Source organism: Mirounga leonina, unplaced genomic scaffold (genome assembly GCF_011800145.1).
Source record: "Mirounga leonina isolate KUSES-001 unplaced genomic scaffold, KU_Mleo_1.0 Mir_53, whole genome shotgun sequence".
Classification (NCBI taxonomy): Eukaryota; Metazoa; Chordata; class Mammalia; order Carnivora; family Phocidae; genus Mirounga; species Mirounga leonina.
In genome coordinates this window covers 86,484,686-86,613,000 of record NW_023270807.1, presented here as the reverse complement: position 1 = coordinate 86,613,000, position 128,315 = coordinate 86,484,686, and the positions used below count along the sequence as shown (strand labels likewise).

Sequence of the window (128,315 nt, the reverse complement as noted above, 5' to 3'; positions counted from 1 at the left end):
TCTCCCTCTGCTTCTCCCTCTCCCTCTGCTTCTCCCTCTCCCTCTGCCTCTCCCCCTGCTCATGGTCTCTCTCTGTATCTCTCTCTCTCTAATGAATAAATAAAATCTTTTTTAAAAAATTAAAAAAAACACAAAACCCAAAGATATGTTGCCTAAAAGAGAGCAGCATCCTTCAACTTTCTCAACAGTTATTGATGTCTGTTTGAACATTTCCCATCTAAACTGTTCACTGTTTCTTAACTGAACATTGCTTTTGGCATTAAAGGTCTCCTGGTGCTCATTTATTGAGCATCAACCATGCTCACAGAGGTGATGGGAGGCATACAGGGAATATATAGTTACGGCTATAAAACACACTACCTCAAACTTAGCACCATTTTATTATGCTCACAGACTCTGCCTCTGCTGCAAAAAGTCTCAGACCTAAGCCAAAAACCTCAAACAGCTAAGTGACCCACTTTGAGGCTGGAATCACTTGAAGGCTTTTCTACTCACATGTCTGGTGCCTGGACTGGGATGACTTGAAGGTTGGGCTCAGCTGAGACTGCCATCTCGAGTGTCTACTCCTGTCTGTCCTCTTCATGTAGCTTGGGCTTCCTCGTACCATGACAGTTTTGTATGGTGGCTCAGGGCTCCATGTGAGACCATTTCAGTAAACAAAATGATAGCAACATGGCCTTTCATGACGTAGCCTCAGAAATCACAAGCATCACTTCCTCTGAGCTACATTAAGCAGTCACAAGCCCACCCAGATTCAAGGAGAGGAGTCATAAACCCTACTTACCAATGGGAGTAGAACTAAAGAATTGGCAGCCGTGTTTTAAAACCGTCACTTATAGATGTAAGCTAAACCTAGAAACGTAGATATACGTACACAGGTACACATGTGTAAATACGTGTGTGTGTATTAAATCCCCTATAATTCTCACAACAAATCACTTGGCTAGGTTGTATTATGTCTATTTTAGCTTGCCTAGGGTCACATAACCAGTAAATTTTAGAGGCAGGATTCCAATCCATGTACAGCAATGTCATACTAATTCTACTAAACCATATCAACCCCAGGGAAGACTCCGTTAGTTTCAATGTTTAAAATTGCCACTCTAATAATTTTGAGTTGACACTGTATTCAAAGTAGCAGATTTCCCCTGAAAACAAAAGAAGCCAGAGGAAATGAAATTCTGTTCAACTGACATAAGCGTAATTTACAAAACAGACAGACCCCAGGTAAACTCTCAGAGACTTTCAACTTGAAGTCAATCATGTTCAGGCATCAACTCACCTTAAGGCACAGCGTTTTCTAGAATTCTAACATGTGACTTCCTGAGTGGTTTTTGTTTTTGTTTTGTTTTGTTTTGTTTTGCTGGGGCTGCTCCCACTGCTGGACATATCTATCTCACTCACTCTCTCTTTTCACAAGCCTCAGCTGATTTGAATCAGAGGAATTGACTCAGCTTTCCATTCCATGGTGCACATAGAGACAGAGCCGAAGATCATGCTTATAGAGTGGAGCAAAGAAGACGCTGGTATGGACTACTAATTTCCCTCCAGCATCTTCTCAATCAATACCAATCCTGATAGCCTATTTCCTCACCTACATGGCATGGTGAGCACTGACAGTAGCAACCCTCTCATGCCACGGCTCATTTGTGCTGTACGTGGAGAAGTCACTAATCAACATTTTCTGGACAAGTCATATTGCAAGTACGATTTTCTGGCCTCAGTTAAGGAATTATACTGAACGTCATCTCAAAGGTTGAGTGTTGAAAGAAAACAGAGAATAATCACTAGAAATACACACACACATACAAAATTGCATCTTATATAAAGACTGTAAAGTTCGTTACTATCTGAAGTCTCTACTTCAATTTTCAGTCATTCCGCAAGCAATCCAATTCACAGACGTTAACAACCTTTGCAGAACGCTCTGCTGACCTGCTCTGTTCATTCCCACTGACCGTGTACATGTGTGCATTTGTGTGCAGAAATGTGTGTTCGTATGTTTCCCGGGTCTCTATCAATGAGATGTACACAATGACAGAGTCTTGCTACAAGATTAAAAATACCCTGATTCAGGAGACAAGAGATCACTATAATGAGAATGGTCATTCTCAAAGAGAGCTCAAAGGAATATATTTTCTTTAAAATAGATTACCTTTGCGGGTTCCAAATCCTTTGTATGATTTAAACAAAGGAATAGAAATAAATGCATAAGTGTGAAATCTGGGAGAGCTGTAAGTCACTGTTTCTATTGAATGAATTATCACTAATATTCAAATGAGCAATTACTAATAAATTGATTTGTCCCCTTGGGCTACATGTTGTCACATTGCCACAAGAAAGATTTCTTTATGCCTTTGTGTCAACAGAGGCTATGTCATAAATAGGTTTGGTACCATTTTATTATATAGCACCAGTGAGAGAAAAAAACAAAGAGAGGGAGGGGTGTGTGTGGCTGCCTGAGTGGGAGAGCAAGCCCAGGTAAAAAGCAAGTAAGAGAGAGAGGGAGGCAGCATGAATTTTTAATCAGTGCTTCTCTTGAACTAAGAAACTAAATTTTATAATTCTATCTAAAGATATTTCAGACAATAGAGATAAGTAAAAGTCTAGTTTCTTTGGTGATCTAGCTAAAACCATATATCCCTGGAAAAACATCAAATGCCTTAAAGATGAATTAAATACTATTATTAGATGTGATTTGCCAAGACAAATGCAGGGTTGTTTTTTTTTTAAGATTTTATTTATTAATTTGAGAGAGAGAGAGTGGGGGTGGGGGTCAGAGGGAGAAGCAGACACCCGCTGAGCAGGGAGCCCGATGCAATGCGCAGGACTCAATCCTGGGACTCAATTCTGGGACTCCGGGATCATGACCTGAGCCGAAGGTAGTCGCTTAACTGACTGAGCCACCCAGGCGCCCAAATGCAGGTCTTTTTTATTGGTCTCTTTCTCATAAGTATAAGGACTAGCACAAACTTGACATGTAATAAATAGTATCAAGGCAGGTAACACTAAATATTTTTTGAACTTTTTCCCAATTAGAAGAATATAGTTGATAAATACTGACTCTATCAGGAAGCTGTATATTTATAAATTGCCTATTTTTTAGCATAGTGAGAATGGAAACAAATTTTAAGTATGAAGCATTTTATCCTTATTCGATCTCTTATCTACAAAAGGAGGGACAACCCCTTGCGACTTGCATCTTCTCTACAAAAGGCCATGAACCCACTCTGGTGTTGATTCTTTTTGTTTGTAATAATCCTCTCAAAGAAAAGATGCAATGAACTGATATTTTAGGTTTGGTTTTTCTTTTGTAACTTTTCCTTTGACCTAATGCACGAATTAAATGAAATCTAATTGGATTAAACCAAAGGATTCTGATTTTTTGTTTATTTTTCTAAAAAGGTTTTCATATATACAAAAACAATACCAGAACCCCCGATGGGCTTTCCTACTTCCTAATTACATACATCACTACCATTTAAGCTGGAGTTTTAAGCGTATGATCAAGTCATCCAGGCCAAAGAGGAATGTGAAACATTTCTCATGATATGGTCTATTTGTGTCCCTTTCTCCTTAGAGACATTTGTCACTAGACAGATATTTTATTGTTTATTATCTTTTGTGTCTTCCAGGTTGCTATAGGAAAAAAAAAATCACATTCCATTTGACGACTAAATGTATCACAAAAAAACACTTTAATCTATGGAAAGATAAGCTTTCTAAAAAAGTATTACAGCAGTATATGTTTCTTGTTTTAGTAAAATAAAAATGTAGAGTTATTTATTGTTTTGCAAGGCCTTTTCACATATAATTTGGTACTGACAATTGCTTTACGAGGTAAATGGGATGCATTTTATAGTAGTATTTTACAGATGAGAATATTGAGGCTCATTGAACTGAAGGGACTTGTTCAAGGTCACACAGAGGTCACCATACCTTCCATATCCACTAAGCACTCTCTCCACCTCCTGTATGGATGAGTCATCAGTTCTACCCAGCTACTTTATTTTATTTTTTGTGTTATAGTTCAAACAATATTGTTGGGAGAAAAAAAGTGAATATACTGCACAAAAGCAAATAGAGTTTCAAGGGATTCTTTTCAACATTAGAGTTTTCCATAAAAAGATGTGTCATCCCAGGGTCGTGATGTCACTGAGGCTTAAAGAAGAAATGGTGACGGCCGCGGGTCCTTTGTTCTTACTAGAGCTCAGTACACTGGTTATGATGGGAATTCACTTAATTGTTTCAGAATCTCAAAGGTTTTTAGCGATTCCCACAGACGGTCTGTGCCAGGGTCACTGATGTTAGCTTTTCACAGTTTTTTATTTGATTTATTTGAAAACCATTTATTGACTGCCAAGCATGGTCCAGGCACTCCACAGTGTGTTGGGGCTACAAAAATGAATAAGCATGTTTAATGAGAAAAGTAGGTAAGTAAATAAATTAATTAAATTAATAAAGCAAGTTTATGTGCAAACAGGATGTTTGAAGAATCCTTATTTTCCTTTTTGCCACAAGCAGTAGTCTGTGCTACGTGGTAAGTGGTAAGAAGCCTGGCAAAGGAGACAGTTAGTACATGGTGGTCACTTTGCCTACCTTTCTCTATTTGTTGCAGTGACCAAAATATGGTTCAAAGTAACAGACTTCCCGATCCGGCCAGAACCCCGGCCCTGTGCTTCTTCTTCTTCATCTGGTCAGCTTCTACTGTTTCTTTAACACTTTGCACTAACATTCTCCCTTTGAAAAAACACTTCCCGTGCCTCCCCTACCCACCCTAAGCCACTTCGCCACCCTCCAAACCAAGGTGGGGATAATGTCGGTATAGCTGTAGCTAAAGGTATTCTTCTTCTTTCATGGTTATTATGTTCAATTAGCCAACATACAGTACCTCATTCGTTTCTGATACAGTGTTCGACGATTCATTCTTACCGCAGTGTATATTTCTCCACTAGGCTGTAACTTCCTTAGAGACAGAAACTATTGATATTTGTATTCAAAGACTCTTCCAAAGGATTAGCATAGACTCAGAGACAGTGGCAACATCTCCAGGGGATGGTGTATAGTGGGGAGGAGGGAGAGGATTTAACTTTACCTTTACCTCTTCCCGCATAGTTTCTATGAGCCATCCCCTCTTTACCCCAAGTAAACATACAGGGCACTTAAAACCAGTTTGCATGCTAGGCCAGTGTAGAACCAAGGCAAGGCCCCTAGCGCCCCTTTCCCACAGGATGCTTAGAGAGCTCCTTCTAGGTATCCCTCAAACTCAATAAGTATCTGTTCAAATGCTTTCAGGAGAGAGGAAAGATGAAGAACAGGAAATAATTTGGATGGTCATGCTTTTTAAAAATCAGGTTTATTGAACTATAACTTACATACAGCAAAATGTTCTTCCTCTTTCATGTATAAAGTTTGATGACTTTTGACAAATGCATAGTCATAAAACTACTGTCATAACCATGGTAGGGAACATTTCTACAATCCTCAAAAACACTCTTTGAACTACCAGAATTTTATTTATTTATTTATTTATTTATTTTTAGATTTTATTTATTTGACAGAGAGAGACACAGCAAGAGAGGGAACACAAGCAAGGGGAGTGGGAGAGGGAGAAGCAGACTTCCCTCGGAGCAGGGAGCCCGATGCAGGGCTCGATGCGGGGCTCGATGCGGGGCTCGATGCGGGGCTCGATGCGGGGCTCGATGTGGGGCTCGATGCGGGGCTCGATGTGGGGCTCACTGTGGGGCTCGATGTGGGGCTCAATGCGGGGCTCGATCCCAGGGCCCTGAGGTCATGACCTGAGCCGAAGGCAGACACTTAATGGCTGAGCCACCCAGGCGCCCCTGAACTACCAGAATTTTAAAGGAACTCTTTAGAAGAACCACAAAACTGATCGATGTTGTAGATTAAATAACATATCTTTGCATCTTGGACAACTTAATGTATCTCTCCAAAATGAATGGTTTATTTTCTCTCAGTCATAATGCCATCATTTGGTTGTGTGGCGTTTTTCTTTTGGAAATCTCAAAGCATTTAGCAAATCAGTTTGCACTGTCATTTCCCAAAGAAACCTAGACCAGCTACAGAGATTTATACTCCAATTCAATGAAATCAATGCATTTCTTCCCAACTGACCTGTATATTTCTCTTCTAGGTATATTGTTTTTCATGAGCTGGCCATTCGTTTTGTCAAGTAGGCAAGTGCCTACTTATTTATCGATTACACTCCCTCGTGTCTATGAAAAGGCTCTGCATCCTGGGGACACTTGGTACATTTGGATTTGATTTGATGGATACAAGGAATGACACAGCAAACAAGTGAATGACTAAATAAGTGAATGAGTAAAGGAAGAAAGGAATGAATGAGCAGTTGCCTCCATGTCCTGGATGAGGCACTGTCTGAGAGGCACCATGAGGTCAGGTGACTGGCAGAAAGCCACACAGGGACGTGCTAGCAGGCCAGATCAGATGCCAAGTTTCTTTTCTTTGCTCTCTCCATTTACCCATCAATTCTCATTGTTTAGAAGTCTCCATAAAATATCAACATTAAAGAGTAAAGATGGGAAAATAGGCCACACAGATTAAGTGGTGGTTTAAAAATGAATTTAGTAATCAAAGAATGACATGAATAAGGATTTCGGGGTAGATTTCCACTTGATAGGTAAAGGCTTTCCTCTCATTCATCAGGGCTTCCTTTCCATCAAATGGTTTCAGTAATACTTTTTGGTAATGCTCTTTGTGTGTTTTACCGTAAGACACTTTGTATATGGCCATTGTGTTCTTTTTTAACAGCCTTCTTTAGGGAAAAGGGCAATTACTTTCACTGTTGCCCACTCTATGATGACAAGTGGGGAGAGGACACTAGAAGAGGTTCTATATAGTTAGTATGAGAGCCTCCATTGTTCTACCTACGCTTGCACCTTATGTCATTTTTCTCCCCATTTGGACAGATCGGGAATGCATTTGATTAAATTTCCATTGAGAGACTTCCTATATTCAGGAATACGTATCAAAAGAATGCCAATGAGCATAAAACAAAAACGGTCTGCATTTCATAGGAACCCGATTTCAACGGTCCTAACAACAAAAAGAAAAGAAACACGCTATTAAAGTAGCCCTCCCAAGGGGCTGCCAGCTGCTTTTCAGTGCGTCCTGAGCCGGTGTCTTCTCTCCTCCGCGGGCTGCTCAGATATTCCTGAATCGCTGCGCCTTCAGCAGCGCTTTCTCTCTCCCGCTGCCTCCCTGGCGCGGCTCTCCCTCCCTCCCTCCTTCCCTCCCTCGGCTTCTGCTCTTTCTTACTCCGCTCAGCTGCTTAACTACAGCTCCCACTGGAACTCGCACGATCAAAACCAGCTCTGCTCCGGAGCCGCCTGCAGCCGCGCATCACCTGGAGCCGGACGGCGGACCCCGCGCGCCCGCCGCAGAGCCGCCAGGTAGCTGGGGGCGCGCAGGGGGTGCCCGTCTCCGGCTCGCCAGCCGCAGAGCATCTCCCCGGGATCCGCCGTACGCAGCCTGCGGGGCCGGCCGCGCCGATGCCCGCGTTTCGGAGCAGCGATGGGAAGAGCAAAGCCACTGGCCGTGGCAACTGAGAGTGGGGAGAGGTTGCGGCGGTAGAGTCGCTGCAGAATGTGTGAGTGAAGACCGGAGCCCCGCCAGGTTCTCCATCCCGCTCCGTCTTCGCTGTGTCCGGGAGGGCAGCCGGGGACCCGCTGCACTCTCCAGGCGGTGCCACCCTGGATCTATAACCGTGAACTCCCTACTGTGGAAAATGGTAAACAAAGACATGAATGGATTCCCAGTCAAGAAATGCTCAGCCTTCCAATTTTTTAAGAAGCGGGTAAGGACGGGTTTTGTTTGTTTCTTTTGTTTTCTGCTCTTCTCTGAAATGCTTTTGATTGCTGGCCTGGGATAAGCCTAAGGTTGTCTTGCAGAACCGCGAAGGAAAGGCGAGCTTCTGGAAGCCCTGGTCCAGCTGGGAATTATACCTGTCTTGATGCAAATTTGTGGGTGGGGGCGCCTTGGAACAGTTGCTTTCCGGGGATGGGGGTGGGCTGGGCTGCCTTAGAGAGGGTTTGAGCCTGGAATGGGAATTTCTCACAGCCACAAGATGACAGGCAGTGTCAGAGAGAATTGGCCCGGGGTACAGTTATGGCTAGTAATTTAGTCAGGGACTAATTCAGTAGCTCTTCTCTCTCTTATCTTTGAAGGGTTCAACTTTTCCCACACCTTTCATTGACTCTGTCTCAAGTGCCTTCTTGCCATCTTCATTAGAAGCCACAGCTTCGTCTTCCCAAATCCATTCAGCCAATAACATGCGGAGTCTCTGTCTATGGTGAAAATAGCAAAGGACTAGAATGACCTTTTGCAGAAATGATGGAATCCAGCATTTTAAATTCTGTTTCAACTTGCCTCAATGTTGCTTGGTATGACTGCCTTTCTTTTCGAGAGAACAGCGGATAGTCTGAATCCAAGTGACAAGATGGGGTTATGCTGCTGTATATATTTATTCCTTCAATTCCTTGTTCTTCCATTCAGGGTGTTAATATCACTTTGCTTATAAATGAGCAAAAAAAAGGGAAAGGTCTTTTTTTGTGTGTTTCACCATAAACCGAATGCATTGTAATAGTCACGCTGGTGGTCTGCATAAACCTGCGGGTTTATACACAAGTGGGAGGTAAGAAATATATGATGGTTAAGGGACTGATGACTGACACTCTTATGGAGAGTTTCCTAAGCAACAGAACCTTCCTTCAGCCCCCAGATGCCCTGTCCTATTTAATCCCCTAGGGCAATGCCATCAAAATGGCTCTCTCCATTCATTCTTCCCGCCCTTCATTCAGGTCCTTTCTGTGCTGTGCCTGACGCACAGCCCTTCACTTAACCCACCAGCGGAACACAACGAATTACACACTGGACCAGACCACCACCCTGCACCAAAAGGGGAAGCTGGAAAGGCAGCTCTGGAAGCAGTAAGTCCGGCCCAGCTAGAGGGCAGGCATAGGCTCCCTTTGACTGTCTCATCTCATCAATAAAGCACAACGGTCCCTCAAGTCCATGGGCCAAAACATCTGCATTAAAACCAAGGCAAAACCACCCTGTCCTTCCTGCTGCTCCTGGAGATCCCTCACAAGGGGAGACTGCAGGCTGAACCAAAGCAAGTCAGTGCAACGTCTCAGAGCTCTGCAGTGTTTCTTGGTTTTCCCTGTAGCCAAAATGTTTCTTCCCAAGGAATGGGCCCTTTGTGAAAACTAATCTCCAGCAGGAAACAAATGTTTTGCTAATAATAAAAAAAAAAATTTCATAGCCCATAATTCAGTGCTTAAACTCTTTACTCTCTTTGAATTAATGAATTCGTTTAGTGGTATTGGTGGGAGGGGAACGAGGGTGATATTTTAAAACTCCTCAGTTAGGCATTTTTTATCAACCAAGTAGCTGTCAAGTAGAATTTTTTTTTTTTTTAAGTTGTCACCTATTTTCTTTACTATCAAAATGTACTAACAGATATATAATTTACCATCTGGTTTCTTTCTGCTTAAAAGCATAATTTACCCATCGTCTTCAGATGGCACCTCTGTTGACCTTGAATTTTGCAAAGAACTAGCCAGGGTTTTATCTATTTGGCAGAGAGAAAGAGGTCTGTACCAAGATTTTCTAAAGATTTTTTATTTTATTAATTGACAGAGAGAGAGACAGCGAGAGAGGGAACACAAGTAGGGGGAGTGGGAGAGGAGAAGCAGGCTTCCCGCCGAGCAGGGAGCCCGATGCGGGGCTCGATCCCAGGACCCCGGGATCATGACCTGAGCCGAAGGCAGTCGCTCAACCAACTGAGCCACCCAGGCGCCCCTGTACCAAGATTTTCTGGCTGGCAGCTTCAACTGCCTTTTAACCTGGGTTTATCAGGTGCTGGAGATAGAATCAGAAACCCCTCTACTGGTCTCCTTACTCCTCAAGGACAGCAAAATCAGCAGAATGTGACTTTGTAAGTCATGGACAGACCCAAAGATAAATTCCTTGATTCTTGTCTACTGGTATACAAGTTCTCTGTTCCAAAAGTTCATTTCATTTTGTACCATGACTTTTGCTTTGGGCTTTGCTCTTTTGTTTGTTTGGTTTTGGGTTTTCTGTTTGTTTGTTTGTTTGTTTACTTTTTAATTATACAACCAACATGCAAATAAATGTGTAAAACATTAAGACAATGCCAAGGTAAATCCCACCTCTTCCCCAATCTTCCCCAGACGTAACCGTTGCTACCATGTTGGTGTTCATAATTTCCAGCCTTTTTTTAATGTATTTACATACACATTCAGTTACTAGAATGTCTTTGTTTTCAGCTAAGAATAATCTATTTTCCTTATATTCTATTGTTGAAGTTCCACACATTTCTGCATATTTATTTTTAACCTAGATGGACAGCCTTACAAAGTGAGCCTTTGTCCAGTGCCCACATAAAACCATGAATAGATCTTGGGGGAAAAATAAAAACCCATAGGTATTTTAGGGCTCATAAGAAAGACTGAGGTTTGGACCCAAACTGTGATTGCAGAAGGCTTGAAGAGTGCTTCTGACAACTCTGAGGCATTCCAAAGGGAGCACCGAGCAGCTCACCAGAGGGGAATATTGATGACCTGCCCTGCCGTTCATTTAGGAGAGTAAGTATAGCCACCATTTATTGAGCGCTTCCTATGTTCTAGAGGTTGAGGGCCAAATATTTTACATGTATGATCTCATTTAATCCTCACAGAAACCCTATGAAGTAAGAGAAATTATTAAATGTGCAAAGTGTGGCTCAGGGAGATTAAACAACCAGCCCAAGGTCACGTAGCTAAATGTAGCAGAGCTAAAATTTAAACTTTGTTTAACCCATAGCCCGTGTTCTTAGTCCAGATTTTTGATTTCAAATCATCCTCCCACCTATTTTTTTTTTCTTTTTATTTTCCACCACAGAATCTTTTTATTTTTTCCAAGTGAAATCTTTGTGTCTCTACCCAATGTATCAAACCTACGAAGGCAGCTGATCCTCAGCAGACAAACCTCTCAAAGCTCGTTTCCAGCCCACAGTCTGAAGACAGGCAGTCTTGGTGCTATTCCCCCAAATCCTTTGGACTTATGCTTTCCACTCTCATGTCTCAAAGGCTCAACTAAATCAGCTTAATTTCATTTAGTTGAGAATTGCTAAGCTAAACTCCACAAGAGTTCTACTTTCAATCTCTCTGTGTTAATGATAAATTAGCATTAGATGCCTTTGGATTATGTTTTATTCTCAGAGTCTGTAAAAATTCACTTAAAATGGATGGAAAGATGTCCTTATCAGTTTTATTCTCACAATCGGAGAGGTTTAAAAGTTATCAATTGTGCTAAAGATAATCCACTTTCATGGATTTAAAGATCTGTTCATAGTTCAGATTCTTGCATTATGACTCAGAAAACACAAACAAGTGGCATTGTCTTCAACTTGATAATCCTAGGTACATAAAAAAGACTTCGATAGCCATAATTATATTGTCTTCTGTAAAATTTCAAAGGCTACCTAGCAACATAGAATTTTGGATTTGGAGTGAACCTTAGAAACGCTCTCATTGACCTCCCTGTTTTAATGATGAGGAGACAGTATCAGGAAGGTCAAGACACCTGCTCAGATTAGAATGGGGCTAAGTGCTGCTCACATGTAGGGTTTTCACTTCCAAATCTAGTGTGCTTTCCTCCTCATCATACCCTCTAACTAGTTCAGGCTTCATGCCTTGTCTATTCGTTTTCTTAACAAAGAGAGTAGGAACAAAATCCAGCTCTTGTCTTCATAGAATTAACTGCCTAGTGACCACCAACTTTGACAAGACACTTTGGTCTTGACTCAGTATTTCATGATTTTGTACATTTGAACAATTCCTTATATTGTATTGTTCTTTAATAATAACAGATTTTATAATCACTGTCACTTATACAACACCAACTTTGCTGGGCACTGTTCTCAGAGGCTTAAGTATGCTTACATATGTAAATTCTCACAAAAATCCCAAGGTAGATACCATTGTTATCCCAATTTCACAGATGAAGAAACTGAGGGGTACGGAGGTGGAGGAAGTAGTCTTAGGGCACACGGCCAGTTAGCAGCAGAATCAGGGTTTGGATCAAAGTGCTTGGCTCCAGAGTCCATAGCCTTAAGCACTGTTCACCCTGGGCCTGTTGGCATTAACCAGTCCAGCAAGGTCAGAGGAGAAGTGAAGAGGTATGACTGCCCTAGCTTCCTCCTTTTTCTAAAAATGTCAGGGAACAAAGCAAAGGCTTTCAGCCTGGTAATGCTGTTTACCCTGGCAGAGCTGAGGGGGGAAATTTAGCTCCTCTGAAGTGGTTGTTCTCCACCACTGTTCCATTAACAGCATTCCTTTACATGCATTTCCCTTTACTGTTCTATTATGTCTACTTAAAGCATTGAATTGGAATGATAACAAAGATCCTCTTCCTATGTGAAACACTCCACGTCTTCCCAGAGGGCTAACCTTTTACTAAGAGTCAGGCACTGTTACTAGTGTAATCCTCAGAATCACTCGATTATGCCCATCTGACAGCCAAGGACACGGAGCTTCAAAGAGGTTAAGTACCTGCTTCAAGGTCATAGTGCTATTAAGAGGGGTAGCAGAATTCAAACTCGGGAGGTCAGCTCTAGTCCCACCAATCTTTCCATTGGCATCTCTGGAGTGTGGTGCCATGATGCTAACACTGCTTCTGGGTTGGCTCTCCCCATTGGAAACTACTGTGAGGATGATCCAGAGAGGATTTTGTGGGGAGCTTTTGGCCACAGCTATGGAGACTTAACATTTTCCAAGTGACTTCCAAGGGTAGGAGGAATGCTTTCCGACAAATCTGAGGTCTCCAAGATATATTTGATCATACTTCCTGGAACCATAGTGGAGACTCTATTGGCTTCTACTGTGCTTTCTTCAGAGGCAGCTAAAATCTGAGTTGTCTGAGTTCCTCTTGTGTGCGCTTCCAGCAGCTTAGCACGTGGTCCTGCTCACCCAGCATGGGAACATCGGGACTTTTGACTCACCTGTAGCTCTCACAGGGCAGGAAGGTCCTTAAGGACAGAGAACCCATGACCTTGTTCCCTATATCCCTTACTTGTCAAACCAAATTTGTTAAATGAAAGTGGAGACCAAATGAATGAATGAATCCTTCTGTTAACTTGTCCCTAAGTCATTGTCTTGTCCTTTTCCTCCCCGTTTTTCTTTCTTGAAACAGATTAATGACTTAGAAGTCTAATGCATTTTAATCTCCTCTCTGTTTGGATATGGATTATAAATAAATGAAGACTTTGAAAAATAACTTAAGTTGGGTTCAAGGACAAGCTGTCACTATGCTTAATAGCTGGCAGGTCCCCAGGGAAACTTGACCTCATCTTGTTTGTTGCTGCAGTGTCCAGGCCACAACCTCTTTTCTGTAATGCTTTTCCTGTTGGGTCAATCGAGACAGATGTAGTAAGATTGACTAATCCCTTTTATTGTACACTAATATAAATCTGACTTTAATACTATATAGTATTTGCGTTATGTATTCTCCCACCTAGAATTTTAAAAAACATCTTTCCAGTTATCATTTCTCCTCATTTTTCCATGTGGTTTTAAGAGCCACTGAGTGTGAAGAAGAACTGGAACTCAAGTTGTTTTTTCCACTTTGACCACTAAGTCCCGGGGGGGTTGGCCTGGAGCAGGGGCAGGTTGGGCTTGCTGGGTGTGGCTGTGCTGGGGAGTTAGTCTGCAGTGCTGCAGAATGCGGGACAGGTGCTATTCTCATGGAGTCCATGTTTTGGCACCCTGGCCGTCCTCGAGAAAGCCCTATGCTAGTTAGGCTCTCACTCTGCTACAGTGCTTGGGAAATATTTTGAGTGGAAAGTGTAGCAGAGTTCCTTGAAAGTTTCGTTTTTTGAAGAATTAGTGCTAACGTGCTGGTACCATATATAACACTGGAGTAAGAAATATTCTGAGCTCACCCATATTTGATGATCTGCAAATGCTTCGCAAGATAAAGCCAAACTAAAATGGGGGTGGGCAGCCGTTGAAACGCATGTCCCCATCTGAAGAGGTCTGATTATAAAAACATAAAGGGAAGAACTGGAGGAGAATTGGATCCGTAGAAAAATTTAAGTAGTAATTTAGGTCAAGCTAAAGATAGTTCACTAGAAGAAATACTGTGGAGGCAGATTTTGAAAGTGCCTTTTTTTTTTTTTTTAAATGCACACCCATTTTAAGTTTCAGCAGTAAGTCCAAAAAGTTAAGTAGTAAATACCAGCATCCTTAACATTGGCAGATAAGGAGAAGACTCCTGACTTACCAGGGAATGCCTTCACCTGCCCGCTGACTGACTAGAGCCTCAGATCCCAGCTTGTCAGCTCGTCTGAGTGTGGACTCACTGACTTCTCACCAACACCGCAATAAGGACCTTTATTCTTTCCATGGGGTTTACGAAAATTAAGTTCACAGGGCAAGCAGTTTCCCCAAAGAGCTTTAACTGAAGGGATATGCACAGCCTCCCTGGAGATCCACGTCCTTCCTGCTGGGCAGAGTGCCCCGGCCCTTCTCAGGACCTCCTCCTGGCCCAGCAACGAGAAGGCGGTTGCAGGGATGTACCCCCGTCCTTGGTCTAAGGGCCGGCCCGCCAGCAAGTGGCCAGATTTCCCTGGCAGACTGTAGAGTTAGGCCACACGTTTTACACAATTCTGTGTGGGAGGAAGAGGAGAGTGAGGTGGGGGGAGGACAATAGGAAAAGCAGAGCAGGCAAGTTAGGTGCTCTCTGGCTTCCTCCTGTAGCTGCTCCAGCATTTGTTATAGTTTGTTTACTCTCATCCTATTGCTTTGCAGCCTTCTAAAATGATTTCCTAAGTATTTACAACAAAGGAAAATGAAAATCAAGGCTGTAACTAGGGCAGTAGGAGAATCTTCCCCTTGGTAGTGCAAGATGGCAAAATATTACTCTAATTGCTTTACAGAGCCTGCTGTGATATTTTTCTGGAAGAGTCCACTTAGCTATTTTTATAGCATTGGGGTCACCTTGATCTATTTTCCCTTCCTAGGTCAGGGCATTCACCCAAAATGCCATTTGCTTGGGGAAACAATTGACCATGTGGTCTTCTCCTCTTCTTCTCCTCTCTCTCCCCTTCCACCCACTCCTCCTCCCTCTTCCCCTCCATCCCTTCCCTTTACCTCCACCCCTCCTCCTCCTCCCCTTCCTCCTTCTCCTCTCCTTCGCCTTCTCCTCCTCCTCCTTCTTCTTCTTCTTTCCCTGCACCCTCTCTCTCATCTCTAAAGGGTAAGTTCACATCAAAGTAAAAGAGACAAAAGCCTAAAGTGAAATATTCCTGGATTCACATCCCATAGAAAACCAAGAACTCTCGTTCCTCTAACCCAACATGGCTACAGGAATATCTTTCCATTTCTGAGTCTGTTACAGTGAGCTCAGCCAGGATGAAAGGTTACCACAGATCAAGATTTTAATTTCTAGAAATAGCGAGGCAAAATGTGTCCCTAAATAGTTAAAACATTTTAAGGTTCAAGTCCATGTGGGAGCAACATTAAAATATACTGAGGAAAAAAATTAAAGTTAATAGTTTGAGAATTAAAAATAAATAATAATATATATTTTCAGTGTTTATTAGTCACAACTATAATCTTTTCCAATGATCTTTCTGAAAAGTGATCAAATTTCCTTTGAATCCTGAATCTTTCTGGACCAGTACTAATTTGGGTTATATCACAGAAAAAATTTTACGAGACAGAAAACTATGAGTATATAGCTTTTAGGGTGGTTAAAAAGATTGAGGTAAGGCTAAGTAGCACAATGGTGAAGAGGTGGTCTAAAAATAAATACAGTAAAAATGAACTCTCTAGTCTCATAGAGTTTCTCTAAACCTGGAATATAAACTCCCTGAGGGCAGAGATCATGTTTATCTTGTTCACAGCTCAGAGTATCTGGTACATAGTAGACAGTCAACAAGATATGTTTAATGAATGAATAAAGAGAATTTAATCAAGGGGCTTGGGGAGGAGGTGTCATGTGTAATTGTAATATAATTACCTGATTAAATAGAGAGGGTATTGATAAAGAGAGGAGGTAAGAATTAAAGAAAATCTTGGCATGATTTCCACTGCTTCTAAGTAGTGCTGTTTGCATGCCAACAAATAAAAGTGTGAAAGACTTAGAAGCTTATGCCTTAATGAATAAATGTACTCTAAAGCAGGTAATGCAATGCATTTTTGTTTAGTTAGGCTTGGCAGAGACTAGATTTGAGCAATAACCTCTAACCTGGGTTCTATTTTGATGATTAGTTTGGCATTTTTATAATACTAGATGTTAATAATTAAAAAAAAATTTGTAACAAGTTAGAGGGTTTGATGTAGGAATACTCATGTCTTTTACATCAATTGTGCTATGATGTAAAAGAACAGGTGAGTGGAAATATTAATGATTTACCAAAGACTATATTTAATGGAATAATAAAGCTTAAGGAGTTAAGAGATATCAAAGACATCGATGACACTGCGTTCATGGAGGGAAATTACAGAATCTCTAATCCATCTTTAGGTGAGAAGTAAGAAAGTATCTAAAAACTATCTTTGATTTTCACAGGGAAATAAGGGTTGTGCCAGTTTTTTAAGGCTGCCATAACAAAATGACAAACTGGATGGCTTAAGCCACAGAAATTGATTGCCTCACAGCTCTGGAGGCTGAAAATAGAGATCAAGGTGTCAGTAGGGTTGGTTCCTTCTGAGGCAGGGAGGGAAGGATTTCTTTCTAGGCCTCTCTCCTTGGCTTGTAGATGGCCATCTTTCTTCTCCCTGCATCTTTTTTTTTTTTCTCTTAAGATTTATTTATTTATTTTAGAGAGAGAAAGAGCAGGAGCGAGTGTGGGGAGGGGCAGAGGGAGAAGAAAAAGGAGAGAGAATTTCAAGCAGACTCCCCACTGAGTGTGGAGCCCAACACAGGGCTGGATCCCAGGATCCTGAGATCATGACCCTAGCCGAAACCAGGAGTTGGATACTTAATGGGCTACGCCACCCAGGCACTCCTTCTCCCTGTATCCTTACATCCTCTTCCTTCTGTATGTATCAGTCCAAATTTCCCCTTCTTATAAAGACCTTGATAAGGACACCAGTCACACCTCATTAGCACCCACCTCCTTTTAACTTGATTACCTCTATAAAGATCCTATCTCCAAATACATTCTGAGTTTCTGGGGTTAGGACTTTAATATACAAATGGGGGGGAGGCATAATACAACCTATAACAGAAGTTTTTCCTTACCATTGAAACCTCATTTACATCTGCAGTGGAACATCCCCTATAGAATGGGTTCTAAAGTAGAAATTTTTGCTTTATTAAAATTATGAGTAAGTTCTGGGAAACAAAATCTTGCAGAAAATCTATAACACTGGAGAATATCAGGTGAGACAGAGGTTTGGCAGCCAAAAATATCTTAATTGTTTTAAAGATGGTAATGTGGTAGAAGTGGGAAGAGAGTTCTAACTGGAAAAAATATTGCTGCTAAGTTTTTATGTAATAAACCTTGAGGAGCTAGATGGCTGATGGAATGTCTAATATAGCATTTAAGAGCTTACAACTAAATAATAACCATGTGTAAATGAATTTCTCCAAAGAATATCAATATAACTACTTTCTCTTTCCACCACTTGACCTCAAAGATTAAGTGTTACAATAGAACTAGGACCTGGCAGTTATTGTATACAGGGCCTTAGTTATCAGCTTTGGCAAAGCAGTCATATCTAATTTATTTGTCCATTAGTCAACTTTTCCATAAAAGGGCCCACACCTTCTCACATTGCCAGTAATAAGATGGTGAAGCCATTGCTAATAATTAGTCTTCTAGCATGAAATGAATGCTTTAAATCAGGCATTTGAGAGTAACTCTTCAGACTTAATCTCAATCAGATAGAATTCCAGAATGTGTAATTATTTTTTCATCCCATATCTTTTTTTTTTTAAGATTTTATTTATTTATTTGACAGAGAGAGACACAGCGAGAGAGGGAACACAAGCAGGGAGAGTGGGAGAGGGAGAGGCACTGAGCTCCCCACTGAGCAGGGAGCCCGATGCGGGGCTCCGTCCCAGGACCCTGGGATCATGACCTGAGCCGAAGGCAGACGCTTAATGACTGAGCCACCCAGGCGCCCCTCCATATCTTGACAATTAGCTCTTGTGTTATACATTTTATTCTTTTCCAAAAATCAGAGCAATGAACGTTTCTAACAATGCCTTCCTTCCTAAAGTCATTATCTTCTAAATAACAGGTTCACATTTAGTGTTGAAACTCACAGTTCAGGGTGTGTGTAGGTTTCTTATCATTAACAACCAATATTAATTTAGCACTTGCGTGTGTCAGGCATTATGATAGAAATGCAAATATAAGAAAGTATATTTTCCTTCCTATTGCCATCCTACCCTAACCCCAGGAACTCTGATACCATATCCCTGTTATATACTCTTTGTAGCTTCCTGTACTTTTTTAATGACACCTGTCAATCTGTAATCACATATTATTATAGCTTTTTAATAAATGTCCTTAACATTATAATTAATATCCTCCTAGACTATGATCTCTTTGGGGCTGGGGCTTGTGCTCTCTCTTGCTTACAGTGATGTCCTCAGAGCTTGGCTCCTGGAGTGTTATCAAGAAATCCTTATTGAAACAAAAAGGAAATTATGAAATGCTAATCTAAGGGGGAGAGGAGAGGAGTTGACACTAAAAACACAAAAGTCCTTTCAATTTTATTGCTTTTTTAAAATTTTATTTTGTTTTAAACAGAGGCAGATGCGAAGATTTTAAGTCTGAGACACATGTACATTCCAAATGGCATTGCTTTTGAAGTCATTGTCTCTTCTATCTTTTACTGTTCCCTGTGAGGAGATCCACATAATAAATTGCTCTTATAATTTAGCTGTAGGTTAAAGATTTTTCTTTTGTGAAACAAATCACATTTAGCATGATATAATCCCACAGGTTTGCCTCAGTTGCCAGGAAACTCAAAGCTAAATTTAAAGGTAAATTTCAGTGAACAAATCAGACAAATCTGTAGAAATAACTTCAGTTGCTAAGTTTGGTTTTAATCTTGTATTTTTATTTTAACTCTCTTGTTTTGTGTATCTCGTTGTAAACTGCCTCAGATGTTTTCAAAAGTAAGATAGCATATTATACTAATGCATTGCTATGGTGATAAACAGCAAACACAGAAGAAATCTAGTTCTAAAGTATGAAGTTCTTCTCTATTAGCTTTTCTTCTTGAAAATACGTACTAAATTTATGTTATCTACTGTTGCATTATAAGATAACCCAAACTTAATGATCAAAACAATCAATTTGTTTTTCTCAGGATCCTATAAATTAGGAATTCAGGTTGACTCCTTAGGATGGTCCTGCTCCATGTCATTGGCTGGGTCATTCCTTGGCTGTGTTTAGCAGGTGGCTAGACTGGGCCAGAAAGTCTCAGAAAGCTTCACTCTCATATCTGGAGCTTCATTGCTCCTCTTTTGGCCTCTTTCTTTCTCCATGTAGCTTGGGCTCCTTCCATCATGGTCATGAGGTAGTTGGACGTAGAAGTCTGCTGGCTTCCAAGACGAAGTGCTTCATGAGAGTGGTGGAAGCTGCCCATCTCGTAGGGCTCTGCTTTGGAGGTTATAGTGTTGTTTTCACTGTATTTGACTCCTCAAAAGAGTCAGAGAGCCAACTCACATTCAAGGGAAGGAATAAACTCCACCTCTCAATAAGAAGAGTGAGTGCAAAGTGAAATTATTGGATGTTTCTGTTTGTTCCACTAAAACATAGCATAATTTTCCAAACTGTATCCAGCTGTACTGAATTAATCTATAAGCTTTTATAATCAAAACATTTTCAGTTACGATAAAAAACTAGAAACTCCCAAACCCTCATAGAAGAGAGATATTAAGGACTCCTAATATGGGATCAGACAAACCCAGGTGGACTCTTACCTACATTACTTACAAGCTTTGTAACATTGGGCAAGCTATTTAATGTTCCATGTGTAATGGCTTATCTATAAAATAGATTTAATAACAACACATAACTCATAGAACCGTTGAGAGGATTAAATAACAGAATGCATGTAAAGCTTTTAGCCCTCATGTCTGGGACATATTTAGCACCCCAAAATGTAAGATACTATCAAGACGACTTTAAATTCTGGTTTGTCTTTTTAGCCTACCGTTCTACACTTTTTGTTATGGTATAAGTTGTGATTTTACTCATGAGTCCAGTTAGAGACATGCTGCTATTAAACGTCTTTGCTTTTGGATTTTATTGTTTAAAGGTCATTTCTCAAAAGACTTTTTCATGGTCACTAGGTTTACACTTTTACTGAGTTATTTAGCAGTTTCCAGAGGCTTAGGAACTAGTGAACATAATTAATTTCTCCTCTATAGATACTTATCCCTAGAGCAACTGCAGTGGGCTGGCTACATTGCCAAAATAGTACTTCATTTATACAGGATCTCATTAAATCAAATGATGCCAAACTACTCTACATTTTTTGGTTCCATGAGCACAAGGCACTGACAGAGAAACAGATACCCAAACCCTTATGTCCAACACATGATTGATGAGATTTTATCTGAATGTAATGCCAAGTCTTGTTTTCTAATTTGCCTTGCTCTACAAAGTCAAGACTCGGAATTCATTTGCATATTCAAAAGCACAACCATGTAACTCATGAACACTCTGAAATACTCTTTAAAATCCTTTTATTGCTCCACTTTCATGAAATTATTTCTTATTAAAGACTCAAAAACTTGTATTGCAGGGCATTCCATCCGTCTGTTTTGCCCAACTCTAAGATCTAGCTCTTTCATTTGTGTTTACTTTGTCCTATGGACACTTAGCCATCTTTATCTTAACTTTCCCTTTCTCGGCATGCCTCCCTGGGGACCACTCCCTCCATGAAGACTCAGCTGTGGCTTCTGTGCTTCAGCACTGTCCAGGTTCTCCTCTTACCTCTGGGCTGTTTCTTCATTTCCTTCCAGCATCCTCCTGCTCTATCCCACTTCTTTTTTTTTTTTTTTTTAAGATTTTATTTATTTATTTATTTGAGAGAGAGAGACAGAGATAGCGAGAGAGAGCAGGAGTGGGGGGGAGAGGGAGAAGCAGACTCCCCACTGAGCAGGAAGCCCGACGTGGGGCTCGATCCCAGGACCCTGGGATCATGACCTGAGCTGAAGGCAGATGCTTAACCGACTGAGCCACCCAGGTGCCCCTCTATCCTACTTCTAATGTGGGAGTGGCTCAGTCTCCATCCATGGCTCACTGACCTCTCTCCCCTTTACCATCTTTTTCTTTCTTTACCCTCTCATTCTGGTTCTCCATCTTTCTCACTTTCCTATGCATTCTCTCCTTTAGCTCCCTCTCCCCAGCAACACCCATGTTCATTCATTCCCAGGCTTTAAATGTAATCTGTATCTTTCTTAAGTTTATCAGTTTGTTGAATGTCAGATCTCTATTCCCAATTGTCTACTTGATGTTCCCCTTGAAATGTCTCATGGACACCTTAAACTAATCCTATCCAAAACTGAACTCTTGATTTTCCTTCCCACCTCATTTGATTCCTTTCCCTGTTTTCCCCATCTTAAGTAAACGAAACTACCCTCCATTAATCTGCTAGAGCCAGAAGCCTAGCAATTATTATTCATCCTTCATTTCTTCCAACATCAATGTAATTCATCGACACATCCTATTGAGTTTACTTCTAAAATAGATTTTTTTTTTTTTTAATTCCCCTCGTTTTATCTTCACAGCCTTGGTGCAAGCCATGGCCATTTTTTGGACTCTTTAATAAAGCTTCTTTACTCTTTTTCTCCACATCTATTCTTCCCTGCCTTTCTCCTCCTTAGCTTTCCCATGAAGAAATCACAGCACTTTTAGACAGATTAACAGCTTTCCCATAGTAGTAAGTTTTCCTGAAGAAACAAGGCAGTAAAAGAAGAAAGAACCTCCCCAGAATCATATAGAGAAGTGGCAAACTTGACATTAGAAACCAAGTTCCTTCTTTGTGGCAATACACTCTTCTACTCTCAGATAACTACTATTTTGAGTTTTTTCTCCTCTTTTTGATTTACATTCTTTTTTTTTATTGAAGCATTTTATTTTGGGAAGAATTATGATATTTGGGGCTCCCTTGAAAAAGCAGATGCTAAAATGCTTTAGTTTAAATTACATTATTCATCCCCACCTATCTCAGGGCAAAAAAGTCACAGAGATTAGGATAATTACCAGAGGCCCCAAAACCCTGTCAGAAGGAAATGGCCTAATTCTTTCTTTGAAACTAGAACAAACAGACATATTCAAACACTGAGTATTTCCAGATTGGGAATCTTCTTCCAGACTGGGAATCTTTTTTTTTTTTTCTTTTTTTTAGTGGTTTACTAACCCAGGGCATAATAATAATGTTAGGGACCATAATTTTTATGAATTTTACTGTATGTCAACTGGCCACTTTGGATAGTTTTGAAAGCCCTCCCTATTCTGGATACATCCAGCATATTTTACCTTATCCCCTACGCTCCTTGGCATAACTCTCCCCCACTAGTAGCTCAGGAATGAACTGGGTCTCCATCTCGTCCTTTTTACTGTTCTTTTACCTGATAGTTCCTTCTTTGCTCACTCCTCATCCTTAACCCACGCTTTGCTAAATTCTACATATTTTCTCTAGCTAGCTGTAGTTCCATGTGATCCGTGGAGCTTACCCAGCTACTGTAAATTGCCCAGATTTCTTTCTTCAGCTCTCCATAAATACTAACTTAGAGTACCAGTTACCTTTTATTGATTGTTTATAATATGCTCTCACAAGTAGCATTTTCATAGCACTTAATTTGGAACACATTCAATGATGTTTTTTCTCCCTTGTGTCTCACAACTCAGGAGTGCAGGTATCCTTAGCCTTGATTCACCAAAATGGATACTGAGCATCAGAAAGGTTAAGTAATTTTCCACGGTCACACAGATAAGAAGGCCCATGTCAGTTGACAACATTTGAGATTCTCCTTCCTTTACATCATGTCACTTCTCTGGCAACTGTTGTGGGTTTTCACTGGACATTCCATGCTCACTGTCTATTACCCTAGAAACTTCAGAAACTTGCAATGAACTTTTTGTTGTCATGCTAGCATCCTCAGATTCTTTGGTCTACGAGTAGAAGGGAATCCACTTTTGTCCATTCTACCCTCTAAATAGCTTTTGGCTCCCACTTCCATGTACTTACTGACAGTCTGCATTACCATTTGCCTAGCTCAGGTCACCTTCACTCTTCCCTGGAGAATTGCCACCACCCCCTACCTGGCCTTCTGCTGACAATCTTGCTCCACAGAACTGCAGTCAAGAAAACTTTTCTAAAACACAAGTTGGAAAATGATGTGCCTGTGCTCACTACATTTCAATGGCTCGTCATAGCTCTCAAAAGAAGATCCTAATTCCACTTACCTAAGGTACCTTAAGTAGTCAAATTCATTGAGACGGACAGTAGAATGGTGGTTTCCAGGAGCTGGGGCAGAGGGAGAGGGGAATGAGGAGTTACTGTTTAATGGATTAGAGTTTCTGTTTGGAAAGATGCAAAGGTTCCAGATATGGATGGTAGTGATGATTGTACAACAATGCGAATGTACTGAATTGCACACTTAATGATCACAATGGTAAATGTTATTATGTATATTATGTAGTACATTATGTATGTACAACATCATGCATGTTTTCTCACAATAGAAAAAGTAAAACACACTTTAATAGTTGGGGAATGGCTAAAGAAAAAAAAGATGAGAAGAGGGATAGGGAGGGCTGAGAGGTAGGAGGTGACGATAGGCTTCACTGCTACAGGGTTCCTTGCTTGTTTTTGCTCAGGACCTGAGTTACCTTGTGCAACCACAAGTTTGGAAGAAGATTCAGAAAGACCTAAACCTTCCTCTTGATTACCAGTGGGTAAAGAAGTAGAGCTTTTGATATGTGTGCTCTAAATTCCTGAGAACTGGATGCCTTTTAGTCATCCCCCCCCCCCCCCCGCCACCCGCGGTCTATAAGTGAAATCCTCAAGAGGATATTGGCATCTCAAACTGTTAGTCAGACCAACCATTTATCTTTCCTCGTCCACATTTCAGTTTGACATAAGTGCTTCTCTGCCATGCATCATCAAAGAATCATGAGACCATTTGAGGACGTAAAGATGACTCGATTTTGAAAATCAGATAATTACATCTGATTTATGTCTCCAATGTCTCGATAAATCACCTTAATATCCATGCTTCCTTGAGTTTGGTTTTATATTATTTACTTTTCTTAACTCACAAAAAAACAATCCATGTGGATTCCAAGTCTAATTGTAACCTCGTAGTATGTGATCTGACTTCTGGGTGTTTTTTTTTCACCTTAAAATGCAAGTTTTATTAAAGTAAATGTTACCAAATCTTTGAGGTTTAAAGGTTTGATATCAAAGTATGATCTCTACATTATAAAAACGACTGATTTAAAGTGAAACTTCTATCCAATCAAGGCTGTTTTGACTTATGATGTCAACCGTACAGCCTAGCTGATTGTTCTTTTCTTTAATGGTAGTTTGACCAGGAAATAAACATACGTCTTTGTTTGCCTCTAACCTAAAGGTTCCACCATTTAGGGACACTATGACCAGCAAAACCTCATGAAATATTAAGTCTAATACTCCTTTATAAGCTATCTTAGTTAGTTGCAACTATTTAAGATTTTGAGAAACTTACGAATCTTTCCCAATGAAATAGAAAGACTTTACAGCTTATTAGAAACTGGCAAATTATAAGCCTTTTTAAATTGTCTAGATCCAAAGTATAAATCGCCAGAGCTTAATTCTTATAAAATTAAAAATATTCTCTCCTTCTTCTCACCTTCTTCTGAAACATTCAGACAGAAAACATGAAGTTCAGGGGCGCCTGGGTGTCTCAGTCATTAAGCGTCTGCCTTCGGCTCAGGTCACATAGTCCCAGGGTCCTGGGATCGAGCCCCACATTGGGCTCCCTGCTCGGCGGGAAGCCTACTTCTCCCTCTCCCACTCCCCTTGCTTGTGTTCCCTCTCTCGCTGTGTCTCTCTCTGTCAAATAAATAAATAAAAACCTTTAAAAAAAAAAAAAGAAAACATGAAGTTCAGCTGAAAACACAGCCTAGAAAAACACAAGTTATCTAATTCGGAAGACAACGTATGAGTCATAGGATAAGCTTTGGCCATGGTACTCCATTTAATTTCCTTCTTTAGGTCTTTTTGCATTCTGTCAGATGGGAAGACTGACATTTTGATCATTGTGAAGATGTATTGATAATACTTCTAACATGCTTAGAAAATAGAAATATTTAAGTGACTTGCTAAATCAGAATCCTTGACTGAATGAATCTTTGACCAGCTTCACATATAAGGTCAGTTTTGTCTGGTGTTGAAAACTTTTTAAAACCATTTCTTTCATCATTTCAATGCATTTCATCTTTTTTTCCCCACTTTTCTGTAACTACTTAATTTAATATTTGTAAAATGATCCCTTCCCTTAAAACATGCAATCTCTACCTGCCCTTACTTTTCATAACAAAATCCATTTGTGCAGAGTGATGAACTCTGTTTAATTAGAGGAAAGTAATTTAACTTATCTGAGTCTCACTTGCCCCATCTGTAAAATGGCAAAAGTTCTTTTCACCTCTAAGAATGTACAATTTCTGCAAAATGATTTGCTCTCTTGGTGCGATGTGTAACTAATGCACACACCCACCACTCTCCTACAGTACAGGACCCGATGGATTCTCATCGTGACTCTTTCAAAAGGTTCCTAACAAGGTTCTCCACTGCCTGTCTCTCCTCACTCCAAAACCTCCTACATATGGCTGAGCTGCAGACAAACATTTAATATCCAAGGAACTTGCTTGCTCACAGAATTAATTACAAACCCGTAAGCTAGTGCCCAAGGTCTTCAGCAACAGAACCCTAGTCGGACCTTTCCTACCTTCCCATCTTCTTCTTCCCTGAATGTTCTCTGCAATTATTTATTTGTTCATCCAAATGTACTTACGGAGGACTATCTATTGAACACTATGCTATGTGCTAGAAGTAATGATGAACCAAAACAGAGAAGTTCCAGGCAAGGCTCTACTTACGTAAAGACCTGGATGGGAAGAAATGGGGAGTTTATGAGACATAGCATATAGACCATGGAGCTGGAGCAGAGACCTGAATGTAGGGGATAACTTTGGAGAGTAAAGTGGGGGGGGGGGGGGGGGCAGTAGCACCAAAAAAAAAAAAAACCCTCAATGGGATCTCACGGACTTCCTTAAAGAGTTGTGTCCTTTTCAAATGTCATCTTTTCCACCTAAAATTTCCTTCTCTCCCTAAACCAAATAAAGCTTGTACTACCGTCATTTCTGCCTTTGTGCTTCCAAATACTAGACCTGTAGAGTCTGACGTAGTGGCCACCAGCTACGACGTGTGGCAATTGAGCACCTGAAATGTGACTATTCTGAAGTGAAATGTGCTGTGAGTGTAAAGTACATACCAGACTTTAAAGAGTTAGTACAAAAAGAAAAAAAAAATATGATATACCTCATTGATAATTGTATATTGATTTCATTTTGAAACAATAGTATTTTGGATATATTGGGTTAAATAAATTATATTTCTAAGTAATTCCATCTTTTTTTTTACTTGATTTTATGAGGTCAGTGGAGCATTTTAAAATTACATATGTGGCTTACATTTTAGTTCTATTGAACAACACTCTTTTAAACTATACACTTCCTGTATAGTGAATGTTCACTCAATTATACATCTGTTTATCCCCCTAAGGAGCACACTTGCTTGACCATAGTGGAGACTGTGTAAATATTATTTAAATTCCTTGCCATTCTCTAAAGGGTTTTTTAAAAAGTGGTTCGCAATTTTAGTACACTACCTACTTTCCATCTGAAATGTAGAGTCAAAACTCCACAGTGAAAATAATGGGTGGGGGAGGGGGGCATATTTTCCCCTGGACCCTAAGAAGGCTCACGTACTGGACATGTGCTGTGACCGTGGCAAGCACAGTGGGCTATGACTACTGACTCAGAAGGCTTCTCTATTTCCAAAACAAGAACTTTTATTGCAGTGTATAGAAGGAGCATTACGACAGAGGATCCTTGTGGTTTCTCACTGTATCTGTGGAAAAAATCGGAGGTTAAGGTTTAAATTAAACTGACATTATAAAGAGCCTTTGTAGTTAGTATGTGTGTTTTCACATCTGTTGCTATAACTAAACTGACACTGATTACTCTGAGTGATGGTTTATGAGTGATGGAACAAAATGTGGTTTCCTGCTTGTGAACATTTTCTGGTGTTAACTTGGTCTTCCTTAATGATGAGACAGAGACCAAGGAAAATTATAAAAAGTATAGAAAACATAACACAGAGGAAAAAAAATTGTTAGGATACCAAGTAACTCTGGTATGAGAGAAGATATTTAGGACTTCCCAACACCACATCTGTAATTTTATGGATTATTTTGTTTTGCCTGCCTTCTGGTTTAGAGCAATTCTTCTTATGGATCAGAGAGGCCCCCCCCAAGGTAACCCTGCATGCACATTCACCTTTTTGTTAAGGGGCCTTTGAGGATGAGCAAACATAATTCTTCATCATAAAATGGTTGGAAACACCTCTTTGCCAATTAGAAAAACTGATTTCATGGAAATTATGTTTTACCCCTGGAAAAGATGTTTAGTTTTAGACTTCTTTTCTGCAGGCTTATTTTCTGTCACTCTGCCATAGAAGCCTGCAGCTTCAACCAGACTCATCTCTACCTTGTCCCTTGAAATGCCTGCTGCGCATCCATGTTCATCTCAGCCTTCACCCTCTGCTGCCCAAAGATTCTCTGTGAATGTCTTACAATGAAGGTCCCCTCAAAAGGTTGTCAGAGTGCTAATGAAGATTACGTATGGAAAGAATTCTCATACTAGCCCCTCTGATAGGGCACCAACAGCCTCTAGCAAGCTGCCTCTACACCAGGTGCCTAGTTTTAGTTCAATGGATTGTGGCCAATATGACAGTCACTTTATTGTTGTTGTTGTTGTTTTCCTCAGAAGGAGTAGAGGGTGTGGCAATACCTAGAACTAATAAACTCCTCTCTAATATACCAGGTATTGTACTTGTTTATATGAATGTTGTTTCTGTTTGTTCCTAAGCTCAAAAAACTTTTGTTAGAAATAACTTATTTAATTGCGTCAAGTGCAATTACAGATGCTAGGATAAAATTGTGTTTGTATATTTGTTGCTGAGGTCCAGCACATTCTGTGGAGAGGCAGTAGGAGGTAGTAGATAGAATTCTAAAAGGAGTCAGACCTGGATTCTGCATCTTACTTGCTGTGTGACTTTAGGCAAGGCAAGCAACTTTTTTGAGCCTCAGTATTTTTCATCTATGAGATGGTAATGATGTTGACCTTGTGAAGTATTATGTGTAAGGGGCCATAATTGCACAGTGCCTAGGACACAGTAGGCCTTCGATAACAGAAAGCTGCTTCTAGGGTATTGGGACATGTCTGTTGGAATCAGTGGAAGAAATCTGACTTTATTTTTATTGAAAAGAGTCCTTATTTTATTGAGTGCTCCTTTGTGAAACATATGTGAATCTAGAATAGGGGAGAAACGTGAAACTCAGATTCTGTAACCTTGGAATTTACATCATTCATAAATTATCACATTTTACATAGTCATTGATAATACGTGCCACCAAAAATCCAATGAAAGCAAAACAAAACAACCAAATGCCAATCGTTTGCATTTTAGTGTATTTGATAGCCAATGTGATGGTCTTGTGACCCATCAGTGTAGTCTTTAATAATAATGTACATTTGTATATAGTGTTTTCACAAACATCGTCTTTATTAACCCTCTCAATAACTTTTCTGTCCTGCAAGTAGGCATCTGATAGTGGGGATGATGATGATGACTGGGGAAGAGACCATAGTAATATCAGCTGGTGGAGGAGAGGTTGCACATAGAAGAAAGCACAAGACGTCTTGGTTCTAATTCTCAATCTGGATGAAAGGAGGGAAGTAAGAAACAGAGATGAATTAGGTACATATTACTTGTCACACATTTTATTTGGTCCTTGCAATAGCTCAGTCATTTAGAGGATATTCCCATTTGGTAAAGGAGGATGTTGAGACTCAGGAAGTTAGTAACATGACTAAGGTCACAAGGAGTATTCCAGCCAGAATCCAAATCCCAGCCTGCCAAATGCCACCCCTCATTTCACTATGACCAGGGTACACCTGTTTTAACTTGGGCAAGCTGTTTAACTTAATCAGTGTTCATTTTCCCCAGCTGTCAGAAGGGTCTAAATGATCCCTTGAGCCCTGTTAACCTCTGACCTTCTAGCCTGGGTCAAATGTTGTCTCTTGCTGGCCATTGTTCAGCCTGTGTGATCTGAAAAGAAACCTCTTGTCTTGCTTCACCTTCCAGACCATTTTATCTATTAGAGTCAATCCTGGATCAGGTGAAGTCAGTGACATCCTCATTGTAGGAACATTACTGGTGAAACGGGCAGTCTGCTTTGGAGGGCAAATGCTTTAGCAGCTCCTTTCTCTCAGCCGATCCAAATCCACTGCTTCTGATACTTGCTTCCTAGCAAATATTCTCTCTTTATCACTTTTAAAAATTATGGGCCTTTAGTAAAGCTAATTGTCTCCCATTTCAGTTGTACATTTGGTTTGGGCCCCCACAATCCCCTAACAACTAATAGCCTTCAAAAATATTCAAACGCATAAAGGAATGGGTTTGGATTGATAGCATAGCACAATGTCCCAGATGAACCCTAAGCTGGAACTCTCCATCCATCTCTACAGCTGGAGGGGGAGGCCCAGTAAGTGTCTCTTTACACTAAGTGAAATGCATATGTGCTTTTGGGTTTGGGTTTGGGTTGAAGGAAGAAGAAGGCACGATACAAGGACAGAGAGTGGATGGGTTCGGGGGTACAGGCCCTCGAGAATGCAGAGGGTGAATTTTGGAGAGATTGCATAGCATTTGTCTCCCTGCCTGCATCAAGGGATGGATGTGCACAGTGGTGGAGAAGGGGATGTCAGGACAAGACGCGGAAGGGCAGAATTCTCCAGTGGCTTTGAAACTCAGCATGAATCATGTCACTTGCACCGCCGATGATGGCCGAATGGGACAGAGACCTGGGCAGAGGGGTGTTTTCTACCCCCCTAACCATCCGCCCCCTTCATCGCTCCCCCTGCCAGCATTGACAGGTGGTAGCTAATGCATCACAAGGATGCCAGGCACCAGCAAAGGTGGCTATGCAGAGCCAGGAAAATAGAAGTAGGCTGGAGGCCCAGATGAGGCTAAAGAGCACACACACACAACTGGATCTATTTCTAGGGACACTCTGAGGGGAGACTGCAACTGAGATGTCATTTGGCTACTACCTTTAACCTGACCTCGATTGCACCAAAAGGCTCCTTGAGGGCTGGGGCACATTCAGATGAGCGAATCGGATTAGTAAATAGCCACGTTAGAAAATGCTAACAACCTGGCCGTTTGGGAAAGACATAAAATGTGTTTTCCTTGTGAGGATATCAGGGCTTCAAAAACCCCTCCTTGACTTGAAGGAAGAGGGGAAGGACACTGAGGGGGAAAAGCAAGAACCATGCAAGTCCTGGAGCAGTGGTTCTCCAAGTGGGGTCCGTGGAATAGCAACATCAGCTTCACCTCGGTACTTGATAGAAAAGCAAATCCTGGTCCCCATGCTAGAACTACTGAATCAGAAACTCGGGAGATGGGGTCCAGAAATCTATGTTTTAACAAGCCCTCCATGTGATTCTGATGCAAGCTTAAGTTTGAGAACCACTGCCTAGTGGAAGGCCCCCTATGAGGTGGGAGGGAGCTCTGGCAATGGTTTTGACCCTAGAACAGGGGCAAGAGAGCCCCTCTGGGCCCCATTTATGTAATGCTTCTACCATTGGCCTTCTGCCCTTGCTGGAAGAAAAGTTTATGGAGCCCAGTCCCATACCCACCAGAGTACTGCCCTCCTGGAGATCACATCCCCTTTAGAACATGCTCCTTGCTCCCACCTAAGGTTTCCCGTACACATGGCCCCGAGCCCTCTTCCAGTGATGGCCCTCCTAGGGGTGTTGGCAGGGCATTGTTCTGGTTGAAGCTTGAGCTCCAGGTGGTGGGGTGGAGTCTGATGGCTTGGCTGGGCCTCGGGCAAGCCTAGGTGCTATCACAGATATCTACCCGTGTGTCCAAGACAAATCACCTCCTCACAGTTTTATCTAGGGGCAACCCAAGTGACCCCAGTTCCAATGACTGATCTGTGAAAAGAAACAAGACCATTGCTATTTTTTTTTTTCCCCTCAGAAATCTTCTAGTCGTTGAGACAAAATCAAGGAATTCTGTGAAAATTGTCTTTGGTGTACTTTTGAAAGAACAGTTAATATTTTTCTGCTTGCCTATTTATATTCTGTAACCTAAATTGATCATTTAATCATCATTCTGAGATAGGCCTTTTTTTACCAGGCTATTATAGGTAGCATTCTGAAATAAGTTCTGAAAACCTAGGTTAACTAGAAAATTAATATCAATTGAACTTGAATTTTAGACTAACTTTAAATTCCAAATGAATTAACTTTTCTTCTAATCAATAACTAAAAAAATATTTTTTTCACCAAATACCAGCTTTGGAAATTCTTAAGTATGTTTGTTAAAAATTTCTCCATTTCCAGGAAAATGAGAAAGAGCAAATAATTAAGAGTACCATGGAGATTTTAGGACCTGGAAAAATCTATTCCACTAAGACTCATTAGTTCTCTTCAGATTGATATGAAATAATACCTTTCCCTTTTTAGAAATACATTTTAAAACGTTTCAAAGTCTACATCCTACTGAATTAATGTAATTGTATATAATTTAATGAAATAAAAAAAGCAGAAACAAGATTATGTTAACTGGTACCAGAACACATAACAATATCCTTCAAGATAACTAGACATAGGGACTTAAAACAGGCATAAATTCCATTTAAGAACTAATGACTTAGAGTTAAAAGGTACCTTGTTTTAAACGAGGAGATCCATTATATTCATCTCAAGTTGCAAGGGATGATTATTATATTGTTATTATATTTTATATTGGTCCCATATTTCAGCTAAAGTTGCTGAAGAGTAGAAAAAATCATTATAGCAAGCAATCCCATGAAGTGTATACCAGGAAAGGTAAAACTCAAGGGAGAAGCCCTCCATAAGCATGTGAGTGCATGATGGCATCCAGAGTTGGTGAGTACACTTAAAGTATCTATTTCAATGGCTGATTTTTAAGTCATCTCCTAGCTTTGAAGTTATTTCCATAAGATTCACTCAGTAGCTTTGAGAGATGGATACGGTAGCATTAGGCATCACAACATGATAATGCCATTTGTGCATTTCAAAGTTTGCCTTTTTAGGAACTCAGTTCTTGAGTCTATGCCTATATAGCATAGAATTTGTTTTGCTGCCTAAAAGCATACACAAAAATTGAGAAATTGGACAATGCTAAAGCCATTTGACTGAGAGACGATACCTAGCCTGGTAAGAAAACCACTGGCTCAAAGTTTATAAACTCGCTAGCTAGCCTTCTCCAAATCCTGATCTGGTTGGATGACTTCAAAAAAGCATCAGCTTTATCTTCTACAAAATGAGAACCATGCGAGCAGCTTCACTCAGTGAATGAATATGCATCTGGGGGCTTCCGGCTTAGTTACAATGATCCACAAAGTGGAAATATTGTTTATATGAGGCACAGTGAAGTTCTGGGAAGAACAGTTATAAGAGCAAATAACATTTTAAAGAGCTATAAAAGAGCTATAAGGAAGGGACTCATTTAATGCCTCATACTAAAAAATGCATTATTTTGGCACTTCATTTTAGGGAATGAAAGATTGGTCAGATTTTCTCTTTGATGTGCCTGCTGAAGGGAAGCTGCCTTCTTTAAAAGAAGTCCCCATTGAACTTTTGCATACAGGCCCAAATGCGCCCTGCTGTCACCTTCATCCCTTGGTTCATCTTTCACATGATAGCTATTCAAATACTGGAAAATGTTGTCATGGCCTTTCTGAGTTTTCATTTCCATCTTTCTTATTTGATCTCTACATCAGTCAAGGTTCTCCAGAGAAACAGAACCAGTAAGAGACATATATAAAGAGAGTTATTTCAATGCTTTGGCTCATGTGATTGTGGGAATGGCAAGTCCGAAATGTACAGGGCAGCCCAAGAGGCTGATATGGCAATCTCAGGGCAGAATTTCTTCTTTCTAGAGGAAACCTCAGTTTTGTTCTTAAAGCCTTTCACCTGATTGGATGAGGTCAATCCAGATTGTCAAACATAAACTCTTCCAGTTAAAGTCAAACAACTGTAGATCTTGATCACATCCTATGGAGTTCCTTCACAGCAACATATAGACCAGTGTTTAATTTAATAACCAGGTAAAATAGTGTAACCAAATTGATACCTAAAACTGACCATCATAATCTCTTTCCCCATTCTATCTGCTTTTATTTGGGTGTTCCCTAGTCTGTCAATACCCCTGTTAAAATCAAAAGAACAAGTCTAGAACTAGTACTTCAGGTTTGATTTAACAAGACAAAGGACAGTGTATTACCTCTCTTGTTCTGGCCTCAAAGTTTCTAATGATAGAGCCTCATTTAAGTAGTCCAGAAAAAAAAACAAATTAGACTATTCCTATAAGGCTTACAGTAAACTAAAACCCCTGGGGTTTTTCCTACTTGAACTGCTTACAAGCTAGTGTCTCTTATTCCACAATTAGGAGGAAAATAATTAGTGAGTTGACCTGTCGTGGCTCAAGTGCAAAAGAGCTCCAGTACATAGTTAAACTTTATTAGCATGTGTACAAGTTATATGTGGGATTCTAGTATGTCAGAACTGAAAAAGATCATAAAGATCTTGACTTCCCTCTGCCTATACTTGCCAAGTGCCTACAACTTTCTCTGAAGTAACCCTAGTGACTAAAAGCTTCTTGTCTCTTCTGATAGCCAGTTTCATTTTTGAAAAGGAAACTGAATAATTACAAAATTAATTACCCTTATAACAGGTATTCCTCACTTTATTATGCTCTGTTGTGTTGCACTTCTCAGATACCTCATTTTTTACAAACTGAAGTGGGGTGGCAGCTCTTTGTTGAGCAAGTCTTTCAGCACCATTTTTCCAATAGCATTTACTCACTTTGTGTCTCTGTGTCACATTTTGGTAATTCTCGCAATACTTCAAACTTCTTCATTATCATTATACTTACTGTGGTGATCTGTGAGCAGTGATTACAACTGACTGAAAGCTCAGATAATGGTTAGCATGTTTTAGCAATAAAGTATCCTTTTAAAAAGGTATACATTTTTTTAGACATAATGCTGCTTCACACTAGGGCTATCGTGTAGGGTAAACATAACTTTTATATGCATTAGTCAACCAAAAAAATTCATTTGATTCACTTTATTGTGACATGTCCTTTATTGCTATGGTGTAGAGCTGAGCCTACATAACCTCTGAGGTGTACCTGTACACATATATTCATTTTACATACTTAGAACTCACATGCCTTCCTGTTACTACCAGCGACTCATCTTCCAATCCTCACCACTTGTTCGATAGGTAGGATCATTACTTCTCAATGGATGAGAAAATACTCAAGAGATTAAGTTAGTTGCCCAAAGTCACTCATCTAATAAGTGGTAGAAACAACACTTGAAATCACATCTTCTAACAACACTATGATACTGAGATAAGCACTGAAGTGGACAAAAGCTAAAACTATGAATAAGTAGGTAGATGAAAACACTGGATCAGGGCCTTAAAAATGTGGTATGATTTAGATTCGAGGAAATTGGAACAGAAAGTGGAGCTGTGCAATCTCCAAAGATTGGCTCTGCTAGTTCATTTGGACCCCACTGAGTGACAAGAGCACACTTAGCTACTAATACAACAAATTCTTTGCTGACCTTGATCCATGCAAGACATTGCTTGGGGTGATAAGTGACACAAAGATCCCCAAAGTGAAATCTTTATCTATAAAGCATTTACAGTCTAGTAAGGGGCACAACTTAAGAAGCTGAATCACCACTATAAGACGTCTCTCCATTCCTTTACCCATCTATTCATTCAACAAATACTTACGAATTTCTATGGACTCTCAAGACAGTCATGAATAAGATATAGATAATGAAATGGTAATAGGAAGTATACTTTACAGGATAGAGACATCTTTCTACAGGGAAAGGCCACTTGGAAGTTTGAAATTGGAAGAAACTTTTCACCCAAAAGAGGAATGTGATGAAAAGTCAAGTTGAGGTTTCCCAGTGAAATGGTCCAAGAACTCCTACCCCCAAACATTCTCATGCTGGCCTTTGTGTGTTTTCAGGGGAAAGTGACTAAGCAGGCAACAGCTATAAGGAGACCAGTGATTTTTCAAGAAGGGTGACAAGTGAGAATACTAAAGCCTGATATAATCAGAGAGGCAAAACTTGTACCAGTGGATGGAAAGGCAAGAAGCACCTGGAGATGAAATTATAAGTGAATCATTGGCCACCATCCAAGTCAAATAAATGTCAAAAGCAAGTAAGTGCAATGAAAAGCGTTGGTCAAAGGACATGTTAGGAATTTTACTGCAGCCCTTGAGGTCTCATACCCTCCCTGAGAAAAAGGAATAGCAGCAGTGGTGGCAAAGGAATTAGTTTTATGACTGAACCCCAAAGGGAATTCTCAGGGTATAGATGAAGACTTCCTATTTCATGTATGCGTTGTGAGTTATTTTCTCCTAATCCTTCTAGCATGACATTATGGCAAAAAAAAAAAAAAAAAAAAAAAAATTCTTCTGTATTTCCCATGACCCCAGGAGGGGAATATACCTCATGGTAATCATCCATGAAAATAAATACTGGCCAGAGTCATTAAAGAGTGCATGAATCATGGTGCTATATAACATGATAGATTCATATGAGAAGTTTGAAGTTGAATGCGGGTTCAAGGAGCAAGATACTTCATGGAGTTATAATAAGCATTTGTGAGGACGTTTTTAGAGCCAAGATTTCAAATTTGGGTAAGATTTGGCCTCAAAACTGAGATGGACAAGGGAATAAAATGCATCTCTGTTGACAAGAACACATGAAGCTCAAAAGACAGAAGACCTAGGATTTGTTAGGAAAAAAACAAATAATCTGTTTTGGCTGGCATCTGTCACAAAGGTAGGTGAGTTGTGGGGAATAGGAATATAAATCGTGCTAGGGTCAGAGCATGTGGAGTGTCCAGGGGAAATGCTACACAAAGGGGCTTGGCCCATATTCAGTAGACAATTGAAGTGAGCCATTGAGGGTACTAAGCAAGGAAGTAACATAATCAAAACCTGGTTTGGGGAAAATGGATGGAGCAGCAAAGTGTAGGATGGATTGGAAAGGGACAAAAGAAAGAAAGGAAATGAGTAGGCTTTGTACTAGTGTTTAGTCCCAAGTGGACTGGGACTCTTAGGCTCCAAAAAATATTCCCTATGGGGCAAGAAAATGTACTAGTGAGCTAGTTGTCTGTTGACCAGTTCTTCTTTCAATCAACAGCATTTCCTTAATATTTGGTTCACTAGAGAGAGACAGACCTGGAGTTCAAATCCCTCCTTGTCATTAATACTCTGTTTTTGTTTTGTTTTAGTGGATTTATCAGCCAAAGTACCCGCTAACACCCATTCAAGAAATTTTATTCCATGTTTTTGGAAAATTCTTCCCTATTTTTTGATTAGTTCGGATTTGTTTCCCTTATGCTCAGAACATTTACCCTGTTTTTGTTGTTGTTGTTGTTGTTTAATGAAATGTAGCTGCTTCTTTTATTTCACCCTGGGCGTGGACAAATGATTTTTTTTATACGCACTGGCACTTGATAGAGTGCTTGGGGACAGCTGGATTGAGGAAAGAAATGAAATCTTGGTCATCAACAATTTAAGATGTAAATGGAGACCACAGGATCCAAAACTGTAAGAACAGTTTGAGTTCAAGCAATTTGATAGTTTTTATAGCCATGTGCAATCTATCTCACAGTCTACTCTGCCATTTCCACAAAAAGCAGCCTAATACCAACTCCTCTTGTCCCAAACCAGGGCTGACATTCAGCTGGAATGCACAGTAAGCCATACTGATTTTGAAATACTGAAATGTTTCTTTTTTTTTTTTAAGATTTTATTTATTTATCAGAGAGAGAGAGAGACAGAGGCAGGCAGAGGGAGAAGCTTGCTCAGCAAGTCCCCCCGATGTAGGACTCGATCCCAGGACCCTGGGATCATGACCTGAGCCAAAGGCAGACGCTTAACCGACTGAGCCACCCAGGCGTCTTGAAATATTGAAATGTTTCTATAAGGGTTCATAAATAGCCACTGTCCAGTGCCCTCTGGGTGTCCCCTCCCTCCAACCAACCCAGCTGTTCCCTCCAGGCCCAGGACTTTTCAAGCACTCCCCACAATCCAGCCAGCAAAGAGGTGAAGCTTGGGACAGTAGGGGCCTTACAGGAGCTGCCTGGGTCCTACAACCAGCATCTGCCCCGGCTATTCAGCTTGTGAAATATTTTGAATTGTTGTATCTACCTAAAAGCAACTTTCTCTTCCTGTGTAATTTCTTTCTTTGTGTCTAACTCCACTGTGGTCTGCATTAAAAAATGCACACTTGCTGGAATGTGGGTGCAGTGTGTCTCCACCTGTCACCAGGTAGACTATCATCTCAGGCTGTTCTCTCCATCCGACAAGAGATGTGCTGCTGGTACTTCCTCAGGGAGCATCCCTAGAGCTTGCAATCCAAAAAGGAAGAGAAAACTCTACCTCCTAGCGTCAGTATGAAAAAAAATATTGTGGAGGAGGATTCTGATTGGCTCTGTTTGGGTCACATGCCAACCCTTGGACCAGTCACCATGGCCAGGGCCATGGGATTTTATCACTGACTGCCTGAATCACAAATCTGTCCTGTTCAGACATCCATAAACTGTCCTTGGCAGTTCCCCCAAATCATAATCTTTGAAATGATTAGTTCCCAAATAAAGTAGAGGTGGAGAGGTAGTATATAACCTCAATACCTGACTTGCTTGAGTGTTGGTTTTGTAGCAAAAGACTGGCACAGCACGATGATCAGAAGTTTCTATCAACCATGTAAATGTTTATGAACATGTAAAATGCCATCTATGAAGCCTCCCCACAAAGCTGAGGGTTTTCTCTTTCCTTTTGGGGTTTAATGAGGACGATAGTAATGCAATGCATTAAGTGCATATTTCTGGATTATACATTACATTTCCTTTTTTTCTCTTTTTTTCCCCCAAGATTTTATTTATTTATTTGAGAGAGAGAGAGAGAGCACAAGCAGGGGGAGCAGCAGAGGGAGAGGGAGAAGCAGGCTCTCTGCGCAGCAGGGAGCCCAATGCAGGGCTCAATCCCAGGACCCTGGGATCATGACCTGAGCCAAAGGCAGCCTACTGAGCCATTCAGGCACCCCTCCATTTTTTTTTTTTTCTTTAACAAGTTAGCTCACGCTGCTCAGTATTGATATCCATCAACAGATGACACCGTTTCAAGAGGGGGTGGGATCACTGGGGACAATGTTGCTGGGATTTTTCTTTGATTCTGACCCTTTAGCTCTATCATTAGTCTTATTAGTACTATTATTATTTACATGCCACAAAAATGCATCTGTCTTGAAAAATATCTTTTTTTTTCCTTCTCCATTTACACAAACTCATATTCACAATGATTTTCCTCTCTCTCAGTTGTCCTGAGGTCACAGTAAGTTTCAGAGTTTTATCAATTTCCATAGGATCGTCAAACATCTGCAATTCATTCTCCACTTTTTCAAGACCTCACACAATTTTCGGACATAGTAGGTCCTTAGTAAATATCTATTAGCTGGCTCTCTTCTTGTTTTCGGAGAACAATGGAATCTTACCATTTTCTTTATAAAACATGAAGTGAGAAAAAAATAGAATACCAAAATAGAAACCATTACCAAGACAGCAAAAGCATCATTTAGAGGAAAATTGTTTTTGCATAAAAAAGAAACTGAGTGTGCCCTGAGCTTCTCTTATAAGGGGACTCAACAAAGGAACAGAAAGAGCAGGGAGTAATAATGAGTCCCCATTTTGGATGTTGTGAACCATCTCTCTTCTCATTTAGCACTTCAAATTTAATCAAGTAATATACACAGTTCAAATAATGAGGCTTGATTCAGTCTTTATTATTGCAATTTAAATGGATTTTCTAGCAACTGCCCTTAAGACGGTAAGATTATTTTAAAAACCTCATGGGTTTTTTCAGTTTCTCTAATGGAGGGAATACAAAGTTACAGTAGAAAGTGATAGGAATGCCAAGGAGGAAGAAAATGTCGTGGGTAAAGCAATGTTACTTGATCATTTGTTCATTCAACAAACCTGCTGAGTGCTGCACATCGTAGCATCAGGGGCTCCACCTCACGTTAGCAGAACTCCAGTGAGTAAATAGCCTTGAACCTGTGACATGGTTAGAAAGGACTGCAAACATTCCTGCTCCCAGCCTGCATTTTACAGCTGAAGGCAGTAAAGTTCAGTGGTTTGGTAACTTCCTCAAGGTAGTCACAAAGCAAGAACTAGAATCCAATTCTCTTAATCTAATTCATTGTTCATTCCTATAGAAAATCATTTTTATATTTTAAATGTATTTCTGTTTGGTAAATTCTGGGGAAATCCAAATCACTTGTAAACTGACTGCTCAACCTCAGAATAACATGAAAACAATATTATACTTGCTGTTTAATGACCTTTCATATGCCACACCTGACCCTACCCTTAACCATAAAAGTATGTTAAATTCATAATATACCCAGAGTATAAAGGAGTCTAAGAGCTCTATGAAATAATAAACCTCTAGATTAGATTGAGGGGGATGGAGTGGGGAGAATGGAAGAAAGGAAAGAGATGGTCTTTGAAGGACAACACCATAGAGCTCCAACAGGGATACAGAATGGTGCTTCCACTCTGTATTATATACGGGGATAACCCCCTCCCAGGGCACCCTCTTGGGTCTGCCCGGTGACCTCCTATTCATCCTACCTGAACCCAGACCTCTGAGCCCTGACTCTTTTCATGCTCCATTCAGCCTCCCCTGGCCCTTATCCAGGTCACCCAGAGCTTGAAAATAAAATTTAAAAATTTTAACAGCCTTTTACAAGCCGCCATTCTCTCTATCCCAAACCCATCCCCATCACAGTCTTATCCTGCTTGTCCCAATGATGAACTCACACTAACTTTAACACTGTTTTACAACTGTTGATTCCCTGGTTAATTCTTATTTTTTATGTCCTGTGCCTTGAATAGTACCTGGCTTTAAACCAATCAACAAATATTTTTTCATCACTTACCATATGCTGGGAGCTGTGCTAAACTCTGGGGATGTAATAGTGAGCCTCTTTCCATGGGAGCTTCAACTCAGAGTGAAGACAGATAGGAAGTGCGGAGGGGATAGGCTAGGAAGAGGGAACACACAAAATAAACATCGTGAATGTCCTATTAATGAATATAGGAGAGAAAATAATGTCTTGGTCGTTGTGAAACACACATTCTAATAGGGGAAAAAGGTAAGTAAAGCAGAGTAAAAGTGTGTGTCTTCCCATTTAAACAAATAAATACCAAAATGGATCAAGAAGCAGTGAGAAGTCAGACGATGGGAGAGTGTCCCAAGTATGTGACTCTTAGCAGGACTACCCAGAGGGAGAAGGTGGGTCAGAGGAAAGAGTCTGTACACAATCAGACTTAGGAGAGCAGTCTTAAAGACAACCACAAATCAAACGATATGGAGGAAGGTCTGGATGCACGGAGGACACAATGGGAGATAATTCAGACCCTAGGGGACTTGGTATCCAAGGCCAAGGAATGTAGATTTTACCATTTAGATGTTCTTCTATTTGTGTGGCACTTATTAGTGGGTCATGAAATCAACTCAGTGGGTTGTAATCAATATTTTGAAGGACTAGACTAGAAAAGAAAATGTGAGTGCATTTCCTGCAAAAAGGGTAAATTTGGGGGTGGTACCAGTTGTCTCAGTTGCATATATCTCTATATTTATTACAAATGGATATGAGTACAGGGATTTCTTATGGTACATCAGTCTTGACCAAACAGGTTTGAAAGTCACTGCTGCTGGTGATGGGGAATCACTGAACAATTTAAAGCAGAGACGAGATCAACTTTTGCCTTTAGAAAGATGCTGTGGTTCCAGTAAGAACAGATTTAAGGGGCAAGGCCATTTAGGAGATGGCTTTTGGAATCCAGAAAAAGGATATAGACTTGAGAATTAATGATAGATAAATCTGATGATTCATCTCTCCTCTCCATTCGTACTGCTACTATTCTGGCTTGGCCTTCATCATTTCTTTTGTAACCAACTCCTGACTCATCTAGCTACTTGTGTCCTTGACCATCTTATATCCATCCCTCACACCGAATTGAAGACGCATTTGACAATCCCACTCTCCTGCTTACAACACTTCAGGGACCACTTATTGCTCCATGTCTCAATCTTTCTGGCCAGCTTCAGTTCCTGCCTCTCCTCTTTGGGCTCATTTTCTACACATCCCATGTAGATCCTTGCCTCCATATTTTGGCTTCTGTCATCCTCTCTGCTGGAAATAGCTTTTCCATTTTAATTCACCTGGCTTCCTTGAGCTCAACCTTCAAGACTCAGTTTAACCTTACTTCCTCCAGACAGCTTTCCTTGATTTCTCCCAACTGGGCCAAATACGCACCACCCCCCCCCCATCTTTTTCTCACATGGCATTTTGTATAAAGCTCCCTCATTACATGGAGCATATAGCAAATATTAACCAAATATTCACCCAGTGCCAGGGACTGGGCTTACTTGTATCATTTCATTTCATCTTCACAAAACCCTGACGAAGTAGGTATTACTGCCCTGGGAAGGTGCAGCAAGAGTTGTGGTGTTTTCAGCCAACCAGTGTTGTTCTAAAGCTCATGCTTTCAATTGTTCGGTACATTATGCACTTACTACATTACGATAAACCACAAGCTCTTGGGTAAGTCTCTGAAATGCCGGCACCCTTGCTCAAAGATCATGCAAGCAACTGGGTTTCTTTGTGTCCCCACCACCCAGCAGAATGCCCAGCAGATAGCTGAGCTGGTGTGGAAACCTTTAAATGCTGCACGGTAGGCAAGCCAGGGAGGTCCTGAAAAGCGTCTGTTGGATCTGGCAATGAGGTTTATTGGCGTCTTGTTGAAAACTTGTTTCAGTGGGATGAGTTTGTCATGTTCTTCACTTTAGTCCCTGCAAATATTAGGTGGTCCATAAATATTGTTTACGGAATACGCTGCAATGGGCTGAGGAGTAATGTGAAGTGGCTTTCTTCACAAAGTGTGGCTAAGAAGGAAAGGAGTTCAGGTGGTGGTGAGAGAGTTTCTGGAACAAGGAAGTCTGTGGGTAAAAAGGGGGGGTGTTCTGTGTTTAGTTTGCTAGCTTTTTTAGAGATATTGTAAGAACGTGTTGAATGTGCTAAGAGACAGTGGCCAAGAGAGGGAGAGGTAAAAAAAAATATTAGAAAAGGGGATTTCTTGGAAGAACCAGGAGGGGAAGTTTCCAGAGCTCTGGTGAATGAGCTGTGGACAGACAGCTGGTTCTTCCCCAGGGGTCAGCCTAGCATCACCGTATTCCAAGCCTCAATTTTCATTTGCAAGGGAAATAACACATACCGTCCCTTAGATTTATTACCTGCAATAACTTTTTCCTGCTTCTTCTTTTTTCTTCTTCTTCTTCTTTTTCTTTTAATATTCTAAATCCAGGGAAGACCTATTCAAATCAAAAGGATCAGCCCCGTATCTTAAGGGACTGAGAAAAATGTTACTTCTATTTCAAAAGGAAGCTTTCTGTCACTGAATTCCTGAGCTTTTTCTATTTAAAACTTGATGGGGTTGGGTCTGGTGAGTGCCTCAACAGGGAGAAAGAGGAAGGGGATTTTATATTTGTGGAGCTGGAAGTATAGGGCAAAGGCCTTATTTGGTGTTGAATTCTCCGAGAACTTGCTGGGGTGGGTGGGGGGCCGGCTGACAGCTGTACGAGAAGAGGGAGCCCTGGGTGCTGCCCACTTGAGCAGCGTCATGGAGAAGGATGGAACTATGTGTGTCTTCTCTTTCCTTCCTCTTCTCCCAGTCCCCCTGGCCACCCTCCCCCAGACTCGGCCTGGGGAAATACCAGGTTAGACACTGAGAATCTAGAACAGGATGTAAGTACTTTGGTCAATGCTGAGAGAAGAGGACTGGGAAATCCCAAGGGCAAATGGCACAGGAGAATGGGGAATTCCAAAAGCCACTCAGTCTTCTCAGGACGCTTGGCCTGGGGAGGTACTGCTGTGTGAGGGAAACAGTTACATAGAGCGTATTTATCACCTTGATGGAGGATGGTAGCAAAGCACGTTAAGAACTATAAATGAATACTGTTGTCAAAAATAATCAAGCAATTCCTATTTTTATTGCCTACTATTTGTAAGACCATATGCCAGCCTCTGGGGAATTAAAAAAAGCCTAAGAAGCTGTTCTCACCCTTATGGTCCAGTTGGAAAGATGACATAGGCATAATAACAACCAGTGAGAATAAAAGTTCCAAGGTTTGGGGCGCCTGGGTGGCTCACTCAGTTAAGTGTCTTCCTTCTGCTCAGGTCATGGTCATGATCCTGGGGTCCTGGGATCAAGCCCTGCATCAGGCTCCCTGCTCAGCAGGGAGTCTGCGTCTCCCTCTCCCTCTGCCCCCCCATTCTCTCTCCCTCTCTCTCCCCTGTTCTCTCTCTCTCTCTCTCAAATAAAATCTTAAAAAAAAAAATTCTAAGGTTTCATGTAAGCAAATAATAAACACTACAGATATTCAAAGGAAAGAAAACTGTGATGACCCATATAGATCGGGTGAATAAATCAGATTACTACCACTGACCTTTTATTATGTCACTGTTACATATTTTTTTAAAGAAACCTATATATATATATCATATATATCTTAAGATATATAAGATATATATATATATATATATCTTAAGATTTTATTTATTTATCTGACAGAGAGAGACACGGCGAGAGAGGGAACACAAGCAGGGGGAGTGGGAGAGGGAGAAGCAGGCTTCCCGCGGAGCAAGGAGCCCGATGCAGGGCTCGATCCCAGGACCCTGGGATCATGACCTGAGCCCAAGACAGATGCTTAGCGACTGAGCCACCCAGACGCCCTCACTGTTATATTTTAAGAGCCAAGCTGTGAAGCCCCCTCAGGCACCAATATAAGAGGGATTTGCTTCCAGGAGTCTTCTCTTGACTTACATTAATGTCATAACCAGCCCACTGGCAGGCACCTTCTGGAAAAGAAGGAGGTATGGAGGTCCCTTTTTATAACCAATTGAATTATCCAAATAATTCCCAATAGAAAACTCGATTGACTGTATCCAAATTGAAAGTAATTGTGGCATCATAGAAACAAAGTCCGTTTTCTCTGATAAAAACACACGCCCCTCCTGGAAACTGCAGAGCTGTGTCCAATGTCAAGGTCACTTGGATTTTAAGGAAAGCACAGCTCTTCACTCCCAGAAAACAAAAGCAATGAGACAAGAATCATTTTGAGTTCACAAAGAAGTACTTGAACACCCTATAGGTTTTCTGCATCGGTTGATATCATAATCAGCTAAACCATTTTAAATTAAGAGTAATATCTGTTTACTATTACATAATAGGAAAAAAAACCCACAAATGGAAAATCCCTAGAAGCTGGCTAATAATCTCTTTAATCACATCTGACAATTTTCTAGTCTGAGGGATTATTGCTTTGGGATAACTTTTTTTTTTGTTCCTTCAGATAAAGAAATTAATAAAACCAGGGCAGACCGGATTTAACAAAGAGATTGGATTAAGATCTTATGTAAACCCTGTTGAGTAAGAGTAGCTGCACGGTTAAATGGCAGGGCCTTACTCTTTCACCCCAATGTCTCGAGAGAGAATTGCTTCGGAAAAAAAGTCGGAGGCAGTGGAGGGAATTCTGGCTTCGTTCAGGGTAAGGAGGATGTCTCACCCTGGCCTATGTCTGTTGACAAGGCTCTCCCCCAACGGTTGCTGCGTGGCTCGGGATAAAACCAGGGCCCAGGGGGCCGAGCAGCCCTGGCTGCGCCTCACATCGGGCATTCACTTGGCTCACACACACAGCTGCCACCGCCTTCCCAGAGCCCTTGTGACTGGTCTCTGAGGAGCTCCCAGAGCCCCTCACGGCAGCTACCTCCCTCCCCCCACCCCAGCTGAGCCTGAGGGGACACAATAGGCCAGTTGGAGTGCCACCCCCTGAGGGGCAGAGGCAGTGGGGCTCCCCTCCGCGGTTTTGGAGGTCACCTTGCCCGAAGCCGAGGCCTGGGGGAGAGCCCCGCACGATCACTCACCACCCAGCCACTCTGGAGATGGAGTGAACATCATAAGCCGAGTCCTCAGTTGGGCCTGTAAAAACCACTTGGGAGGCTACAAAGCCAACACAATCTGTGAAGGAGTAGCCGGGAAGGCACATGGTGAAGTCAGAATAAGGACCCAGCCAAAGGAGATAAAGCATTTCAAGAGCTATAGCAGGTCGTGAATGACAGCAACAGTCCCACAAAACGGATCACTGTACCTATTTTTGTAACACCTTTCTCCCTGGTGCTTCTGGAAAAATGGAATATTTCTAAATTTCCCTCGCCACATTCTCTGGAGAGAGAGAGAGAGAGAGAGAATATCATGTAACCATGTCCCTAAGACTCAGAATGGGTTAATTTCTTGAAGGTTATTCGGAACCCTGGGGCTTTCTAAGGAAATAGCACCCCTACCCAAACCTCGCCCTCCTGGAATGTGTTAAGGCACAAAACACATACCTGCTCTTAGAAGACTTGAGTAAATCACATGTTTCAGTAAGTTTAAGTGAAATATAATAGATTCTAATATTCAAAGCCCCTTACCTTACAGAAATATGAGCTTAACCCCTAGCTCCAGCCAAGTCATTGGGTCTTTTCCCCCAGAAGACTTCAGGGGAAGATGGTTGTTTGTTTCCAGTCTCCATGTTTGCAGCTTGAATCTTTCCTCTGAAATTCAGACTTGAAGGTCCAGGTGCCTATCTGATAGCTCACTTTGATGTCCTAAAGCCTTACACCTCGGAAGTCTTTACTGTAAAGCTGCCTGCCTTCTCAGGGAGGCCTTCCTTTCTCATAAAATTACAGTAGAGCCCTCCCACCTCCAGTGATCCCGATCGATCCTCTCTGCTTCATTTACTACCTTACATACTATAATTCACTTACTCATTTTATTAAATAAATAACTTATGCCCTTAATAAATAAATGTATTCCCTTAGCCATAACTCAAACTCCATAAGGGAAGGTTTCGAGAATGGCTAGGTTATGCCTGACATACAGTTGGTCGTCAATAATGAATGATGAACGAGGGGCGCCTGGTGACTCAGTCGGTTAAGCATCCAACGCATGGTTTCAGCTCAGGTCATGATCTCAGGGTCGTGAGATTGAGCCCCGGGTCAGGCTCTGTGCTGAGCGCAGAGTCTGCTGGAGATGCTCTCTCTCCCTCTCCCTCTGCCCCTCCCGGCGCTGGTGTGGGCTCTCTCTCTTTCTCTCTCTTTAAATAAATGAAATATTTAAAAGAAAAAAAAAAGAATGATGAATGAATGAATGAAAGTTAAAATGTTGAGAGCATTAGATTGTTTTTTGAAGAAGTTAGAAGATGAGGCTCCTGAGTGGCTCAGTCCGTTAAGCATCTGTCTTTGGCTCGGGCCACGGTCTCAGGGTCCTGGGATCAAGTCCCACATTGGGCTCCCTGTCAGCGGGGAGTCTGTTTCTCCCTCTGCCCCTCCCCCTACTCCTTCTCTCTCTCTCTCTCTCTCGCTTTCTCTCAAATAAAATCTTAAAAAAAGAAAAGAAAAGAAAAAGTTAGAAGAGATCAAATCATTTTATTTCTACTTCATGGAATTCTAGTTCGTACTTAATTCTACCTGGTAGAATAACTTCAGGGGGGTGCCTCCTGGGTGACTCAGTTGGTTGAGCATCCAACTCTTGATTTCAGCTTGTGTCCTGGTCTCTTGGTTATGGGATGGAGCACAGCATCGGGCATGGTGTTCAGCACAGGAGTCTGCTTGAGATTCTCTCCCTCCCTCTGCCTCTGCCCCTCCCCCTGCTCATGCGCTCTCTCGCACTCTCTCTCTCTCCCTCAAAATAAATAAATAAAATCTTAAAAAAAAAAAAAAAAGAATAACTTCAGGGGTCAAGTGGTGACCTTAAAGGTGTGAGGTCTATTTGACTAGGGTTTTGTTTGACAGCCTTGTTTATTTGTTTGCTTGGGGTGTTTTTGTTTTGTTCTTAAATTTAATTGCACTCCCCGTTTGCCATAGTCCCTACCGCTCCCTATGTTCATACACTGGTCCTAGGGTTTTACACATTTCCTGTTCCTGACAGCCTCTGAAGACATTGAGTTTGACAGCTTCTACCCTGGTAGAAATTGGTTCATTGAATTGCTTAAACCATTAGGTATAGTTTTAACCACATAATAATTTACAGTGTGTCTTTGGGCAAATTACTAATATCTTTGGGTTTCTTTCAACTCTGAAATTCTATAAAGACATCTATTGGTTATTTGACAGCATATGCTCAAGGTCATCTGAACTATTTTGGGTAATTCTTAGCTGGGCATCAAATGAAATGACAATCCTGTATGTGATTCTTAGTCCCAGTGATTTCTAATACACAACAGATCACTTAAGTTTATAGATCAATGTATACTTTGAATTGAGATATAATGTCTCATCCTTTGGTAAAACCAGTTTGTTTTTTCTATAACATAATGAAAACTTAGATTCAGTCACATGGACATTCTTCCATTATAAATTGAATAATTGTAAGACAGTATTGCATAAGATTTACTATAAATAACGTGGTCCATAAATTTAAGATTTACATTTCAAAATACCAAGATTCTTAATCAGTCAGGCCATATAAATTCATTTGAAGATAAATCTTTTTAAAATTCCATTCGTAGAAACCCCAAAGTTAAATCTACTTGGCAAAAGAGACATTGAAAGTAAGCCAGAATAAAAGATTGAATTTAAAATACAAGGTTGGCAACTAATCAAGAATGGTCACCAGACTTCAAGCTCAAAACCTTCTGAATAAGAGTAATAAAAAACACTTTCCATCTCTAATGAAATTTAGTACTTTTTAGATTGATCAAAAACACATTTAGTCTTGGGGCGCCTGGGTAGCTCAGTCGTTGGGCATCTGCCTTCGGCTCAGGTCATGATCCCAGGGTCCTGGGATGGAGCCCCACATCAGGCTCCCTGCTCTGTGGGAAGCCTGCTTCTCCCTCTCCCACTCCCCCTGCTTGTGTTCCCTCTCTCCCTGTGTCTCTCTCAGCCAAATAAATAAATAAATAAATAAATCTTAAAAAAAAAAAACAACACACATTTGGTCTTAACATCAGGAAAAGAGATTCTATTGTAGTCTCAAACTTTTAGAGTTTCATTTAGACTTTCATTAATGAATCAAATAAACACTTTGAATATACCTACTAATATGTTAATGGTACCCTGGAGTGCAAGAAATACTGAAGGATACCTCCCAAATATTAACATTTGGATGGTAAACTCAAAAAGATATTTTAAATGGCTACTGAAAGGAGTACCTATAAATAAAGCAATTAAAAGACACATATGTAACCAAAGGAGGAAATATGATGATTTTAACTGTTAGAGATTCTTATAAACTTTAAAAGAAATTATTCTTGGGGTGCCTGGGTGGCTCGGTCATTAAGCGTCTGCCTTCGGCTCAGGTCATAATCCCAGGGTCCTGGGATGGGTCCTGGGATGGATGCATCTGGCTCCCTGCTAGGCGGGGAGCCTGCTTCTCCCTCTTCCACTCCCCCTGCTTGCGTTCCTGCTCTCACTATCTCTCACTCTGTCAAATAAATACATAAAATCTTAAAAAAAAAAAAAGAAATTATTTTTTGAAAAATTACACTGTAAAAAGAAGGAAAACTAAAACACCTGTAATCAATGAATATAAGAATGAATATAACAGTTTTTATTTTGCCTGTTACTTTCTTGCTTTGTCTGTAGGTAGTACATATATTTTTACATTTGTAATTATAGTGATTGAACAATTCTGTATTTGGCTTTTTTTTCATATAATTATGTTCTAAGCATTTTCCATATTGCCAGAGTCTTCATATTTATTATTAGTGATAGCATAACATTCCATCAAATTGCTCAAGTCTTCCTTTGCTATTGCAATTTTAGTTTCTTCTCAGTCTATCCTTAAAATATTTAATTGTAACATTACTATAATTCAGTACTGTCATTTTATTTCTTTGTTCTTTTGGTATATGCTGATTTCACTAATTGGGTTAAATCCTCAGGAGTTTCAAAGATCATGGAGACACATGTTAAATCAAGATACATTTCAAGCATTCAGTGACCACAAGTCTTATAGTGCTGTGATGCTTGTTAAAATTCCATTCTCGTAAAGGAATAGATTCTGGAATCAAGGTGACTTTGCTCAATACCAGTACTGTGTCTTGGGAAAATTTGCTTCAGCTCTCTGTGCCTTTGTTTTCCCATCTGTAAAATGGGATTAGTAATACTAAAATTGTTCTGAGGATTAAACAAGACAATGGGTGTCAAACATTTACAACAATGCCTTTTATATTTAAAATGCTATAGAAATAATATCCCTTTTCATATTAGAAAAGCTTTATATATTCTTTGTGCCTTACAGGAATTCTACATGTAAACAAAACAAGTGGTGAATTTTTAAATTTTAAAAACAACTCTGAGATAATTTCTTAACCAGAAGCAACTTCTTTTATAATCAAGTTTTTGCAACAGTGAAATATATGTCAGTTCATTTAGCAGCAATTGGGCCCTAAGCTAGCAATCGTAGGTTAGTGTTTCCTCTGGTAAGAATAACTAGCAATTCGTCTAAGACATTTGTGAATCATTCTGTCAGCATAATCGTAATAGTAAGAGTAAAAGTAAAATAGTCACCATCTACTGAACACTATGTGCCAGGCAAAACAATTGGGCATTTAAAAACATTGTAAAATCTTCATGACAACCTGGGAGGAAATATTATTATCCCAATCATTCCCAGACAGGGAGACAGACTCGGCGAGATGAAATGACCAGCCAAAACCCACACATGCCTAAAAAGCGATTGGTCCTAATTGACCCATTTGGATTGTATTAAGACTTGAAAGATGGAGAAGTCATGAGACTGAGTTCTCCCTTTATGAGTATCCATCCACCAAGTTTCCCACTGGAGTCCCATTAAACATCACAGGAGGTAAAATGTATTTTCTCCTTTGTATGTTGTAGGTACGAAGATGGATCAAGAGCCCAATGGTCAGTGTGGACAAGCATCAGAGTCCCAGCCTGAAGTATACAGGCCCCTCAGTCATGCACATCCCTCCAGGAGAGCCAGATTTTGAGTCTTCCTTGTGTCCAACGTGCCTGGGAGACCATGCTTTCCAAAGAGGTGTTCTCCCTCAGGAGAAAGAGTCATGTTCATGGGAAACTCAATCCGGGTGTGAAGTAAGTTCATTTTCCTCTGGATCCATTACCCTGAAAGGATTCTAGGCCTTTGTTTTTCTAGTATTCATACCACAGTATGCCAAAAAAACAAAAACCAAAACCAACCATATTTAATACACATGTATAAAGCTTCTGAGGAAGATACAGAATGTGACATTTGCTAGCCCACTGTACTAAATTTGGGGGTTGGGGGGGAAGGGGAGAGGGAGAACCTCAAGCAGGCTCCATACCCAGCATGGAGCCCGATGTGGGGCTTGATTCCACAACCCTGAGATCATGACCTGAGCTGAAATCAAGAGTCAGATGCTCAAATGACTGAGCCACCCAGCCATCCCAGTACTAATTTTTCTTAATAGCCTTTATTAGAAAAATTTTAGCTTCACAGCAAAATTGAATGGAAGGTATAGAGATTTCCCATGTACTCCCTGCCCCCACACAAATATAGCCTCCTCCACTCTCAACACTCCTCACCAGAGTGGTGTATCTGTGCCAACTGAGGAACCTATGTTGACATGTCATCACCCAAAGACCATAGTTTGTATTAGGGTTTGCTGTTGGTGTTAAGTTTGGACAAATTTATAATGACATGTCTCCATTTTTAGAGTATCATATAGGGCAGTTTCACTGCCCTAAAAATCCTCTGTACTCTCCCTGTTCATCCCTCCCCTCTCCTATACCCTGGCAACCATTGACCTTTTCACTCTTCACGGTTTTGCCTTTTCCAGAGTTGGAATATGGTTGGAATCATACAGTATGCTGCACTGACTTTAATGCTGTTCCAAGACTGATACAACCATATTTTGGCCAACTAGAAATCCTTCATAAGTTGTTTGATCACACAGAGATCAATTCTTATATAATGCAAAAAATATATCATAACCATCATCGACAGGTTTGTAGCCTTCACTGAAGTATTTATCTCAATCTGATTTGACCCACAAGAGAGCACTATATCAACCCATATTTCACTATTTTTCCCATATGTAGTCCTCATATTATTTCCTGTATACTCAGATTTTTCACTAAGACTTAATTTATCCTACTCCGCCAAGAGTTTTGTTTATTGTTTTTCAATTTTGTTAATCCAAGGAAGCCAGATAACTGACTTATCTTGCAGGTTCTAAGATTTCAAAAATTTAAGATTGTATTTTTCACTTATAACTCAGTTGGGCTTATATTTATTTTGACTTTTTAAACCCTTAGATTAAATGCTTATGTTATTTTTATCATCTTATTAACATAAAACCACAAATTAGGAAGACAGTACATGTTATTACAAAGTACAATTAATTGCAAATCATCTACCAATACATTATTTTAGAACAGCGCATTATAAGATGATAAATGTTAATAACTCCTTCCGGCTTTTTGTTTTTCCTGAAGGAAATGTTTTCCAGAGATAAAGGAATCATTTTAGCTGCTAAAAATGCTTGACTCTGAGTTCAACTCTAGGATATGCAATGTCTCAGAATCTGTTTCCTGCCTACTTTCTAAGGTTACTGGAAAGATCAAATGAGATAACACATATAAACTATTTCATAACCTAGAAAGTGTCATGCAAATAGAAATCATTATTACTTAACTTGCTGATTTACATAGTAGCTAAGCCTATGAATCTGTAACACTAAATTAGACCTCCATGACTAGGTTAGCACTTTGCTGATCTATGGACATTTGCCATGGCACATTTGTTGTTTAGCTAGACACTGGCTCAACTCCAGGTTGACCATAGAAGGGAATAAATAGATTCTAAATGCAAGGATTGGCAAACTTTTTCTGCAAAGGGCCAGAGAGTAAATGTCTTAGGCTTTGCAGGCCATTTAGTCACTGTCATTTCTGTTCAGCTCTGCCCTGTAGGGAAAGCAGCCATAGATAATATACAAATGAATGGGCCCAACTGTGTTCAAATAAAAGTTTTTATTTACAAAAACATGTGGCTGGTCCACCAGCCTTAGTCTGCAGACTTTTAGACTCTTAGAGTCGAAAAGAATTTGCCAACTCCTTAGAGTCTAAAGAACTATTCATAACTTAGAGGTAGAAAGAGGGCTCTAGAAATCCTACACAGAGCACAAAGGCCTAGTACTAAATGTTTACTTGAGGGCCTGGTATATGGCCCATTTGTTAGGAGCTAGGGATAGATTAATGAATAAATGGAATTCCATATAAGAGGAAACAATAAACAAAGAGCTGGAAGGAATTTAAGGCAACACTGTGATTCATCCTTTTACTTTATCTGGAATAATAGGTGAATCATTCTCCGATTTACAATGGATAAACTGGCTCTGACTTTGCTGAGCTTTTTTCTTAAGGTCACCACAAATCAAGAAGACACTTGATATGTTAACAATTTAACAATGAACCTACATTTTGGGTTCCTATTGGGATTAAACCATGAGACAGTTCCTTGAGAAGGCACCTCTGCCCTTTCAGGAAGTGGCCTTGTGTGATAAGATGGAGAGGCTGTTAGATACATGGGCCTAGTAGCAAAGACTCTTAATTTTTTCCTCTGACAACTCCTGATGTAGATAATTTTAAGCAAGTCATTAATTCATCCTTCCCCTTCAGTGTTCCCTCCTATGAAAATTGAGATTATTCACGCTCGCCATCTGGTCTTTCCTGGGTTTTTTAAGTAATTTGAGGATGAGATGGGATTTTTTAAAATATTTTGTAAGTGTAAACTTATGTGCAAATAGTGTGCTGGAGTCAAGCAACCCACATTCTGATGCCAGCTTTGCCACAGTCAATATACAAACTCGAGCAAGTCACAAAACCTCTCAAACATATGATGAGCCTGACCCAATTAACTCTAAAGCCCTTTTTAGTCTGAAATCCTACAGTTGGAATTTGATGATCTATAAATGAAAATAAACTCTGTACCTGGCATGAAAAGATAAAACATAGAAAATGAGGTAAGAATGTTTTAAATAAAATAAGAGAGCACATCAAATGCTAGTCCTTTAAGAATATAGGGGTGGGGGGTAGGTTCTGACTTTAAAAATAGTACATTCTAGGGGCGCCTGGGTGGCTCAGTTGGTTAAGTTTCCGACTTTTGATTTTAGCTTAGGTCATGATCTCAGGGTTATGGGATCGAGCCCCATGTGGGGCTCCACACTGAGCGTGGAGCCTACTTAAGATCCTCTCTCTCTGTGCCCCTCCCCCCCACTCATGCACGCACTCTCTCTCTCTCCTGAAAAATAATAATAATTCAAAAAATAGTACATTCTAAATGCTACTTTTAATGTCCAAAACTTGGTAAGAGTTGTATTGCAGCTAGTTTGTGCCAGGCTTTGCCAATAGTCTAGTTAGTGGCTTATAAACATGTTTCTCCCATGGAAGAAACTAGGATATATGTATTGCCAGTAAGTCACCCAGAAGAATAACAATATTGTGATGTTACTTGTAGTGCTGTCTAAAATGGACTGTTTACACGTTAAACAGACCTTTATGGAAATGGGATGGTAAGATGATAACACTGAGCTCTGCAAGCTATTACTGAGTAATACATGCTAGTGGAACTCAAGCTGTAGCATTTCAGTCTGAAATCAACTTTTGGGCCATAAAGAAATGGAAACCAAAGTAGCTTTTCAATGGGTGCATGCTGACTAAACATATTCACAGACTGTTCTGTACCATCTCTCTCACAGCACCTTCGACATCCAGATCAACTAAGCTGGAAGGAAAGGAAAGGACTGTTTTAGAATAGGGATAGGGAAGGAAATCTAGAATAAAGGAAAGCATAGGACTGTTCAAGAAGGCAGCCTAAGCATAAAATGTCCTCTCTCCTTCCTGCCTTAAATGACAGGAAAACACACACACATACGCACACATTTTAATTTATAATAGTGCTAGAAAACAAGGTATGCCGTTGTATAAATGAGAGACAATTAAGAATCTCTGAAAAACAGAAGGCAGGTAGGATTATGAAGTCCATGAGGAAACCACAGTCCAAAAGGGTCACATCAAAGAACCACTCCAACAGATGGGAACACTGCAAGCCTACGTATTCGGAAAGGACTCAGTAAGTTGGAAAATAAAGATGTTCTGGGCAGGGTCTAATAAAAGGAATGTAGTTTTAGCAATATAAATTTTAGACAAAATACAATCTAAGACAAAAAAATTTCAAAAAAACAAAGAGGGATATTTCACATTGATGAAAGATATCTGCCAAGAAGATAAAACATTCACAAACCTGGGGCACCTGAGTCACTCAGTTAGTTAAATGTCTGACTCTTGATTTCGGCTCAGGTCATGATCTCAGGGTCATGATCTCAGGCTTTTGAGATTAAGCCCCACGTCAGGCTCTGTTCTTAATGGGGAGTCTGCTTGAGATTTTCTTTCTCCCTCTGCCCCCCCCCCCCCACATACATGCTCACTCTCTCTCTCTCTCTCAAATAATAAATAAATAAATCTTAAAAAAAAAATTCACAAACCTTTTTGTACTTAACTACACAACGTGGAGGTCTTTAAAACAACCACTAATAGAAATACAAGAAAAATTAGTTGATTCGTGTCATGGAAATTTTTATCATACTTCTAGAGTCTTTCGAGAAGACTAAAAATATGTAAGGGTAGAGGATTTTAATAAAACAATTAACCAAATATGATTTATGTGGAAATCTGTATCTAATAAACAAAGAAAACACATTATTTTAAGCATACATGGAACAATTGCATAAACTGACCACGAATTGGATCATGAAGCATATCTCATCAAATTCCAAAAAGCAGAAATCACACAGGCCACACGAGCTGATTATAATTTGGTAAAATTAGAAACTAACGACAACACGAGAGCCAACTGCCATCCCCGGCCAATCCTTTCACCTAGAATCCACGAACACCCTACTATTAACTCTGGGTTTACTTAGAAAACGAAAAAAGGAAATTAAAATCGTTTAAGTGCTTATTCCACCACCAAGAAAATGCAAAATGAAACAATGAGATTGTATTTCCTTTTAATCCATCAGATTGTCAAAGGGTTGAAAAGACGGATAATGTCATAATGGTAAAAATATGGGCCAAATGCTGCTGGTAGAAGTTTTTTGGCAATGTTCCTCTATTAAAAATTTTAAGATCTCATACCTTTTAGTTTAGCAAATCTGTGTGTCCACATCTAATACATTCTCGCTTATGTAATACTGGGGATGGGTACAATGATAACCATTGTGATGTTGGAGATGGTAAAAAAAAAAAAAAAAAACTGGGGTGGGGGAACATCTGCAGGTAACAAAACTGTAAACTCAGAGGGAATTGTTGATTATGGCATCTCCATATTGCAGAACAGTATGCAGCAGTTAAAAATGATGTCCATATGTACTGATATATCCCAACTTATATTAAGTTAGGAAAGCAATTTGAAGGTGAATATATATATGTAGCATTAGCATTGTTACATTTCTTTTAAACATGGTATTTTTCTCTCAATGTGTATGTATGTGTGTATCTATGAATGTTTATGTGCACACATGTTTGTATGTCTGTGTGTAAAAATGCAAGTAAAAAGATCTGGAAGTATGTTCATCAGACTGAACTGGTGATTACCCCTGCCGGGGATTAGAATCGAGAAGTAATGAGGTGGGGAAAAATAGTCAAGAAGGACTTCAGCTTTGTCTCTACTGGCTGAGTTTTTCAAGACCATCATAATATATTACCTGTGGATTTGGGGAAAATGCCATGCCCACCAGGAGACTCACTTGTAGAAAGTAAATAGTTACAACTCAGTCCTATTGGTTGAAAGTCAGGCACCACCACAAAGATGGTTTCCAACTGTAAGACCGTTGCATCTGGAAATGGACAGTGCATGATCTTTATGCTTCCACAGCACCTTGCTTATACTTCTGTTTGTCAGTTATGCTGCCCTGCCCTGTGTGATGTCTTCATGTGTGTCCATTTATTCTCTACGCTCCCCGCAGTCATCACATCTAATGCTTGTTCATTTTCCTGTCTCCTCCAGACCTTGTGTACGTGCTGTAAGGTTGATGTGTTCTTTTTTTCTCTTTGCCGTTATTAGCTGAAATTGAAATTTTGTTCATGAAAGTGTTTTGAACATGAAAAGGAGAGATTAAGGCTGAAAAGTCTGCAGCCCATGCTGGCTGGAAATCATGTGCATTCCAGAGGCACTGCATGGCCAGGGCTCACGGCTGATTCTCATTAAGCTTGTCCTCTCATATGGGATCTATTTGGCAGAGTGAGGATTTCCTCAGACTCCTCTATCTTCCAACTGAAGGAAGCTTGAAAGCTGCTTAGTCAGCGACCAACAGCTGAAGCCAGGGCACCACGCACTGTTTTTAAGGCCCTAGTGAAGTCAATCCTCCGGAAGGAGCCAGCCAAGTTAATAACTTGGAGAAGTTATTAACACGTTACTACAGACACAAGAATTAACATTGGGTCTTTGCCATGATGAAATGTAAGGTCACTTCCTCTTCTTCCTCCTCAGCGATTCACCAGAGACAATAATAGAAGGTACTTCTAATTAAGCAGACTACACTGTTCTGGGAGGGAGTCGGCCCCCAGAGGCTTGTTCAGTGTCTGAGACACCTTACCTCCATCTGTTAGGCTACCACAGCCCAAGAAGGCGCACCGTTACCATTTTATTTCCTCTCAAAATTGTTGAGCTGTTTCTTTGAAGCCCAGGAAGCTCAGTACCAAGTGGTCACTGAGCAATAGTTTCCACGCTGACTTATTTTCATATCGCCTTGAGTTTTTCTGATCCTTCTTAAGAGGAGGCTATAAAAAATATACTTAAATCATCCAGATGGCTTTATAGATTTCTGGCTTCTTTCAATTTACATAGTAAAAAAAAAAAAATTTTTTTATGAAGGCTTCTAGGGAATAAAATAATAGTGGTTCTATTGCCCTCTTCCCCCAGTTTTCTGCTCTTGGCATGACATACTATGGTCTCTGAAGGATGTATGGCAATTTCTAGGCTTATCGCTCATAATGGTTCTTGTTCTGCACCAAATTTTATGCCATGTAATCCTTGAGAAAGCACTCATCACATAAAACAAAAGATGAGACTGCCAAGGGGGTAGGGGGGACAAGAAAAAGCCCCCCTTTTTATTGCTCTGTATATGTAGAATATAGTGGAGTAGATGACATTCTATCCAGAAATCCTGAGCTCTATATCCAGCTCTGCCTCTGGCAGGTCACAGGACCATAGGCATGTTCGCATGTTACTTGATCATCTGAGGCTCTCCTGCAAGCCCTGAAGAAGAAAACAGTGCTGCCCACCTCACAGGACCGATGAGAGGATGGGGAGCAAATGAGCTCTTAAGAAAAACAAAAATAAAACCATAGGCAGGAACACGTGGGTGGCTAGACATTTAAGCGCTGGACTCTTGGTTTCGGTTCAGGTTGAAACTCAGGGTCCAGAGATCGAGCCCCGTGTGGGGCTCTGCTTTAAGCAGGAAGTTGGCTTGAGATTCTCTCTCCTTCTCCCTCTGCCCCTCCTGCTTGTGCACTCTCCCCACCCCCCTCAAAATAGACAAATCTTTAGGGAAAAAAAATGTAAGCAGCATTTGAAATATTATTAGTTGGCAAACACATCTAAGTGTAATAAAAGCTGAAAAGACTTTAAAACAAGTAAATTAGTCTTAAGCAAAACATTCATCACATTTTCAAGCTTTCCTCATTAATAATAATAATAATAATAATAAAATACTACCTGGAAAATAATGTCTTAGGAAACATTAAAAATGACTCAGTAAGTTGCCCTCTTAAGATAGTGAAAATTCCTATAATTACTATTGTCATTATATATCTGAAATTATTATTCTAATACTGAGGCAGAATTAGAAGGTAGCTCCCCCCCCCAAAAAAAAAACCTTCAAATTATTTTCACCAAAAAGGCGACATTTTAAAAATTGTTTATTTCAGGCAGGGTTATATAAAATAGAGGAAACTCTATTGGTTTCTCTTTGAAGTTTTCAATATTTTTTCCTTTTGTTCTACAGTAATTTGAGATGTCCTAAGTGACTTCTAATTCAAGCAATTCTCTTTGGCCAAGAGCCAAAGGAAAGATTGCCTTGTCATCCAAAGCTTCTGCTAAGAGCTATTGGCTGGCCGAAATACCCATTTTTGGGTTTTATGTCTTTTAATGAGTCCACCTCTTTTCTAACTTTTCCCCATGATTTTCAAAATTCAGGTAAGAATTATTATAGCAGCATTGTTGAGATGTTTAAAAATAATTCCATTTTCTTTGTATACCAGCTATGTTTTGGTTCGTGTTCTCCCTCAGTTCCCTCCCCGCCCCCCGCTCCCCGCGTACTTACCTTGTACCTGGTTGTTGTCATAGTGAATATGTGATAGTGAAGCTGTCATTTTCTCACTTAGCATTCATTGGAAATATGTATATGTTGTCACGTAAGTTTAATAACTATCATTATGGTTAACATCACCTCAAATTTATATCATTCTATGTAACCATCTACCTCCTGTTAGTACTTTCATGTTACTAATTTTTTTTTCTCTTTTTGATAAGGCTGCAAGTGATTTTTTTCCCCTCAATTTGAATAACCTTGGGATAAAGCGAACCTTGGTATAAATCCCCAGTAATAGAGTTTGAAAATAATTATGGTGCCTGTCAAAATACTTCTGAGACCAATTTAGAAAGAGCTGAGTCAATCCAGCATTATATGAACAAAGCTACCCAGTCCACTAGCACACCTTCCCTTGAAGGTAGTGGCATGTTTTAATTTTTGTTACTTTAGTTAAATGATACTTCAGTGATGGGATATGCATTTCCTTGATTACCAAAAAAATTAAGGAATTTTTCCATTTTAAAATTTATGACTTGTAATTCATCATGGGAATGATTTCATTCTATCCTTGCCTCTTTCTCTGCTGCCATTTTGCATTCATTTTCATCGAGTTAAATGAATTCTTTCTATGTAGATCCAAATTCTCTTTCAATCCTATCTGTGGCAGATTTTTTTCTCCCAGTCTGAGTCTTGATTATTACATTCTCAAAAAATGAACCAGGTCTGCTTTTTGGACCATGAGAGGAAATGTCTATGTTCGCTTCAAGCTAAGATAGGCACACCCTCTTCCTTCAGAAAAGGTACTGAGCAGGGCCCTGTTGCCAGCAGAAGGATTGCATGTGAAAGAATGCCAGGTCCGAGGTGAGTATGGCTTTCTGCCTGTGCTATGTGTACATTTCGCATCTGGCCAGACAGCTCGATAACCAGGAAGCAGGCTCCTCCTCGTCCAAGTGTACTTCTGTGTTTTCAGTCCATGTTTCCAGGGTTCTTAGAGCCAGGAGGCCACCTCCATCCAATTCAGTGCTGCCTTTCTCACCCAGAGACAAGAACCAGAGCTCTGGAGGAGAATTCTGCCAGGACCCAGGACATAGGTGGCGGCAGTGCGGACTCCATGTCTCTCACGCTCCCCTCTAGGCACCGACCGAAGTACTGTTTATCCACAACTTGGCACACGCTTCTGCTGTGTTTAAAGACATGATTCAAGGCACCAAAGTTAAATTTGAGAGATGAACCTTTGGGGTAAAATCAGTTTCTGCCTGTACTCATAGCTCACTTCATTTTATGACCCATGCTCTCCTAGGAGTTACATCCTACCAGTACACCTCCTTCCCAGGTGGTAAGTCTGGAAAGGGATAAGGGAATCCATCCAGGCTGTTTAGGACATAAAGTATTCCAGGAAAGTTCCTCCCTGCCTTCTCCTGGAAATCTCTAGCCAGTGCTTACTGGCTTACCCTTGGGTTGGAGCATATTTTGTTGGCTCTTGTTGTATGTAACCAAATCTTTCCTTCTTCTAATTAAACTTACTCCTTTCAGTATAGTCCTTCCCAGAAACCATAAGGCTATTTTCCACTAAAATAATATCCCTTCTTAGTAGTTTTGAGACTTTGAAAATTTTAAAAGAAGACTTTTTATAAACTACTAGAAGTCTACAAGCAAGAGCAAAATTTAAGGAAATAAAGCAAAGTTTAACGGTATGCCATTTGATTTTTTGCCATTATTTCTTTTTTTTTCTCAAGGTTTATGCTATATTTTCCCTGGATTACTTGTTGAAATGATAAAATTTAATCTATTAAGTAGCATCCCTGTAATGTAAACTACTCCATAAAGAACAAATTAAACAAGAAATGAACAATTTGGGGAAAAGATTTAATGATAATTTCTTAAAACAGTGTCACAATTCTAAAAATGACCTTTGGGAACCTGAAAATACGCTTCTTACAAACCTTTTAAAGAAAAAGGAAGTATAAGTGGTTAATATCACCTTGATACTTCCTATTCATACAAAGTAAATTGCTCCTCATTCATTCTGCTTACAGAGAACCTCAGACAAATACTTAAATGTGCCAAAACATGCATTGGCCCATGGTATTCAGGATGAATAAATCATTTTATTTTCACTTGTCACTAATGTTAGAGCCCCTTGTCTTTGTGAGCTAGTAAGTGAATCAATCTATTTCTAGGCAAGACTCTAGCAAAGATCAATTTGGGTGACATCATCTCTTGAGAAAATCATCACAACCAGCCGAGTACACCAATATGATGTAAGCGACTCAGCTCTATTCCATAAGAAGATTAAACTTTTCTTATCGACCTTGAGTAGTAGACATTGGCATAAGAACCTGTTAAAACTCCCTTTGAAGTCAGGCCAAACTCCACAGCTTGCTATCTATAATTTTAGTTTACTTTTCCAGTGTCCATCAGCCTTGATAACTGTATATACATAATTCTATTCTGAAATCACTCTTCTCTCTTACTCTGGTAGGTGTTTTCCCTTTGACTTGATTATAAAATAACCATTTCAGGAGATTCATCTAGATTTCTATTTGAGGGAAAATGCAAGAATTCAACAGCTCTGGATGGGTTAGGTATGTAGCAGACAGGTGGCTCCCTAGTTAAGTAATAGGGAGCGGGGGTTATAAGTCTTTATAGATTAGAAAATGCTAAATGCATTACCTTAGTGGTACCAAAAAAAAGAAAAGAAATTAATGACCCTTAGAGTTCTCTTTTTGCCTTTAGAATTGTATGTACCAGCTACACTGAGTTATTTTTAAAGCAATCAATCTGATACCAGCATGAAAGCAGACCTTTCAGGTAGTAACCACCTATGCAAAATGGTGACAGGGACACGAGAATGCCAAATCCCCTCCCAGCGCATGACAGAGCCTTGGTTTGCTCTCTCAGCTAGTGTTTGTTGAGAGTTTCTATTATAGGCCAGACAGTTAAAGTATCCCATGCAGTGATTCCAGGAGAGGGGGGAAATATTGACAAGTAACCAGGCAGTCATAATCACTGGGATATATACCACAGGGGAAGGTATGGACTGCACGTAAGAGGGTCCCATAGCTAACTACATGGGGATCAATGAAGGCTTCCCAACGGAAGAGTAATTTCAACTAAGAGGTGAAGGATGAGTGAATTAGTGAGGTAGGAAAGGATGGGGATAAGAAGCCCAGGCAGATGAGACAAATAACCAAACATCTGGAGGACTGAAGTAACCTAGTATAATTAAAGCAAGGAAAATAAAGCTGAACTGGAAAACAAGAATCCAGGTCATTAAAGCTTTTCACAAGGTATTTAAAATAACTTATATACTATGCTCTGGGAAACAAAAGTCTGCTTAAATGTTTCAATCACAATAGTGTTATCATTAGGCATAAAGAATGAATAGGAGAGAGTCAGATTCCATAAATTCTTCCTTTAGAGATTTATGGCCTAGGATTAAGGTTTATGGCTCTGACCCTGTTAAGGATAAATGGGCTTGAGATTTAATACAATAAGCTTGGTTCTTGTTTTGTAAAGAGAAGCAAGGATTTCAGATTGGGGAAAGGGTGATACTAACCAAAAAGGTCTCATTACTGAAATGGGGGAAAAAATGCTTTAAAAAGAGGGTCAGAACCCATGAACAAACTTTGTTGTTTGCTACTTTTGTCATTATTTAGTGACTAAAGAGAAAAGGTAAAATTAGGATGTAGAATTGAAAAGCTTCAAAGAGGATGGCAGTTGAAGGGAGAGGGGGGAATACAGAGAGAGAGGAAACATTTTGGGTGTGATACCAACGATCACAGGCTATATACTCCATTTGGTGTTTGACTTGAGAAATCCCATAGCCTCTTGGAGAGTCAGGGCCTATGGAGATCAGAGTCAGGGAGTTCTGTCTGGTAGGATTGCTTGTCCATGAATAAGCAAAAAGCTGTAAATGGTGGGAGAGAACAGGTGTCCCTAAGGTGTGTCTGCTTAGGTGTCACCAGTCTTTGTATGGGGAGATAATATTATTGACCTTGTATCAATGTTGAGTGTGGTCTGAGCTACATTTCCTAGCATTAAAGACTAGATTTGTACTGATCGGTTTATATTCTCTCACCTAGTCTCACCATAGACTAATAGAACAAATTTTCAATAGACTTGGAGGGTTAGTTTAACTGACCTCCCCTGGGCTTGAACAAGAGGCCTTGGCCTTTAGCACAATGCTCTCATCGACTATACTAATCAGACCCATGGCTTTGGATAGAAGCAAGGGGGAAACAAAAATAACAGAATTTGAAGAAATGCTTTTTTGAGTGATTTCTAGCCCCTGAAGAATGCAGAAGCTCCAATTTTCTTCATAATAGAAATCCTAACAGCTGTAAGAACGCGACTGTTTATCAAACATGCAAGTAGAAGTCATAAGACTTTAGTTCATGGATTAAGTCTAAAAGCTATATGCGCTTTCATGAAGGCTCATAATGGATTGGTAATGGTTATTATGGATGATGATGTTTATTTAGACAAGTTAGAAATACCAAGTTCAAAAGATGTTTAAAGCAAAAATGGCGTAGACCATTTCACAAATGCACAGACTAAAATTATCTATAATTTCAGTGAATGGCATAAATTGTATGACATAGAGTTGGCTCTGGCTTTCATTTTCATGGTAAGGACAGCTTGTAAATCAGTGACATGACTCATGGGTCTCAGGCATAGTGCATCAATCTAGCACCTGCTTTCCCAATCCATCAAGTTACATTTCATATCCAAACACAAATAACCATATTATTAACTTCAGTCATCAAAATTAATCTTTCAGTATGGAAAGGATGTGCATGTTTAAGCTAATAGGGTTCACTTCCTCCTTGTGGTATATCCCATGCTCTTAATTCATAAAAACAGTGCTATTTCTCTTTGTTGAACATCTGAGGTCAATGCTATTTTGGGTTCTGTGTTTGTGGCTTTGTGTGGGCCATATATAGGTAAATTTTACAGAAGACCACAGCAGGTGTGACTTAGAACTGAGGCCATGTGACAAGCAGCAACATGCTGCCTAACCTCACTTTGGGGAAATCCAAGCTCTGAAGTGGCCACACAGGATGTTTCATCAACAGAGGGATTTTCCTCTCCGCTCTGGGACACATTGCTTCCTTCCTCTTCCTTAACTCGGCAGTACAAAAATTCTCAAAGCAGGTAACAATTTGCCCTGTCACAGGTGACCGCATTGGAGGATGGGGTGGGTAAGGGATAGAGAATGGGGAGTAGTTCAGGTTCTGGGGTTTGAAAGGGACCGTAAGAACAAACCTGAAACACACTGGTCAGCCCATCATGTCTCTGGGCTTGCTACTTGATATTACCCAACACTAAAAAAAAAAAAAGATTACTGGCCTACATATGCATCAAACATCATTTTGGAGTTAGATCTCGGTTGAAAGCCCAGCTCTAACACCATCTGTGTCTTAGAGTTTCCCTGTCTGTAAATTGATAATAATACAAACTAAACAGGGTTTCTGTGAGGTTTCAGTGAGAGAATGTATGGACATTTACTTCATTTCTCTCTGCTTCCATCCTCCCCCAAACTCCATCATAGTTTCCCAAGCCTAAGAAAAATCAAACAGGCTTGCACAGTTAAATTCTATGATTCCGGATCACAGGTAATGTGCCCATCTACTACTTTTATTCACCTTATAATTTGTATCTATTGGATACTAGCCTTATTAATCATAAGTTTACGTCCTATGCCTTTTTGTTCAGAAAAAAAAAAAAAACAAAACAATTAAAAGAGAAAGTAGAGATCACAAAGCAAGGGCATGACTGAATGAACTTCTGTCAGTGTGACTTCTAAAGAACAAGTGAGCTTTTTATTAGTCAAGATATTAGGTCAACTTAATTCCAGTCTCAGGTGTTATGTCTGCTTTCCAAATCTCTTGAGCTAAACTAGTGAGAAAACTGGAGGAAAGATCTTCAAGTGTGCCCTCTCTCAAGGGCAAAATCTTTAGGATTCCCACCCGCAATTCTGAAGTTGTATGTCCCCTAAAGACCTGCTATTGACAGAACCACACAGATTATTTGCCCAGTCCACACTGTGACCTGAAAGGTTCTCATGGAAAAATAATTCCATTGGCATTTTATCCCATGGAACTGCAGCAACCCCACCCCCCCACACATCCCCCACCCTGGAAGGGCAGATTCTCTGTAGAATCTCAGAAGGCGTCTCAAGCAGGTGTGTCCTTATCTTTAATTGCAGGAGATAATTGCTGCCTGGAAGACAAAACTATTATGGCCTAAAACATAAATAAAACCATAGCTCCTAGAGTTTTGTATTGTTGTTTAGAATTTTCTCAAATTTGATTTTATTATTTTAAACCTTATTCTCATCAAGACAATTATTTTCACCTATAAAGCTAAAAATGGAATCGAGTATGAAAAACATAAATAAAAATTATCTATACATTGATGAGCAACATCTTGAGCTTTCTGAGAATATGCCAGGCAGTACAATTCCTTTGTGCAGCGTTAGTGAATAATATAGATTAAAAAAAAAATCACTAGCGATCGAGTTTCTTCAAGGACTGTACTTTAAAACTGTAAATTACCATACAAATAACAAGGCTGTAAATTGGTATGTAATGAATTGCCCCAGTTATACTTTTATAATTTACTTTTAATATGCCTCCATTCAAGCAATTTAGAAGTAAAACTTAGTCATTAGTGTATTAAAGATGGCATAGATTCTTGAGTATTCTCAGATTAATTCATTAGAATCGATTCTGTTTCTGACATCAGAAGGCAGAAGCTAAATAGGGAAATGTATTGATGACAATGCTTTTAAGTATTTTTTATTTGGAAGGCATGAGGATCTTTTTGAGGTTTTTCCTCACTAGTTGAAATATCTGTTCAGACTGCTACTGTATAATCTAGACTACCGTTCTGAACATACAAAAAAGTCTAAAGGTTTGAAGGGTAATAAAGTGACATTAGATACATTTCACGTGGTCAAAACAGCCCCACCACTGGCCCAGATCACCTATTTCCCCTCACTCTCACGCCTTACTGCAAAATCTCATTTCAACATCAACCGTCCATCCTGTTGGCCACCACGTTCCTCAAACGTTACTCCTGCTCAAACTCTGGGAGTCCTGAGTACGAGCACTGGGCAACCACTGCAACTCACTCAGGCCCTTCTCTGGTTTATCCTTTTTCTCACCCAGCATCACCACGAGCCCCCTGGCTTCCCCATTCTACAGCGTCCTCTGGGACTGCTGTCAGTAAACTCCATTGAATCAAAAACCTCCCCCTGGCCTCTCCTCTTGTTCTATGAGATCGGGGTATGTGCCACATATTAAATAGTGTTTGTGGGCCAAGTGTGTTTTGAAAAAGCCAGGTGACGTGTCTTAGAGACTTCATTTGGGCCATGTGCTCTGAATCCCGAGGAGGGAAGAGCCTGAGCTTCCCCACATACACTGGACCCAAAACCTTTCTTAAAGAAACATCTTCAGGAAAATGCTGTCTTAGCTGAAATTCGGCTTTGTACTGAAGGTGACACATCTCCACCACCCTCAAACATAAATGGCTTCTTCTCCAGCTCCCTCTATCTGGAGGCCAAAGGGCTTGGTGGGTACTCTCTAACTTAGCCTTCAAGAACTTCACCAGCTCTACTGAGCCATGCCCTTGATGTTCATCACCTACTAACTTCCAAGACCCTTCTTCCTCTTCTTTAATCACTTTGGTGCCTGATGTAACAATTTTCCTCTTACTCTTTCACGAACAGTCATTCAGGGCAAACCCAGTATTCACACTCACAAGCCAGCTAACAGTACCAACAACAATGACACTGATGATCACTAATGTGTCATTCTTGAATATCTACTATAAACTAAGTATCTTAACGCTTGACATGCATTATCTCATTTAATCTCTCCAAGTATCTCCTCCCTGGCTGATGCTGCCGTGCCCTACTCCTTCATCATGCCCTTCCACGCGTTGCCTTGCACGGCTGCTCCTGGTCATGCAGACATCATCATTCTCTGCTGAAGCTGCCTATCTGCCGGACATTCCTACAGTGTGCTTACTGCAGGGTGGACCCCACAACTGGGGATAGTTTGTACGTAGCTTAGAGCAAGGGTGGCACTGGCTGAATTTGCTGGCAGGTTTATAAAACACATTTATAACCATTTGAGAGGTCATCTTTGGCTGCAGCCTTCTTCCCAACGATCTGAGGCCATCGAGCAACATGCCCTCTCTCCTAGACACAGCTTCAAACGTTTGCTGTCATTTCTTGCTCCTCAGTAGTCCTTTCTCTGTGTGCCCAGCATATATTCTGTAAAATCACAAGCTGATAAGATGTTAAAATCAGAAGGGGCCATCCCAACCCCTCCCCCCCAACCTTACCGATAAAGAACTGAGGCCTGGAGAAGCCCCCGTAAACTGACATTATCCTCAGAAATTGCCAAAAGATTAGATAAAGATAACAGAATTTGCTTATTCCTTTTCAAAAAGGGATTTATTTTTGTTGAATATATCCTTGATGACTTCTTATCTGCCAGGTTGTCATGATTTTAGATCCAAGTCTGTTAGTAAACATTCTGCGCACCTGTATTTCTCTTAATCACTCACTAATTGAGAAGCCGATGTGCTGTCAGAGGGAAATAGGGCCGACTGCTTTCCATAGCAGCACAATGAGGTTCTTTCTGTTTGGTGGGACATTTGGTTCAGATTTCCTTTGCACCAGATGGTTGTCCCCCAAAGGCCCCAAAGCTCCTGGGATCATTAGGATTCCAGATGTGTTTGCTACTGTTGATCTGGGGTGATGTGACCGCACTCTCCTCCTGCCAAGTATGTATTCAGCTGTTAGACTGAATTCAGAAATGTTCATTGGCATGCTTCTAATATATTTGATAGTTTTCATTTTTAATTTTGATCCTCCAAATAGGCATTATCCAGGAAAGATATTTAGGGTATATTGATACAGTAGTCAAAAACCTCACCGTATGAAGAGTGTATTCTAGGACCATACTGGTGAACATCTGAGACCATCTAATTCCAGGCCGCAGAGTTCCAAGGCGTCTCCTTTCTTAATGCATTGAACTTGTTCTGAATCCAATTATACTCTCCATTTTGCAAAATAACTCATTTCGTGTATTTGACAGTAGAATGTACTTTGATATTGGGGGAAAAAAGTGTTTTTACTTTAATGTACTCCAGATTGGAGACCCTTATTAAGGCCGGTCTGCTTTATTTCCCAGCTGTGCTAATTAAAAGCACTAATTATTGCCATGTCAGTATCTCAGGATCATCTTTTGATGCATGAAAGTTGGAGGGAATTAAAAAAAAACTGACTGATTTTGGGAATCATGTGAGAAAATATTCTTTAAATTTTTTTTTTAAAGTTTTTATGTCAATTCATTTGATTTGGTTCCTACTTCTTTAGTCTCAAATCTGTTCTGGATTTCTGCCATGTGGAAAATAGTTGCCAGAATCCCCTTCCTTTATATAGCAGTTAATGTAATTAATGCTGAAAGGGGGCTTACCTCACTCCTGATGTTAATAGGCTTCTCAAAAGCAGTTTTCGTATCTAATACTTGTAACTTGTGAAGGAATTAATAAACCAGATTCCCATGATCCTCCCTGCCATCTAAAGTCAGGGATTCTCTAAGACCTTATGGTCACTTTCCTAATTCATAAATCAACCCATTTCTTGCTCTCATGAGAAAAAATCCATGTGTGCTTGGGCTGGAAGTAAGCTATTTACTTTTCTAGGCAGAGGGTGGGAGAATGGAAGAAAGATTATCTTTCTAGCTGGAAGGCAATCCTTTCCCAGAGGTACAGATAATCTCTTTGAAGAGTTTCTAGACTCCAGAACAATTAAACTCTAAAAAAAGAATTATTAGGTCATGTAAATTGAAGGAACAGTCATACTGGGAAATAAGATTTCTATTCACAATTTTACTGGTGCAAAATTTTGTGTTATGTGAATTATTTACAGCATAGTTTTCTCTGTGGCAGGTTTATTCTGATTTAGATCCTCTGGGACTGCAAACACATAACTTATTTACTCCCTTCAGTGTACCTTTGCTTGAGAGAAGAGATTATTTGGTGGCAAGCTGTTTCAGTGGAGTCAGACTATGTAATAGGATAGAAAAAAACAAAAAGCTCGGAGAAAACAAAACAGTAGAGAAGCTCCTTCCTAAACAAAATATAGATAAATGAAATTGAGTTTATTTTATTAAAATAAGACCAATGAAAATGTTGGTGGGCTGTGTAAGGAAACTGAAAATAGCCGCAGGGCCTTCTACCTTCAGAGTTAATAGCCTTCTGATTTTTGAGAAGGGGAGCATTGTAACTTAGCAGGTAGTAAACTATTCCATTCTGCCACTAATGTAATCATCTCAAAAACCTTGAACAGTCAATGCTTAGCCGAAGTCTATTTCAGATATTTGAGTTGCTGGCAAACTGCCCCAAAATACTCATCTCTTAATGATTTTTTTAAAATCACTTCTCTTAGGCTACGGATGAAAACAACAAACTCTGGGGATGAAATATAGAAGCAATTATAGGAAGAGAAAGTACCTAATAGTATGCAAAATGTGCGAGAACTGAGTCATATGTAAGATTTTTTAACTTCTTTGCTCTTAATTTCTGGTTCCTGGAATCCCTTCTTCGTAACTGACTCACAGTCTATTTTGAACAAACCTGGCAGTACTACACCCCTTTCACGATAGATTAAAATTCATACCGAAAAGTCAGAGAATGATGGGATAATCAGGTAGTAACTGACTGAGGAGCCTCGCACCCATGCAACCCTGTGCGAAACACTAAGCATATGGCTTTCAGGTTGAGGCTGACCTAAACTCTCCACGTTTTGTAGTTATGTTTCCTAATGTTGTGTTTGGAAAAATGAACTTATTAGAAATACCTAGATCGCAGTTCAGGAGAGATGCTTGATCTTGTTCTTTATTTAAAATATCGATTTTTTTTCCACTTCTAAGACTTCTCTAGATTTTTTATTTATTTTTTATTTTTTTTAAGATTTTACTTATTTATTTGACAGAGAGCGAGTGAGAGAGCACAAGCAGGGGGAATGGCAGGCAGAGGGAGAGGAAGAAGCAGGGTCCCCGCTGAGCAAAGAGCGGGATGCGGGGCTCTATCCCAGGACCCTGGAATCATGACTCTAGCCGAAGGCAGACGCTTAACTGACTAAGCCACCCAGGTGCCCCTTCTCTAGATTTTTTATAATGAATTGTATCATTTTTAAGTAATTCCTTTATTGTCTTTTCTCTAAAAAGAGTTTGGAGCTATATTTTCAGCTTGAATTTAGTTTCTTCTCCTCCTTTTGTTTACAATGTCCAGCTCATTTTGTTTCAGAGTTTATATTCACTTCTTAACTTTAAGAAGATTCTTGCCAGGCACCTGAATCATAGGCCTAGAAGGGACATGAGTATATCCTTTACCTTTAGGCAGAGCCACCCAAAGAAGATGCTACCCAAAGAGTATTTCTTATAGCTCTAGAGAAAATTGCACAATGTCCACCTGCATGTCATTTGACATTTAAATGCTTCTGATCTGTCTAACCAAAGCCTTCACACTTCAAATCCAGTCTGTTTGCCTTGTTTTGTACTCAGTGCAGATAACTGACCATTTCCTTATAAAAAGCTATTACCCTCAAAGTATATATTCAATTGCCATCTGGTTTTTCTTCAAGAAAATGAGTAACAGTCCCATTTACCTCTCTTCATTGGTCTTATTTTCCAACACTTGAATCATTTTGCCATCTTCGTGGTTGTTTTCTAAATAATTTCCAAGTTCTTCAGTCTTTGAATATGGACTCCCAGAGTTCAGAACAATACTAAATTGGGATTATCTGACAGTTCTTTCACATCATTCTCTCATTCTATGTGTATTTACTTTTATATTGCTTTTTAAGTATCTTATTATTAAAAACATATTTTTGGTCCAGATTTAGATTTGTTTTTAATGCAGCTGTTTAGTAGACATTTTGTAGAGGAGACAATGTACTGAGTCTATACGAAGTAGACATTTTAATGCAATACTGATACATAAGATTTCTCTAAGAAACATTTATAGAAATTATAACCATAGCTTAAAAAAGTTTTATTGTATTTCTATTTAATTTTTTCTAATATTTTTCCTCTACTTAATCTTGAATGAATTTTCCAATTCTATGTTTTTCCAGCAAGTTTCTAGCCAAAAAAAAAACAAAAAAGAGAAAGAAAGAGAATCAGAAATTAGCTGCATAATACCAATACAATAACTATGCCAATTTAGTTTGGCATCAGTGTGATTATGAACATATTTAGAGCCTTAAGAAATATCTTGGGCTATTTCTGCATGAATTATATTTGAATCTCAGGTCTATTGTTTTCCTTTTTTTGGGGGGGGGAAGCAGCCTGAAAATGATTAAAATATATGCAAGTATGCAATTTGTAGTTCATTAATTTGATTAATACCTCTGAAGGTTTAGGCCTCCTGAAATGGTAACCTTGTCTGGCATATTCAGTATTGGTCTTTGGGAAGTTTAACAAGGTACTGCCCTGGCATGTGTATTTTCATTTATCCTGGGAGAGAACCAGGTCCATGGAGAAACCAGACAATGGACATAATGATTGAGGCCCATAGGACTTAAAGAAAATCTTCATGGGGAGCCTTGACACTCCCTGTTCCCTGTTTCCCAATGACACAAAATGAACCTGTCATGGATTAATTGTAGAGAGTATTATCTCTGCACGTGTCCAGAGAAACTCAAGAACACTAAACTAGAATTGAGGACTAGAGGGGGGTACACATGCATTCAAGATCATCAATAATTCTATGCTGAAAGACACATGAGACTATAGCCTCAAAATTCATATATATATATATATACACACACACACATACCTATATATGTGTTTATATGTATGTATTTTTATAGTAACGCTTTACATCCGGTCCTTTTCCAATCATTAGAACATTCATCCCTCCATTTCCTAGATATGGACAAAACTGTTCTGTTTGCATTAATATAGATAGATAGATAGATTTATAGATATTGATGCTAGATAATTTTTACATTATGAAGATAATAGAAAAATATTAAAATTTTAGGAAATTGGAAACAAAAGGAAAGCATCCATAATCCCACTACAGTAAAATAATAAGAATTGCTTCATGTATTGACTTGTCTGTCCTTCTGTACACATTTGAAATACAATTTTATATTATGATTTCTTTTATTTAACATAACAATGGGTAACATTTCTTCATACCATGGAAAATGCTTAAAAGGCACCATGTGCACAGTGGCTATGCTGTTCTTTACTTGATCATTTTCTCATTAAACACTAGGTTGCTTCCAGTGTGTTGTAATTATGAATAATGTTAAGATGGCTTTGTGCACACCAATTTATGAATTATTTATTAGGATAAATGATCTAAAATGAAATAAATAAAAGTATTGAGCATCTTAAAGCTGTTAAAATATAAGAGCTTTCAGAAAACATTTAAAAATTAAAATACAAGGAGCAGTCTATGAGGATACTAATTTTACAAAACCCTTGCCTGCCAGCACTGAATATTGTCATTTAAAAAATTAGTTCTGTTTATTATTATGAATATCATTTTCTCTTAAAACATAAATATTCTAATCAAACACCATTATTGATAATCCTATCCCTTTATATGGGGAAAAGAGAAATACATATCATTTAAAATATATTGGTAAGGCATTTTCCTCTTAGGTTTTCAATAAGCAGCTTGCATTACTTAAGAAGTGTGGTGATAAACCAGTATGCTGTTTTTTTGTTTTGTTTTGTTTTAATTTTATTTTATTATGTTATGTTAATCACCATACAGTACATCATTAGTTTTTGATGTAGTGATCCACGATTCATTGTTTTCGTGTAACACCCAGTGCTCCATGCAGTACGTGCCCTCCTTAATACCCATCACCAGGCTATGCTGTTTTAAGTTATAACCCACCTCAGTAGCCTTTGAGGCAGATTTTCCATAGCATCAAGGGCTAAAGTCTAACTGATTTGGAGGAGAGTTATATAAACTGTTGTGTTCTGAGCCGTCACCCTCCAGCCTTGCTCAGCATCTGTACTGCAAGGTGAAGTCCTGTTAATTATCACATCAAACTCTTACGGCCTTCCGTACATAGACTGTTCAGTGGTTTTAGCTGGGGAACAAGGTGTTGGTAAAAGAAGTGTTGAGTTCAGGAAAGAAATTACAAAGATTCTAAGCGAGCTTTTTCCTTTTCTTTTTTTCTTTTTTAAAGATTTTATTTATTTATTTATTTGACAGAGAGAGACACGGCGAGAGAGGGAACACAAGCAAGGGGAGTGGGAGAGGGAGAAGCAGGCTCCCCGCTGAGCAGGGAGCCCAATGCGGGGCTCAATCCCAGGACCCTGGGACCATGACCTGAGCCGAAGGCAGACGCTTAACGACTGAGCCACCCAGGCGCCCCTCCTTTTCTTTTTAATTGGCTTCCCCATTCCTGGCCTTGAGGCCTCATCCTTGCTATTTGCCACAAAGTCCAGAGATGTATGTAGGAGCATGCACTTACAGGCGCGCGCGCACGCGCACACACACACACACACACAGAGAAGAAATTGTTGCAGATATATATTTGGGTATGTATGCATGGGAGTTTCCTGGAAGAACTCACAAGAAACTGTTGGTGGTGGTTCCTGGAGACTGTTGGTGATGGTTGTGGAACTAGGGACAGATTTTCTTTCTTCCCCTCAAAAATCAATTTAGTTAAAAAAACAATTACGCCCATGCATGTTCTGAAAAGATATTCTTCTGTTTTCTTTAAGAAACGAAGCATATGTGACCAATATAAATGGAACTGGCACTTTTGTATGGCTATAGAGTAAATAGTAGCAGGATGGAGTGACTTTAGCAGATGTGTAAGTAATGGACTGCTCAGATTCATTTTCCTTTATGCACTTGGGTGCTTCACGCTTACTCTCGTTAGGTTAAAATACTCCACGAGAAACAGAAGGGAGGTTTAGGGACCAAGCGGAGGCATTAACAAGCATAGCATACATGAGACGAAGCCTTGTCATCAATCTCCCCATCCGCACGTCCCCAGCCGGTCTCTCTCTTCCGCAGCGCCAGTGATTTGTGGCAATCAGCCAGAGCAGGTACAAGACCTGAACTTCCATTCTCTTGATAAATGTCATTTGGAACCCCCACAGGGGACCTTGGGATACATTGAAAATAAGGTGACAAAAGCAGTGACCTGTATGTGTTTACTTTAAGACATACTTCTGGTTTTGAGCAGAACTGAGTAGTAATATGTCTACATGTAAACGTAAAACCATGGTTGATCATCCATTCTTTTAATAAGTATCTATTGTCACTTGGCTACGTAACTACTACTATGGCTGGACTAGTATGCTAGCATGTAAGGCACTGAAATTTGGTGAATAAGTCAGGACACGGTCCCTTTTGCTCCAGAGCTTATAGTCTAGGAGCATCTAAATTATAAATAATGAGCAATAGAAAGTCTTTGTTTTTCCAGGAAGTATGTGTTTTTGTACTTTTCTGCTCCCTCCCCTTTTTTAAATTTCCTTGAAATGGAGATTTTTTTCCCCCAATTAATTTTTAATCATTGCTTTGTGAAAAAGTATCATCTTCTAATCTTTATTTTCCCACAACAAATACTTAAAAACAGCAATAGATTTTACACCATCTGGGAAGAAAGTGAACAGTGATGGTTTTAAGAATGAATTCCATTCTTTTTTTCAAACAGGCTAATAAGGCAGAAATAAGCCCTCAAATTAAAAAGAATAAATCTCGAGTAAAATTTTCAAATAACATTTTATTAATAACTCATGTATAGTATTTACAACTTAAGTCACTCGACTTTAAGTATGTATATATTTGGAAGCATTCTGGTTTAGTGATGAAAAGCCTGGGCTTGCTAGCTGCGTTTTCCTTTTACAAGTTACCTTATTTTGGCATCTGTAAAATGGGCGAAATGATAATAATACCTTTCTCACAGGGATGTTGGGAGTACAAAGTGAGTTAGTTAATGTGAAGCACTAGAACAGTATGCTTTTCCCTCTTGGCTTGAGGTGTAGTCTTTTGCCCTAGAAGGTTGCACTTGTGTTTCACCCTCTGAAGTTTTCCAGCACGTGCTTTTCTGGCCTGGGCCAGTGATGGGTCCCTTGCAGCAGTCCTTCATAGGCCCCAGACAGGTTCGAGGAGACATGTGCTCCAGGGCCAGGGATTGGAAATGAGGGAGCAGGCGGGAGGGCTGACCCTTCAAGACTGCCACTGAGCTGAGGAGAGGTTGGGGTGAGGGCAAGGAAACGCAAAGCTTTCCTACCATTTTTAGGTTGCCCACCCCCCTTTTTTAATTCAACCTTCATTTGGTCACTATAAACCTTTGTTTTCCAGAGTTTTAACAAATTTGGTTCTGACAGTTCCTGCTTGCTTTTTGATGTGTCTGCCCAAGGACAGGCGCTTGGAGGTGCCTACTCTGCCATTTTCCGATGTCACCTCCCTGGATAAGACTTCAAAGGTTGACTTGTCCATACTTCCCCTCCTCCCAAGAAGGGACAGCAAGAGTGCCCAGAGGTTGTTCAGAGGGCTCACTGAGTAATGAGATAATAAATATGCTGGCCCATTGTAAACACTCCATAAAAATATGATTAGTAATTATTTGCTGACATGTAGTGTGACTTTAAATTCTAGGTCTAGGGAAAACTTCAGTAGTGGATTGCAGTGACATTTGGTTCCTTGTTTAGGACAGCTAAAAGTAGCATCATTCAAGTCCTCAGTAACAGTCCTATATGCCTTTAAAGATCTGGAATGTCTGTTTGATCCCTGACCAAGCTCTGGATCCACAATTAGGCTTCATGAATATTTTATGCTCCCTATACGGAATGATAAAATACAAACTCAAGCCACTTAAGGATTGTCTAGAGCCCACTGAAAAAATAAGTAGAAAAAAATATGGAGACAGAAAGAAAAGATACATGTAAGCTGCATATGGAAAATACATGCCAGGGGGAAACAGCTAATGCAGGATCTTCTTGGAACACTCATAGGCTCACGTTATTATTCTGCTTACTTCCCAGAAGTTACTTCCCTCAAGTGTTCTGGCTGGGATCAGAACCTACACCTCTTAAAGCTGAAATTCAGTACTTAGTAAAACTATCCACTTCTCCACGTGTTATATAGATGTTTTTCATTCCCTGAAAATTTTCCCACTTATTTCTCCATGGGCCTAATGACTTACCCACTGAATACCAAAGACATGTTGGATAAAGAATCATTGTCAAGATGTATGATTAACTTGGCTAAATGCTAACACAGTTTCGCAATGAAAACCTTCCATCTCTGCCATTCAAAACTTTGTAAAAGATGTATTCATGGTGTTTTTGCTTATGCAAAAAATACATTTCATAATTGTCAGGTGTTGTTTTTAACATGTGTTTCATATCAGATACAAGAAAGGTCAAATGAGATCTTAAAAAAAAAATGTTGGCTGGATCTGCTATAAGTGAGTCTTCCAGCACATCTGGGAACCTCTGTAAAAAATTAACTCAACATTCTGGACTCTTGGGATGGCCAGATTATTAATTGGTTTTGCAGAAGCACTCTGTGAAAGCCAAGGCATATAAGAAATATTTTTAGACCTATAGACCATTAAATACTGTATAGTTAGCCCACTGCATGAGAAAAACAGCAGGTAGTTAGATGGAGGTGTCTAGTTCCATTCGCAGAGGGAAAAAGAAACCATGCATTTGTTGGCAATTGCATTTGACAATTTAGACTCTAGCTAAAGTGTTATTGGAAGATTGAATATCAGACTTTTTTATTAAAAGAAAATTAAACATTAAGAATTATAACAAAGAGCAAATTATAATCACATTGGCCTTGAATCTGACATAGCTCCTGTATAGGAAAACAGTAGGAACATTTTTTCCTAGGACCTCACATAAAATCCAGATCCAGATTTCTGTTTCTTCCCCCTCTTGTCAAATACCTTTTTGGAGGCAAGCTCAAAGAGAAAAATACTAGGGAATATTGTCATTTGCACTGAAAGATACTCAAGACATTTCTCTTTTCCCCATAATGCCTAGGAGTAGGTGTTTGTTCATGATTTAACTTAGGCCTGGACGTCATCCCTTATGTTACCCTTGTATGGTACAACGACCCTGAAATCGCCATACTTAGTTTCTTCCCTGTACCCAGTGGATAAATACGACTTAATCCATGTGACTTCTTTTTGGCAGAAGTTGGTTTAAGCATGACAGAGATTCCTGAGAAGTTTAGAACTATGCTGGGTCTCCAGTCTCCTCTCCCCTCGCATGGGGTCCTGGCACTGTTTTTTTTTTTTTTTTTTTTAAGTTTCTCATTGCAATATGTAGCCTTGATTGAGAACCACTGGAAAGCAATGTGTCTTAAGGAGGGGAAAGAAAAATCTAGTTGTGGACTAGACACGGACTAGTCATGGACAAATCCAAATGATGTATTGAATTGAGCCTGAACCTATGCACAGTTTTGAAGATGATTCTTCCCAGCCACCTGTGGTGTATAGTCATAGATAATAGTCTGCAAGAGGAATAGAGCCAATCATTATTAACTTTTTCCAGTGAATGTATTTGGTAGCACCGTACAGCCTAAGCAGTTTTCTACATCTTTATGCAAAGAAAAATAAATCGTTTGAATGGAATGTCAGGAGCTAAATAGCAGGCCAGGTCCCAGCCTTACCGTGAGGCAGGCCTGCAGTTTCTTCCACTGCTATGCATTTCTGGAAGCATCAACTACTGAGTTAACCCCACTGTCAATCACTTCAGGACTCCAACTCCAGAAATTCAGGAGGGTTAAAACCCTAGAAGAAATGAAGACATGTGTTAAACCAGCACATTTTGGCATAATGATTATCTCCTTTAATTTCTAAGAGCTTAAATTGAGGGGGGGCTTACAGACTTCATTTTTAATTGTTTAGAGATTAATAATTCAATCATTTAGCACATGTTTCCTGAATGCCTACTGTGTGCAAGCAACCCTCTGGAGGCATGAAATTTATAAGAGACCATGAAAAATGAATGAGACAATTGTATATTAAGTGTCACGGGGAAATAAAAAGCAGAAAGGGAAAGACATTTCCATTTTAAGCAGGGTGTCAGGAAGGGCTTGACAAATGCCTGGAGGATGACATTGGAGCAAATACCTGGAGGGGGTGAGAATTATGCAGATATCTGAGCAAAGAAAGTTCTAGCCTGAGTGCTCAGCAAGCACAATGCCTGGAAAGAAGTCTTTTTTAGCTGGTACTATTTAGTATATAGATAATTCAATTAACAGAGCAAACTTTTTCCATCAAAAGATTCTATCTCTTCTGGCCTCCAATCTGTCATGATTCTCCTATTAACATGTTTGATTGTATGACCATGGCTAATAACTCTTATCAATTATTGAGCCCTACAGGGAGCTAAGCCTAGGCCTAATCCTAAACCTAACTTTAACTTTGCCAATTTTTCCAGTAAGGAGACTAAGGCTAACAGAGATTATGTAACCTTCCCAGGGTCACTCACAGAGCCAAGTCTGGGGCTGCCATATTTTATTACAGGTCTATCTGACTCCAAAGCCCATGCTCTAAACAGCCATATCTAATTATTTCTATCAACTTTGATCTAAAATAAATGCAAGGAAGCTTCCCTTAAGCACAGTGGAGGTATTGCAAACAACATGAATAACTTCTGGCTATCTGTGTGACCTTCTGTAAGTCACTTTACCCCTTTCAGAATTTGTTTTCCCATCCATTAAATAAGGAGGCTAAACTAAGTCATGTGTTAAATCCATTCTACCCACAAAATACTATTATTCTGTGATACATTAACTAACGCTGGCCCCTGTACCATCTTTTGAATCCTACCAAACCAATGATGTAGTCAGTGAACATGCAGTGATTGCCTTTTCTGAGCCAGGCACAAGCTACAAATACCATGCCCCCAAATAATTTATATTTAAGAATTTAATTACATGCTTTGGTACAGATTATATAAAGGTTTGACCTGGATTCCAGTCAAACCAACTCTGTATGTCTTCTTTGTTTTGTGTTTTAACTTACAAATGAAGATGTGTGATTGTTGGTTCTGATGCTATTACTGAAAAGTAGCTAGGGTGGGCTCCCTTAAGGCTTCTAAAATGACCACATATTGGGGTGCATGGGTGGCTCAGTCAGTTAAGTATCTGGCTCTTGATTTCAGCTCAGGTCATGATCTCAGGGTCAAGGGATTGAGCCTGGCATGGGGCTCTACACTCAGTGGGGAGTCTGCTTGAGAGTCTTTCTCTCCCTCTCCCTCTGCCCCTCCCTACTGCTCCCTCTCTCTCTCAGTAATAAATAAATAAATCTTTAAAAAATAAAAAATAAAATGACCACATATAGCCTGACTCCCTACTCATGTCATCCTATTTATTGCCTCCATAGTGCTCATCTCAACTGCCAGCATTAGAAAACAAGTTTCATGAGGGCAGGGACACATCCATCTGGTTCCCGACTATTCCGCTCAGCATTGTCCCTGCCATTCAATGTTTTCCACAAATATTCATTCGATGAAATGTATAATTGAATTAATTTCAAAATTGAAGAGAAATCCAAGTTTTAAGGAACCAACATCAGTTCTCAACAGACATCTTGAAATGTGAAGACTTGGACTCTATCCCTTGATCAGTCACTCACTTAAGCTACATTACCCACTAGTCCTCAGTATCCTCCATCTATGAAGCAAGGAGGAAGGTGACGTAAGATCTCTTGCAGCTCCCCAAATCTCTGATCCTTTCAATTCTACTAACATCTGATTCAATAGAGGTTTAACTTGGACATCTTGATTTTATGTAGACCAGAGGTTGAAACTGAAACGCTTGTTGGGCCGGCTGGAAACATAAATAAGCAAAATGGGCTGGATGGTAAATTGTCTTAAGCAATTCACAGTCACAAAGGCCAAACCGAAAAATATAAAAAACCAACAAGAATGCAAGTGAAATAAAGCCTCCAAAAGAAGAACATTTGTCTACTTGCTTGGAATCACAACTTCTGCAGGGGCCAAGAATAGTCCCTATGCTCCATGTCATATGGATGTAATTAATGTTCAGCAACTGAACGAGGATAAATCATTAGTTCACCCAGAACTATAAGACGTAGGATCTCTGTTGAGATCCTTTGACGATTCTCTTGACAAGACTCTTGCTGTCCTTGTGTACACTGTCAGATTAGAGATACCAGATACACAGACTGTGGGATGTTTGTTGTAGTGAAACAGTGTGGATGGATTCTCATCCTGCCATGAGCAATGTGGAGGATTAGCCCAGAGGTAGAGGCTTGAGAACCACACGCCCCGCCCTGCTCCCCGCTGCCATCCACAACTGTGCAAGCATCACCACTAAGCACCCAAAGATGATATGGTCTGGGTCTGGTCTGGGTCGGAGATGAAGCAAGTGCTGCCAGAAGGACTGTAGGTACAGCACAGGAACCAGGGCCTACGTGTGCTCCACGATCTCACCACGTTGGCTGAGGCACAGTGCAGAGTGGTTTCTTTAGCTGCCGAGGACTGTGGACAGTCATGAGCACAGTTGACCATCCTTCCTGGTCCCCAAGTTCCAAAGCTCTGAAATATGTTGGACTCCTCCATCTTCCCTCATTTTTGGTCATCCCTCAAATCTTACAAAATCATTACAGCTGCCCTTCACAGCCATCTCGCCCTTTCCATTTTCACAGTGCCCTTGCTCGTCGTGCTCTCATCAATGTTTCTCTGACAAGGCAGCAGCCTCCTAATCTCCTCGGCTTTGGTCCTTTGTGACTCTGGTCTTTCATACAAACTGCCAAGGCTCTTGAATTCCCTCAGAGTAAGGGATTCATTGACATTCAAAGTCTTTCACCATCTGGCTTCTATCTAGTTTCCAGTCATTTCTCCCATGAGCCTTCTATTCCCAAGAGATTGTTCCACCAAGAGTTGCCTAACCATATGCCTTATTAAGTGTTGCTCCCACACCTTTGTTTGTATTGCCCCTCCCACCCTGGATGCTTTTCTACTGCCTGTCCACCAGTCCAAATGTTGCCAGTATTTTCCAAACCTGCTCAAGTCCTCCCTCTTCTTTAAAGCCTTGCTTGACAACTTTGCCCACACTATTGCTTCCTTTTTAAAACATGGACAAAATTTAATAGCTATACAACATTCTTCATCTTGGATTTAGAGGTACTTGATATGAGGTTCCATAGACATCTTTGTGGATGTCTATGTCTTACTCCCAAAATCAGAAAGTAGGGTCCTAGTGATCAATGCATTTCCATTGTACCCTTATAACAACCAGGATAGCCCCTTGGCCTTAAACAAAAGCTAAATAAATACTTGTTGGATATAATGAAGTCATCCAAGAGAAAAAAAATCAAGGAAGACTTTTCTTCCCTTGGATACACAGAACTGAATTTAAACTTAATGTTTGCGGGATGGCTTTACATCCTGTGATTGCATCTAGAGGATGTTTTCTAAAGCTTCACTAAAGCAGTTTAAGAAGCAAAATCTTATTTGCCTAGATATAAAGTGTTCTTGCTTACTTTTGAACATCATGTAACCTGAGATGGGAGAGAATCAACTTCCCTGGTTAAGAAGAAACAAGCATGTTGAGAGTTCCTATTGTATTTTAGGGAGAACTATGACTTTAGCAGCAAAGTATACTGCATACTTTAGTAGCATTCTGCTAAAATCATAAAAAGTCATACACAGATTATAAATAAGTCAAAAGTAAATCAGGGACAAATTCATATGTTCTGATTTATTTTTCCTATATCATCACCACAGGTGATTTTTAAATTATTTATATATGCATGTACATTTATTTATTGTGGATCAATGTTCTTTAAACCGGGATAAGATGGACTGAGGAAAGGGGACCATAGGCATTTCCTTTCTGGCAATCCTACAAATATTACAACTTGTCATTAACTGAAGGCATTTTATAGAATTAAGATTTGGCTCATTTCTCATGTCAGTGGAATCTCTAATGATTTATTCACAGGTTCATTTCCCAGAGCTTGTCCAAAATTTCTGAACATCTGACATCTCCCTAGATGAGTTATTCTGATGCACCCTACCTTCTAATATTAAACTACTTCTATCCTTGTTTCAAATGCCCTTATCTTTCTAATGTTCTAATGTTATAGTAACTTATGAAAGTACTTCTAGATCTCAAAACTCTAGGGAATAAGCATTCAGCAATGACCTTCTAGAAGTAATCCTCTTTCCTTCACCTTCACACTCTAAAACTTTCCATTCTATTAGGGAAGGAGATTTTCCCTCCTTTCCCTCCAGGGACATATTAGAAGTAAGTTGGAAGATAGTACCACTTCTATTAGAAAAATATTTTTTTTAAGATAACCTCCCCCAAAGGCCTGTAAGGTTTAAGTAAGTGAGACTAAGTTCCATTGACTTTGCTGAACTCACAACTTTAAAGGATCTCTTCCTAATCATCAGTTCCAAATTGCTCTGTATGCAAAACAGTGCAAGGGCTCATTCTGTTTTTCAGAATGTTTATGCTGTCATTAATTAAATAAACTTTAACAGCCTTCATTAAACTTTAATAAATCTAATTATGGTTGAAATTGTTGGTTGTGCTAATGGCATGTGGTTATGGAAAAAAAGTCATTAGTTAAAAACATTCTAAAGAAATTATAGATGAAGTGTCATGATGTCTGGTATTTGCCTCACAATATTCCAGCCTAATAAAGAGGGGAATAGATGAACTAAGATTGGTAAAATGGTAAAGTGTTGAAGACTGTTAAAAGCTGGATAATGGGTACATAAACGGTTATTATACTGTCTACTTTTGTGTGTGCTTGAAATTTTTACCTCAGTAAAGAGACTTAAAACCATTTCATGAGGAACAGAGGAAGGGAAGAGGCCTGCTAACCTGGAAATGAGAGGCTCAGGTGAGACAGAATAGCTACTCTCCAATATTTGAGGAATTATTTCTCAAGGAGAGCAGATCTGTTCTGTGCAACTCAAGAGCAAAGTTTCAAGGATCCAGATTTCAATTCAACTTGTAAAGAACTTTTAACAATTGGAGCAGTATTTTAGTGGAATATGTTATTCCTTTGAAGGAATTTATACTGAGGCCACTTAGTGAAGTTTGAGGGATTTTTGCATTGCTGGCTCAAAATGTCATCCAGGGAATGGTGCCGTTCCACACATTCTTTTTTTTTCCCTTGAGATTTATATTTTCATGATTTTCTTTTACCACAATTTAACTTTTGAAATCATGTTTCCTATCAATTAAAAACACATTACACTACCAGAAAATTCCATTAATAAAATGTAGACGACTTCCATTTTTATTTACCAAATTGTTTATGTGCCTATCTGATATATTCACAGATGGAGGAGGGTGACCAATCCCTAGATTTTTTTGTGTGTGGTAAGAACAATTACCATGAAATCTTCCCTATTAACAGATCTTTTCAGTGTACATTACAGTAATACTAACTTTAGGCCCAACATTGTTCAGCAGATCTCTAGAAATTAATCATCTTGTGTAACTGAAACTTTATACCCACTTCCTCAACTTCCTACTTCCCTAGCCCCTGGCAACCACCATTCTACTCTCTGATTTTGCATGTTTGACTATAGATTCCTCTTAGAAGTAGTATCATGCAGTATTTGTCCCTCTATGTTTGGCTTATTTCCCTTAGCATAGGTTTATCCACGTTGTTGCTGATGGTGGGATTGCCTTTTTTTTTTTTTTTTTTTAAGATTTTATTTATTTATTCATGAGAGACAGAGAGAGAGAGAGAGAGAGAAGCAGGCTCCCAAGGATCAGGGACCCAGATGCAGGACTCGATCCCAGAACCCTGGGATCCTGACCTGAGCCAAAGGCAGACCATCTGAGCCACCCAGGCACCCTGGATTTCCTGCTTTTTTAAGGCAGAATAATATTTCACTGTATGTGTATACCACATTTCCTTGATCCATTCATCTGTCTAGAGACATGTAGGTTGTTTCTCTCTCCTGGCTGTTGTGACTAATGCTGCAATGAACATAAGGGTGCAAATAATTCTCCGAGATCCCGATTTCTACATGTTCTTTGGTAGTAGCTCACAACAAGAGAAGGAGCTCATGCCAGATTGCAAACAGATGCACTGCTTCTTTCATCGGTAAAGACCTGCTATGGAGAGAAAAGGCCAGCTAAATATTGTATATATAATATGTATATGTATATGAAATCTATTTCATAGATTTCAGGGACTTTTCACAGTAATCAAATTATAGATACAAAATATCTATAAATGGAATGTCCTTCTTAACCCTAAGATTTATATTTCCCCAATTGAAACATACTGGAAAGCCACACATCACATTAGTATAAAGTTGCACCCCAAAAAAAGATCATTGCTGTTCCCTGGAAATTATTGTGAAGAATCTATTATTTGGATGTGCACTAGGCAGAGATGTTAGGTTGAATGCATTTTATATATATATATATATATATATATATATATATATATATAGCCTATGCATATGTGCTATTTTAAAAATATAGATTCTGTTATTATTATAAAATAAGAACTCATTTTACTTGTTTCAAGTTTTTGTTCAAGTTCTCTTTAGTTAACATATAGTGTGGTATTAGTTTCAGAAGAATTTATTTTAAAGTGCCACTGAATTAAAAATAGCTCTCCCTTATGTATTTTCCCAAGCATATATACTGAAAGTACCATCTCTATTACGAAGAAGTCCAAAACACGTTTCATGTGATAAGGGTCCTTACGTTAATATATTGCTAATCCTACAAGGCCTCTGCGTACAGCTGTATAGTTTGCACACTGCAAAAAGCACGGGAGAAGGGAGCTAGTGGAAGCTGAGTTCCAGCCCCCAGGTGCTTATCTAGCCATGAGCCCTGGCGGTGAAACTGCGTCAGGTCAAGGGTCACCCACGATCCCAATTTGCCCAGGACGGCCATATGTGCTAGCTTCAGGCTTGGACTCTTGCCTATAGAACTGTAGGTTGGAAACAGCTGAAACAGTGAATCCATTTTCACATCACTTCTTTTCTCCTTATGTTTTCAAGGCGAAAGAACCATGTAATCATGCCAGCATCCTGACCAAGCCTGACCCAAGAACCTTCTGGACTAATGATGATTCAGGTATTATTGGAAAAATACACTCTGGCCCTGTGATGTACAAGAAGCATTCTGTAGTAAAGCCCTACACAAAGGCAAGGTTTGGGGGGAAATTGTGTTTTGCTTGTTTGTTTCTTTGTTTATACCTAGTCCAACACTTGACTATACTTCATATATATAATTGATATATATGTGTGTATATATATGTACATTATATATGTGTATATATATGTGTATATATATACATATATATCTGTATATGTATATATATATATATGTATATATAATACAAGTCCCTTTGTTTTATTTTTTAGTATCTAAAGATATATATGATCAGGCATAGTTTTATGGAGTGTGAAATATCTTCAAGCATTGGGGGTAACAGAGGAATGAGTCTATTTCCTGGAGTGGAGGACAGAGGTAACAGATAAGGTGGGCAAATACACTGGCCCAAGTTTCTCTTCCAGAGGAAGAAGTGGATTCAAAAAACCCAGGGTGAGTCACACTTGAGAATACTTAGTGGAGGGCAGGCATGACTTCTATCTGAGGGTATAAACTTAGAATCAGAGGAATGTCACTTTCTGAGATCAGAGAGACTATGCTTCAGGATGTGTAATTAAAAATCACCCTCAGACAAAGAGTATGGTATGGAAATGGAAGACTTTTTTTTTTCCTTTTTCTTTTTTTTTTTCTTTTTCACAGTTGGGACACGAGGCCTAATTGCATGAGGTAAAAACCCACTAGAAATAAAAAGAGAAGGTTAAGCCAAAGGAGCTAAAATACCTAAGAGAGTGTTACTAGAGCTTTCACCTTTTCTAATTAAATAAGATCTAATTCAATAAAGAACAGTAGTAGAGTAGTAGAGATGATACCCCATATTTGTATCAGGCCTCACAGCTTTATGAAGCGCATTCACAAGAATGTAATTTATGTGTTTTCGGCAACCCTGTGAAACAGGAGGGGCAGCCTATCCACACCGTCCCTGTGTGAGAGATAAAATCAGACCCTGAAAGAGGTTGGCTGACAGATCCAAAGCTCATGACCAGAAAATACCAGAGCTGGGAGTAGGTCGGAGAGCCTGCTGGCCCAGTTCTATAACATGCTTCCTTAGAAGAAGAAGCTGTCTTGTGAGAACCAACGTGGGCTAAGTCCCTGCTTTAATCTTGCCTTTGTAAAAGAGAGTCAGAGACTATGCGCGTTGGCAGAAGCTGGAGCGGGGCGAGGAAGGAAGTACAAAACCCTCTCGTGCCTTTTTTTTTCAAAGACCAGGTTTATAGTCTAAACTTACTATCAATTTTCTCTATCAAAAAAATTATTCTCTCTTGTTTTCTGCCTTTTGAACAGAGATGAAAAGCACGAAGTGAACTGGCCTATTTATGCCTTCATTTCGGGCCATTAGTGGTACAACCGCTGAAGAAACCAGCCCTCCCCTGGCTTGCACCACTATTAAGACCCATAGCACACATGTTGGGGAGAAGCTACATAGAGCAAAACATCCCAATTAAAAAATAAAAATGGTTCTTAAAATTATGTAGACTGGAATGGGAGGGAAATCTGTACAGAAAATAGTGTTCAGGCATTTTTGGAGCTGGAAAAATTATGTTACAAGAAAAACTAATGCAGGGGGCGCCTGGGTGGCTCAGTCCATTAAGTGTCTGCCTTCAGCTCAGGTCATGATCCCAGGGCCCTGGGATCGAGCCCCTCATTGTTCTCCCTGCTCAGCGGGGAGTCTGCTTCTCCCTCCCCCACCTCGTGCTCTCGCTCGCTCTCTCTCTCTCTTCTCTCAAATAAATAAATAAAATCTTTTAAAAAAGGAAAAGAAAAACTAATGCAGAACATGTAGAGAAATAACAATAGAAATACTTCAAATTGGGCGCCTGGGTGGCTCAGTCATTAAGCGTCTGCCTTCGGCTCAGGTCATGATCCTGGGGTCCTAGGATCGAGTCCCACATAGGGCTCCCTGCTCGGCGGGAAGCCTGCTTCTCCCTCTCCCACTCCCCCTGCTTGTGTTCCTGCTCTCGTTATCTCTCTGTCAAATAAATAAATAAAATCTTAAAAAAAAAAAAAAGAAATACTTCAAATCTACTCATTTAAAAAAAAAAAAATTAACTATTTTTGTGTTATCAGTGGGGTTGCAAAGATACCGGGTCCCCTCTGCAGTGACTCATCTAGCAAAGAGCTTCCCCAGTAACCAATTCCTAGACTAAGGTCTATGTCTAGTGATCTTGGGGGGAAAGGAAAGGGATTCATTGTTCAGTCAATTCCTGACACAGGGGTATTAAGATCTCTATCTATGGTGGTGGAATTATCTTTGGCTTCTTTTAATTCAGTCAATTTTTTTTAAAAGATTTTATTTATTTATTTGACAGAGAGAGAGAGAGACAGCGAGAGAGGGAACACAAGCAGGGGGAGTGAGAGAGGGAGAAGCAGGCCTCCTGCTGAGCAGGGAGCCTGATGTGGGGCTCGATCCCAGGACCCTGGGATCATGACCTGAGCCGAAGGCAGACGCTTAACCGACTGAGCCACCCAGGTGCCCCAATTCAGTCAATTCATATATTTCAAAGCTCTGATACTAAGCACATACATTTTTATAAGTTATAGTTTTCTGACAAATGGATCACGTCCCACTTTATCTCTGGTAAAAGGCTTTGTTTGAAGTCTGTTTTTTTCTGATATTAATACAATCAAGCCAGCCTTCTCATGCCTACTCTTCACATGGTATATCTTTTCTACCTATTTACTTTCAGCTTATCTGTCTGTGTCTTACAGTTAAAGTGCTTCTCATATAGACCTCTTATAGTTAGGTTTCCTTTTAAATCCTATCTGAAAATCTGTGGGGTTTTTTTATTATTATTTGGAATGTTTATGTCTATACCTATATATAGATATATAATGGGATATTATTCAGTCATAAAAAAAGAATATGTATACCACATCCTTTTTATCCATCCATCTATGGATGGACACTTAGGTTGCTTCTATATTTTGGTTATCATAAATAATGCTGCAATAAACATAGGAGTGTATATATCTTTTCAAGTTAGAGTTTTTGTTTTCTTTGGGTAAATATCCAGTAGTGGAATTACTGAATCAAATGGTATTTCTATTTTTAATTTTTTGAGGAATCTTCATACTGTTTTCCAGGGTAACTGCCCCAGTTTGCAATCCCACCAATAGTGCAAGAGAGTTCCTTTTTCTCCACATCCTCGCCAACACTCATTATTTCTTGTGTTTTGATTTCACTCTGACAGGTGTAAGGTGATTGTGGCTTTGATTCGCATTTTCACATGATGATTACTGATTGTCTGTTGGCCATCTCTATGTCTTCTTTAGAAAAATGTCTATTCAATTTCTCTGCCCATTTTTAAATCAGATCATTTGGTTTTTTGGTGTTGAGTTGTGTAAGTCCTCTATATATTTTGGATATTAACCTTTTATCAGATATGTCATTTCAAATATCTTCTCCCACTTAGTAGTTTGCCTTTTTGTTTTGTTGATGGTTTCCTATGCTGTGCAAAAGCTTTTTATTTTGGTGTAGTCCTAATATTTATTTTTGCTTTTGTTTCCCTTGCCTCAGGAGACATAGATAGACAATGTTGCTAAGGCTGATGTCCAAGAGATTCTGCCTACATTTTCTTTAAGGAGTTTTATGGTTTCAGATCTCACGTTTAGCTTCCATAGGTTCCATACAGATTTTAGGATTATTTGCTCTAGTTCTGTGAAAAATACTATTGGTATTTTGACAGGGACTGCATTGGGTCTAAAGATTGCTTGGTGTAGGATGGACATTTTGATGATATTAATTCTTCTAATCCATAAGCACAAAATATCTGTATATAATATGTCATCTTCCACTGGTTGCTTTAATCTTTTTAATCTTTGGTTTTTGTCAGTTTGACTATGATGTGTCTTAACTAGAATCTGTGTTCTTTAAGATGTAGACCCCTCAGGTTTAGGAATTTAAACATCCTTCTAGTCTATTAGTAGTTTTCTTAGAACTTGAATCTGAAGGATGCAATTATTTCTGCTGTGGTTTCTACACTGCCCCGTGTCCTTTGTTTTTCAGCATATCAGCAATCCAACTAAAACTTTTCCTAAATGCCTTCAATTCTATTAAGTGTAAACACAAGCTAAAGCAACTTCATAGCCATCCTTTTGCAACATGCAAACATGTGAGCCTATAAATGGATCCTTTACAAAGGCAATGTTCTAGTCACAGTATGAATTTTGTTATGGGCAACTTTTATCAACTCCTGAAATAATTGTGATAAAATTATTCCATCATTTCCTACAGCAAATGTATTTCAGCAAATGGCATATTTCCATTCAAAGCTAACCATCATCAGAGTATTTTACTTATTTGACCTCATGTATAGTCTCTTGATACACAGTTTAAGTAGAGTTAAATATTAGGGGTAATTAGTCCACACTGATAGAAAGAGATGCTAAATTTTTTTTGAAATAAAAGCTTACTGAGGGTTTGTGCGCCCTGAAATCTGGTGAGACTGTCTAGATATTTCATACTCACTGTTTTTTTGCGTGACCATCAGAGGACAGGACTGGCTTGCTCAGTTGCCATGAACAGGTATGGTAGCTGGAGAAACAAAAGTAATTTTTAAAAAAAGTTGTGTTTTTTTTAACATAATATAGAAGTAACATTTCATCATAGGAAAGAAATGGAAAATAGAGAAAGGAAGAAAATTAATCGGCCATAATCCTACCACCCACACTTGTTTTCATTGGACTGGACTCCCGCGCATTCCCAGCATCTGTCCTGACAATGAGCAAACAGGCTACACAAGTTTAGACTCTTTCCTATTTTCTTTGTTTTTAGGCTTTGAAACCTGAGTTGTTTGTTTTTGCACACCTTTGTTTTTCGACTGCTGGTCCTTCAGTGGCCTGTAACATTCTCTTAAATTAGAATTTCCAGGTAGGATGAGTTTCTCCACACTTTCAAAATGTGTGTTTTTCCCAGTACTCGTACTAGCTACACAGATAATGCGCTTTGCTTAGAGGAAGTCAGATAATGAAGTGGTTAAACAAGGTTTCTTTTGCAAAGGCATGATTTTAACTGGGCACTTGATGTGCCAGGTAGGAAAATGGAACCCTCTGATGTTCCCTCTGGGCTTTGATTTAAAGTCACCTTTTCACAAGAAAATGTAATTCTACCCTTGGGATTTTCAGAAGGTCTATATTTCTTTCAAGCAAAAATTAAAGTGCAAGAATCATTATTGCGCAATTTTTTTCCAGAGGAAAGAAGAAGTGATTTTTCTCTTCTGTTTTTCAGGATTACACATTGTTTCTTTATATTTTCTAATGAATCATCACATTTTAAAATTCAGCCCAAATTTCTGGGGCTGTAGAAATCACTATAAAGTGGTATATTCATATTTATTCAGAAGCAGTAATAGCTTATGTACCAAATGTAGAAACAAAATGATTCATAGTTTAAAAACATATGGACTACAGAGATATTTCAGTATTTCAGAGAATACGTAAAATTAGATCATTGAATTAATATAAGGAGAGGGAGGACTTCATTATATAGATTTTAAAAAGTGAAGAAACATAATTTCTAGACTTTTTTTCTTAAAAAGCAAAATGCTCTCATATTTATATCTAGAAAATAGTTGCTTCATCCCTCAAAGTATGGCATTATCTCACAAAAAAGAAACATGTGACACAAGCTGAACAGGATCTGCTTACATGGAAACTTTCCATCTGGTACATGCTGGCCAGTGTAGACTTTGCCTCTTGCCATTGAAGATAAACCATTTAGTAAGAATCTATGGATAGGTGAAAATCTTTTAAGTGGACTAACCTCATTTACTCAGGTTCCAACTACAGAAAGGTAGCTATCTCAGTAGTAAGGTCATCTTACCCAGAGTGAGGAATCCCAGAGTTCACCTAGCTTTTGACTGCCCCTATTTCTCCAACTCAAGCTTTTCAAAATCAGACTTGGTATTAATTTCCTCCGTCATAGATCAGATAGCCATAATCATCCTCGGTTTCCTGAACCACACATTTCTTTCAGTCAACTGGACCCAAGCACCCTAGAGCTGACCAGCAAGCCATTTGGCCAGGCTTGCCAGTGAACATGTGTGGAGCAACAGGAAATGGCTCAGCTGTTCACCTTCCACTGTGGCTGGTGCCGTGGACTCCTAAGAAGGGCCGCCTGAGTTGGCCACCAACTTCAGTGCTTTTTACCCGTGTGACTTGGACAAACCGTTTCACCCTTCTGTACTTCCCATTCTTTCACCTGCAAAAAACGGAATATTTATAATAGATTGCAGAGTTTTGTGATGGTTAAAGGAAAGAATGCAGGTAAATGTACTCAGAACTATGTCCAGCATATAGCTTGGGGTCAACTTATGTTAGCTCTTCTTACTTGTAGAAAGAATTATGTCATTTATACAAATCTGAGCACAGATAGTCCTGCTCTATTTAGGGCTTATGAACCATGGCTGAAAGAATACATTTTATTTTGTTATTTTGTTATTTATTGCTGTTACTATCTCTTATTTTACCGGACCTATAGCTTGTGTTTTTTATTTTCCTCTCTGAACCACAAAGCTCATTATTCACTGTCGACTGTTATCTGGTTCCCCAGACACAAGTCTGATAAGTTTCCTGAAAATAGACATATGGCTGGACATAAAATCCTCAAGCTGGAAAGAACCTTAGACATGGACTAGTCATTTAGATAAAATATCACCTTCTTCAGCAAGGATCTGTAAAGCAAGACACTTTGTTTTTACATGACTTTAACCTTTTACAATGGTTTAGAGGGTTCCAAGTTTAAGGACGAGTTATTTATTCCAGTGAGTAGCAGAGTATCATTTCAGAACTCCTCTGTTTAAAGATAGAGTCATGCTCATCTAGCATTTAAGGTACGTTTGACGGCAAAAGTTTGTCCAATCTGATCCTCCTGATCGTCCTGCTGTCAAGTGTGTGCATATGTGATTGCAGACTCAGTTCAGCTCAGCACAGAGAAGCCCCCTCCCTCTCCCTCGGACCGTGGAAGTGACGAGTTTAGCTTTCTGAAGCTTTACAGTTGGGAGCAAAATCTGTTTCTGCCTTTGTTGAACTCACACTTGTTCTTCCTCTGTGTGATGACCAAAATTACTTGTTATTGCTGCTGTTTTACCCAAGGCTGACCTAACAGTGTTTCACAATGGCTGAATTTTCTGATCCCCAGAACTCTTTTTAAATGTTTGCGCACAGTATTTCCTTGTGCCCATTTTACCCAGATCAGTCATTTCATGTCTAAGATCTTTGATTTTTTGTAGTATTAAAGGGCATTTTATTATGGCTAAAATGGTACCAGAAAATTTTCTCACTTAAAAAAATGCAAGGAAAGTAGATTAAATTGAACTTCATAGTTTCCCCAAAGTTATCTTTCTCACATTTTAATGGATATTTTGTTTTATTAGTTTGCATCAGACTAATCAGACAGCAGATTTGAGTGGATTTTGGTTGAAGCTAATGTGAAAGTGTCCTGATGTATTTTATTATTTTAAATGTGCTGAAATAATTATGCCTCTGACAGTTTTCTTCTTGCTCAAGAAGAGTGCCCCATAATACATGAGACATAATACATGAGACAATATTTCAAGAGGTTATATGTCTGTCATAGGAGAAACTAAAGAAAAAAGGGTTTGGGATTGTTGTCTTAATAACAGAAGCATTTTATTGAGTCAAATATAAACATAGCTTTCAAAATTTGAAGAAAAATTACTTTTTAATTTTACAATTGTACATTAGAAAGAGAACAGATCAGTGACTAATAATGCAAACAGGCATGAAATGGCCAGGGATGAAATGGCCCTTGGAAAGGGGCAGGTGTGGGATAGAGAGGGAGGTATTGGGAATGGAGGGGTGGGATGCATGGGGGCAGGAGGAGCAGGGGGATATGGAGAAGTATATATACCTGGGATGCTCAAAATGAAAACAGAATTGGAATTTAGGGCAGGGAGGCTCCAGCGAGCCCATCTGTAAAATGGAGAAGTCATGGATGTAAATCAACTCTAAGATTCTTCCTTACTCAGAAACTCTTATTCGATGAAGAAGGAAATTGATAGTAAAAAGAAAGTGCAAACGAGTTTCGGAGAAAAAAAAAAAAGCTCAGTGTGGGTTGGGGCCTTTGGCATAGACTTCAATGAGCAGTGTAGCTCTGGGGGCCCATCTTTCCCTCCTCAGAAACCTGTGACACTGGGTGTTGTATCTAAGTGATGAATCGCTGAATTCTACTCCTGAAACCAAAATTACGCTGCATGTTAACTACTTAAAATTTCAATTTAAAAAAAAAGAAAGAAAGAAAAAGAAATATGTGGTGATCAGCTCTTCCATTGATTAAAATTTTGGCTCTTAGAGGAAAATTTTATATGACTAGTTCAGCTGTGCTCTTCTGGTAGGTATTATATTACATAAAACACTTGCGTTTTCAAATTGTCCTCTCATACCTCCCCTCATCTGATCTTTCCAATTGCCCTGTGGGATTAGCAAAATGGGTGTTAACCCAGAGGATACTTGAAGAAGTTAAGTGTTCTGCCCAGAGCTAACTATTGAGTCATAAACACTAAAATACAGAACTGAAACCAGATCTGGAAACTTGTCCAGCTCTCCTGCTATAACCTCACAAAGGTAAGAAGGAAGTTGTGCAATGAAAGTCGCTTGAATGTGGACACAAATGTTTGGGGAAAGTACAGAAAGTCAAGAATGAGATTCAAACTGAGATGTGGCCTTGCCAAGGGGCTGGGGCAGCTGGGGAAAAGGGGAAAATTAAGGTAAGTGCAGGCTTTGTTTTACAGGAGGGAGGTATAGGGTATCCCTTCCTGCCCGGCACTCTGCTGGGTTCTGTGGGGAAAAGGAACAACGGCTTTTCCCCTTGAAAGTTCAGGTAGATAAACTGGACCGACACAGGTAGGCTATGAACAAAATAATGTAAATCCAAGGTAAAATAGTTACAGCTGCCTCCAGATATGTGAAGGACTGTCATTTGGAACAGAAGGGGAGGCAGATTATTTCACTGGTTAAAAGCACAGCTTTCAGTGTCAGAAAAATCTAGATTTGCATTCTGGTTTCACCACTTCTAGCTATGTTGCATCACACAACTAATGCTTACCCCTTTAAGCCTCAGGTCTTAAGAACATAGAGGGGGAGAGTAAGTTCTTCATATGCTTCTTATGAGGATTAAATGAGAAACTGCATAAAAAACACTAAAGCATAGTGTCTGCCACTCAGTGTCATTCCAAGTTAGCTATTGTAACAGATGTACTGGATGCCCTACCGAGAGGAACACATTCATCTCTACTTACCACGTGCCCCTGGCAACACTAGGTGTGCCAATGTTGGAATGTGTAGAGGAGCTAGTCCCTAAAAAACTTCCATGAGGATATTTGAACATGGTCTACGGAATAACTTTAATAACTGATGCCGGTTGACAATGGCAGAGATCGCCTTGGAAGTAGAGGTGATTCCAGTGGAAAAAATAAACAAGAAACAGCTCGAGAAATGGGTTAGCAGGAATATCATAAGGAGGTTCATAGTTCCTAAGGGCCTTTTCACACTGATGGAATCTGTCCACAATTCTATGAGTACTGTGAAGTGAGAACAGCGGTGCTGGTCAAGTAAAAGCCCTAACTTTCCCATCTATACCATAGTTTCAAACTCTAAAACAAATAGAAAAAGAGAATTTAGTGTGTGGGCTATGAACGGTCCTTCACACACATGAGCACGTAAAACCAATAGAGCTAAGGTGAGTAGTGGTTGGGTTATTTTTAGAAATGGCAGGGAGTCTACAATGATCCAGCTGCATACCTTCATCCCATCTCTTGGTGAGAAAAATTATCCGAAAGCAGTCAAAATGAGAAAGGATGTCTCCGTGAAGAAAAATAATTGGCTTCTGTGGGACAGATAAGGTGTTAGATCCCGCAGCTCATGTTCTAACAAAGCTACCTGTGTTAGATAGTTTTACTCTTATTCCTGGAAATCACCCTACCTAGGTCTAGTATGTGTGTTCTTCTTTGATATCTTTATGTAAATGTGTTTTCAAACATTTTTAAAATATTAAAATTTTAATATTTTCATAATATTAATGTCATATACAATGTAGATTCTATATCACACATAAATACACATAACATATTGCATGTAATATTAATTCTAATCCTCTGTAACTGTTTTAAGAAACGATATGGAAAAAAAAATAGCAGTCCTGACGGACCCTACAAGGTCCCCATTAACTTTACAGAAACTGATAATCCTAAAGAAAATGAAAATCCTAAGAAAAGTACACGGGAAGTGGGAAGAAATAAGAAAGAGGCAGAGGAGGGTGGCAAGTGGGGCTTAGACATAAACTGTGTGTGTTGGGCTCATTTCTGCCCTTTGGTTATTCGTTCCTGTTGTAAAAGGCAAAGTCATAAGGCAGTGGGCCATTAGTGATGCTTCCGAGAGCAGCTTGTGGATGTAAAGGTACAGTATTTACAATGTGATAAAGAGGAAGAAAACATGCTTTTGCTCCTAAAAGGTAAATTCAAGGCTTATGAAGCCTTGCCAAACTAGATTTATGTTGGTATATAAAAAGGTATATAAACAACATGATTTGAAGAATGAATTCCAAACAGGTCTATCATGATGATCTATGCCTGTGTTCTAAGGCTTTCAATTTTTAAGCAATATTTTATGAATTGTGAAATAGAACCCATTGTAGATACTGACAGTAATAGGCCTATCTCTTTGGAATAGTCATTTGCTCTAAATGAAGGTAGAGTAGCATGGAATTTTAAACATAAAGCTTTATAAGCAAATAACATTACAGCAACTTCTTTAAGTGACCATATTGATTTAGAAAGTGAGGCATTCTTCATGGTTTCTATCTTTTGCTCACATCTGTTTAATTTCTTCTCTGTGATTTTTCCTGTGGTCTTATACAAAGCTTATTTTTTTTTTAGATTTTATTTATATCTTTTGTGTAGTCGTGATTATGAAACAAGCTTGGTGTTATCACACACACACACACATACACACACACACAACAGAAGTAGTTAATATATCTGAAACTCTTAGCCAAGCCATCAAATCGTTCTTTCAGGACAACCAATCTTATTTGTTAAAAGGCCTCTGTAATCACAGCTCAAAAACAAATAGTACTATCAAAAGTGTCTGACGGTATAACCATATGCTTTTAGAAAATTTGGCAATGACAGCTAATCATAGTTCTGATCCAGGATACAATAATAAAAAACAAAAATAAATGTATTCCCATTAACTCGTCTAGAATACACATCTCCGAGTGCAATGTGTGACCTGAGCAAAGAATTGTGGCTTTTAATGGTCATCTTAGGGTTTTAAAGCTGAGGAATAGTAAGTAGGAGAAATTATGGTGGGCCCAGCAGAGAGACTTATTCATTAAATATGTCCAATACTTACTGTACATTGATAATGTGCAAGGCATATGTTAGGAAATGAGGAAAGACAAGTGCACAAAATAATCCTGCTTTTTCCATGTCTCTAATTACTAGAAAGGTATAGACATGTGCATAGATTCCTACCATCCCTGCTCAGCTGAAGGGGTCACTGCTAGCAGGGATGACATCATGAGGTTATTGGTGGTCTTCAGGGTTGGGGACAAGCTTCAGAACTTCAGAATAAGCTCTGTGGAAAATGAAGTTCCTGTCCTATCTCCTGAAATTCTAGGAATAACCAATCATGGAGGCATACTGGACGCCTCCCAAAGTAACAGAAATCAAGAAGTCACCTTTTCTTGGGGCTTTTTGAGGCATCGGAACTAAGGTGCTGTAACCTGGCACCCAGAGTGTTCGGCAACCTCAAATTGCCAAGTTGTGGTTCTGCTGTGTAAAATATAAAATATGCTTTAGGTGACCCTCTGAATTTTCAACAAAAACTGTCCAGTGCTAAAATAATACCTTCCATGCTTTGACTCAGTATTTTTCAAATACTTTAAGTGAGTGGCCAAGTAGTATAGTTAGGGCATCACTAATATTTCTTTGAATTTTTGCTTGATAAACTGATGCAGTGCCCAATTTTCACAGGGTTACAAAGAATATTGTAAATTATCAAAAAAGAATATTGTAAAATATCAAATCTACTAAGCACTAAGAAAGCAGCAAATGATGTAGAACCCTCAGGAAATAAAAATCCAAGGGCTTAGTATCAAGTCAGTAGGTTAGTGCATTTCCATATCTCTGTGTGAGATAAAGCTTGTATGTGACCCTCTCGGGTTATGAATGACACCACTTGAGATACTGACACCTATAAACACAATCATGGAAGTGGACAGCTGGAATCCTAGTCCCTTTCTGGGACACTGCTGAAGGACAGCAGGGAAGGAAGTCCTCTCAGTGGGCAGAACTGAAGAGCAGTTCCCCTGGTTGCTCATTTTGCTTGGAAAGAAAACTGTGATTATATATCCATCATGGGAGGTGGCTAATGATTTGGCTGGATAGTCAGGCAATAAAAATGGGTGACAAGGAAAGTCTGGGGAAGAGAAATACAGACAAACTTCTCTGAATAGGCAAAAAAATGTGAAGATACTTGTGTTCCATGTGAATGACTTCCAAAGGGCGACCTCAGCAAAGGGAGATTTTAATAATCAAGTGGATAGGATGACCCATTCTGTGGATATCGGTTAGCCTCTTTCCCAGACACCCCTGTCATCGCTGAATGGGCTGGTGAACAGAGTGGCCATGGTGGCCAAAATAGAGGTTATACATGGGCTCAGCAACATGGACTTCCATTCACCAAGGCCAACCTAATTACAGCCAGGGCTGAGTGTCTAATCTGCCAGCAACAGAGACCAGTCCTGAGCCTCTGATGTCACATCATTCCCCAGGGTGATCATTCAACTATCTAGGAGGCGGTTACATCCAACCCTCCCATCATGGAAGGGACAACCTCTTGTTCCTACCAGAATATACACTTACTCTGGATACAGATTTGCCCTTCTTGCACACAATGCTTCTACCAATACAATCATCCGTGGACTTACAGAATGCCTTATCCATCATCATGGTATTCTATGCAGCATTGCTTCTGATCACGGCAAATGAAGTATGGAAATGGGCCCTATGTTCATGGAACCCACCGGTCTTACCATATTCCCCAATACCCTGAGGTGACTGGCTTGACAGAATAGAGGAATGGCCTTTTGAAGACTCAGTTATAGTGCCAGCTAGATGATAATACTTTGCAGGGCTGGAGCAAGGTTTTCCAGGAGCCTATAAATGTTCCGAATCAGCATCCAATATATGTGCTGCTTCTTCCATTGCTGGGATTCACAGATCCAGAAGTCAAGGAGTGGAAATGGGAGTGGCACCACTCACTATTAGCCCTAGTGACCTACTAGCAACATTTTTGCTTCCTGTTTCCCACCTTTGTGCTCTGCTGGCCTAAAATCTTGGTTCCAAAGGGAGGAAAGCTTCCACTGGGAGACACAGCAATGATTTCATTGAACTGGAAATTAAGACTGCCACTCAGCTGCTTTGGGCTCTTTGTGCCCCTAAATCAGCAGGCAAAGAAAGGAGGTACTATGCTGGCTGGGATGATTGGTCCTGATGACTAAGGAGAAATTGGATTGCTACTCCATAATGGAGGTAAGGAAGAGTATGTCTGGGATATGGGAGATCCCTCAGGAGTCTCTTACTGTTACCAGGCCCTTTGATTAAATTCAGTGGAAAACTACAACAACCCAATCCAGACAGGACTACCAATGGCCCAGACCCTGTTGGGAAGGAACGTTTGCATCACCCTATTAGGTAAAGAACCAGTCAGTTAAGGTGCTTGCTAAAGACAAATAGGTAGTGGAATAAAATAGTTATAAATACCAGTTGAGACCACATGACCAATTATAGAAACAAAGACTGTGATTGTCATGAGTATTTCTTCCTTATTTGTTATGAATATGTTTGTGTTTGTGTGTGTGTATGTAAATCTCTTTGTTTCCTTCCCTCTCTTATCCCCTTGTCATGTAACATAAGATGCATTGACTTTATATCACAGTATTTAAGAATTGTGAACTTTATATCACAGTACTTAAGTTATAGGATATCAAGAAGCATAAACATCTTACAAGAACTTTGCAACCTCTTCTGTGGAAAAGGTTATTAGATTTTCAACTATATGCAAGATGGTTACATCATGTTAGGTAGAAGTATTGACCTTATTATTGTCTTTATATGGAGATTAAATATAACTTAAGAAGATGCATATGAGTGCCAAACTGACAGAAGGTGAGCTTGTGATAGTTAATTTTATATATCAACTTGGCCAGGCCACAATGCTTAGATATTTGGTGAAACATTATCTTAGATGTTTCTATAAGAGTATTTTTTGTATGAGGTTAACATTTAAATCTTTGAGTAAAGCAGATTGTCTTCCACAATGTAGGTGAACTTTATCCCAACAGCTGAACAGTGGAAGGCCTTAACAGGGCAAAAACTGACCTCCCTTGAGCAAGAAGGACTTCTATGAGCAGACGGCCTTCAGACTTGAGCTGCAATGTTAGTTCTTAACTGAGTCTGCAGCCAACCAAGACTTTGGACTTGACAACCTCCATAGTCACATGAACCAATTTTTTAAAAATAAAAACTCGGGCGCCTGGGTGGCTCAGTTGGTTAAGCGACTGCCTTCGGCTCAGGTCATGATCCTGGAGTCCCGGGATCAAGTCCCGCATCGGGCTCCCTGCTCAGCAGGGAGTCTGCTTCTCCCTCTGACCCTCCTCCCTCTCATGCTCTCTGTCTCTCATTCTCTCTGTCTCAAATAAATAAATAAAATCTTTTAAAAAAAAATTAAAAAAAAAAATCTCTCTATCTCTCTCCATATATACACATGCACACATGCACACACACACACGCAATAATACATATATATGTGTGTGTGTACATGTATATACATATGTACACACACACTCTTAGTTCTGCTCCTCTGGAGAACCTTGACTAACATACATGGAGGTACGTGTAATCACAGAGATCTGAAAACACAGTTACTTACCAACCTGCTACTTGTACATGTACATGGCCACTTCTGACAACGAAATGGTCATTCTACTATGGCTTTAAAAAGTGACCCACTAGGGCTGCCTGGGTGGCTCAGTCAGTTAAGTGTCTGCCTTTGGCTCGGGTCATGATCCCAGGGTGCTGGGATCGAGTCCCACATCACGCTCCCTGCTCTGCTTCTCCCTCTCCTCCCTGCTCATGTTCTCTCTCGCTATCTCTGTCACTCTGTCTCTCTCTCAAATAAACAAATTTAAAAAATGAAAATAAATAAAATAAAATGAATGCTAGGTGCTGCACAACAGGGACCCTTTTATCAAGGCCCTACCATTGTACAGTGAAGGATATTTTAAAAGAAAATAAAGTAGGGGTGCTTTGTAATAAATGTTCATTCAGGCTTTCGGGCAATATGAAAGTTATGGAAGACCTTTACAAGATGGGAAACCCTCTGTGAGGTGGCCGTGTTATCCTGCGTGTCCTCGGGCTCTTGGGGAAACGTTGGCGGAATGACAGAAATCAAAGAGATTATGACAGCATGCTTTTTTATAAACCAAATTCATATGGTATTGTTAATGAAGAGGGGTTTCCCTCCCTTTATTCCTAAGTATCTACAAATACAGTAGGACATCTTGCTACCATCATCTACTGAGGGTGCATCTGCTTTCACAGATTCTGCTGGGCTATCATAGAAAGCTGGGCAGAGACCTTGAGAGCGCCAACTGCACCACTCTGGGCAAGTTAGTTTGCTGTTTCTTTAAACTTTAAAAAAGGGCAGTTCTCCTTGGTCAACTACCAACATCTCGTAAATGTGGTCATTCCACACCTGCAAAACTGGGGAGGTTCATAAAGGGAACAGGCCAGAGGGCCTTTGGTGGAAAGCAGAAGTATCACGGAACCGAATGGATTCTCACTTTAAAATTCTATCTTAAGAGACAGCGAAGAATTGGTGGGGGCGGGGCCTGGGGGTGGGTGGAGGCAATGGAGAATTTAGGGAGCAAGTTTAAAAGGAGATTTTAAAAAAGGGGATACATTTTTCTGACTCGTTGGATGATTATCTGTGGTCCTTGGAATAAGAGGCTGAATTGGCATTTACCAGGCTGGGCAGATGAAAGCCTAGATGGCCACCCACCCAGTGGTTTGATTCTCTTAACTTGACAAAGTATCCATTGAATGTTGTCTGTAAAAAAGAGTATCTACTTCAGTTTTCTCAAAAAATGATTATTCAATATGATTGTTTAGTGACCTCATTAGACCAAAAGAACGGCCTTGATTTAAAAATCTTCATTGTACATCATTCATAAAATTTAGTGCCTCAGTTTTCTGAAGTTGAGTAGCATAATATGTATGTAACAAAATACCTGAACTCAAGAGTTTTTTGTTTGCTTTGATTTTGTCTTGCTTTTCATAGTGAGTTGTAGAGGGATTGCTAAGAAAATGTACCCTTGATTATTAGGTGAAGGGAGGAAAACAAAATTTTGTTGAGAATCTATTGTGTGCCCAGCAATATATAAGGGGTATATTATTAAATCATTTCATTTATTAAGCACTTCTGGGCCACACATTCTTCTGGGCCCCAGCGATACTATGGAGAATAAAACAAATATTCCTATCTTACAGAAACTGCTTTCTAGTGCAAGGAGACAAACAATGAACCCAAGAAAAATGTCAAATAATAAAACTAATACACAGATAATTGAAATAGGGTGAGTGATGAAGGATGGCCAGCTGGTTAGTTTAGGTCCACTGTGTAAGTGATGTTTACTCTGAGATCTAAATGGCAAGAAGGATCTAGCCATGTGAGCACCAAGAGGAAATCATCCCAGGTGGAGGGCAGGGCATAGACAAAGTCCCAAAGGCAGACACAAGGCTGGCTTTGCAAAAAGGAATAGAGCCAAGATGGTACCAGCCTGGAGAGCAAAGGGAAAAGTGGAAAGGGAACGAGAGGAGGGCCTGATTAATGAACATTAGGTATGCAAGAAACATGAATCTTGCTCATGTGGTCTCATCTTCAAGGCACTCAACAGTCCAGAGAGGCACTTGAGATGTAAATAAGCCACAAAATCCCTGACTAAAGGCTACAATGCGGGTGGTGGGTAGAGAAGGGGAAGGTTCCAAAGGATTAGCCACATGAGGTTGTTCTGGGCATCCAAGAAGTTCCTTTTAGATTTATCTTTTCCCAGACAGTATTACAGCTACAGGAGAACTTCCAGCTTAGTCCTCACTTGAAAAAGTAAGTATTCCAAATGGTTAAATTTGCCCCAGGCTATATCTTAATGGCATTTAGGTATAGCTGGGCCTTAGAGAAAGTAGAGGTATCTGTAAGCTTACCTTTGCTTTGGGGAAAGCACTATCCAATTTAGCCAAATACATATGGAGTATGTCATCCTTGAGTGTAGAAATGCTGCCCATCTTGGGTATCTTTCTTACACCCAGGACTTAGCACTCTGCCTGCACAAAAGCAGGGCTCCCTAGAGGTCTGAATGACTAAAACTAACAGGCCACACACAGTCAGTTGGAGCTGTTCTTCTTTCCCTGAGGACAAGCTGAATAACAGAGGAAAAGCATCCTCTGTGCTAGCTAGCCTTCTCTGATCTGCTTTCAGTGACCCTACCTTCTCCATAGGCCCAAACGTACATTCGATTGTGTCCCATCCACCCTAAACAATTAAAAACTCCTTTGGGTTAGCTTTTAGCTTACTCCCTGCTTGTTCTACTTAAACTTTAGCCTTACTTGATAAATAAGTATTTATTCTGTTATCATGGTATTTAGTTCTTTGGTACAACCCATTCTGGAGCATTGTCCATAGGGAGACCAAAAGAGGAGGGGGACATCCGAAGAACAAAATGGATTGTCTTCTCAGGCCTTTGATGGAATTCCCATCACACAGGCCTGTCCTTGGCCTAGCAGATTAAGTGGCCCATATGGTTCATGTGCTTAAAGCACAGCACATAACCATTATTGTCTTGAGTTGTGGGAGTCCTTTGTGTTGTATGATATGTTCTGTTTGTAGTTGTGATGTATGTAGGGTGGGGGTAAGGAACACAGACCTGTCATAGTTCCTGTGTGAGATTCCAACTTGAGTGAGGCACTTACTAAATTCTCTATTTCAGTTATTTTTTGCAATTCATATTAAGTTAGCATCCCCATCATAAGGATCATCAAGGTTTAGAGAATCCTTTGTCTAGGATCTCAGAGGTAATGAGCCTCAGGCGTAGCTGACTGACGTGGACCACAAGGAGCCCCACCTTCAGCAAGCTGCCGACACTCCAGAGCTTGCTGAGGGAGGTGACATAAAGGTATATATAGCTTCGGTTCAGGCTTGAAGTTCACTAAACTGCTTTACATTCAAATGAGTCAACCTTCCACCAGCCATCCTATCCCTGGTTTTCCCATGTCGGTTACTGTTACATTTATCTTATTTTGTTGCTGCAATTTGTAGGCAGGGTTTACAGGAAACAATCCTTGGTTAGGACGAGCTTCTGTTGCTTCTTGCTAGGTAAATTATAGGGTCATAAATGGGAGAGATTTAGGGAGAGGTTGATTCTGGGCAAATTAAAGCTTTCAGGCTTCACTTCAGTCTGGCAAAAGATGTCTGCCAAAAATCCAGGTTCCTTATTTACTCTTGGCACTTGGTAGATAGAGTGGGGGTGAAAGAGAGCCCTTTATACTGTCTTCATGTAGGTTACAACTTTAATATGTGTGATCCATGAAGGATTCAGCCTGCGAGGAAATTTCAAGCCCTGTGAGGCTTGAATGTTAGGCTGGCTGGGGGACTTACAGAGAAAGTGAGTGCAGGTGTGTATTCACCTAGGGCAGAGTGAAGGAAGAGGCTCTGAAGGCCAAAGCTCTCTGGATTTCCTTGCCTCTACGCCTGGCATTTTATCATTACAAATCAATATTTTTGAATTGACGGGGCCTTTTAAAACACAAATGCCTAACAATAAAGCTATGTTGTTAACATACAAGGCTTTCAGTAAGGCCATAGTCCTCTTGTGTTTAGAAAATCGCAGATAATATTGAATTTGACTTAAAGAATTTTTCCAATTTACTCTGTGTTATTTTTCATAATCATCCAGAAAATTCTCTGGAAGTCATTTTCCAGGTCAATCGTGTGAGCCAAATATAAAGCTGTCAAATATGTGCTCTTCCTCGCCCTTTGTACTATATTCTGGTTGACAGTTATTTTTTATTTTTATTTATTGCTCATTGGATCATGCTACATTAGACAATGACAACCTCCCAAAGATGAGGATAAGGTGGGGCTCCTGGCTGGCTCGGTCAGTGAAGCATCTGCCTTCGGCTCAGGTCACTATCCCAGGGTCCTGGGATCGAGTTCCATGTCGGGTTCCCTGCTCAGCCGGGTTCTTCTCCCTCGGCATGCCGTTCCCCCTGCCTGTGCTCTCTCTCTCTCTCTAATAAGTAAATAAAATCTTAAAAAAAAAAGGAAAGAGGGTGCCTGGGTGGCTCAGTCGGTTAAGTGACTGCCTTCAGCTCAGGTCATGATCCTGGAGTCCCAGGATCGAGTCCCACGTCAGGCTCCCTGCTCAGCAGGGAGTCTGCTTCTCCCTCTGACCTTCCCCCTCTCATGTGCTCTCTCTCTCTCTCTCATTCTCGCTCTCTCAAATAAATAAATAAATAAAATCTTTAAAAAAAAAAAAAAGGAAAGAAAGTGCTATTTTGCTATTGCAGCTGCCGTAGCAAGGGCCCTGTACATTTTGCTTGTGTGAGAGGGCTGAGTAAGGGCCGTATTTCCAAGTCATTCCAGAGGTGCTACGTAACACCTCAGAGTTTGGTACTCGTGCTCTGTCTTCTGCTTAGAATGACATTCCTCTTTGGTCCCCGGCTGACCTTTCCAGGATCAGCACAAATACTATGTCTTTGTGGGAGACTTTCCTCAACAACTGCATGTCTGTTGCTTCTCCCCAGTAGAAAAGTTCTCTCTGTGCTTCTAAGGTAGATTGCTCAGACCTCTGTTACCTCTGTTTTGTTTTTTTTGTTTTTTTTGTTTTATTTATTAATTTATTTTATTTATTAATTTGGGAGAGAGAGAGAGAGCCACTTAACTGACTGAGCCACCCAGGCACCCTGTTACCTCTGTTTTAACACTCCTCATATCCTATCATAATTTATGTGTGTGCTCCGCACTCGGAATGACAGTCTATGAATTTCAAATAACGGGATTATTCATATCGGTGTCCCTTGAGCTTAATATTCATACTTACTTAATAAATGCTTGTTAAATGCTTGCATGAGCAAATGGAAGGGAGGGAGGAGGAGAGGGAAGGAGGGAAGGAGGGAGAAAGCCTGGGAGAGAGGGAAGGAGAATCAGGTCAATCCCTCCTGTGGCAATTAGCTGAGAGCAGGGTTTCAAGGCCTCTGGCCTTAGCAGGGAGGAGGGGGGAAGGCAATTATTTCCGAGTTTGCAGGACCACAGAGCGCACCAGGGCCGGAGGTGGCAAGCAGGAGAGGCACAGTAGTTAACTTCAGTGACAGGGAAAGGTTACAGGGAGGCGATAAATTCGGTTTCAAAAGCAAGTTTTGCTACTTCACAATTTTGCTTATCATCTGCTCAGCTCAGAAGAAAAATAACAGCAATTGCTGAATCCTCAATAGCTGAAAAGTGCTGTTGGAGAAAACAATCTGAGGCCTCTATACTAGACAGCCATGTGTACATTATGTAGCAAAACCCTATTCCAAGGTTCTTACAGTGTAGAGTCTTGCTTTACTCAAAACCCCTGTCTTGGAAAAGAAATAAGGCCTGCATAAATAAAGCATGTAGTTTTGTGCATTTTAATAACATTGAATGCTGTTATTCGAAGTAATAGTTATCTTTTCAATCAGATCCTTACCTTCTTTTATGCATGTCACTTTTTTTTAAAGATTTTATTTATTTATTTGAGAGAGAGAGAAGGAGAGAGAGCACATGAGAGGGGGGAGGGTCAGAGGGAGAAGCAGACTCCCTGCCGAGCAGGGAGCCCGATGCGGGACTCGATCCAGGGACTCCAGGATCATGACCTGAGCCGAAGGCAGTCGCTTAACCAACTGAGCCACCCAGGCGCCCTATGCATGTCACTTTTGACAAGTAAGAGTACGGAATGTAATAATCACTATAGAACCTGTGATCTATAGGCTCTTATTTAACCACCACTGCTGATTACTTACCTATAATAGCTCTTGTGAATAAACTCATTCTCTGTCATCTTTTTCTGTTTGATGAATACTGTAAAAAAAAAAAAGGCATGCATTTGGTGACAACCTTCAACAAAAACTGATCCATTTAGTTGCTCTCTAGAGTAATAATAATTGTGTTTTTTGGTGTTTCTCTGTACTTTTTTTTTTTTTTTTGGTGATGCTCCAGGAAAAGGATTCTATAAGCATCAATGAATGAATCAATAAGCATGGGAACCTAAACTGTGCACATAATTGTTCTAGAATTTTGGGCCCTTTGGGTAATACAAAACAATTATATTCCCATTATCAATGGAAAGTATTGTACCTTACACAGCTGACACACTTAAGTAGTCGAAGAACTAAGTCCTTATAAAAATTTTTTTGGGGATACCTGGTGACTCAGTTGGTTAAGTGTCTGACTCTTGGTTTCTATGCAGGTCATGATCTCAGGGTCATGGGATGGAGCCCAGATTTGGGCTCCCCACTCAGCAGGGAGTTGACCTGAGGATTCTCTCTCCCTTTCCCTACCCGCCACCCCGCTTTCTCTCTCTTTCTCTCTAAAATAAATAAATAAATCTTTAAAAAATATTTCTCAAAATATTTCCTTTCATATGTTGAGAAATATCAGAGATTTGTTTTCTGAGCCTGCGAATTAAATGAAAAGGGTCCTATCTTAGTAAAGCTTTCAGGTTGCAGTATTTACAGTCCCTCATTAAGGAAAATTAAAGTAGAAGAACTAAGTGATTTTCTGAAGCATTAAAATACACATGCACTGGAAAATGATTTGTTTCAGTGCAAACTTTGTATCTTGGTGAATCATTTCCATTTGAGTGTTTTGATTGCAGCTTCTCCACTCTGAGGCATAAATAAGATTACTGGCTTGGGGGGGGTGTGCGGAGGTAATTAGCCTATCTCCTACCAAGCCATCTGTATTTTCTGTGACTGCACAAGGTGTCGTAGAGAAATTACCTGGAACTGATTAAACCTCAGGAGAAATGGGGGAAATTCTGCATTCCAGAGTGGTTCAACCAGAGAACACGATCGCCCTCTGGGTTGCATTTACAAGCACAATTTGGTGACGCAACTCTGGCCACTTCGCCACCAGGGAGTAAGAGGAAAGGGGCTGGATTCCTCCGGTAGGAAGACGCTCTGGACCAAAGAAAGAGGCTGGCGACGGGAAGGAAGAACAGATCAAGCATTTGAATAGCGGCCACAGGGCAACCCAAAGCCTGTGCAGTTAACAGGCCCGCATCTCACACCGTTCCCCCCGTCTACCAGCCCCCCTACCGCATCCACCCGCCGCTGTGTGTCACCTTCCTGTTCGGAAGTCTTAGTAGGTTGCTGGGACAGAACAGGGGGCGCCTGCTCCACCCTTCAGGTATCCGGTTGGAAGAAAAGCCAGTCTCAACAACTTGATTCTCTACGTTAAATGATAAGTTTAGCAGACCATCCGTCTCCAACTGCCGAACATTAGGGTAGGGGGAGGAAGGAGAACATCAGACGTTCCTTTTCTGTTCCAACCACAAATCATATGGTTGTGCCTCTTCTCTATTCCACTTAGAGCCCTCTAACTTGAATTCCACGTTCCTCCTGGAATGCATGTGGCAGAGCTTCTTTGAAAATATGAATGCTCTGCATGTGTTTTGAATTTTTTCTGGACTGATTTGTGATGATAATCAGTCAAGTTACATTTCTTGTGTGTCTTACTGGGGGTGTAATAAACTCAGGACGCTGATGACTGTAATTTTCTGAGTGATGTTGCAATGGAGAGAATAAATGGCCCAGTGTTGAACTTTGCAGCTTGCTCCCTTCCTGTATGTAAATTGCCTTTATATAAAGTGGGGTACAAAACAGAGCAGGACAGCTGCCTCGCACTCCTCTGCTCCCCCTCATCTCAGCTTCCAGCCTTATCAGGCACATAGCAGGGAGGCTATTCCAGCCATAACTGAGCTCAACCTCCAGCCTCCAGAAAGTAATCCCCGACCTTCAGAGCCTAGGCAACCTGAAGAATGAAAGAGGAAGCTATAAAATCCCCTTTAAAAGGTTTGTGTACTTTTATTACTATAATTTGGAGGGAATGGGTAAAATGAAGGTGCTTTAGAGGATCTGAGGTTCCTTGGCCTGGGGAAGGCACAGGAGGTGGGGATGCAGGGCATGGTGTCTGATGGAAGGTTTCTCAGTTTCACGTTTTAAGAACAAACAAGCAGAAATCTTGGTACAGGTTGGTGTTTCTGGGCAGGCTTTGCCACATTTGTGTTCTCTCTCTCTCTCTCTCTCTCTCTCTTTTATTAAGTTCAATTAGCCAACAGATAGTACATCATTAGTTTTTGATGTAGTGATTCATGGGTTGCATATAACACCCAGGGCAAATTTGCTATCTTAAAAGGGGGCGGGATGGTGTGGGATAAGGGACCGGCTGGGCTAGTTGAAATGGAACACGCAGTATGGGGGGCACTGGCGGTAACAAAGTCGTATTATATGAAGAATCCATGGAAGAGGAAGCAGTAATGGGCCAGTTACTGTGATTTGGAGTTTCCTAAACCGTGCTTGAGTTGGGAGCGTCAGTATCAGGCACTGAGAAGTGTTTTAACAGTGGGTGCTGAGCAACATTTCCCAGCCACTCTCCGGGAGAGATAATGTGTGTTCCCTTCTCCCAGTCTGGGGCTGTTGCAACTGAGCAAACCAAGAAGCCTGGGAGGCTACAGATCATATTAGGGCAAATGAGGTGGCTGTGCCTGCAAAATAAATCCCTGCCCAGGACGAAAGAAAAACCGCTTCACGTGCTATTCTTGGGTTTGACAGCTGGTATTTCGGAGTGTGTCAGACCCAGTATGCAACTCAAAAACGGCAGGGCCCTTGACAGTCAGGGGGCAGGGCAGGGCAGCCACCGCAGAGAGCACCAGCAAGCGCCAGGTACCGGCCCTGCAAAGCTTAGTTAACTTGCAGCCGCCGTCTCCCGCTCCGGCCCCGGCGCTCTGCTCGTGGCTCCCCCGCCCAGCGCTGGCCCGAGGCCCCGCGCCGGCGGTCAGACTGCAGCGCCCAGGCATCTCCCAGCGGCGGGGGGACGGGAAGGCCCCGCACCGCTGCTCTGCCGAGCTACCCTCTCTCCTCCGCTCTCTGGAGCGCAGGCACCCGGCTACTCTTCACGAGGCCGCGAGTCTCAGTTTACCTGGGACTTGCGAGAAAAAGCAAGGTGGTTGAACTGTAAGAAGACTCCTGGGTCAGCGCTGAAATAAACCGGAGGGGTAGGGAAGACGAGGACAAACTGAGGGTTTTTAAGACAATGTAACGCGCCCTTGCAGAGTTTTCAGGTGGGAGAGCGGGAGAGGGAATCGGGGAGTCGCCGCCGCCCGGGGTCACGCCAGGTCGGCGCCTCGCACGGAGCCACCACTCCCCGAACTTGCCACTTCCTCACGTGTTCTTGGCGTGGCGGAGATTAAAGATGCAAGAAAAAAAAATTACATGCAGAACGGACAGAATGTTCTCAAAGATTAGGGGGAAAAATGTGAAACGCAGATTGTACTTTTTTTTTTTTTCCTTTAGTGCAGAGACGAATTTTATTTCCGCCCCCTCCCCTACACATTCCTGACCTCTCCCTCCCCCTTCCCTCTTTCTTTCCTTCCTTCCTCCGCTTCCAAGTTTTGGGATTTTGCAGCCCGGCTTGGCTTTGGCCAAAAGCACAAAAAAGGCGTTTTCGGAAGCGGCTCGGCCGTGCACAAGGGCCATTTGTTTGTTTTGGGTCTCGGGGCAGGAAATCTTGCCCGGCCTGAGTCACGGCGGCTCCTTCAAGGAAACGTCAGTGTTCTCCTGTCGCCCTCGCCCGCTGCGCGCCCGGCGGCCGCTGCCCATGGGGGAGATGCAGGGCGCGCTGGCCAGGGCCCGGCTCGAGTCTCTGCTCCGGCCCCGCCACAAAAAGAGGGCCGAGGCGCAGAAACGCAGCGAGTCCTTCCTGCTGACCGGCCTGGGTAAGCGCCGCGGCCGCCACGCGGGGACTGTCCCGCTCCGCCGCTAGTCGCTCGGCTCCGGCGAGAGGGACCGGGGTGGGTGCGCGTTCGCAGGGCGGAGGGACGGAGGCCTGGGGAGGGGCGGCGGGAGCGGAGGACCCGCCCGGCGTCGCGGACCCACGGTGACCCCGCAGATGAGGGCGCGCGGGGCCACCCTCGCCCGACGGACACCTCGGGCTGGGGGTGCGCGGCCGCCGGGTGCGGGCTGATGAGGCTGCCGGGGGAGTGAGGGGAGAGGGCCGGCTCCGGGACCGGGAGGCAATCGGCAGTCAGGGTTTGACAAACCAGAGCGGGCACAGAGCCACCGGCTGGCCGAGCACCGGGCGGAAAGCGCCCCGGTGCCGCGACTCCGATTTCCCAGCCGGGCGGAATAAATGAGAAAGGTGGAAAATTACCCCGGACTCTCCCTCTCCCCCCCCGCCCCCCGCCTGCGGTTTCCCTCTCTCCGGCCGGGGAGCCGAGAGAGGCAGATTCACAGACCCGCGCCGGGCCTCCCGGGCAGTCCCCGCGCCCCCCGCCCCCGCCCCGGTCTCGACCTCCGGCCGGGGGCCGAACCGAGCGCCGCCGCCCGGGAGGGAGCAGCCTGCAGGGCAGCGCGACCGCCGGAGGCGGGGCTCGGGGCGGGGCCGGGGCGGGGCCGGGGCGGGGCCGCTTCCTGATTGTCGCGTTGGTCCCGCCCCTGCGGCGGCTCAGGGCTTATAAAGCGGGCGGCGAGGCGCGCGGCCAGTGTTGGCTGAGCCGGTCTCCCGTCCCTAACGACACCCTGCGCGCTCTTTCTGCGGAGATGACGGTGAAAGCCGAGGCTGCTAGGGGCACCCTCACTTACTCCAGAATGAGGGGAATGGTAGCAATTCTCATCGGTGAGTGTAGGAATTAATACTGAACTTCTAGGATATGTGAGGTGGAAATTTTTTTAAGGTCGCGCGTGAGATTAGTGTGTGTGGCGTCGGACGTTACGAAGCCATCCAGACGTTTGTTTGTTTCTCCTCTCTTAATTCACAGCTTTCATGAAACAGAGGAGGATGGGCCTGAACGACTTTATTCAGAAGATTGCCAATAACTCCTATGCATGCAAACAGTAAGTTTTGGAGAGGACCGGGAGAAATAAAAATAAGTAGTAGAGTTTCAGTTTACCAGCAGTGAAGACACATTCTCATCAGAGGGTTGAGATCAGAAAGCTGAAGCCTTCCCCGGGGGTGGGAGCCCTTTTCTCTTTTAAGTCCCAGTTGAAGAAAACATTTTGAACATTAAAACTAATGGGCTGATTTGGCCAGTCCTGGAGCGGTAAGATAAAATATTCATGTTTGCCTAATTCACCCCCTGTTGCGGTGAAGGACAACCCTCATCCCTGTATTTAACTGGGTTTTTTATTTCCTTTGGCTATTATTTTCTTAAACTGAGTACTTTCTTCGGGTGTTTTTGGTTGAAACACTCGGAACTGTTCGGGGAGAAGTTGAGCCAGAAACTACTGGTGTTACTGTGCCCCCTTGTGTCGAGTTAAGGAGGTTCTAAGTCGTTCCTTTCTCTGCAGCCCTGAAGTTCAGTCCATTTTGAAAATCTCCCAACCTCAGGAGCCTGAGCTTATGAATGCCAACCCTTCTCCTCCAGTAAGTATTCTCTATTTGTGATGCTTCTGTAGAGGGATCTTGTAAATGAGTCAGTCAGTATTCCTACGTTGATGGATTACAATAGCATTTCTAGAAATTAGTATTAAGACAGGAATGCCTAGTTAATGGCATAACAAGTGACATAAGCACTTACTTAGCTATTGAGTCAGTGAAGTATTTTAAAAGGCCTGTTGCCTCAAAGTTGTATCTGGTTACGACACGATTGTGTACAATTTCCATACTCCCATTTGAAATATTAATGTGTATGGATGAAAAGTAGTCTTGGTTGTGTCTATGATGTGTGGTGGCTTGCCTCAGTCATTTGCAGATGGAGCATCTTTTACATTGCCTGCCCTTGATTGTTGTGTTCCTTTGAAGCAAGGATACTAAAAGAAAACTTTCCTTTTCCAGCCAAGTCCTTCTCAGCAAATCAACCTTGGCCCATCATCCAATCCTCATGCTAAACCATCTGACTTTCACTTCTTGAAAGTGATTGGGAAAGGCAGTTTTGGGAAGGTAATTTCAGATCTGAAGACCTCATAATTTATAGTCTTTCATTCACATTCATTTAACATTCTCCGTGGGTATAGATAGCAAAATGATTTTTTTGTTGTTGAAATTCCAGGTTCTTCTAGCAAGACACAAAGCAGAAGAAGCATTCTATGCAGTCAAAGTTTTACAGAAGAAAGCCATCCTGAAAAAGAAGGAGGTACGAAATGCACTTGATGGACTGGAGCTGGAGATAGACATTCATTGAGTGGTTTTACCTTGGAATTTTGGTACCAAGTCGAAATTTGCCACTAAATCTTTAATTGTCCTTTTTCTAGGAAAAGCATATCATGTCAGAACGGAATGTTCTACTGAAGAATGTGAAACACCCTTTCCTGGTGGGCCTTCACTTCTCTTTCCAGACTGCTGACAAATTGTACTTTGTCCTTGACTACATCAACGGTGGAGAGGTGAGCTAACCTTTAGGTGTCTGGGCATGGCATTCCTGGTTTTAGTTTGAGAGGAAAGTTTTTCAATGATATTTAGGGGGGAAAAGTTACCAGAATTAGCCTTTCCTTCAACCTGAAGGTTGCAAATAGTTAACAGACTATTTAAGGCCACTTCCTGCAATTGTCCCCTTTAGCTATATATGTCGAGACTAATTAAATGCATTGTTATCAAGCCTTGGCAACCCAGCCTAACTTTGTTCTGTCTCCTGCAGCTGTTCTACCATCTCCAGAGGGAGCGTTGCTTCCTGGAACCACGGGCTCGCTTCTATGCTGCTGAAATAGCCAGTGCCTTGGGTTACCTGCACTCCCTGAACATCGTTTATAGGTAAGCTGGAGAGTTCTCAAGGTTACCTTCCCGGGTAGAAAGGAGACTGAGCCCTAGTCTTTGACAGAGCCTTAAAATAATTTGTATTTATTTACAGCTTGGTCACCTAAAACCAGATCCCCTGGCATGTGAGCTGCCTTGACTCCATGCCACCAGGGAACTAGCCAGCTAGGATTGTGCCTAATCCAGAATAGATTAGCAGAACAAGGACTCCCTTTTTTTATTTACTATACAGCTACAGTGAATTGGAAATGCTTCTAACACCCCGAGCTATTATTTCACAGAGGCTTTCTTATGAAGTGAAATTAACTTAACACAACTTTCTTTCTTTTTTTTTTTTTTTTTTTTTTTGCAGAGACTTAAAACCAGAGAATATTCTGCTGGATTCACAGGGACACATTGTCCTTACTGATTTTGGGCTCTGCAAGGAGAACATCGAACACAATGGCACGACATCCACCTTCTGTGGCACGCCTGAGGTAGGAGCACTCTCCACTTAGTGCCTGGTCTGCCCCCTCCTGGGAGAGCCAAGTGCAAAAATTAAGTTCTACCAGAAGGATAGATTGTTCTCGGAGGTTTCTCAGTCCAGTTGAGTGCAAGGAAAATACATTTGCTGTTTGATGCAGCATGAGAAATCCCAAGGCCTCATGTTGCTTTCATTAAGACCAGCTTTTTGCAAAAGCCATGTCATAAATAGGTTGTAAATTCCCACGTAAGCTATCTGTTGGCTGCCCAGTCGCTTCCTAAATACCAGTACACATACCTGGCCGGTCAGCCTTCCAGTCCAGCAGTTTTATCAGGAAGTAATGTAAAGAAATGTATCCTGCAAGTGGATCCAGGGTCTGAGCCCTTTCAAAGTGCATGCCTGGTCGTGGGATTGCGCAGTTTCACAGACTTCTAAACTCTGTTTTCCTGCTTTGTGTTTCAGTATCTCGCCCCCGAGGTGCTCCATAAGCAGCCTTATGACAGGACCGTGGACTGGTGGTGCCTGGGGGCCGTCTTATATGAGATGCTGTATGGCCTGGTGAGTTGAGAGCCATGGCATCTTGCCCCTGGTTTGATCGTGCTGCCTAGAATGTGGTCGTCTTAAAATCCAGACTTACCAGGCACACAAGCCCCATTGCAGATCTGGTCATTGTGTTTTGCCCCTTTATCAATAAGCTTATCAGATGCTGATAAGAGAGGCCTATTGGTTATTTTATAAGTGTTTTGGAGTAAGCTCTTAGTGAATTTTTCTTTTGTAAATTCACGTTTGACTAGATATGACCCCCTTAACCCATGTGAGGGAAAATGTGGCTTATTAGCGTCTACTCCCTGATAAGGGTCGTGAAATAGACATATAAAAATCCAGGGCAAAGAAAACCTATTAAGGGAAAGACTTTGTCAAATCTAGCTTAACCTGGTTGAAGACTTTTTCTCTGTTGGTCGTGTGTGCTGTACAGACCTTCCAACTGAGCATTAGTTTCCCCTCTTCTTCCAGCCTCCTTTTTACAGCCGAAACACAGCTGAGATGTATGACAACATTCTGAACAAGCCCCTCCAGCTGAAGCCAAATATTACGAATTCTGCCAGACACCTCCTGGAGGGCCTCCTGCAGAAGGACAGGACAAAGAGGCTGGGCGCCAAGGACGACTTTGTGAGTACCTTTTTCCTGTTCTCCTGGGCTGTCTGGGAAGGAAGCACACTAGATCCCCAGTGCCCTTCTTGAATTCCACCTGCCTAAACTCCTCTCCTGTTTCTTCTGGACAGATGGAGATTAAGAATCATGTCTTCTTCTCCCTGATTAACTGGGATGATCTCATTAATAAGAAGATTACTCCCCCTTTTAACCCAAATGTGGTGAGTATCTCTTTCTTCTGAGTATAGGAGGGCCCAAAGGACACTTCCTGAAGTCAAGAGTTGGTGGTGGTAGAGGGGAGGGCCCCAAGGAATACACTGGCAGATCCTTTATTCACAAACCATTATTTTCCCAGGTAAAAAGTAGAATTTTTGTCCCAACCAAGCTAACATAACCTTTCCACACATTCATCAATTACAGTATCAAAGGATAAAAAGTGAACACTCTCCTCGTTATTTAAACTTTCTGTGGCCTGTGGGTTTTTTGCCTGAAATAGATGGTTATTATGGGAGTTTCCATATAGTACCCCAAATACTGAGCTCCAGTATTTAAAGCCCCAAATGAGGATTTCCCTGTCCTGTCTGCACACTGAATTCTTGACCCTGAGTGTTTTTGGTTTTTTTTTCCTTCCCTCAATAGAGTGGACCTAGTGACCTGCGGCACTTCGATCCTGAGTTCACCGAAGAGCCAGTCCCCAACTCCATCGGCAGGTCCCCCGACAGCATCCTCCTCACAGCCAGCGTCAAGGAAGCGGCCGAGGCCTTCCTAGGCTTTTCCTATGCGCCTCCTATGGACTCTTTCCTCTGAACAGCCCTCGGGGTGGTCTTGAAGGATTTTGTGTGTGTTTGTAAGCGTTTTAGTTAGCCTCGTGGCAGAGCTGCCCGCTGACAGGACATCTTACAAGAGAATTTGCACATCTCTGGAAGCTTGCACATCTTGGCAGTCTTATTGCACACTGTTTGCTGGAAGCTTTTTGAAGAGCACATCCTCCTCAGTGAGCTCATGAGGTTTTCATTTTTATTCTTCCTTCCAACATGGTGCTATCTCCGCAATGAGCATCTGCGTGCCGCCGTAGACAGATGCAGTAGTCTTATTAGGATGATGCAGTTCTAAGAAGGGTTTTCGGAAGGTCTGTCTGGGCCGTGATAACGAATCTTATGAAATGTGCCTTTTCTGATGAGATCGTGTTAGCTCCAAAGCTTTTGCTCTTGCAGAGTGTTTCAGTTCTTTATTTTTCCTTGTGGATTTACTGTGTGAACAGTGGTATGAGTGTGGTATGCTTGATCACAGATGGGTTTAGTTCTAAGCATCAATGTGACACTTGCAGGACACTACAATGTGGGACATTGTTTGTTTCTTCCATATTTGGAAGATAAATTTATGTGTAGACCGTTTTTGTTTTTTTTTGTAAGATACACTTAATAACTAAAATTTATTGAAAATGGTCTTGCAATGACTTGTATCCAGATGCTTAAAGAAAGCATTGCTGCTACAAATATTTCTATTTTTAGAAAGGGTTTTTATGGACCAATGCCCCAGTTGTCGGTCAAAGCCTGGTATTTTCATTGTTTAAAATGTCACCTGTAAAATGGGCATTATTTATGTTTTTCTTTTCTTTTTTTTTTTTTTTTGCATTCCTGATAATTGTATGTATTGTATAAAGAAAGTCTGTACATTGGGTTATAACACTAGTATATTTAAACTTACAGGCTTATTTGTAATGTAAACCACCATTTTAATGTACTGTAATTAACATGGTTATAATATGTACAATTCTTTCCCCCCTCCCCACCACACAACTTTTTTTGTGTGTGATAAACCAACTTTGGTTTGCAATAAAACCTTGAAAAATATTTACATACACTGTGTCGTGTGTGTTATTTTGTCTATCTGGGTTGGGGCCGAGTGGGGTGGGGAGGGATAACAATGGGTCCATTTAAAAATGTATAACCCTGGGAAACTGCTTTCTTGGCAGCTCAGTGGTTGGCCCGCAACAGTAGCAGCTTCAGACTCCAGGGAGGTATAGAGTGGTCCTAAAGCCAGTTTATCTTCCAGGTCTTAGCAGTGTTTCATGATGTCAGTCAAACAAACTTCTCAATGTACAAATCCGTTTCCCAAGGACAGCCGTGAAGCCATGTTCTCTGTATTGCCTACCCTCTGAAGTTGGCTGTTCGTCCTGGCATTTGGCTTGCCTAAAGTAACAGGTAATTCTTTCAACAACTACTTCGGGTGCCTACTCTGGGCCAAGCCCCGCTCTGGTGTTGGGGATGTAGCAGCGGGCAAAGCAGACAAATCTCTGCCCTTAAAGAGCCTAATGGAAAAGGCAAACTTTTTCAATAAAGCAGTTTGTTGAAATGGAAGCCAAGATAATAGTCTGCAAGCAGAATACTGCTGAAGAGGGTAGGGATGTTTGTCATAAAGGGATATGTCCCCAAGAAGCTGAGCTGGCAGGACTTCTGGTTTCTGAGAGCACCCACAGCTGAATGGAGTCCGGGGCCAGCTCAGAGAAGGACTCCTGAAGAGCCAGTCCCTGTGCAGACCAGCAGTTGCTTAAGGCGGCCCCGCTGACTCTGGGTCTGGTCTGCAGAGGCCACTCGTGGGGCCCATCCCACTGGAATATCTCTACTGAGGAAGAAAGGAAGATATTAAGATATCAAGAGATCATCATTTTGAGTCCAAATTGTACTTTTTCACTTTTCTAGGCCTTTCACACAAATTCCTGGCAAATACGGAGTCCTCAAACAGCTGATGGTTGCTTCCGTAACCTCTAAGCCCACTGCGCTGCCTTCACCTGACCTCTCCGTTTAACCAGGGATTCCCCCAGGAAAGTTGTGATCTTCTTCCCCTATATCCTAGTTCTTACATCTCACTTCACACACACACACACACACATCCTCTCCCCCAACACACCCCCGTTCCTTCCAAGGCTTCTAAGGGCTGAACAGGTATTTGGAAATGACTTAGTTCTTCCCGCTGGTAATCCACTGAAGGAAGGGGACCAAAGTGAGTCAGTGACTTCTTGCTGAATGTGGGCCCCCCTTTGCATTTGAGATGCTATTGGACCTGCAGATGCTAGCTAGCTACATGTTAAATCCCCTCCCAGACACACATGCCAAAGTCAACTAGAGCGACAAAGAGAATCTAAAGCCTGTACTTTCCTAATAAAGATTGATAACCAACTCTGACTGGGAGACGATTTGTGTATCTTCCCCTCATTCTCATTATCAATAAGGGTTACGAATTCCTTCTTGAACAAAGAGTGCTTAAATCACATTTTTATCAGGACACAGTTCTTGCAGGTTGGGCGTCTCCAATCTAATTATAGATAAGTCAGAGGGGCTAGGCGTGGATGACAGAGCTTTTTACTTTTTTAGGGTAGAAATTTGGTTTATTGGGTTATAGTCCATCACTGTAGAGGATCTCATTGTGTTGCTGGGGAATTGATAAGAGCAGAGGAGTCCCAGGGCTTGTCACACAAATATGGGAGGAGATTAGATCAAACACAAGTGGGTGGGAAGGGAACAAGGCAAGAACAAGGAAGTCAAGAAAGAACAAGGGATCAGTTTAAAAAAAAAAGCAAATATTTACTGAGTACTGTGATGGCAAGTCATATACATGCAGGAGTATCTTTTATCTACGAAAGTAAAGTACATCCCTGCTAGCATTTGAAACTACATTTGAGCGTGGTGTTTGCGAAGGGGGACAGTACCCTTCTCCATTGTTCTCTCCCTGTGGATCTGTTCAACAATGGGTTTGGGGGAATGTATTCAGCTATGATCCCCACAAGTTAAAATGGGACTTTGAAACCACTGCTACCATGAAGACTAAGTCAGTCACTGCACTTAGGGCATTTGCCATCGACCTGGGGAGACATGGCACCTACTCATGGTGGCGGGCAGGTGCTGAAGGAGGGATAAAGAGAACTTCAGAAGTCCAGGGGCTTCTGTGGGGTCAGCTGCCTGGAGCAGGCTTCACAGAGGGCATGCCAAAGATTCTTATACCAGCTGATTCTATTTGTAGGAAGTCTAACTGGGTGCAGGCCCTGAGCATTCGAGAACACTAATACCTAACACTGTTGAGCTCTTACTATATACCAGACATTATTCTAAGAACTGTCTAGTCTATTTGAATCTTCAGAACAACCCTGCGATGTCAAAAGTGAACAGACTAGCACAGGCAGGTAACTTGCGAATTAGCGAGTGGTGAAGTAAGAAGGCAAACCATGATGGCCTGTCCCCAAAGCCTGTGTTGTAACCATTACGATATTCTGCCTAACAGGTGACAAAAGGTATAGGAGCAAACAATTGTAGCCATTCACTTACTATTTCATCTGACTTCTACTAAGATACCTTGTAGGTGTCATGCTATGCAGAGAGGGAGAAAGGGGGGGTGGGATTTGCAATTATAATGTAGACACTGTCGGTCGTTGAGGAAGATGAAATGCAGCTGGGAATACACCAGACCTTGCCATGGGAGCATAAATTAGCACAACCACTTTGGGAAAACTGGCCCTATTTCCTAAAGATGATCATACATATAACTTATCACCTAGTAGTTTCCCTCCATGATTTATACCCCAAAGAATGTACATCTATTCAATAAAAATTTTGCAATAATGTTCATAGTAATACTATTCATATTAGCCCCAAATGGGAATGATTCAAAATATCTACCAACAGTAAAATAAATTAGTGCATGGAATGGAATATATATTGGAATACATATAATGGAATACTGTATACCATAATGAAGATGAATGAATAATTGCTACATACAACAACAGGGACGAAATCTCACAAACATAGAAGCCAGACTTCATGGTTTAATTTATATAAAATTTGAAAGCAGACATACAAAATGAATCTTTATAGAAGTCAGGATATAACCACCTTTGGGGAGGAGAGGCAAGTGGGGATAATGATCAAGAGGGTCCAGGAAAGGGGTGGTCTTCTGCCTGCTGGTAATTTCTTGATCTGGTTGGTGGTTTCAGGGAGTGGTTTTGCTTTTTTATATTTCATCAAGTTTTATGCTTATGATATGTGCACTTTTCTCTGTGATGTATCAATAAAAATGTTCATTAAAAAATATGTAGTATAGGGCGCCTGGGTGGCTCAGTTGGTTGGGCGACTGCCTTCGGCTCAGGTCATGATCCTGGAGTCCCTGGATCGAGTCCCGCATCGGGCTCCCTGCTCGGCAGGGAGTCTGCTTCTCCCTCTGACCTTACCCCCTCTCATGCTCTCTCTCTATCTCATTGTCTCTCAAATGAATAAATAAAATCTTTAAAAAAAAAATATGTAGTATAATAAAAAAGGGATGTCATGGGAATGCAGAGGAAGACCACCTTACCTAATTTGGAGTCTAGTTGTCAGGTAGTTTAAGCCAGAGATGCTTAGGGAAATCTGGAGTGTTCAGATAGGCAGTTTGGGGAACTGAATTTTGGAAGTGAGGCAGAAAGAGGGGCATTTCGGGTGCTGGCTGGTAGAGGTCGGGGAGCAAGGGGGCAGCCTGCGTAAGTACAGTGGATGGGATATTGGGAAAAGGAAGGGTGTCAGACAGATCTAGGTCTGAATCCCACCTCTACTAATCAGCTTTCTAGCTTTGGGCAAGTAGTAACTCTCTCCTAACCTACCTCTTCACAGTTATCTGTGGGACAAGGCCAGAAGGAATTGGAATTCAAAGAATGCAAATTAATTTCTTCTTTCCCAACTCATTACATTTCTCAATTTCCCCTCCTCTTTACTGGAGTATAGGAGAAAAAGATATCAAAAAACCATGAGGAATCATTTTGAATAGAGAGACGGACCTTGTCATTGCTGTTCCTGAAAGTCTCACGGAGTTTAGAATTCATAAAGTAGCAATAGGAAGCATTTGGAGGCTCTCCATGAGGAAAGTGGAGTGATTGGAAGGAGCGCTCTGGTGACCCTTGCCAAGAGCTGTGAGTGTGGGGAGGGCTTTGCAATTAAAAGAAGAAGAAAAAAGGAAGCCACCTAGGAGACTTCTGATAGTCATCCCAGTGGTGGTGGTGAGGAAAGGATAAAGAGATGTTTTGAAGACCCCAAATCAATGGAGTTTAGTGAGTCGCTGAGAATGGAGGAAGAGGGGTTAATCCCAAACAAGGCACATTTAATGTAGTTTGTTCATTAATGTAACTGACTTGACTTATTGAAGTTGTTGTCATAGCTGCAATAATAGCATCTAAGGCAAAGGCCACCCACCAGTTTCTTCAACGTCCCCAAGACATAAGGAATCAGATGATCAATTATCAATTAGCATAATTAGCAAGGCAAGATGTTACACACTGCAGTCAATCTCTACCCATCCTGTTAAAAAAAAATTTCTTGCCTCATCCATCAAAAAGCCTCTAAAAACCTTATTCTATATGCCTCAAGCTTTGTCTTAAGAGCATAATGATGTTAAACTTGACCTGGTGTTAATCAGAACAACACTTCTATTAAGAAAAATATACTCATCTAAATTAATTAAGCCCAATTTGAGAAATTAAATGTTTTCCTCTTTTTTTTGTTTTGTTTTGGTACTTTTATTTTTTTTTATTTAAATCCAATTAATTAATATGTAATGTATTATTGGTTTCAGAAGTAGAGGTCAGTGATTCATCAGTCTTGTATAATACTCAGTGCTCATTACATCACATGCCCTCCTTAATGTCCATCACCTAGTTACCCCATCCCCTTACCCCCTCCCCTCCAGCAACCCTCAGTTTGTTTCCTATGATTAAAAGCCTCTTATGCTTTGTCTCCCTCTCTGATTTCGTCTTTATTTTTCCCTCCCTTCCCCTATGCTCCTCTGTTTTGTCTCTTAAATTCCACATATAAGTGAGATCATATGATAATTGTCTTTCTCTGAGTGACTTTAAATGTTTTCCTCTTATTGCCTGAAAACTGTTACCCAGTCACCAAAACCAACAATTAATGATTATTGCTTAGACTTCCCTTATGCTTAGATGTGATCTTTCCTGGTCTACTTTGGTCTTACATACCTGTTATATAAGAACATGTTTCACTTATACATGTTTTTTCTGCTTTCCACATCCTCTCTGTGAAAAACTGCGGCAGCAAGACTTGGGGTAATCCTTGATGTTTGTTTAGTGTTTACCTATAACATTATGTTCAGACAGATAAGTTTGTGTATTTGGATACCTTGGAAACCATGGACTCCAAAGGATAGAGTTCTTGGTTTCTTCTTTTCTGTGTTGTCTGTTCTGTGCTCCACCTAACATATCACAGCATATCATGATGACGATACTGTAACAACAATATACAAGGTACAGACTGTTTCCAAGAGAATATACACACAGACAATCACGACTTGTGAACAGTAGGTCAAGGGTCAGAAGCATAAAAACATAGTGTCACTTTACATACATATATATAAAACAGATGTGCCTCAGCCAATTTGTTCATGATATCTAGATAATCCTAACACACTTCTGCTCAGTATTATTTTACTGCCACTTTGGATAGTCATATCCACTCTTAATGTAGCATTCCAGAGGCCAAAGTCATTGCCCTCCCCAACCAGACCTAAACTGCTCAATTCTAAATGTGTTGCTGTGTTGCTAGGAAAGTGCAGTACGGATCTATTTGGGCAATAATTAATTAAATTAAAGTTTATTTAATTAAATTAATTAAAGGCTAGAAATGATTTGGAGTCCAAATTAAAAACAGTGGTTATATTTTCCTCTGAAAGATCATGAGAAAGAAACATACGGTGATGATCTGATCTTCGAATTAAGTTACATGATACCTAAAATGATGGACACTGTGGGATAAACTTAGAGAAAATATAATTTTTCAAATCAAACATATTTGTGACAGCTCTTTTAAAAACAGAACAAAATAAAGATGAAATAATCAGGGAGGAGGAAAGAATGTGAATTAAATGATGCTTTCCTTTATTTATAAATGGATAACACGCTCATGGTAAAATAAATAAATAAAAACATGATGGGTTAAAATGACTAATAATTTCACAGTTGCCTCTCCCAGCCATTCCCACCCCAATTTCCCCTTGGTGGGAATAACCAATAGTAAGCTTTTGGTGTATCTTTTCAGAACTGTGGTATGCATGTACAAGCATAAAGGCTTCCTTCCAATAACACAGAATTAGAATTTTAAAGGAGGGAGCAGAGGAGGTGTCTTGACTGCTGGTTGATTTCTTTTTCTAAGTTATCTTAATTGTTCGTATTTTTTTAAGAAGCTCAAAATCTCACTTGTGGAATTCTAGTGTCTAAAAAAATGTTGGTGCAACAGAATCTTAACACTGCATGTGGACTTTTTCATTTGGTGGTGAATGAAACACAGCAATCTGGTTTCATGTTGCAGAAAAAACAAAGTGGTAGACTCACTGAGACACAAGACTTGGCTTTCGTGGTTGCCCTTTGCAACTATGTACCATTTTTGCCTTGCCCACAGTCTTTGGAACCTAACAGCTCAGCAACTTGCTCTAGCTATACTCTTTCTAAAACAGCTGAAAACCATCTTGATTTTCCAGTCACTGAAGAGCTGTTTCATGTCTAAGGCATACCTGAATGTTTTCACAGAAGTTACCTGGTTAGGGGATAATACTTGCCCTTCCAACTATTCCCACATTTCTTTAAGTCATTCCCCCTCTCAACTATCCTGTCCTTTCCAATTCCACAGAATCATAAAAATGTCAAGGAGAGAAAGATTACTAGGTCCAGGGGTCATAAAGTCAGTGCCTTTAAGAACCAGACTTGTAAATCATATTAGAATAAGACAAAGGGAGTCACGGACAATTAAAATAATAATGAAGATCAAAAATAAAAATTGTGTTGGCCAAGTAAAACGAGTCTAATGGGCAGAAACATCTGCAAACTTTCTAGTCTAATCTCATATGCAATTATGTAAAATTCAATGAGCCTCCCTCTCTTTTGCATTCTTGTCATTCCTTAACTATGAGCAACACAACAAAAAACAAAACCCCAAACACGGGATTGAAAGCTCTGCTTCTCTCAACTTCACAACAGTGAGGAAGAAATGAGCTTACAAGGACAGGAGTTTGGCATTAGATGACACAGAGTCCATCCCTCAGACTGTCCCTAGCTCCCAATCATATTCACACATCAGGGGTTCCCAACTTCCATCAGAATGCTATAACCGGTTTTGGAAAGGAAGCTGGCAGGCTTTTTAGTGTATGATCTAGGAGCTTTCAAGAGGCCCCCTTTTTAGCAGACCACTCGCTCACAAGGGAAAATGGATCACATATAGTTTTATAATAATCTAAAGAATGTTCTGCCTCCCATAAAAGGATAAGGAACCAGGTTGGCCAAGTTATCCTGAGTTCCAATGAACAGGATGCCAAAAGAAGATTTGTTGAGGGAGACAGCATAGTAAATTGGGAAAAAATCTCTGATTTTTAAAACCCATCTCCACTTCTTAGTCTCCCTGAGCCTTCCTTCCTTCTTTCCCAAATTGGAACTAAAAGCATTTCTTTTGTACTATAGAGGATCTGAGGTAATATGTGTCAGGATACAGAAAAATGTAATTCAACAAGTAAGTAAATAACAGTGCTCTTGGCACTTGACTGGGGGAGCTGAGGGGCTGGGACCACTCAGATCTTCTGCATGCTTCATAACTTAAAGTATTGCTTCCAGTCAACTGCTCCAACTGCGCATCTTTAAAAGAACAGAGAATGACCACGTGCCCTGAGATCCTTAGGCATATCCACCTTCCAGCTGCAATAGGCAGATCACGAAGGGTTACAATACAATATGTAAGTAAATAATCCCATGTCCCAGTTATATGGAGTTCAAGGTGTTCCTAATAGTCCCAAAGGATTATTAAACTTTTCAAATTAAGTTCATTTTATGTTTCTTAAGCATACACCATAAAATAAGCATGAATTGTGCCACATTACTCACCAACAAAAACAGAGTGAGTGGCGCAGTGCTCTATAGGCTGACACCATACCCTGTCAACCTTATCTTTAAAGACAGATGAGTTGAGTCACACACTCATAAAAGCTCTGTTCTTACTGTTTCATTATTGCTAACATCAGTGCAGTCAAATCTGTGGAAGAAACCCAGGGTTGTTGGGGGCATGTCTGGATATAAGCCAGAAGATTTGGGCTCAGGTTCTGCCTTTGTCATCTTGGTAAACTTCCTATTCCATACAATGGGGATACTGGTAACTAATCGTTGTGTTTTTCTTACAGGCCAGTGCAAAGATCCAACAAGACAGATGCTGTATGAGAATGGGCTTCACCGACCAGGAAGTGATCAGTTAGCTTCAGATGCTTCTCACGAGACAGCGTGCCTTGAACTATACCAATTTACATGACTTTTTATTTTAATACTTGAGACCTCTAGGAGTCTGTTCAGACTTTCCTAATAGATTGTCCTACTCAGAGTTTCTTACTTAGTAGAAATTGGTTTTTAAACACATCTAATGCATATGTTCATTTGAATTGCCTTTGAAAAATTTTCCCCTTTAAAAACAGGAAGTTTTTTCAAGGAATTAAATCCCCAGATTCGGAGATGAAGAATTTTTCTTCATTTTGCTAACCCTTAACATGATGAAATCTTATATGTGAGCAAGCAATTTAAAATATAAGGTACAGGGGCAACTGGATGGTCTGTTAAGCGTCCGACTCTTGATTTTGGCTCTGGTCATGATCTCAGGATCATGAGATGAAGCCCCCAGTTGGGTTCCCAGCTGGACATAGTGGAGCCTGCTTAAGATTCTCTCTCTCGGGCGCCTGGGTGGCTCAGTTGGTTGAGCGACTGCCTTCGGCTCAGGTCATGATCCTAGAGTCCCGGGATCGAGTCCCACGTCGGGCTCCCTGCTCAGCGGGGAGTCTGCGTCTTCCTCTGACCCTCCTCCCTCTCGTGCTCTCTGTCTCTCATTCTCTCTCTCAAATAAATAAATAAAATCTTAAAAAAAAAAAAAAGATTCTCTCTCTCCCTCTGCCCCTCTTCTCTCTCTCTTTCTCTCTCTTCCCCTCCCTAAAAAATAAATAAATAAGTTATAAAAGATATTACTAAATAATGAATATCCACATCATTATTTCACTTTTCTTTAAGCTTTATTTAAATGAGAATCAAACATTGGAGAGAGAGAGAGAGATCCTGATAGTATGAATCCTTGTTGCTATTCAATATATCTAACATAGTTTTAGAGGATCTAGTAACATAAAAAGACCAGAAAAAGAAATAAGAGGTATAAGTATCAGGAAAGAAAAGGCAAAATTGTCAATGATGCATATGATGTGATTCCACAGAAACACAAAAAAGTCAACAAACTACGGACCTACTTGGGGAGTTCAGCAAGATTGCCTCATATAGTATCTACCTACCCAATTCAATAATGTTCCTCTACTCAGTAGTAACATAACAGAAAAAATATTTTCTTTATATCTATAGCAAAAATTATAAAGTATCTAGGAATTAAGTAACCTAACAGAATGTGCAACAATTTTATAGAGGAAAAAATTATCTCTATTAAAGGGACTGACTACATGACAAGAAATACCATGTTCATGGATGAGGATGTCATAATTTTGCAAAGGTATTGATTCTCCTCAAATCTTTCTATTGGTCTCAGTAGATTTCTGAGGAAAATTCCAAAAGGATTGTTTTGGGGGGAATTGAACAATCAATTATGAAATGTATATGAAAGATTACATCTTACCATCCACTAATATTTCATATAAAACGTACATGAAAGAGTTGATCCACTATAACAGAAAATGGAGAGTAAAGAAGGGGAAGGGGATCTACTAGATCTTAAAACATATTACAGAGATATCAAAAACAGTGTTAAAGCAGCATGCAGTTGGAGTATGGACAGACAAATGGGCCAAAATAGATGGCATATAAAAATATAAGATTAGTACCACCACAAATCAACAGAGAAACTGTGGATTATTCAGCAAATAATGTTAGGAAATTTAGCTCATTGTATGAAGAAAAAAAGTTGGATCTCTACTTCACATGACATTTAAAAATAAACATCAAATGGATTGAAAACCTAAATAAGAAAGATAAAACTAGAAATCTAATAGAAAAAAAAGACTATCAAGTCATTGATTAGCTACTTGGTGAGCAGGTACATCAAGTTGAGAGAAACCTCTTGGTTTGCAAAGCTGAGAGTCTTCTGTATGAGGTTTGGGGATCACCGTGTAAGCGGGATTAGGGAAGCAGGAAGGATTTTAATGAACGTGGAATAAGCTTCCAGGGAAAGTGGGAGCAACCCACATCCACAGAGCACTTTACACTGTCACAGGCTGACTCGTTTTGTCTTATCAGACGGGAGAGGCAAACAAGGTAATTCTCTTTTTATATATGCTAAAGTTGAAGCTTTGAAAAGTTCACCTGACTAGACACCCGTGGAGTCAATGGAAGAGTCACACCCGAAGCCACTGCTTTTGACACCTGAGACTTCTCTTTTCAAAGCCTCTTCTGAGCATGCTGGCATATTTGCCAGCAGTGAGCCAGGGAGTGGAAGAGCCACCGCCTGCAGTGGACAGGCCAGCTATTTTAGTCTCCCTTCCACAGAGACTGCCAGTTTTTGAGACAGACACTTGAAACTGGAGAAAGGAACCTAAGGTCACCAGTAAATAACTTTGGAATATGCGGTTCAAGTTCAAATGAGCCATTTAAAGTGAATAGCTCCATTAAAATTTGTTACAAATCTCCTGAGAGGCAGTTTCTTCTGCTTAATGGTGTCTAAGGTCTGTGTTAAAGAGACAGTAATACATACTCTACATTCCTCCTAGAACTGCTGTAAGAATCAAATGAGAGGAGTTCTTACATATAAGGAATTACCATCCTTTTTAAATTTTCTGATTCCCTTTAACGTGTGAAATAACCTCAACATCAGTCTGCAGCGCCACCTAGTGGATAAAATGATGCTTGCTATTTTTACCGGTTCTCAGGTGGTAAACTACCTACCTGTAGCAGACCTTTTCCGAACACTCAGTATATTTCTTTCATATTTTTGATTTATAAAAATTGTTTGTGGGAGGTTTTGCCACTGTACTTTATTTTCATAAGTCATGACAAAAAAAGCCAAAGGTCAAAGCAAAACCTATATTTTACTTTCAGTGCTTCCCCCTGTGGCTGTTCTTGTCAGAATTGCAACCCAACTGTTTGTCTAATACATGAACTATTATTTAACACAGGAGGAAAACCCGGGGATGTTGTTGGAGAGGTCTGTTTCCTTCTTGATGTAAGTTGTACTTAAAAATTTCTGAGTCCACACTTGAAATTTTTCTTGTTACAGTTCACTCATTTGTACACATATCCGTGCCTTAATAAAAATCCATTGCATATTTTTAATGTTAAGCATCATGCCCAGTGCTAGAGATACAATGATGAGCAAAAAGGAATGTGGTCCCTGCCTTCATGGAGTTTGCAAATCTAGTGAGAGAAATACACAATAATTCAGTAACCATACAAATGTTGTTGCCTCACTGAGTTCAGAAAATGAGAATATTTGTTTCCTTTTATTTTATTTCCAAAGCAGCAAGAGTCTAATTTGTCCTCACGTATATCTGGGTGTTTGGGGTGCAGTGGGCTCACAAAGGAAGAGCTTAAAGCT

The 128,315-nt window shown here is 40.5% G+C and overlaps 1 protein-coding gene across 4 annotated transcripts; it reads left to right on the top strand.

The window, feature by feature from the left end:
• Positions 1-7,677: 7,677 nt before the first annotated feature.
• On the top strand, positions 7,678-116,592 carry SGK1 (serum/glucocorticoid regulated kinase 1). 4 transcript variants are annotated; one of them, XM_034990711.1, is made up of 14 exons: positions 7,678-7,837; positions 50,431-50,646; positions 84,947-85,022; positions 111,190-111,265; positions 111,719-111,794; positions 112,206-112,310; positions 112,420-112,503; positions 112,622-112,753; positions 113,005-113,117; positions 113,473-113,596; positions 114,046-114,141; positions 114,598-114,753; positions 114,867-114,956; positions 115,375-116,592. In XM_034990711.1, the coding sequence occupies exons 1-14, from the start codon at positions 7,769-7,771 to the stop codon at positions 115,540-115,542; spliced, it is 1,581 nt and encodes a 526-aa protein (XP_034846602.1). In that variant the 5' UTR covers positions 7,678-7,768; the 3' UTR covers positions 115,543-116,592. The 4 variants fall into 4 exon arrangements, with proteins under 4 accessions (XP_034846602.1, XP_034846601.1, XP_034846599.1 ...); XM_034990710.1 differs by lacking the exons at positions 7,678-7,837; positions 50,431-50,646; positions 84,947-85,022 and adding an exon at positions 108,055-108,226 and having other exon boundaries at positions 115,375-116,155; XM_034990708.1 differs by lacking the exons at positions 7,678-7,837; positions 50,431-50,646; positions 84,947-85,022 and adding an exon at positions 109,986-110,148.
• The last annotated feature ends 11,723 nt before the right edge of the window (positions 116,593-128,315 follow it).

Bases quoted from the DNA above. Each gene is read 5' to 3' on its own strand.
- SGK1 (XM_034990711.1), top strand. From the start codon at position 7,769: ATGGTAAACAAAGACATGAATGGATTCCCAGTCAAGAAATGCTCAGCC. The intron at 7,838-50,430 runs GTAAGGACGGGT...TGTATGTTGTAG, and splicing joins TCCAATTTTTTAAGAAGCGG to GTACGAAGATGGATCAAGAG. The intron at 112,754-113,004 runs GTGAGCTAACCT...TGTCTCCTGCAG, and splicing joins ACTACATCAACGGTGGAGAG to CTGTTCTACCATCTCCAGAG.